Consider the following 144,179-nt stretch of genomic DNA (forward strand, 5'->3'; position numbering starts at 1 on the left):
GGACCGTACAGTTGCGTGTACTGGGGGAGGACCCCATCCACTAGTTTCTCCAACTCCTCCGAAGTGAAGGCAGGGGCCCTTTCCCCAGACGCATGAGCCATCATTGCTTCCAGACACAGGTCACAGCAGCACTTGCAGTGTAGGTCCTCTCCTGTTGAAGGTCAGGTATCAAGTGAGTGAACAGACAGAAAATGGCGGTCACGTCCGCGGCGGTGCGTACCGTCACCGCCAGCGTACATCGTCATTGGCTCCTCGGACCCATAGGATCCAATGTTAACCAATGCTGGATTGCGCCGCGGTCTTCGACCGCCCACCGCAACGGTGTACAACGCCAGCGCATTTACCTCATATCCCCTTGTTCCACCTTACAGGTCAGGCAGCCGCCATTTCAGGGGGCCACTTGGCATTAATATTAACTGCGTCACACCAATGTAGGCCTTAAATACACACAGTTACAGGCACATTGCAGATTAATAAATGTGTGCAAATGACATTTAGTGATACCACAGTGTTGGCTGACTCTCTGCTCGCTGTTCTCGTCCATAGGGCACGTCTGCTGGGGCAGGTGATGAGATGGCGGCATCCTCCGGTGTACAGACCGCTGGTGGACCTGTCGACAATGGAAGAGAGAGACATAATAGTCACCTACAGACTTCATCGTGCAACAATCCATGAACTGTGTGCCCAGTTGGAGCCAGACCTGATGTCAGCTATCCGCCATCCCACAGCAATCCCACTCTTGTGCAGGTCCTGTCAGTACTCCATTTCCTGGCAAGTGGTTCCTTTCAAACAACAGTGGCCATTGCATCAGGGATGTCCCAGCCAATGTTCTCTAACGTCTTGACCAGAGTGTTGTCTGCCCTGCTGAAACACATGTGCAGCTATATCATGATCCCTCAGGTGGAGGATTTGCCCACAGTGAAATGTGACTTCTATGCCCTGGGACATATCCCCAACATCATTGGTGCCATTGATGGGACACATGTGGCCTTGGTACCCCCCTGCAGGAGTGAACAGGTGTACAGAAACCAGAAGAGCTACCATTCTATGAATGTGCAGACTGTGTGTTTGGCAGACCAGTACATCTCCCATGTGAATGCCAAATTTCCTGCCTCTGTGCATGACGCTTATATTTTGAGGAATAGCAGCATCCCTTATGTGATGGGGCAACTCCAGAGGCACCGTGTGTGGCTAATAGGTAAGGACAAGGACCCTATACAGTGTGAATAGGTGCCAGGGTATGGGGTTGTCCCTACGGGTTAGTGTGTGTCTAACAGTTGTCCCTCCATATTTGCAGGTGCCTCTTGTTACCTCAACCTGTCACAAGATGCACCTCACCCCCACTCCCCATTATAGCTAAGCATAGCCTGTCGTCTGCAAATCCACACAAGCACTCGAACGCCACCCTTCCTTCACTTCCACTTCCCAGTAACCCTGTCATCTACACTATTCCGACCATCTCCTCTGTCAGAACCACTCACCCACCTAAACCCTCCCGAGCGCCCTCATATAAGTACAATATCCCTATCACCCCTCATAGCCCAAGTGCCCCCGTCACCAAAACAGTTGCGTCAGAGCTGCACTGTTTGCTCCACAACTGCAGATCTGCAATAAAACACAAACTTGAAATCTCCGAAACCATCAACTTGCACAATATTGACATGCTCTTCCTCACAGAGACCTGGTTCAACGATACCTCTCACTCTATGTTTGATCTCCTTGTACCCACTGGCTATTCTATACTTAAAAATGACAGAATTGACAAAGTTGGGGGAGGTGTTGCAGTCATCTTTAGAAACTCCCTTCAACTTAAGGCTCTTCCTAACAGCTCCTTCCACACCTTTGAATGCCTATCTCTTGAGCTTCAATTGCACCACCGCTCACCTCTCAGATTCCATGCTATTTACCGCCCGCCTGGTAGCAGCCCTTCGTTTATGGAGGAACTCACGGACTGCATCAGCGACCAATACACGCAAAGTGACAATCAGATCTTCGTGGGTGACTTCAATGTCCACTGGGGCTCGCCTCAAGACACCTATGCGAATTTGCTGGCCACCTTCCTCTCTGCAAACGATCTTATCCAACACTGCACAGAAACAACACACTCTAAAGGCTCAATCCTGGACCTTGTTATTTCTAAAGCAGGCTTGCTGACTATCGCTACCCCTATTCATGTAGACTGGTCGGACCACCTCCTCATCCCATTCTCTCTTCACCTATCACACTCTATAACTCTTGGCCAGCCTAAGAGGGCTACTTCCTGGTTCCGTGACACTAAAAATATTGACCTCAGTACCCTCTGTGATTCTGCTTTGCTATCACTTCCAAGGCTAGACCCGGACCTAGATGTTAACGAACTCACCTCCCAATGCCTCACAGTCCTTGCAGTCGAAATCAATAATGTCGCTCCTCTCCAAAGCAAAAAGAAAAGGCCCTCTCCCTCAGCACCTTGGTTCAACAAATCCCTCTATGAAGAAAGGAAGTTCCTAAGAGCCCTTGAGAAACATTGGAGACAAGCGCCCTCCACTGAAAATTTGGCCACGCTTCGTTCAGCAAGATCCAAGTACCACAAGCTCATCTTCCTTGGAAAAGCGTCGCACTACAAATCCCTCCTTGACTCAGTCAAAAATAGACCCAAAAAACTATTCGACCTCATCAAGAACCCAAACAGCTCTCCCCCAACCTCCAAATTGGAAGATTCCACAAAGAAAGCAGCGGAATTCGCTGCATTCTTTGACGAAAAGGTAAAATCACTTGTAGATCAGGTCATTCATCCTACCCCTACAGAGGAGCGCAAATCCTTAACCATTTGGCAAAACTTTGACCCCATCTCTGACGATACTCTCCTTAAATGCATCCTCGATACAAAGCCCTCTAACCATTCTCTTGACCCCATCCCTAGTGCCATTGCCATTGACTTCTATACTAATTCTCTTTCCTATTGGACCACTCTGGTCAACCTCTCCCTCAGTCAAGGCTCCCTTCCTGTTTCCTTCAAAACTGGGCAGGTCACCCCTCTGCTTAAAAAACCCACTGCTGATGCGAACGACCTCAACAACTACCGTCCCATCACTAACCTACCCTTTCTTGCGAAAATCACAGAAAAATGTGTAGCGAAACAACTCTCTCGCCATATCAAGGAAAATGATCTTCTTGACAATTTGCAGTCCGGCTCCATTCAAAACTGCAGCACTGAAACAGCCCTGCTGCTAGTGATTGATGACGCGCTGCGGATTCTCGATTCAGGGGAGTCTTGTCTTCTAATTCTTATTGACCTTTCTGCAGCCTTTGACACTGTCAATCACAACACTCTCCTTAACACTCTTCAACAGAGAATGGGCATGGAGGGCACTGTGCTCAAATGGTTTGCCTCCTTCCTCTCTGATAGATCCCAAATGATCAAAATAGCGAACAGTCTTTCAGCTCCTTTAGCGGTCAGTCAAGGTGTTCCTCAAGGCTCCATACTTGCACCCACACTGTTCAATCTCTATTTAGAACCGTTGGGAAATCTCCTGAGTAAATCCGGGATCCACTATCATCTATATGCGGATGACACTCAGATCTACCTTAAGGTGGCCTCCACTCACGATCTCTCCTTCCTTAGCTCTACTCTCGACTCCATTCAAAACTGGATGTCAACTCATCAACTGATCCTGAATCCCTCCAAAACAGAATTCCTCCTCCTCTCCTCCTCACTTTCTCATCCCCCAGTGCAATCATGGATGGATCAGATCAATCTAATGAACAATAAGCCCATCATTGTCGAGAGCGCAAAATCCCTTGGTGTCATACTCGACAAAAAAACTCAATCTACTCTCCCACATCGACTCCATTGCAAAGTCTGCTCGACACCAACTGCGCCTTCTTTGGGGGATTCGTCGCTTCTTCCCGGAGCACGACCTTAAAACCCTGGTCCAATCGCTGGTTCTCTCCAGATTGGACTACTGCAACTCTCTTCTTACTGGCCTTCCCAAATCCCATCTTTCCCCCCTGAAGTCTATTCTCCATTCAGCAGCTCGTTTCATTTATGGGGCCAAAAGAAGCGACCACATCACACCCATTTTAGCCACCCTCCGTTGGCTTCCCATAGAGGCAAGATCTATCTACAAAACTGCATGTATCACCCACAAAGCCTTGCACTCCTCCTCCCCTCTCCACCTGGTGAATAAACTGAAACTCTCTGGGGGCTCCAGACCATCACATAATGCAGAAAAGTTATTGCTTGAACCTCCCATTTTCAAGAAGGAAAGATCGATGTCCCAATCCTTTTCAGGCAACGCGGTGAGAATCTGGAACTCACTTCCACCTCAGCTTCGGACCACCACCTCTTCCCAGGCCTTCAAAACTGAACTCAAAGCTCTCCTCCTTCAAAGACACTTCCAAATTTAATTCAAGCCCTCTGTTTTCTGAAGGAAGTCCTTCCATTATAGGAAATTCTGTTCTCCATGCCTATAGAAGTGCCTTCCCAGGGTGTTTTTGTGTTTTGAGTGTCTGCCACTTAATGCAGTATTATACCTCTACCTGTATTTTGTACTCTTTTGTAACATGCACACGGCACCTTTCCTTTTACAACGTATCATTTGCTACCTCTTATATCTTGTTTGCTTTTGATACATGCACAACGGCCACCACTGCCTCATGTAACGTAACTATTGTTTTAGTGTTTTGAGTGTCTACCATTTATTGCAATTTTTTTTTTTTTTTTACCTCTACTCGTACTTTATTTGCTCTTGTAACCTGCACACGTCACTTTTTCCTTTCGTAACGTATCATTTGCTACCTCGTGTATTTTTTTTGCTCTTGATACTTGCACAATTATCACTATTGCCTCATGTAATGTAACGTTTGTTTTTGTAACAGGCTCACTTGTAATTCTTCTCCTCTTGTATCTTTACTTTGCCTATTGTGAAGCGCTCTGACACCTTCGGGTAAAGTCCGCGCTATATAAAAACGCATTAAATAAAATAAAATAAAATAAAATAAATGGCTACTGACCCCAGTGTGAAATCCCAGGACAAGGGCAGAGGAACGCTACAATGAGGCACATGGGCAAACTAGGAGGGTGATTGAACGCACCTTCGGCCTCCTGAAGGCCAGATTCCGGTACCTCCATATGACAGGTGGTTCTCTCTACTACTCACCAAAGAAGGTGTGCCAGATCATAGTGGCCTGCTGTATGCTGCACAACCTGGCTTTGCGATGCCAGATCCCTTTTCTGCAGGAGGATGGGGCAGCTGGTGGTCTGGTGGCAGCTGTGGAGCCTGTGGACAGTGAAGAAGAGGAGGCAGAAGAAGAGGATATCGACAACAGAAACAACATAATCATACAATACATCCAGTGAGACACAGGTAAGAAGACGTCACTGCCTCTCATATCTCATACTATTTTTGGAGCTAGCATAAGTCTGTCATTTTCACTCAGTGTATCGACCCTGACTTGTCACTTCGCCTTTCCATTTCACAGATGTGGGTCCCACTTTGTGACCTCTGCTATATTTCCTTCAGCCCTACAGCTGTGTTACATCGGTATGTACACAAGTAAATTGACATTGCTATGTTCCATGGTTATTGCAAATACACGTTTGTGAAAGCACAGACTGACTCCAGATTGTTTTGTGATTGAAGTATGTTTATTTCTGTGGAAATAAGTGGAAGGGGTTGTAAAATGGCCAGGGGGGATGGTGGAGGAATGTCCATGGCAGAGTCCAGTCTATTTGTTTCACAGGTGCATTGTCCAAAGGGGCATAGGAAGTGGAGCAATGGCAGTTGAAGGATGGACAGGGTGACAAAGTGGGACAGAAGGGTGACATTCAGGGGGGTCTCATTTCCTGGAGGGTGTTTTGGCAATGTTCTCTGTCTTGTTCCTGGATCTCAGGGACCATTTGCAGGGTGGTTCTCCATCTGCAGGGGGTGGGGTGCTGGTGTCGTATTCCTGTGGCGGTGCCTCCTGCCCACTAGCGCCAACGGAGGTGGAGGGCTGTTCATCGTCCAGGCTAGTGTCAGGGGCCCCTTGTTGTGCCACAGTGTTCCTCCTGGTGTTGACAAGGTCTTGCAGCACCCCTGCAATGGTGACCAGGGTGTTGTTTATGGACTTCAGGACCTCCCTGATCCCCAGATAGTGTTCCTCCTGCAGCCACTGGGTCTCTTGAAACTTGGCCAGTACCGTTGCCATCGTCTCCTGGGAATGATGGTAAGCTCCCATGATGTTGGAGAGGGCCTCGTGGAGAGTGGGTTCCCTGGGCCTGTCCTCCCCCTGTCGCACAGCAGTCTTCCCAGTTTCCCTGTTTTCCTGAGCCTCTGTCCCCTGAACCATGTGCCCACTGCCACTGCCCCAGGTCCCTGATTTTCTTGGGTTAGTGGGTTTGCCTGGGTTCCCTGTAGTGGTGGACACACTGCTGATTGATGTGTCCTGGGGACAGAGGGATGGGCCCGCTGGGTGGGTGCTGTGCTGGTGTTTCCTGAGGGGGGAGGGTATGTGGTGGCTTGTGCCAGTGTCAGGGGATCCGACTGTCCCGTGGTCCTTGATGTGCCAGGATGGTCATCTTGATCCAGTTGTGCAGAGCTGCTGTCATCACAGTGGGTCTCTTCTGTGGGGGGGACTGGATATGTCTGGTACCTCCTGTCCGGTGACGTTGGGTTGGGGTCCTGCAGGGGTGTAAAGGCATAATTATTGTATCTGTGTGTGCCATTGTGTACAATGGGTCAGTGAACGTGTACTCCAGTGCTTGCATTCTTGTCTTGGTCCTTGTGTGATATTTGGTTTGGGGTCTGTGTGGGTATCTGTAGTGGACATGCTTTGGTGATGGGTGTCCATGCTTTGGTGTTGCATGCAGGGCTTGGTATTGGGATGGGTGGGTTGTGATAGTGGGGCATATGTGAGGTGTTGGAGTGATGGGGGTGAGGGTGAGGGTGGGAGTATGTGATGGCATGCAGGTAGGGTGGGGGATATAGTAGTAAAGCTTTGACTTACCAGAGTCCAGTCCTCCTGCTACTCCTGCGAGGCCCTCAGGATGCAGTATTGCCAAGACCTGCTCCTCCCATGTTGTTAGTTGTGCAGGAGGAGGTGGGGTCCACCGCCAGTCCTCTGTACAGCAATCTGGTGTCTGGAGACCACAGAACGCACCTTCCCCCGTAGGTCGTTCCACCTCTTCCTGATGTCATCCCTTGTTCTTGGATGTTGTCCCACTGCGTTGACCCTGTCGACAATTCTGCGCCATAGCTCCATCTTCCTTGCAATGGAGGTGTGCTGCACCTGTGATCCGAATAGCTGTGGCCCTACCCAGACGATTTCCTCCACCATGACCCTGAGCTCCTCCTCAGAGAACCTGGGGTGTTGTTGAGGTGCCATGATGTGGTGTGGGTGATGTGTGAGGTGGTGTGTGTTGTGATGTGTGAGGGGATGTGTTGTTGTGTGTTGTTTGAGGTGTGTGGATGTTGTGTAAGTGAGGGTGTTGTGTGTCTGTGGATGCTGGTGTTGTTTATGGTGGTGTCTCCCTCTGGCGTGGTTTCAGAATTCTGGTAGTAAGGATTTGTGGGTGATGTGGGTGTGTGTTTTATATTGGATTTGGGTGTGTGGGTGTGGTGTGTGTATGTGTGTCAGGTGTGTGTATTTTGAATTGTCCAATGTGGTTGTGTTTTGTAAATTTGTGTGTGTTTTGAGCGCGGCGGTGTGTACCGCCAATGGAATACCACGGTTGAAAGACCACTGCGTGGATTCATGGGTCGTGATGGTGTGGGCGTATTCCTGTTGGCGTCACAGTGGAGGTTTTGGTATCGCCAGTTTATCACTGATCTTTGGTGTGGTGGACTTGTGTAGGTGTCTGGATTATGGCGGATTCCGAGCTGTGGGTCGTAATAGCTGTAGCGGAATTCCGCGGCCGCAGCGGTATGTTGGCGGTCTTCTGCACGGCGGTAAGCGGCATTTACCGCCAGGGTTGTAATGAGGGCCATTGTATTAATAGACATCTTGTTGAATGTGCACAGTGGGAAATTTCTGTCCTGTTCTTGCTTCTCACTCTGTACTTTCTGGTGATAAAAATGGTAAGCTTTGACAATAAGCCTCAGTCTCAGTTTTTTAAAGGAAGCAGCGTTAGCTAAATGTTGTGTTCTGTGCTGTTTTTAATGAAGTAATTGTGACATGGAAATTGTCATTCGGAGAGGGGCATAAGAAGAATGAGGAAAGATAAAAATGAAACCCAGATGAAATTTTATTGGCTGCCCATAACCCACCTCATAATCTTGTCCAGTAGAAGCATAGTTAGTAAATTTTGGAACGTTAATTTAGCAAAGCTTTAGGTGATGTAAGTCAGTTTAGATTCTAAGCAACTCCTGTTCGGTTCAGTTGTGCTATTCATTCAGCTCTTCTGTCCAGCTACTTATGATTTTAACAGTTCAGTTACATTAGACCCAACATTACTGAACTGCTTTCCCTTTTCATGTTCTAATGATGATCTCTGAAAACCTGCTGTTCTTGTGCTCAGCTGATGAAGACTCTTCAAACTGCTGTCTCATTTAGGAAAGATATAACCAATGTGCATGTGTTGTCCTTTGCAGGTTTTTCCCTTTAGAAAATACAACTGCATATTTTTATTAGCGCCATACTTAGTTGTTTTTACAAATAATTTTTGTCTTATTTTTAGTTTTGCAGGTGGAAAGTACTGCCCCACCTATGCTTTTTGAATTAGAGTGGTAGCTAGCATGCCTGACCCAATATTTGATCTAGATGTTTAATAATTGATTTTGATTGATACAATTGCACAACTAATGTATTTTGTTTCTGTTTTCCGAAAAATACTGTTGTTATTCTACATAAATATTTTGCCGTGTTTAGTGGTGAATGCCCTTACAAGATTGAGATTCTTCAGGCATTTTGGACAGCTGGTGTTGTTTCTGTATTGCTATCATCTGATTTTTGCACATCACTTATGTGACCTTAGCATAGTTAATATAAATTGGTGTGGTGATTCATGATCACATAGGTCATGGTGTATATAAATTACTGACTCCTCAGTGCATATATTGTTCACTGAGTACTGGTTCTCATTGTTTAATTCAATGACCTCATTACTCCTGTCTCAGTCAAAAGATTTGAGTCAACCTCCGAGGGGAGTAGATGTCACTGCCCTATTTCGTGTCACCTTAGCTTATTATTAGGAGGTCACACGCCCTCAAGTTCACCTATGCAATAGTAAGGACCAGCTGATGGAGACTCCTCGGAATGCAGGAGCCGCGTCTCATGCCAAATTCCGTTGGTGGCTCATAGTAAGCATCACGCCACATGTATACTTTTAAATTTTCTCAAGCTTTCCTATATATTAATTACTTGTGATCCAAACCAAAGGAGCGCACATGAAAAGACACCCTCACCAGTGCCAAGCGTCCAGTGCGGCATTCATGGTTATTTTTAAATACCACAGGAAATTCAACAATAAAGTTTCCAAAACTGGTGGTTAACCAAAGGTACTCCGTCCCTGTGCTGCCGAAGTTGACAGGATACCTCCTTGCTGCCATTTGTTGAAACGAATGCCCATAAAGGCTGTGACAAACATCAGGTTTATCCCCAACAGTACTGCAAACCTTCATCAAGGCAGGACGGCTCAAACTGAATCCAGTGCCTTCTGCATTCCATGGTCAACATGCTCATGGACTGCAGAACGCAGTGCAAAACATAACAAAACCATGTGCAGAGGAAAAGAACATTAATAAAATACAACACCCCGACTCCAAATTTCTACATGCCGAAAATCACTCAGTTGTCAGTCGTGAAATATGTTTAATCTTGCAGAAATAAGCATATTATTGCCTGGAAAAAAATCACATGATTTTCATTTTTGCGCATTGTTTGTCTTTTTTTTTTTTTTGCTCTGGGATCAACACAAAACTAGGTTATGTTACTTTAGATGATCAGAATTTGTGTGGAATTCTAGGGTTTTTTCCTGCCCATTGTCGCCTACTTTTCGTGAATTATCAGACTTTTAACAGTGCCCAAAGCATAGTATGTTAGCACTGCACTTACCTAAACCTTCTGCGCAAAAAAGTGTATCATTTGGGCACAAATGCTAATCAGTACTGCTGGTTGTGCCTCTTTCTATGGCATAATAGTTATTTGTGTGAGGCAACTACCTGCGCAATTTTTTATAAATCTTGGCCTACAACTCGAAATGTCAAAACAGCCACCCACGATAATTTCACCACCCACAAATTGTCTACCTCATTGAAATGCTCCTGAGTCGTATCCCTAGGTTCGTGTCCACATTCAGCGATGCTAGCTCTCTAGCTAAGTTTACATTTATAGATAGATAGATAGATAGATAGATAGATAGATAGATAGATAGATAGATAGATAGATAGATAGACTGACTTAGATAGATAGACTGACTTACATAGATCCATGGCCCCATAGTACCCTGGCCTACAGTGTCAATCAGCAAAAGAGCCATCTCCTAGCAGCAATTCCAAACACTTCCGGAAAAAGGCCTCCAAAGCGTCACTGTCATTGGGTTAAAGACTGCCACCAGTGCAGTCATTCTGTCAACAAACAGAGGCAGTGTGCGGATTTGTGTCTGTTATTTTGGTCTCAGATCAGCATTTCTAATGTGAGGCTGGGAGTCTGCCTTCTCATTTGGATTTTTTTCGTGAATTCTTCTTGTTAAAGGGAGGCGTCCGGAGTAATTACATTCCTTGATTAAGGTGTAGGGTATATCTTAAACATTGACAAGCATACATTAGGGGCACCTAATTATTTCAAATGGTTGAGCCCTTCTCCTATCCCTGGGGCAGCCGTCTGATAAATATGCAAGCCCCGCTGCATATTATAAGCAACAACTCAATATACCAAATAGTGCGAGCAAATAAATAAAGAGCAAAGAAAAGCTTTGACAATTTATGACTTCAACATTCCTTCCAGGGTCGAGCCATTTATCAAGCTCTCTCACTTTCTGGTTTCAATTACACAGCTCTGTGGAAAGTGCCTCTTTGAGCAGGTTCATTTGCCGCGGTGGGGATGGAGGACTTGGGCCTAGTGCTTCACCTTTGGCGCAGGCCATCGGAGCCACCGAGAAAACAGCCGCGTAGCCCTCTGGACGAAGAGGTCTGCACCGGAGCGGCCCGCCGGAATGGAGCGGCCGTCAACGTAAACGGCTGTAGGCAGCGGCTGTGGTGGAGAGGCAATAAATCGCGTTTTATTGCTGAAAAATTCCAGCTCCCCTCAGTGCCTGACAGCTGCCCACATTCTCGTCCACTTTTGGACGATTTCTGCACAATGCGCATCTGGTTCACATTACTTCCCAACCTGCCTGTGCCTGATCGAGGGGTGGGAGGGGTGCAGGTCAACAACAGGGGAAGAGACTAAAGTAATGAACAAAACAGAGAGAGAGACAACGAGAAGAGGGGAGCTCGCGCCAAGGTGCTGCCTGTGGATGGCTGGGCATAATGCATCACTGGCACAGATACATGTTTATAGCAGTATAAACAGACAACCGTTGGTGTCATGTGTACAGCAATGTGAGAAAACCAAAGCCTTTTCTAACCATTATGCACCTAAAACCACCTGTCTTAACTGCCATGGCGTACCCCCCACCGAGTAGCGTAACGAAACTTGGGGCCGGGGGCTGCAAAATACATGGAGGGGGACCCCAAGCTCGGACCCAGTCACGAGCTCTCGGGCCCGTGCAGACAGAGCCGCTTGGGGGCTCAGTCCCTTCCCTCCCTTACCCCCCACCCCCCACGCACCGCGGTGGCTATTGTTACACCACTAACTCCCACCAATCCCTTACTTCGTGGCAATCACGAGTGTAGAGATACCCATCCATTAAACTGTTTAATGATACAACCTGTAATTCACAGTGCCTAGAAACAGGTAGGAAGGCGATTTGCTAAGAAACCATTTCACAGAAAATATTACTGTTATAAACTTTCACATGCAATGACATGTTTTGACCGTTGTTGTAAACAGATATGAGCAGCATTCCCACAGGCAACTGCCTTTAATAGTAGAAATCGGTCACGATTAGAATACAATAAAAATAGTAGCTAGTCGAGTAGCAGTAACCTGTGTTTTTCAAGGTATGTTATTGACAGCGCTGGCGCGTGTCTGGGCCATGGGTGTCAAGCACAGATATAGCTAAAAAGACATGTTCGCTAGTTAGTCAAATGTCTGTTTGTGTTAAGTGTGACTTAGCAGCGAGTATCTTTCAAGTAGGGCAGAATACAAAGAGAATAAAAATAAATATGTACGCACCTATGGAGCCACAGGCACACTCAGATGACAGTCCTGACAAACATTACCGAATAGAAATAATCATGTTTCACTGGAAGGGGTAAAAAGGAGTGTGGAATCAACCCTTATAAAAGGCTACCTGAGCTTGAGCGTAATTGCACACGAAAAGGAAGATTACATAGATGCAAAATAATCGTGATTCATTGTCGTATTTGGCGCCTGGCCTATAAATGTTGCCTGTATACACTCTTGAACTGTTGGGGATGAGGAAGATGTTCATAACTTGAGTATTTATTTTATGTCTAGTGGCTTGCTTCTTACAACCCTTTTCACACTGCTGCTTAGCAGGCCTTCCTTCCTTCTGTGTTTGTTTACTGCCATTGAGAGGGGCTTGAATCAGTGGATCACGTGACAAAGTCTCCATTTCCTGTCAGCAATGAAGTGTATACACCAGTGGAAAAGTTGGTGTGTTTGTGATCGCATGACCGGTGTCCACATTTTCAAATGCACACTGCCACTCTGCCACAGCCCTTAACCTTCTCTCTTTCTGAGAGGCTCCGGTGCTGGCATGCCTTGGATAGGAAGAGAGAACGTAGTTAAAAAGCCGTTAAACTACAGGTAGTATTTTTGGTCTTGCCAATTTGTCTAAAAGTTTTCACTTGCAGAAATATTTGAGCACAAACAGCTGCGCTCGCTAAGGATTACGACACGGCATATTTATGGTTAAAGATAAAACCTTGTGCTGTGGAACGCCGAATAGATGACCCGGAAGTTGTCCTTCGGTTTTTGTTAAACTCATCAGAAGACGATGTCCGGGCCAGGCCTTGAACCTCTGTAGCCAACTCCAAGAAGACGGCCGTAAATCAGCAGCAAATGTCTGCACGCATGGGTCGGTGATGTCAACACAGGGCCAGCCGTGCTTGCCCCTTACAGCGCAAACTGAAACCACCTTCTTGTCGGTGCTTTTAACTACTGCACTGTCCTAAAAATCCTCGTCCTTCAATGTGCTCACAATTTTCCTATATTTCCTCCCATGTGTTTCCCCTTCCACGTCGCTTGCTTTCTCCTGTAGTCTCCAGGGCTGCCTGTTTCGCTGTCCTGATGTGCAGCTCACTTTCGGCAGCCTTGAAAATGCAGAATACCCGGAATTATAAATTCTGACAGGTGGCGGTATTTTAAATGTTCCTACATCCAGCCTTGCATATGCCTCATTCTGACAAGAGGCCTTACTATGGGCTCCTATATCCAGTCTTACACAGGCCTCTTTGACACCCCCATACAAATGCAAGAAAGCATGGCTGGTTCTAGAGCAGGAACGTGCTGAATTAGACTGTACTTGGGTTTTACACCCAGAGGTGTGGTCACTGTTCAAAAATAACAAACTCCAAGCTACAACAGAAACAGTTACATAATGCAAAACGATGCCCTCCTGCAGAATGTGATGAGGGAACGGTCCGTGTGTGTACCATATCTCACATGTATACATTGGCATTGAGCGGAATGGAGGTCCCCTGAATGTATGGGGGACCCTTGCAGGTTTGGGTTCCTCCTGCGCCGCAGGGGCTGTGGGGCCTGGGTTATGCCCCTGATAAGAAACGTGTTGATTATGGCCATGCACATTAGAGGTGTACAAATACAGCTAGAGCTGGGAATTGGCGGATATTTTGTTACAGTCCTTTATTGAAGCCCACTTTAACAAATGGACCAACGTGGATTGTTCAATAAAACAGCAATGTGGTCCATTTCTAGGCTGCAAAATAAATCAAGGATTTCATTAACTGCTACAATCCACTTTAAACTGCCACTTTGTCCACCGCGCCATTTATCTACATGTGTCCACACGTTATTAGGAAAAAATCTTTATGGTTTTGTAATATCAGATACCCCTGGATGTTACACTAATTAATGGTGTTTGTATACATCAATATCCTCATATTTGATAAATTTGCGTGCTACTAATGAGGTAATTTAAAAATACTATTCGTCCAATAAGGGGCAGAAGGGGCATATATTGCGCCAGCATCTGCATTTTAGGTATGTAGTGATGCTGAAAAATATGTATTCCACACGCATGCAGCGATTAATGTCTAGTTTGTCCACTCACTGCTGAACTGAGTTTTTATAAAAGCCTTTAATTTAAAAAATGTCTGCAATGTGTAGCGATTTGAAAATGCGGAGGACTGTGCCTGGAGACGATTTCCCCCATGACTGTAGAAATCCTAACATTGCCATTAAGTATGGGGCAATATTTGGGACATCGGAGAAAGTAAAACGGCTGACATCTTTCACCAGACGACTTTCACTTTAATCAAAAAGGACGATTCACCAATTCATATTAATATTCCAGTTCTCCAAATGTTAAAACAATTCTAGCGTTCGCTTTAATTTCACAAAAAAACAAAACAAATAGAGGACAAAACAGAAAAAAATATTTCAGGCGAAAGCTGGGACCCACACTTGCAACATTTGCAGGTGGCTCGAGATTAATGTCGTCTTAACTGTATGCCGTCATATTCTCCATTAATTGCAATGATGCATTTCTTCTTCAAATAGTTGGTCCACCTTTGTTGACAGAAGTTCTGTCAACCTTCCCACCCCCTTAGCCCCCCCCCCCAAAAAAAAAAGCATACGTCCATCAAAGAAATTGGTGTTCTGGGATAAGCCCAGTACTTTTCACTAGGAATGTCTTGAATCGAGGTAGAGAGCCTCATTTAGTGTCCTCGTGGACAGTGCACTTGTCGTCACCTCGAAAGGGATTTCGCAGAGCTACACGAGCAGCCGCTACCAGTCACAAGAGCGCAGTTCAGCTGCGAATTGAGATTTTGTGCGACGTTTACTTACGAGGCGGGATCGGAGAGGCGAGGCCAAGCCTAAACCCTGAGAGGAAGAGTCTACACTAGTCTACACCATTCAGCGCTTTGCCTCGGTGATGCGCTCACTTCGCAGAACTGCTTGGAACAGCAGCAAGCAAGAGGGAAGTGGCGTGAGTGTTCAGGAAGGGCTCCGGGTGCGCCACCGGGGAGGAGTGGGCTGAGGGTGCGCTGACAAGGAAGAAGCAAAGCGTCTTGAAATGACGGGGCAGTGGGCGCTAGTCGGCAGCTCTTGATCAATGGATGGATGGTCAGCAGCGCTACATCCGACGAGGCAGCGCTGCCGTTCTAGAGAAGAGCAGTCCGTGCCACAGGGAATGGGCGGGGCGCGGTAAGGGGAAAGGGACGGGTACGTGCTAGTCAGTCGCCCCTGCCAGGTGTGCCCAGCTGGCCGGGTAGTGGTCAGCCTGAGAACGACGTATCATGTCTCGATTTTCAGATGCGCGTGTCCGCGCTCTCCGTTGGGAACCGCTAAGAGAGCTCCACACATGAAGCAGGCGATGGTACATACTTCTGAGTGTTTAGTATCGCTCATGGTGCATCCTTGGCATGCCACCGCCTTCAGTGCCATTCCATCTCCTGGTTTTGTTAGTCGCTCATTGGTTTCCAGATCGCCATCTGACATGTGCTTTTGTAACGTTTTTAAGGAGCTCAGCAGCACAAAGCAAGGGTCCAAAATAAATGCGTGATCACATATTTGTAATGTCTGATGTTTTACATTTAATTTACGCACTGATTTCACGAACACACGTGTGAGGAATAAATGCATGGATGGTTTGCCAACAGAGTTGTAAATGCAAATTCTTGCCAACAGAGTATTACGTGTAAAGTATAGTCACTCATCCAAACTAATTAATAACCTGTCTTTCTAAACAAGCTACCCGGAGGATATGAACCCCTTTCTTCACAAAGGTTAACTCCTTAGAAACATTCACAGATTGCAGGCGGGTGGAGTAGGGAGAGGGTAAAGGGAGTCACAAACCTGTTCAAAAGGCATCATTTTCAAGAGCTGGAAGGTAGTACTGAAACTGACATAACTTCTTCAGATAAAAATTGCCCCACTTAGCCATGATTCGCTTATAAATGTGAAAAAATAACTTTTATTTTATTTTAAAGTTATCCGTGTGTTTGTTCAGCGCCTAAATAGAAAGGCTGAACTTTAAGCGCTTGTCATTAGTTACAATGGAAATGTCGCGTGGAAATACGTCAGTGAGGTTCAAGCCCACACTGTCACGCGTTGGGTGTGGCTTTATTTTCATATTCGGTCGTCAGACACGACCCATATCAGAATAATACAGGTCTCCAACATATGTATTTCAGAATATTTAATGTCAGACAGGCCCCTTTTATTTGCCAAGGGGCTCAGAGAAAACGTTTTTCTTCTTTATACAAGTCACTACTGTATTTATTCACTGTTGCAATTTGATTAGTGTGGTGTTTACTAGATTTGTTGATAGTTTTACTAAAACAGAGCGATAGTTTCGGTTGACTATTTTATTATCTATCGTCCAGGTAATACCAAGATGTACAAACACCTCCAATGTTTTTGTATTGGGAATTCCTGCTAACTAGTTGTAAATCTATTCTGCTGGAGACCGTTGCAGCACGTGGCTATTGAATAAACATCCGGTACAAAATAGTCACTGAAACCAATAGACACCATGGCGCAGCAATAACCAGTTCAATAAAGCCCCCTTATTCAGCCCCAAATCCCAGAAGGTCCTAGGTAAAACCTATTTGTAATTTGAAAACTGGAATTCCCATCAGGGCCATAATTCAAATGTACAATATATGGCCCCTACTTACAGTCCGCTCGTTTCCTTGCTTCAACTCCCTTGCTTCAGCCCCCATTTCCCCCAAATGCGCTTTGAAGCTTGTGGCACAGCGCGATACAAACACAATAAACATATAAGTAGCGTCATCTTATCACTGACCAACAGCAATTTCAGTCAAAGTACAGCAAGTACATAGTTGCTCTGATACGACAGCAGCTTGAGCGCGACATCGTTTTCACACAGCTGAGGGCAGATGCAATATGCGTGTACGCGTGCGTTCCAGGGCGCGTGTTTGTGCGTGCGTCTGCAGAACTCGCCACTTGAACATCTCACACAGAGCCACGCCACATCTGAGCCGCACAAACAAAGGAGGTGGGAGCAATTTCATTTATTTTGATAATCCTCCCTGCTCTGAGCATTTTGCTGTCTCTGTCAGAGTGAATGACAACAGTCTGCCCGGACTCCTCTCTTGCAGCCTTTCTCAGCAGTGACAGGCAAATTATCCGAGGCCCTGCTCTCCTTATTATCAGAGGAGAAGCCATCAGGAGGCGCGTGGAGAATCCCTCTGCCCTGTCACTATTTGTCAGGGGGACAAGGGCCACTGCTATGGAGAGCTGACAGGTAATTTCAACAATAACAATTACTCCCATTACTGGTGTCATAAACAATTCGCCCGAGGCATGACAATAGCAAAGCGTTACAATCCGATGCCATATAAATAAATGCCAGCAGGTAACAAGTAATTTAGCTCCAATCAACTCTAGGCCCTGACATTAAAAATTGTTATTGAGAAAGAATGGGAAAATAAAATAAAAAAATCAATATGTTAATAACAAGCCGGCACCAGGAGGGGTTGTCACTATGAGAACTAGAAAAAGAGGTGCAATTATTATTGTTTTTAATTCATCCCAGCATATGGCATACGTACTGAAGTTTTTTCTCCCCTGGCCAGCGAAACAATGGCTGGGCAGGCGCCCTCCATTTCACACCTGGCAGAACGGTTGACCTTTGAACTTCTTGTCACAGGATAGGATGAGACGCTCAATCACCTCTCTGTCTGTATGCAAACAGATACGTGACAAAAGAAAAACACATTCTTCCCTGTGCGTGCCCTTTCTCGTAAGACAAAAATATACCAGAACCGCGCATGTGTTCTTTTATATTTCGAAAAAGAAATGTATTTTTCAGCGAGAAGTGTATTTTCCTATTTGAAAAAAAGTAGTAGGTAATACAAAGCGAAAAATAAAAGAACACATTCTTCGAGATGTGAACCAGCCTCTACACTCGTTTGGCCGCGTTCTCTGCTGAGAAGCACCCCAAGAAAACTGCTTGTGAGCCCAAACTGCAGTCCCGATTTGCCCAGCATCGCCAATAGGTCATCAGCTTGACAGCGGCAAAGGGACGTGAAGATTTCTAATTAGGAGAGATGCGCAGCAATTAACGCACGTCAAATCTCACTCCGCCGAGTGCCACTCTAATGCTGCCACTAAAAATTAATGGAGTTTTTTTTTGTTCGCGCGTGTCCCCTGAAGGCAATGTTGATTCAAATCTGTTCAAGATGCAGCGTTGCACGGCTAAACGTCTCCTTGATTACAATCCGCCACCCTCGTAACTGCCTGCATGCTTGCGCCGCAGATACTCTGTCAACAGCCAAATTACACCGCGCCGATAACTGGCCTAATGACGCTCCTTAAGGGAGGCCTCTCGCGTGGCGAGGTTTGCAAAGACCTGCATTGTCGCCCAAACTGAGATCTTTCCGGACTCCACAACAACGAACATTTTATCTCCCTGACTGAGAGGGAACCAAAGTGCGTCAAACCAGGTCTGAGGTCAGTCAGTGGTACCTCGGAAGTTGCTAGGGCACTTTGTCCACCAGGCATGACCTCCACTAAACACTACTATTTTTTCTTGCGTGCGTGCACTTAAAACCTTTTGTAAAGCCTGCTTTCCACAGCCCGTGTTTATATTGAGAGAGAGGGTTATGTTAACTCAATTTACCAAGATCTTCCGAAAGCCTCAGAAGTCACACACGATGAATGTCTGTACTGTCACAACTGTCTACGTGCCACGGCCTCTCATTGGTTTACTGTTCGCTCTATGGCTTTGCCTTAGCTGCTTCTTTAAGATTACGACTGTCAATCCAGAGCATGGGGATATCGCAGTATGCTGGAAAATTATAGTGGGTGAACAGGAGTTGTGGCGACTGAGGGTCTGGTGTGAAGGGTGAGAGAGGCAGTGCGCATTTCCCAAAAAGAAATACAGTGTAGTTGTCTCAAAAGTCCTGACCACTTCTGCATTCACACTTCTCGTACAGTCGGAGCAGAGCATAGCAAAAGTTATTTTTTTTGAATCAGGACATTATCAGTGGTATCTATGCCTTCCTTTCCCTTCTCAATCTTTTATTATTAGGTGGAGCCCACCTACAAGACAAGGTACAAATGCAGCATAAAATGCTTCACATGAAGCATCACACAAACGCATGTCATGATAAATGTTGCTGGCATTCCCAGCATTTTCCTGTGAAATGCATAAGCGGGTCACAAGGTCACTTATTATGAAGGCCAAGAGAGCATTCAATTTCTGTAAGTTCAGTGAATTGGGTACCATTAAAATGAGTATATATGAACACCCGTTATCTACAGAGCTTCAAAACAGCAAGCGTGAGGCAGTATAAAACACTATACAAAATAATAACATTGGGTCAGGATTCTTGTTTGTCCATTGTGCCAGTCATGTTAGGGTCAGTCACAGGAAAAGAGAGATAAATGCCAGTGATATTTAGGGTTGTCCTAGGTCTAACCTCGACACAGTCACCTTTACAGTCCACCATAGTTTCAGCTAGTTGAAAAAAAGTATTGACCGAGGAAAAAAAGTGAGTCTGTATACAGCACACCATAGTTTTGTGAAAACAGTAGCTCCATACACCACTTTTTCTCGGTGTGTATGAACACCCCCAGCCTTGGCTGAGGTTGTTAGCAGGTGGAGATAAACAAGAATTAGCCCATCCTGGTCTCGGTGCAAAGCAGGTACTAGATGTAGGGTTCATGTTGGAAAATCTGGAAAAGACTATTCATAACTCTATTTATGTCATCTCTAATGCGTATAATTCTAGTCCATGGATTTTTGTTCACTCTTTGAAAATAAACTTCAAATCTACTGCGCCCCCAATATCCATCAAATAAATAGAAAATATGCAAGACATAAATATATAAAAGTTCTACTAATACAACACTGTGCAGTACATTTTGCTTTCATCCTACTCTGAGTGTCCAGCAGCCCCACATCACCACACAATCACATACATACACATTGTATGCTGCTTCTCTATTGTACACATCACTCCTCCATCACACACCCATAGTGCACCACTCTCTACCACATGCTCCAGGCATATCAAGCCCCATCACATACCAATTATACACTGCTCATCAGTGCTTTAAATTAAATGGAAACAGGGAAGTACAGACACTCACTACTTAGGGAACCTGTTTGCTTCTGAGAAGTGCTGGTACTCTCCCATTAAATATACTGCAGCAGAGCTTAGAAGTGCAGGTACTTTCACTTTCAAATTGAAGAAGTGCAGGTGCCCAGAACCAGATAATACCTGCCCATTTAAAGCACCGCCGTCCATCTAGCACAAAATCAATTTGTATCAGACCTCTATCGCTCACTCATTACACATCACTCTTACACTACAAATTCAGTACACATTACACCTCAACACCCAATCTGGAAACCGCCCCACCATTCTCTTAATGTGCACCTCACATCAACCATGCACACATGCGCAATATATCTACCACACATTTAATCCACATCACACGTGCATCACACTCATTTTCACTAACCTTCATCCACAATCTCAATTCACATTACACCACATCCAAATTCTTTGTATACCACTGCCTCCACACATTCTCAGTGCTTATCACACCCACATCACTCTCGAACACCACCCCTCCATTATACATTCAATATACATCACACCTCATCACACACTTGCTGTACAACAACCTCACCAAACACTCAGTGTCCATCACGGACTCATTATACACCCCCCTCCACCACACTCAATGTACATTTTCCTCTGACACACTTATTGAACATCATTCTTATATCACACGTTCTCTTTAGATCATACCTTTATTATAAACTAATTGTACATCCCTTCTTAAGCACACACTGAACACAGCAATCCTCATCACCCCAACACTAATACACTAATGACCAACCCCCTGGGACAGTAGCTTCCTGTGGCTCAATCCAAAACATGCTTTACATTCTCATTTGCTAAGGCATCTTGCGTTCTTAAAGATAAAAGTTCTTAACAGTATGCTACTTCTCCACACATCAACTCTGCAAAATCACTCTGCAGTATTAGCTGGTCAGCATGTAACAGCACGTTTAAAATCAAATTTCTCACACAACCCACCACAGTAGCTGATCAATATCCCCACACAATACACCTGTGCTCTCAATCTCACGTTAATTTAATAGTATTACCAAACTATTTCACATATATTTTTGTTCAACAGAATGTGTTGTAATTGTTTCAACTCAACAAACCTGCGAGCACTGGAATGTAAAATGATGGCCAGCTTTCAGCTATAATTTTTATATAGAGTGAAAACTGCGGATTCTGATATTGGGGAATTGCAACTCCGAATTTCAAAATTACATAAGGAAAACATGATAACTTACATATATAAATGTCGATGTATGCCTATGCATATTTGCATGGATATGGAATGACGCCATTAGGGTGTTGTGCATTATTAAAGATATACGTATGTCATTCTATATTGATAACAGGTACAGATGAGCTGTCTGTGTATGGGTGTGTGCTCCTTTCTATGACAATGCATATATATATGAGTAGGTAAATATGAACGTTGGTAATGTACTTGCAAAGATATAACAATATATGATTTAGATATAATAAATACATAAATAAAAATGTTTTACCAACAAGTTTTGACAACACATATGTCTATGTTTGACCATGTAAACATTATGACATAAGTGCATAAATGTATTGGAATCACTTAATTGTAGACAATATTGCTAAGTGTAAGGCATATATGTTTGTATGTGTATATATGTTGACATATAATTATGTGTCTATATTTAGATCTATGGGTTTGTATATACAAATGTATATATTATTTTTCGGTATAATATATATAACGCTGAGATAAATGTGTATTATCATAGAAAGACACAAACCTCTATGTACACAGTAATTTACATATATGTTAACTGTATTATATGATATATATATGTTAAGCAGAAACATATGTTTCTGTTTAACATATATATGATAATACACGTTTATCTCAGCATTAAATTATGGTTATAGGTGAGGTACAGCCAAGTTTTCAACAATGTATTTAGATATCATAAAGCATGTATGTTTATTTCTGTACAACACGTCTTTGAGCATGCGAATATTACAAGTGTATATGCTGGGGTGTCTATTTAGTGTAATTTGTGTCTTGTACATAACATTGCATTATTATAAGGTGTTTATGTGTGTATGTATGTATAAATTTAGATGTGTGAGTATGTCACAATATCTTTATAGATTTATTTTTAATCACTGAGGAAAATAAAATATAGCAAATACAAAAATTAAATGTGTAAAAATAAAAGAATAATGACAAAAATAATAAAAACATAATAATGAAAAAGTAACAATAATTATTCTGTTCAACCTCTAACTATGCAGCCAGTCTCGGACTCATTCCAAACCTCTTTGACCACTATGGACTCCGAAACATCCTTTCCAAACTCTTCTCCCTTTATCCTATACATCCAACTTACAGGTGCATGTCCACCACTCCCAACCCTAAGTCACGTCCTGACTTTACTAATCATCTTTAATTAAACCATCCCTTTCAAAACAACTACAGTAAAAACACGAGATCCCAACGATCATTAACTTAACAAACCACAACTAGTACCTTTTCAGTGTTTGCCTTGGGTTCCAGAGTAGTGTGCTACTTGCTGTGAAGCTCTTCAGTGTCTTATCATGGGTAGTACGTGCTATATAAATACAATTTCGAATTACAGTTACAAGTACAAAAAACATAGAAATGTCCCGTTGGTGTTTTTATTTTGTCATGGGAGATTTTATTATTTATTTTGAATTTGTTTCCACAAAACTCACACTGAAGCATGGCATTATTTTCTGTTTTTGGAAGTTACTTTTTGTGGATTTCAAGTCAATAATTTGTAGTTTTGATAATTTAATGAACGGTGCCCATTTGTGAATGATATCTTTTAGTTTTTAAAGTTTTAATTTAATTGTATGTATTAAACTCATCCTAAAGAGATGGATATCTTTCCTAAATCTCTTTTTCCATCCACTTAATCAGGTGCCCAAACACTCATTCACACACAAACATTTGTTCAATAAGATCTGAGCTCACACCTAGCAATCCATTCAGCCACCCCATTCACCCTTTTGTACATTTACTTTTAGGGTTATAACAAATTACCTACAGCAAGCCATGAGATAAAATTCAAAAGCAGCATTGACGTCTGATATGCTTGTTGTGAGAACATGGATTATTTGTAGGGGTATATGGTAGTCCACCTCAAGTAATGGCTCTGTGTTAGTTAGATTAAGTTAGGTTTCAGTAATTTACACCTAAGTTCAACCCATGGTAGCTTTGGCACAGAGCAGACAGGCCTAACTAATGAAAGTGTGTAAATAATTTGCCAAGTGCCAATACAGTTAAAAAGTAAAAAACAGAACACAATAAAACATACCACTCCAGTTTATAAAAGTAGAGCGTATTTTAATGGGCAAAATGACACAAAAATGACAAAAATCCAATAAGGGGAGCTAGAGGTATGCATTTTTAAAGTTTGAATTAAATTTTAGCACCAAAATGCACAAAGCACCAACCACGGGCAGCTGTTCGAGCTAGATTGGGGCAAAGTAAAAGTTGAGGTTGACCGTGACGGTCCGCAAGTCATATATGAGGCCCTGACAGGTCCCGGTTAAAGAATTACCTTTGGTGCAGCATCAATGGAGCAAGATGGACACCCCCACCCCTGGAGGACAAAATTTGCCATACCTTCCATGAACTTCTCTGATTACTGTGGAGTTAGAAGGCATTTGGGGGGGATTCAGGGATGGATAGTTCTCCTCTCAATGAAACGACTACTGACCACTCCTATATCTCCCCTCGCCCCAATAACTGCTTTAACTGTTATGTGTAACATCTTCAAAGGCAGACTGCAGGTTGAATGTCCCCCCCTACCTGAGGTGACAACACCCATTCAAGGTACCTATCATTGTTCTGGTTTTTCGCATTTTTGATACCCAGTGCACGTCATCATGAGATTAATGATGTATCGAGTCATTGATGGTTTTTCCCTAAATTCATACTGCATTTAAAAATTAATACATAAATACTAATACAAAAAAAGAGTTACCTTCAGACAGATATTTTTCTGGGGAAAAGGTGGCTGTCTACAAGTCATCGGTGGGGCAAGCTGTAAGCTGCATCTGAGTCAGGGTTCAATGACAGGGGGCTGCTGAAGAGCGAAGTTCTGGTGCATCGTCGATGAAGGTGGATAGCTCTGAGATGGTGAAGTCCAGCACCTCTGGGAAGGAAGGTCTCAACATTGATCGGCTTCAGCTGGGCATCACTCTCGATGAAGCTTTTTATGTTTAGACTTACCAACATCTCTGGAAGTCAGATTTCCCTCAACTGGATGATCCAGTAAGTTGGAACCGACCAGTGATTTGATGTCGACGGCGTCAGCTCGACAATGGCCACAGTCTCTTGTTGGTTCTTCAGAGAAAAAGTTGGCAAATAATTTCTAAGTCCAAGCTTCTGCAGTTCGTGTCCTTAGGTATACCAGTTAGGAGTCAGGACTCACTCTATTGGAAGCCGCCAGCAGGGTCCAAGTCATATGGTCTGGTATCGCCGAGCTCTGTCACCCAGACCCCATCATTCAACCCACACATCCGTCAACCAACGTGGCATTACTTCACCTTGAATGACAACAACTCTTTGGGTTTGGGAGTCGTGCACTCCCTGCTGTATTTTATTTTTAAGAAACAAAATCAAAGTCAATCAACAAAACTTTTACGCAGTAACCCCACCATCTTATTTACATAATATTTAAATTTTTTAGATGCCTAGCCTTAACACAGTCTGCTAAACCATCCGAATTCCTTTCACTGACTAAATCAGTTCCTGTGTATCTAAAATATCAGTGACTGCGGACGAGATCATGACTGACTGCTAAGTCACCCAGCCCCCACCCCTTCCCCCTGCTATAAGGCCTAGGGGTAGGATCTCCATGTGGGATTGTTCCATACCCTCTCCAAAAATTTCAGTTGTGTGTAGACCATGTGGAGGGGGCCCACCTGCCCGCCAGGATACCTACCTTGGGCATTCCCTCCACCCAAAAGACTCTCAGACTCTCCCCCCCAGGGCCAGTGCTAGCTTCACATCTTTGTGCATGCACAGGTGGTTGGCCATAGGGACCAGATGCCAGTGACTGCTCGCAACCTCCACACCCCTGGATGTCAACCTCACTTCCCAGCCAGCATCCCCTGGAGGGTCCAATTACCATGCTGTCCTGTTGAGGAAAGGAAAAGGCATTTAATTGTCTGCTCAGTCATGATCTCACCCCGCCAACCATAACAGCATAAAATACAACAATGAAGCTTTCACGACGAATCCCTCCGAGCTGTAGGGAGATCATGTTAGTAGAAACTAAGAAAACATAATCAAAATCCTAATGCAAACAGACCAGAAGGCTGGTGCCAGCTGAAAACAAGATAGTAGATCGAAGACCAAGTATCAGCCATGAGGGGAGAGGGTGGGTGTTTTCCAAAGATTTCAGCACCAATGGAGCGGGCTTCCTGGCAACGCGATTAGCAAGCAGAAGCAAGAAAACTGCTTGCTCACCACTACCCCCTTTTAAAGTGGGGAAATATTGCAGTGTCATCATTCAGTGCACCCAGGAAGCCATGCCACCCTTGCCGCTAATCCCTGGAGACATCAAGGAGGGGGTCGGGGCATGACGCACCCCCTTCTCCCACCCCTTGCACCAATGCCCAGCGTGCCACCATATGTAGGGCCCTCCAGATAGGTGAGGGTCAGGAAAGTGGGTTTATTGCAGATTTTGTGTCCCTGTACCTTAAATGGAGGTTAGCAAACAGACCCTTGGAGTCCACTCCTTGGTCCTGAGTACAAGTGGAAGCAGGCCCATCCCATAGGGTTTGCCTCACAGGTCACAACATCAGGTGCAGCCCCTCTTCTGTCCTCCAAAGTTCCATCAGTGTTCTGTAGAGGATACTGTGGTGTCATGCTTACACTAAGGACCATCATGTGGATGGACCAATGTGGTAAAAGTTCACAGGGGTGACCCCAGCCATTTTTGCAACACTTCCTGTGTGTTTTAATGTGAACTTTCTCACAGTGCTCTTTTCTACCTAATTTAACAAAGGCAGAAGGGTTCTTCTCCTTTTCAGAGCTTCTTGTGTCCACGCAAAAGTGTGCCTATGATAATGGGCAACCCCTCCCTTGTTGTCACTCCAACCCATTTACTGGTGCGGTTCCTCTCCCACTGGAAGTGGTGCCTGGCTGGCTAGCAGGACAATAGAGGGACACACCCAGGTGTCAGCTACATCTGCTTGTGGCAGGGTAGGCACCCTTTCAAGTTAATTAAGCCCTAGGGCACAGCCCAGGTAGATTTCATATCAGGGAAAGGTCAGTTCCTCTTCCTTGTCTCAGCTATGGCAGCCACTTTACACCCAAGCAAGGAGCCATTCAGCTCCTGTGTGACAGTGTACACTGACAGAAAACACATTTGGCTCATGCAGAAAAACAACACCTTTCTAAAAGTGCCGTTTTCAAAATAGCAATATAAAATCCAACTTGAATATTACGTTGGATTTTAAATTACAATAAAAATGAGCCCTTGAATCCTTTTTCTACGTGCTCCCAAACTGAAGGTGTTATAATGTATCCAAGTTCTATTCTATGGGAGAACACCTTTGCCACAGTGAGTAAAGAATTTGATGTTTTTTCACTGCAAGGGCAAGTGAAACATAAAACATACCTGTTTCACTTTTTAAATAACATACACCCTACACTACGACATTTAGGGATTATCTCAGGGGTGACTTATAAGTATCAAAAAGGAAGGTTTAGGCGTAGCAAATGGTTTATTTTGCAACATTGAATAGGCATTTATTAAACTGCACACCCAGGCTGTAGGGTAGGCCTGGACACATGCTTTCATTGTCACTTTAGTGAGGGCACAATGTGTGCTGCAGCCCACTAGTGACATTTAACTTATAGGCCCTGGGTACACTTTTGTACCATACACTTGTGACTTATATGTAAGTTAAGTATACCAGTCAGGTGTATACCAATGTGATCTACTTTAGGAGTCACAGCACATACATTGGGCACTGGACATTCATGTCCCAGTGTGTACAGTCACAAAAATAGTAACAAGCAACAACATCTAGCAAAAAAGGGGGCACCCATGTCGCATCGGATAATAGACCCTGTAGTATCTGTATCAAATACTTCATTTGTGTATCAGATACAACCTTAGAAAAATTCAGAAGAGTTTAGTTTTTTCTCAGTGGACAGACCCTCCGCAATTGAGTCTTTACAGACAGTGTTCCATTAACAGCTTCTATAATCTGCCATCATCCAATGGGTTTTAGTAATATGAGTAAAGGCAGAGATGACACAACTGGTTTCTGGAGCCTGACATTTGTGAGTATCTACTGCACTTTAGAAGTTTTTTGATTAAGTCACAAAATAACACCTGTGGGAGTTGATTTGATGGAAGAGTCCGAGTGGTTACCCCCTTGTTATGACCAGTGTGGACATGACTCCTGTGTTAGGAGAGAAATGGAAAATCTTCCCTATCTTTATGATGATAGCACTTTGGGTTGTATTTATTTGCTCATTTGAAACTATTGTCATGGTATAAGAAAATCTCTAATGGCAATTTACAGAAAAGAGAGCTCATGCTGCCTAAACAGATTTATGAACCCGCTCCTGCAGTGGTGCCCGCCTGTCCCACAACGCCCTGCATAGCTGCTTGGTCCCTTGGAAGCTCTAATATCCCATAAAAACCCTAACTGTCCTGTTGCTGAATGTCCCCAGAGGGCATACCACACCACCATGCAGCAACATATTCATGATTTAGCAGATATAAACATGTTGCATCCTATTTTGGAGCAAGCACTTTGTTTTACTTGTGTTAACAAATTTTGACAAAGCCAACAATTCAGATTTATGTTAAGTGTCAGGATTTTAATATAAAGGTTTCATGTTACTGAGTCATAGATTTGTATGGAGGCACATACAAAAAAATCTCATTCAGGTATGTATGGGCACAGACTGCATGCATAAGAGATACACCTCTCCACTGAGGGAGAAAATGGATCTGATGGATGAAGATGCATGTGCATATATTGACAAATGTATGAATATTTTGGTGTCATTTAGCTCATTAAAATAGGGTTTACTTTTATAAATTGGGGTGTAATGTTGTATTGTGTTCTGATTTCAACTTTTTAACTGTTTTGGCACTTGGCAAATGCTTTACACACTTAAGCCTTGCTGCTCTGTGCCAAAGGTACCTGAGGTTGAACTTAGGTGTGAAGTACTCAAACCTAAGTTAACCTAACTAGCATAGTGTCATTATTACTTGTGATGGACTACCATCCACTCTAACTATTTCTCACAATAATCATATGAACATTGACAGTGCATATTCTATGCTTTTCTTGGATTTTATCTCATGGCTTGCCATAGGTAATTTGTTATTACCCTAAGAGCAGAAGGACAAAAGAGTGAATGGGCTGGCTGGATGGCTTGATAGGTGTGAACTCTTGAATTTTATCTCATGGCTTGCAGTAGGTAATATGTTGCAACCCTAAGAGCAAAACACCCTGTGACACGAAGGGATAAACCCCTGTCTCTCATTCCTATCTGACCGAAGCCTGTTAATTGAACAATTCTGAGTGTTAATGGAGTTTATTTGGCAATTTGGAAACCCGTTTTCACTATTGTTGCTCTCATAATCTTTTTTTGACCTAATGATATCACATCATTCAGTTGTAATAATATTCCCACCCAACGGCTTTTTTTTATTTTACAAGCTCGAAGGGAAAAGAAGTAGCCTGTAAAGGTGTTAATAAGTGGAGCCTCTAATGAGCATAACTGCCTGTCAGTGATACCTCATCCGTGTGGACCCAAGTCATAACGTGGAGGTTTGGTACTTTGTTCCACACCTTGCCTTCCACTGACCGACTCAGGATATCAGCAAAGAACACTACATGCTTTTAACATCATCAAGAAACACTCTACATGTTCCTGACCAGCAGGAAGGAACACTATATGGTGCTTAGCATCATCAATGAACACTCTTCAGGCTGCCTACCATCATCAAGAATGTTGGAAAATGGCTCTCTCTCAAGGGGCACCCCAAACATTTTGCATTCCATCTCCTCTTTTTCTGACTTCGTTTTTGTTGGCGTTAGGACAGTTTATCACTGATAACCAGTGCTAAAAGTTAATGTGCTCTCTCCCTAAAAACATGGTAACATTGACTCATACACAGTTGGCATATTTAATGTACTTGTAAGCCCCTATACAAAGTGCACTACATGTGCCCAGGGCCTCTAAATTAAATGCTACTAGTGGGCATGCAGCACCGATTTTGCCACCCACATAAACAGCCCCTTAAACATATCTTAGGCCTGCCATCGCAAGGCCTGTGTGTGCAGTTTCACTGCCACTTCGACTTGGCATTTAAAACTACTTGCCAAGCCTTAAAGTCCCCTTTTTCTACATATAAGTTACCCTAAGGTAGACCCTAGGTAACCCATAGGGCAGGGTGCTGTGTAAGTAAAAGGGAGGACGTGTACTTATATGTTTTACAATTCCTGGTAGTGAAAACCTCACAAATTTGTTTTCCAGTACCGTTAGGCCTGCTCCTCTTATAGATCATCATTAGAACTGCCTCATATATTTTTAAGTGGTAGATTCTGATCTGAAATGAGTAGCCCTGTCATGTTTAGTATGGCCAGAATGGTCATAGAAAATCCTGTTTATTGGTGAAGTTGGATTTAATATTACAATTTTAGAAATGCCCCTTTTAGAAAGTGGGCATTTCTCTGCACTTACTGTCATCTGTGCCTAACAGCCTGTCTCCAATCCATGCTTGCTCTGTGCTGGTTGACAGCTCCCCTTGTGCATTCCACCCAGACAGCCATAACCACGGGACACTCAGTCACATCTGCATTAATCTGCATACTGAATGGGTCTCCCTGGGGAGGAAGGGTGGAGAGGCTCTCTCTTACACTTCAAAGGCCAGAGGACTGATAACCTCCCACAGGGATCCTGGCAGACAGGGCTGGGCAGAAAGGGGGAACTTGTGCACTTCAAAACCACTCTTTGAAGTTTCCCCCACTTCAAAGGCACTTTTGGGTATATATACTTGGTCCCTGACCCCACCAAATCAGAGACTTCTGGATCTACACCTGGACTTTGTCAGAAGGACTGCCTAGCTGCCCACAGGACTCATGTGGACTCCTATGCAGAGAAGGACTGTGGCCCTGCTTGTTGCTCTGCTGCCTGCTGGCTTCTGAGTCTGCTGGAAGGACTCTGTCTTCCCCACAAGTGCTCTCCCAGGGCTTGGATTGAGCTTGCCTCCTGTTCTGAAGTCTCAGGGCTGCAAAGACTTCACCCCTGAGAAGAAAATCCCCATGCATCGGAAAATCAATGCACTGCCTGCAGAAATTGACGCAGCACTTGTCTTTTGGGTGGAAAAATCGCTGCATCACCTACTGGATCGATGCAGTGACTGCTACTTCTACTAGTGCGTCAAGGATTTTCAATGCATCACCTTTGGGCTTCAAAATATCCCCACATCGCAGTGAGGAATCAAGGCTGCGCTCCTAGAAATCAATGCATCACCCTTGCAGCATGGAAAGAAACGACGCATTGTCTGTCCCACGCGGGAAAATCAGACACAGCGCCTTATTTTTCAATTCATCTCATCCTCTGTGGCCCACCTGCGTCATTAATTTTGATGCATCCCAGGTAGTGTGTGTTGCAAGCATTTAACCAATGATTCATAAGGATTGAGACTCATTTGAACCTTTAAGAAGTGACATCTCGACTTGTGCATATTGGATTTTTGTCAGTTTTATCTTAATTTATTCAGATAGATATTATTTATTTTTCTAAACTGGTGTGGAGTACTTTTTGTAGTGTTTCACTGTGTTACTGTATGAGTTATTGCACAAATACTTCACACATTTCCTTGTAAGTTAATCCTGCTTGTTCTGTGCCAAGCTACTAGAGGGTGAGCACAGGATGATTTGGATTGTGTTGTGACTTACCCTGACTAGATTGTGATCCCTATTTGGACAGGGTGCCAACTAGAGACCCAATTTCTAACAAAGAGACATTTGGAGTGCTGCCTAACATAACCAAGAAGCACTCTTTATCATGCCGTCTAGCATCATTAACAGTGCTTTCATTGAGATGTGGTTGCAAGGGGGTCCACCAGCACTCATTTTGTGGGGACCAGCATTCATTTTCCTGCATCAGACATTTACAGAAAGCACAAGAGGAAAAAACACATAGGATGGAGGAAGAGCAAGATGGAAAAACCTTCACAAAGAGAGAAAGCTGGAACCTGCAAGAGCGAAATGAAGGGACAGGATTCCTGAAGGGACAGGAATGAGTGGTAGTGGAATAAAGAGGCATAAGGTGGATTCAAGACTACAGAGCCTTGGTATTTGGCACACCAGCATTTAATAGCGCCAGGTGTATCCTTCTGCCAGAATTTTGACCACGGACAGTCATTCTTTTACGAATCAAGCACTGATCATGAAAGAACCCCATGGGCAGTCTACATGCTGCCTAATATCACCAAGGAAAACTCTTCATGCTGTGTAATATCACTAGAAATCTCATGGAACTCTCTTTATGCTGTCTAGCATCTTTAAAGAACAATATGCAACACTTCTCTTAGAGCTTAACATTATCAAGCAACTCAAAGGAAACTCTACATGTCGGCTGCCATCATCAAGGAACATTCTGCAAGGTGCCTAATGTCATCAATGAACATTCTTTGTGCTGCCTCACACTGACAACGAACATATTTTATACTGATGAACATTATCAAGGAACTCTCTTCATGCTGCCTAACACCATTAAGTAATTCAAGGAACACTATACATGTGCCTTAACATTGTCAAGGATCACCCTAGATGCTACATGGCAGCTATTTGCATTAAGTAACTCTATGCATGCCGCTTCACATCAGCATCAAGGAGCGTTCTTCATCATCAGGATAACTAATGGATCTAATAAAGTTATGGTGGCCTGAGTAGGAGAGTATGCAGGGGAAGGGGTGGTACAGTGTTACATGCAAAAAGCACGTCTGTAAGAGGTGCAACAGTAGGCGTGGTGCTCCTGCAAATTCCTACCCATCCTGTGGTCCTGTGACTCTGGCCTGCGGCAGGTGATAGGGAATGATCACACATAAGTGGACGTTTTCTGGCTTCCCACCTTGTGAGATAGTTCATAGGGATGTGATGCCAGAAGTGAGTGGTGGGATGATATGCCACTGCTGGTTCTGGCATCATGGGGACCTGCAAAGTTATTTAAATCTGAGCCATCTTGGATTCGCCCTCTTTGGCTTCTGAGATCCAGGACCGCACTGCAGCAGTCCTGCTGCGTTATGAATACCCATACCCATTCCCCAGCATTAGGGCATAGTGGTAGGGTATTTTCCCTTTTCAGTTGTAAAGGGATAGCAGCCCAGAGCAACAAGTAAATATGGGACAGTTATACTCTCTGCTAATAAAGTTTAGGACAGCACTGGAGTTAAAAGGCTGCAATTTTCATACTGCAAAGAGATTAATATCAGTTTGGGGATGCACTCCACAGTTTAGTCAGCAATGTAGGACATGTGGTTGTAGCTCCTGATCTCCTTGCATGGTGTAGCCCCACAACATGACCTCGTGATTGGGAGGTGCGGGACCGTGGCAGATGCCCCTCAAGTTTTGAGACTGTCTCTCATGGTTGCAGCTGGTTTCAGCTGTATGGTGTGAGAAGAATGAAGGAAATGCTACACCCAACTACTTAAGAATTCATCAGGGAACCAGTGTACATAGATTTAAATTAGGCTTTTTTGTAAGCAGATTACAAATATTGTAAGTAGGGATGTACCATGCCATGTGGTGGTGATGTTTTCCAATAACTAAGGGGTGAATCTTGCTATTGGTGAGATTGGGGTTAACTTGTTTTTCTTATTGTTATGTCTATGATGTGTTGTTTAACAAACATGGCCTGTGGGCACCCAAAATACCTTAACTAGTGTAATACAGTCATTGATTGGGTTGATTTGGAGGTGAGTGAGATCCATGCTAGAAGTCTCCTGGGCCTAAACTGCAGTGATGGCCAGCTGTGTGTGCAGTATTTGATTGTATTTAGTAGTAGTTGCATGAGTTGTGGTACCACTCAGACCTCTCAGGTGAATTAATGTGAAAGGATCAACAGCCATCTTTGCTCAGCACTAAATACATGTGCAGTGAGAGCGAGAGAACCCTCCACGGTAACAAGTAAAGCAGATAGCTGTTCTCCCTCCTTGACCATGATGCCAATTTTGAGAGATGGGTGGATGAATGTTCCACACAAACTGCCCCTGCTTACTATACCAATCGTTTCGATGTTTGGATGTTCATTAAGCCTAGCTGGCACAAGCCCAGTGCAAGTTGGCAATACAACGTGGAGGAAGAGATCTGAATCGTGTTTGTGTGGCTGTTCAGTCTCCACAATGATGCTCTGCATCAGTAAGGTCAAGGGACTGGGCTAAGAATTGATCCACTTGCCCAGATCCACTTTACCCTTAACATGCACTACCTTTAGGGATTATGCCCTAACAGGGGGTCTCTTACATTGGGCCCAAACCTCAAATGCTTTTCTTTAATATGTTCGCCTGAATTCCGAGGATTAAGTTACTATAAGGGTGCTAGACAGATGTATGAATTGGCTACAAGATATGGCCTGATAAATTTGCAACAGAGTGGATCTGGAAAGATTACATTATTTCAGTAAACTGAATTTACTTACGCTCTTTATTACTTGCAGTCATTGATTATCCTGGAATCTCCACATGTAACTGGTTCTCCTGAACCTACCTTGGACACCCCTCATTGTCCAAATCCACGTGCAATTAAGGAGACGCGGTCAACTTCATACCTGAGTCATCAAAATGTCGTCTCGACGGTCACGTGACAAGAGTAGTAAATGGATCTCAGTTGCAAATGCACAACTGTGCTTACGTTGTGTCCTGTCTTAGTGAAGGATTGGTGAGTATAGGAACGCTCCTAGCACCAGACAATTAAAATCATGAATAAAACGTTACATCTGACTTTTACTTCTTGCGTGTTTATTTAAATATCACCCCGAGCTATTTGCACAAACTCTCGAGCCGGCGTTTAAAAACCCTGTTGGTCATCTTTATGATGCCGACTGTAACCATAAATCTGGCACTGTTGTCTCCTGCCATCTTTGCTGCCTGTCCAATTCAGGGAAAGTTAGGTATTTTCGTGTTTTTAGCTCCGTCGTTAAAACACAGACACGATGACTTTTATTTCTCATGCGTACATTTAATTCAACATAGATGTATCGGACTATATAGAAAATAATTAGAAAAATAATGTTGGCTCATTGTAAATGTCGTCTCGTGTACTGTTTAATAAAACATGGCAAGAGCGAAATACTAGTGTGTTTACTTATGCCCATATATGCAGTGTAGTGTCTGATCACTTTTACTGCCTAGTTTAGGGGCTGTCCCTCAAGATTCACTGATGTTTACAACAATGAGAAATGATGAATTCCTCCCCTCCTCAGCCCCTCTCGCCCCCACTCCCGGAGAAGTGCTATGAAAGTGATCTTATGCACTTTACTGGCTCATACAGTCTTTACATTTAAACATACACAATACTACATGTATGGCTATATATACAATCCGATTTTATACTATAACAGGAATACTAATATTAGAAAAAAAATGAATTGCAAAATACTGCTAATGATAATATGTAAGTTACCATTTTACATATCTTCCTGGCACAGAAAAATAAGACAGGTGTGCAACTTGTCACCTCATAGGACGGGAGGGCGGACACATCGTGTAATCAAGATTAAAGACTACTTCTTCAAGCCCATGTTTAATCTCCTAAATCCTCAATGTATAACACATAATGATGTCCCCGTCTTTAGAATGAACGGGGTTTCGAGCACAGACAACCTGAACCATATTCAAGTTTCAGGCAGGAGTCTGAGCGCTACGGCCGCGCATATGAAATAAAACTTTCCTTTCCACAGCATCGGATTCGCAACTAAAGCAATTGCGCGAGATGAGCCAGTTGCGCAGCACCTCTGTCAAGGAAGTCTTATTGCGAATTGCCTCGACAGTTTGCGAATTCCCTTCCCCGGACCTAAACAAGACAGGTAATGTGCTGCGAAGCCGCCAGCTATCTGACGCTCGCTTCTAAGACGGTCTTTGATGGGGCATAATTAATCATAATGCGCTGGCAGAAGATGACTTTTGGTAAATTGAGTTCCTCTGCGATTTTAGCTCCCCTTGGCTAATCCGCTTCCGCACTCTGCGAACGACAGCCCTTGAACATTGCCCCAGTCCGTCGTGATCCTGTGGTGGGAGCGCCCCATGCAACCATCTTGTGCCAGCCACATAGTTCCGGAATGCTTCCGAGCGCAAAATCAGGTAGACCAGTTGCAAATGGTTTCTGCTAGGATTTTTGGGCAAACATAGAAGACTTGGATATATTTAAAAAACAAAAAATGCCAAGTTATCTCAGTGGGCACCATTAGACACACCAATCCATTTCCAGTTTGCGCTGTATTGTAATTTATACAAAAAATGAAAAAACACAAGACAAAAAAAATATTTATATATATATGCCACCAATTGAGTCCAGCAAAAACCATACCATACTGGCCAACTGGAAATTCGCCATTGCCGCACATTCAACATTTGGCTGGCCTAATAGCATTTGTTTTACAAAATTAAAAGATCTATAAGGTGCCCCAGACAACGAAATTAATCACATTTCTAAAAGATCCAGTGCCATCCTTGATGTTTTCACGTCACATAAAATAGGTTTAAGCTCAATCCGCAGATGAGTTCGAAGGAAAATTTGAAGACAGCATTAACGGGAATTTAACAAAAGAATGCTTATTTTTTTAAACCGTTACCTGCCTCCTACTTGCTCGTTTGCGCTGAAACGCGCACGCACCGTTTTTACGTCCATGCATCAGGGGCTCATTTTTTCAATGTTTGTTTGTTCGAACTCGGGGCTTTAGTTCATGAACTGCGGGCACGGGTAGACCCCGTGCAGATCCTGGGACCCACTCCTCACGCACCTGTCATTGAAGAATGCTGCATTGACAAGGGCTACTCATGCTTCGGGGTTCGCTCGTTTTTTAAAAGGCAATTAAAGTCATATTTTCAAAAGAATGGACCAATTTAAAACATTTTCCAAGACGCCGTGTATACATATTGAAACTATTTGTTTGTTATGGAAATTTGCACAAACCAAAACAAATTCAATTACAACACCGACTTTGTACAGCATTTGCAGATGGTATGATAGCAAATGTGTGCCTCGATACTCTGATATTTAATACTGTCGTTTACGTGTGTGTTGTCCGTTTTTAGCGCTCTGCGTGGCCCTTAGAGCTGAGTGTAGCTGCTAAAATTGGTGTCTTCTCTTCCCTGCCGAAACCCAAGCGAACGAGGCTCCATGCCCGCGCGTTTCTTCTGTGTAAGGTGCCAGGTGAATCTGTTTTACTCCGTTTCGGAAACACCACCCAAAGCAAATACACCAGGCTGCGATGGCAGAATAGGGAAAAATAAGAAGCAGTCACAGGAAAGACCGTGTTGAAAAACACACGCCGGGTTTATTTCATGAATGTACTAACGCAACGAAATCACCCGGAATCCCCCTTTTAAGCTATGATGGGTTACACGGAGAGGGGTCCGTTGCAATGTGAAACAAACCGGCGGGTAAAAGGTGCCTTTTGTTAGCATTTTATCAAAGCTGCTCATCTCCTAGCTGCAGGCAGCATTTTGCTGGAATTGCAGATATGTCTCTGTCCCGGCGTCTTTGTTTGTGCATCTCATTTGCATATATTTGTCTCCAGCTGGGGGCGCATTCAGCTCGTTAAGGGCCTCCCCTCGCATTATTTCATAAGCCAGCTGCTGGGAGGGTTTTCACCTGTGGTGACTGAGAATAGCAGGGTGAAAAAACAAATTCTTCACGAAGAGGAAACCTTCTGACTCCCTCTCCTTCCTTCTACCCTATAAAAGGGCGCCGTTTGTGTTAAACAGCCTCTTGTCATGATGGATGACTCCGGGGGTGAAGGGTTAAAGTTGATTTCAAGGTCAGCAGTAAAACAACACACAAACCAGACGCCGCTCTGGTTTCTGGGCTGTCAGCAAGAGCAGCGGTACAGCCAGGTCTTGAACCTTTTTATTTTCCATCTTCTCATAAAAGAGGAGAATGGATCTGAGACAGACCAGTCATACCTCCGAGGAGGGGTGCAAACGCGCACAAACAACATCACCATCCAACTACACTAGGGAACAATGGCCCCCGTTCTAAGCTGACGGCATGCGCCCATTGTCTCAAGAACAGGGAATTAATTCCACTTATTTATTTAAGGCGTGTCAACTGACTGTCTAAACCCGTTTCAGTGTCGAGATGAATACAACCTTCATGGCCCATAAAATGGACCCATCCATCTCAATGTTCTGTGTGGTACATTTTCCTGGCATGGGGAGTAAGGCCTCTGCGAGACCGAGTAAGGGGCTTGTCCTACGGTTGCCAAGAGATTCATCAAATTACAAAAAACAGAAGGGTGTTTTCATTAGCAAATAGAGCTTGGAAGAAAAAATAAAAGAAGTCAGGAAGTGGCTTGGAGCGACACCACTCCCCTACCTCTTTCCTAAAATCAAAGACATGGAAACATGGCGTCCTACATCTTACTTACTTCCTACTCAAGAAGTATTATATCTCAAAATGGAGGTTACCACGTTTCACATTAAACATAGAGACATATGTAGTTCAATGCAAGCAATGCAAAGTTATAACAATATGCTTCATTGTGTACCCAAAACTCCCCTCTAGGCCACCAGAGTCATCGTACATGCTAATCTCCTAAATTACCCGTAAATAGCCAATGACACAAATAAAATTTACAGACTATAAATTATAGAGGGATGTCAATTAATGTAACGACCCCAGCCCCATAGTTATCTTGTTCTGACCAATTTGTTTGAATATACATGTTTGAAGGTTTTTGATAGTTCATTGCTGATTCGTAATTTAATTTCTGGGTATATATTTTCAAGCCCCTACACTGTCTTCTATGTATAATCTAAGGCGTTCCAATGTACACATTACATTTACAATTATTGAACGGAAACCTGCTTCTCACTGTGCTGTGTTGAGGTACCATATCATATAACAAATCATTTATTAAATAGTATATATAATTATAGCAGAATACCTGGCCCATAAACAGAACCAAATATTATAGAAAAGTGACTCATGCTTTAGATGGTGCGCTATGGATGACACACGATGAAGAGGGTGATGGAGAGAGGACTTAAAAGGAGGGAGTAGGTGGAGGCAAAAGTATGCGTAAGGTGGGTGCACTGTGCGCAGATGGAGCAGTGCTAAATAACTTTTCAGAACTGTTTATCTGTAAGAAGTTAGGCCCTGTACCAAGGTATTTTAACACTTGGGCTGGACTACAGGAAAATTCACTTTCAACTACAGTTCAAACAGGAAATAAAAGTCTGGATTGACCTTGTGTAAGATTAATGTCACAGTGCACACAACCTGGCCTGCTGCATCCCTCAGAACCCCCCAGATTACCCTATTCCAATGTTACCTGTGTAGGGACTTGTGATTGAATGGGAGGATTATACATGACGGCGGCCTGAGACAGCGTGTCTTCACATCACCACACATGTGTACTTTGTCAGCTGTCCTCCTACTGTTAACTAGGTTTGTTTGTGACAGAACTGTGTACAGCAAACCACGTGTGCCTGCACGTGGGGAAGAGGACACATTGTATTGTAGGATGAAGGGTGGACATGGCAACAGGAATAGCTTGATGGGGGCGTGGGCACGGGATATCATATATTCTTTGGAAAGGTCTCATCGCACTAGTTGTGGTTTTATGTAGCAGAAAAAAAATCACAAAAATCGGTTGGATTGTGTTGGGAAGCAAAACATTAAATGTTATTAAGTTGTAGGTAGGCTGAAAGGCGCGAGTTCCGTTGCCAATTTTATTTGCATTAGGCGATGGTTTAGCAGGTTTACTTCTGCTGTTGAAGTATTTATTATACAGACTCACATCCCGTCTTTGTGCACATGAAGGATACTTCAAAGTGTGCACATGAAGTGCACCGTGCACCTCTGTGGATGCTCTAAACGTAGTAGTGCATTAGGCCAACATATATACATAATACTCCATGCCAGACTTGGAAACTTACCTGCCAACCTCTTTACCTTACACCACTGGTACACCGTGTTTGGAAAACTTGAAGGACATATTTTTCACAATTTAAAACAATCTGACCTGAAAAATATGAGTCCCATATGAATAACTCAGACGCACGACCGTACCGTGAACCAAGGCTCTCCCTTAACCGTGCAGTAACATTAATATGAGTGCATTAGGTACTGGCATTTGTTATGCATACTGATATGTACATACACATATATCCACTTGTCGAGGACACTCGTCAATAATAAACTGTTTTTCTAATACCCGTCTATTGCTATCGGGCAAGCCTACTGAAGCATTTAGCTACTTTGTTGCTTTCTGCACAGATTGTGAAAATGGCCTCTTCTTCCACAGTGGAACAATACCGCTTGTTCATCGTGAATGTTAAATTGATTAAATACAGCTCTGTACTAAAAGAGAAATCACCAGTGGATATGTCAAATGATCTCTTTAAGATGAATGATCGAACGAGCTCTCTGACACAGTGGATAACTTCTCCATATGTACATGGAAGCCAAGTACATGTTCATGCCTGTTTGTAAGAAATCAGATCAGGGGCATTTGGTTACCAAAGGATTATGCTCACAGTGATTTATATATCACATAGAAGGGTTGATGGGTCTCTGCATCTTTCTTTTCATTTCGTTATTTTAAGATCTTTCTAGATTACTTTTTATAGCACATTGCTGCATTAACTATGGCAGTGCTTGAAATGGAAAAATATAAGTGCAGGTAGTCTATATCAGAGTACCTGCTTGTTTCTGAGAACTGCTGGTACACTCCAATGAAAAGTTTTTCTTCAGAAGTGCAGGTACTCTCCCTCTCAAATGAAAAAGTGCTGATACTCAGTACCGGACAGTACCTGCCCATTTAAAGCACTGATTGATGGACATGCTAAAATGCCCAGCAGCAAAACAACTTTAATAAAAAAATAGTTACACCACCACTATGAATGTTAATAACAACTGTATATGTAACATATACATTACACAATATCAATTAATTATAACTTGATAACTAACATACTTAGTACCCATCTTAATGAAGCTGATTTGATAAAACTGTAATTTTGCTCGACTGGATTTAAACAGTGATCTATAAGCAAAATACCGTTCCTTCTGCAAGCCCTCCGGCGACTGACACCTCATGGATGGTAAGGGTGGAATTCGCAAAGCTTTTGATCTGGCTAAAATTCACCTATGCCTGAAAAAAGTGAAGTTGTTCATGAATAAAATGCATGCTTGTCAACAATGAACACATGAGAGGTTTACATGTATATACATATCTGTAAGTGCATGTCAAGTCAAGTATGCAAAAGACACTCCGCTGTTGAATAGCTTTCACAAACATAGGTTGTGTGTAACCGTAAAATGGTGGATGTCTGAGGGAAAGGACTATTGGTCTAAAATAAAGTGTCAATGGAGTAAACAATGAACATAGAGAAAATTAGGGTTACACTCACAAAGTCACTGTTTATTAGATTCACTGATGTGTACAACTCAACTTCTCAAACGGCTTATAAAACCACACTTATTCCTGAATGGACCTTGAGTAAGTACAGCAGGTAATGGTAAAGGGCTTTAAACTGTTTGGAGTGCTCACTGTGAGCCTAGGGTTGGATGGCATGCTTGGGAAAATGTTGATCTTCAAGAAAAAATACTTAACAGAAAATTGAAAGTCTAGGAAATGTGCTAACTCTACATGTGTAATATAGCTTTGTATCCAGCTGCAGAGGACTATACCGGTTGTTAAAGGAACTAAACCTGAATTATAGTCCAGAGCTGTAGGTGAGGGCAATAACAAGGGCCTTTACCAACAGGTATAGACTGAGACAGAAGGGCTATAAGGATATTAGAACACTGAACGCACTAAAGGTAGAGAGACTTCTATATTAAAAAGGAAGAAACAGAAAGTCAGACATTGGGATGTTGGAGCAGAAGGCTTATACCAGCCTTTAGATGCCCAGACGCACTTTATTTTCTTCAATGGTGAGCCCAACATTCCAGTGTTCTTATGTGTGCATAATCACATCTGTAGTTAAGGATGTAGACGTAAGTGCATACTTTGGATGGACAGAGTAGGTGTATGCATGCATCTTATGCACTGTGTCCTTTACACATGTCCTGGACAGAAATGATTGTGAATGGTGCACAAGCTATAAACAAACAAACACCCACACACCCCACACACACAAGTATAAGTGCATTACACATAATATGAATGCAATGTTTCTTCATTGATGTTCTTTTCAGGAGTTTGCAGCTCTACAAATGATTCACTAAAAAGTCTATGCACCAAAAATGATTGTTCTTTGTGGTCTTTCCTTCACTTCTGACATGGGCTTTTTGAGCAAACAGAAAACAAGTGTTATCTCAAATTTGGGATGCAATATCATAGTTCAAACAATATTTAATGCATTAAATTTCAACCTGAATTGGAGATGTGCAGTGTGAAAATGATCATCATTAGCGCTTTCAAAGAGATTCATTTGCATGATATGACAAAATGCTAATTGCGGCATTATGTGATGACAAGTTTCACTTTCTAGGCAAATTTTTTTCAGGGTACTGTCGAACTGCATCATATAAAACAAGGATCCAGGCTGGGAGACAGAGAACCAAAGTAATATTTGACTTTGGCGCGTGGCATCCCAACATGAAACCTAGCTACGCATGGACTGGCATAATAAAAGCCTTAAAAATCTTTGCCGACATCAAAAAGGATGTATTTAGAAACTTATGCAAAAGGAGAAAAATAAAATACACACATGCGTTAATACATGCGTTGTATAACGTGCACATTTTTCTGTATCTTTGTGAATCTGCGCCTGAGTATCTGATATGAGCCTTTAACTAGCCAAATGGTTCTTTATCACTATTTTAGAATAGTGTCTCATGCAGAGAAGGTTTGTGCTGTGTTCAAGGTGAGTTCACATGACTAAAGTGGAAGCATGAATCACCTAATGCACAATTGGACCTATTGTGAGAGCTGCATGCTGTTATTCCTATTCCTCAACGAGGCAACAATAAATTTACTAGTTCTTTAAAATAGGCTTCGAACCTCCATATAGTTCACTAACTTCACAAGATTCATTAACATAAGTAGGACTGTATGAGTCCAAGCTTGTCCTACAGCGCCCCACTCATGTTGTTCAACTAAGCAAGAGCATCTCCGAAGGGGCTTTAAGCTTATCCAATTCATAATGCAGTCTAGCAAATATTCTCATTTCAACCATTTTGCCTGGTGTCATGAAACCGTTTTCTCTTTCAAATTTCAATTCTGTACTAAATTCATTACAAATGTCACCAGCGTTGTCGAAATTCACTGCTATGTCTTTCAACTGACCTCAAAATGGCACTATTTTCTACCAACCCTATACAGACCCTGACAACAGACACAATTCCGACTAAAAAAAGACCTTTCCCTATGTTTCTCATTTTTTCCTCCCCTGTAATCTAATCGCTCTTTCTCTTCCTCGGCGAAATGGTGCATGTTAAGTGCTCACAGAGCCGCCTACCTCCCCCTCATCACTGTCTCTGTTTATGGAGTGGTCCGCGGTTTCCTCCTCTCGTGTTCAGCTCCGGGTCTCCAGGTCAGGAGACTGTAAATACACACAGCGCTGCCTCAGCCCATATATCACAGCAAAGGGCAGGCTTATATATTCAGATAAGCAATGTGAACGAGCAGAGAACAAACAGAGTCTGTACCGCAGCAGGCATGTTTTTCCCTAGAAACAAAGAATGAAAATGCTAACAAGAAGTCCTCCCTGGAAAAGGAATTCCTCTCACTGACATCTACTACGTGCACCCAGGCGATCAGGACAAAGTTAGTGATACTATACATTTATTGTTTTACTACACAAGACCACTCAGGGCTTCTCTTAATCATGTTAATAACTTTGAATTTTCATTTCCAGTTACTTTTGGGCACTAATGGGCAAACATTGATAATTTTAGCACAAGTTGGTACAAGTTTGTGACACAAAGTAAAAATTCCACAAATTATACAAATCGTGTTTCTGTCCCTCCGATTTTACCCATTTTTTTTATCATTGTAGAGCAATGCCGCTCTAAGTATTTTTGAGGCTTGGAGAGGCAGATTTTGGGGGCCCTTGTTTATAATAACGATGATCTTTTTGCCCATATTCCACAAATACTCAAGCCTGCATGAAGCCAAACTGTTTTTAGAAACAGGGTAAATCAAAAATAGTTGAATTATGCCTTGCCACGGTCCCCAGAATCCTTTAGAATCCATCCGGCATAGAGATAGAGGTGGGCAGAGAAGAGAGAGGTCGCCGTACAGCAAGTCAGAGGTGACAGAGAGAGTGGATGTTCATATGCCCTGGTATGACTGAGGCCTCATCCATTGACAGTAGTCCACTCCTCCTACTACATACTCACCACACCCCATCCTGGTAGGCATCATTACCCCACCAAGGGCCAGTGCTAGCTTTGTGTCAATTGTGCATGTACGGGTGATTGGCCAGAAGGACCAGATGCCAGCGATCACTCGCAACCCCCACACACCTGAATTCTCCATTCAACACCCTGCCAGCACCCCTTGGAGGGCTCCATGACATCGCAGACAAGTTTATCTAAGGAAAAGGTATGCCTTAAATGGAGCCAATTTTTCCCACCAATCATGACTTCACCTGCCACAGGCCAGCATAGTTCCCCTACTGTCTGACCTCCCCCGAATCAACCACACTACAGAGGATGGTGAATTAACCATGCCAGCAGGTTGTATGGGAACATTTAGTTATCAATCTTTGGCAAATGTACTCCGTCCTGTAGTAAAAATATTCACCTTTCATGCAACCATGGGGTATAAACAACAGCTTGGCGATCTGAACAACTTACCAACTGTGTTGTTTATTCACTTCACTGAATCATTTAGAGCCCTGACTGAGTTAACATCCCTCCTCTGTAACCTTGGAACAATGTTAGACCATGGAAGCACAGCCTGAGGAAACTTCTTTGCCAGCCAGCTAATCTCAGAGATCAACAGTTCAAACAGATGTTTTCAGCCAATGTACACAAAATCGTTGCCACCAAGATGTAGTATGATGATCCAAGGGGATGGTGCCCCATGGGTAATAACGTATCCAGCAAAGTCCTCAAGTGGGCTAGTCACAGCCTTCCTTGACCATAAAAGGACAGGCAGTAACATTACCACTGCACCCTGGCAGCGAAACCGTCTGCAAAATAAACCTCCTTTGCACATCGCATATTAGAATGGCCCAAAACCAGCACATCTGTAATTTCCATTGCCTATGCCTTGTCAGGGGCCTCCAAGAAATCCAGTCACATACTCGACTCTTCATGCCCAGCACCTGCATCGTCATGAGAAAAAAGGATTGTGAGAAGACAGGGATCAGTTGTAGTTTCTATAACATATGCAATCTAACATACGGCTTGTAGCAATCCAAAGACCACCTGCCAATTTTTGCACAACGGAGCTCAGGAGCCCCATTGCCGTTGCTGCCATGCCTATCCTAAAGGAATGAGCCTCAAACTCTGCAGGGTCACACCCCACTGCCCACAGGGCTCCATTAAGTATTCTCCAGAACTTGTACTTGGTCAAAGGAGTACCATCAGCATGGACCAGGAGGGGGCCCTTCATAACCTGGGCCAGATGAGCTGAGCATGACTCCAGGTTACTGACAGGGCACCAAGCATTACCTTGACCCTATGCAATAGGATATTATCATCTCTACCAACCTGGTCTGTCTTAGAGTGGAGGGATATTAACCTCCAGGTCCTCTTCCAGTCACTGAATATCTACCAGCTGCAGCCCACCTCCAAAATCCCTCTTGTTTTTGGTCACTATCTCGCTCACCCTAATGTCCCCCATGAAAAGCAAAGGTAAATGCTGCCCTAAAGAGGCAGACCTCATCCGGTGACCTGCAGATGTGCCCTAGGGATCTCAGAAAAGCTGCCAGCTTGCCCGTATCAATTGGGTACCTAGAGTTTGGCTTGGCTTCCTCGAAGTGCTTACCCCTCAAGTACCTTTGCACTAAGAAAAGCTTGATCCTGTCTGTGTGCCCCAGCATTTTTGCAAAAAAGGATATTGCCACAGTGTGGTACTTGGCACAGGTCACCGACTGCCCCTCGCCCCATAGCGACCCCAGGAATTCCATGACTGAAGTGGAAGCAAACCAATCCGCCGCCCCGTGTTCCACAATAATTTTCCATTGGTGTTAAATGCCCCATCATAAGCACACCTGGTCCTGAACCCTAAGCTGGCTGACATGAGGTCTGGTAAGCTTGGGCACCAAGCTGCCACAGGTGGCCCGGGGAACGCATAGCGGACTCCAGCATCTTGAAACAAGAGAAATGCATTAGAAGCATTGTTTAACAGGCCAGGGACATGTTTGACTTTGAACAGCACATTTAACTACTTCATACACAGCAATACAATTTCCTTTAATAGCCTCAGAATAATTTTGCATTTAGCTGCCTGCTGATTGATGCATTCTACTACTGTCATATTATCAGACCAGAACACGCCTGACTGGTTGCAGAACTCCTCTGGCCAAATGGACAGTGCCACCATAATTGGAAACAGCTCAAGGAATCCAATGTTAGCAAACAATCCAGACTGTACCCACTCCATGGGTCACTGCTGTACACATCATGCCGCACCTAGAATAGCCTGCTGCATCAGTGAAGAGACCTAGCTTCTCATTGGTTTTGGGATGACTGGGTCCCACCACTATCCCATTAAAACCATGTAGGAATGTCTCTCAGATCCTCATATCTTGCCTGACCTCACTAGACAGCCTGGTGTGATGGTCCTTCAACTTTAGGCCAGACATGGCTTGGGCAATGGACCGGGAGAGGATGGAATCCCATGGAAATGTTCCGCAAGGCGAAATTCAGCTGCCCAATCAAGACTTGTAACTGATGCAGTATGACCTTCTAAACTCCCAGACAAACCTGTAAGGGTTGGGAAAAAACATTCACCATCTACAAAGGAAGCCTTGAGACCCCTGTCACAGAATCCAACTCTATTCCAAGAAATTCAGTTCCTCATGTACAAGGAGCAGCAGCAGTGCAATCAGTGCTCCACACTGCTCCATTTCTGCAAACTGACGCATTGGGCCCAATGGGTAAGTATGTAGAGACCTGCGTCATATTATACCTGCAACAGGCATAATGTATGGAGGGTAGGCTTTTCCATGTTAACAGCCATGCAGAACTGATGCAGTGAAATTTACAACATTTCACGGCGTAACTCTGCAACTTCACTGCATCAAACTTCTTATGCCTACTCAGCCAGACATAAGGATTGACAGAGGGCTTTTAACATAGCACTCTCCTCTGTGTTCCGACGCATTCATGGGTTGCATCAGTTTTTCGACGCAAACTCCAGAAATACATAATTTTAGCACCAACAGGTGCATCAAAATTTCTGACACATTCAAGAAAACTTGTGCCATGGAGCTCTGTATTGTAAATACAGCACATCCATGGTGATGTTAGTGCATTTGCGGCGGATGTAAGAAATCTGACACATTGATGCCGATGTGTCAGTTTGTAAATGAGACCCTAAATCGTGGTTGCAGGTCCCAGTCAGTGGAACCCAAATTCTCCTATCAAGTCACGAAAGGACCACAGGGCCTCTGTGCAATGCCCCGCTCTGGGTGGCCTCAGAAAGAGAAAGTTGTTGAGGTAGTGCAACACCCACTGATGCCCTGATCTTGACCTGAATGTGCTGAACTTCTCAAAGAACTTCTAAAAGTAACAGCATGAAACAGAGCAGCCCTTAGACATTCACTTATCAAAATAAAATGCACCCTCAAATTGGAAACCTAGCAGATTGAAATCCTGCAGATGTACAGGAAGTAAGTGGAAAGTAGGCTCAATGTCAGATTTTGCCAACCAGGTCCAATGCCACAGCTCTTGCAGCACCTGAATCCCTTGATCAATGGAAATGATACCTAACCACACACACAGCATCATTAATAGCCCTGTTCACTGACTGCCCCCTGGGAGCCGGTGGATTGTGTATCCATCTAAACTTTTCTAGCTATTTTTTAGGGACCACCCCTGAGGGAGAGCAGACAAAACCATCACAAGGGGTTGCATCGATTGGGTCTGCCACCCTTCAAAGACTCAACTCATTCATGAACTTTGCCCTAGCCACACCAGGATTGAACCTTAGTGACTGCCAGTTCCTTCAATAAGGGGTGCCCACATAACCCTCCGATGGGATCCTGAAGCCCTTCTTGAAACCTTCATACAATGTCTGAACTGCAGAATTATTATTATACACATTGAGCCATGGAGTCATTGCTGTCAAATTAACCAGTGAGAGAGCTTTGTCAAAACTGAAGTGATCATTCCTGTTGCTTGGCACCCTTTTCTTTAGACCTTGTAAAGCACTTGGATTCTGGATGGGATGCGAAGTCACAGAATGCGCAATAATACTTGAACTTATAGGTCCGCACAGGCCAGGCACAGGCTCTCTTGTTGAAAACCCAACAGGCACCTTTCTTCGCCCCCCCTGGGCTTCTAGTAGACCTGACCCTACTTGAAGAGCTTACTAGCGGTAGCATTAGCATGGTGAGGTTTCATATAGCAGAGCCACATGATGACATCTATATGTTCTCAGGCTTGTGTGGGCCTAGTGGTCTTAATCTCCTGAACTCCTTATCATATTCCTTCGAGGTTGACCAACTTTTTTTTTTGTCCTCATTCAACCCCGCATTCTGAGCCACCTCTTGATCCGTACACCCTTCTCACCATCTAGATAAGAGAGGGACCCAAACCAGGGGGGGGGACACCATTATATCTCTCGGCTCGCTTTAACAAACAAGTAGGAGTAGCAAGCGGTGAATAATCATTGGACGGTAAGCAAAAACCAATTTCAAATATTTCAAAGCAATAAATTCTCAAGTAATTCATAAAACTCCCCCCCAATTTAACAAAGGTGACCAAAGTTCCGCATTTGTCCTAGTACCCCGCGTATTCAAGTCCATATTCGAGGTTCGGAGAGCTGCGTTGAGCCAATCCATATAACTCGGAGGGTAGTCCTTCATCCATTTTTTGCAAATTTCATTTCTACCCAACAAAATTACATAAAACAGAAATTTAAGTTTAACATTATTCACCCCACTCCCAAAACCCTCTTCCTGTAGCTGCCCAAATATAATCAAGGGGAGTGGTACAGTAATTTCCCAACCCAACATAGATGACACCACCCCAAAAACTTCCTCCCAAAACAAACGAATAGCGGGGCAATCCCAAAACATATGAACATCCGTTGCTCCTACACCACCGCATTTCAAACATTTAACCACTTCTCCTTTCTTGAACTTAGAAAGTTTTGCTGGCGAGATATAAGCTCTGTGTAGAGTATAAAGATGGGTTTTCCTCAACGGGGCTGGCTTCACCACTTCGTAAAGTGTCGACAATGACTTCTTCCACAATACACCAACCTTATCGCTAGGCACATCGTTACCCCACAGATCGGTCGGTAGTGTAAAATTCCCATCAAACGTTTCTAACATTTCCCAATACCAAACCGCCAACTTCTTTACAGGGGCAGAGACAGAGAGCTCTAAAAAAGAATCCTCCAATGGACTTCCCACCCCCAGACCCCCCTTAATTTCCACTCTGGGGTGCCCGGGGAATCCCAGATAGGCGCATGATAGCTATAATAAAGAATACCAAGTCGTCGTCTCAGCTGATACCAACTCCTTGCCAGTCCTTGCAGTACTTTCAATTTGATTTTTTTGAAAAATTTAGGATCGTCAAATTTAAAAAGGAAATACCTTGAGGCCCCTTTGGCAGTTGAGACCATTGCCTTATACATTCCGCCCACCGCTGAAACATCTGGGCATACAAACAACATCCTTGATTTCTTGAATAAGAAGGCCCAAGCATAATATGCCAGATCTGGTAGAGCCAATCCTCCCTTTTCCCTTCTTCTGCGTAATTTCTTCCAAGATATCCTTGGCCCCTTTGAACTCCAAATAAAACCATTTATCGCCTGCTGCATTTTATACAAATATCCTTTATGTATTGCCAGAGGGATTGCTGCAAACACAAAATTCCATTTAGGCAAAATAAACATCTTAATTAAATTTACTCTCCCGAGTATCGTCAAAGGGAGATTTGCCCATTTCTGCAGCATACCTTTACACTCAGCTAACAATTTTCGTGCATTTCTTTCAACTAGATCCTTAAGATCATGGGTCACTAAGATACCTAAATACCGTACTTCCTGCTTACTCGGTATCAACCCTACCTCCATATTCCATTGCATAGTTTCCGTTTTTCCCATATTAACCCAATATCCTGATATGCTTCCAAATTGCTCATCCAATTCTTTAACTGTACTAAAGGCCAATGGTAGATTATTGGTGTTTATCAGCAGATTATCTGCATATAAAGAATTTTTTTTTTCCCCAACCATTGCAGCGAAAGGGAGGGATGAGACTATTTTGCCTAATTTTTCTAGCGAATGGTTTGATATACAAGTTAAATAAAACAGGAGACAAAGGACAACCCTGCCTAGTACCTCTAGAAATTGTGATAGGTCCTGTCAGATTCCCATTAACCAACACCTTAGCAAAAGGTGCTGTATAAATCTGGTCGATAACCCCACAGAACTTCGTTCCTAGGCTGGCCTGCCTTAGAATTGATTTCAAATAATTCCAGTTTACCTGGTCGAAGGCTTTCATTGCATCTAAAATAATAATTGCCAATGATGACCCAAAGGTTGTAGCTAAATCTATCGCCCCGATCAATATAAAAGTTAACTCATGCAAGTATCTACCTTTAGAAAAGCCTTTTTGATCTGGGTGCACAACATTATTAACTACCTTTCTCAGCCTGTCCGCTAAAATTTTAGCTAATAATTTATATTCGCTATTCAACAACGATATAGGCCTATAAGAAGCACATTTTGCAGGGTTTTTATCCGGTTTCAAAATTAATGAGATAACAGCCTCGTTCCATGAAGGAGGAATGCTATCGCCATGTTTAAAAATCCCCCCAAACAGATCTGTCAGAACTGGGATTATCGAATCCCCTAATGCCTTATAGATCTCCACTAGGATACCATCAGGACCTGGAGCAGTCCCGGTCTTACTGCTATTCAAAATTCTCCTAATTTCCTCTGGCATAATTGGGGCATTAAGTGCTTCCCTCTCCTGCGATGATATACATAAAGAAATATCAGACCCCATCCAATCCGTCACCATATCTTCTCCTACCTCTAACTCCTCTGAGTTCAATTGTGTAAAAAAAATGTAAAAAGCAAATTCTATCGCCGCATCGTCCGTTCTTCTTTCTCCTGACTGCTCCATTTCAATCTCCTTAATATAGTTCCTTACTCGATCCGCTTTACCTTTCCAGGCTAACAACTTCCCAGCATTTTCCCCATACTCAAAATGAGCCAATTTGCTTGCCTCCCATTTCCTTTAAATTCTTCCCTGTAGTACCTTCTCCAACTGTCTTCTCAACCCATCCAAGCTAGCCCTCAAAGCCTCTGTCTCACCTGATTCTATCAGTTCAACCTTATAATTCCACATTTCCTGCTCTACCAAATTAATTTCATTTCTAAACACTTTATACTTCTGAAATGAGATATTCGTAATCTCCCCCCTAATAACAGCTTTAAACGCATCCCATACTACTGATATTGGGGCGGACCCTATATTTACACTAAAAAAGAATTCTGATTCCCTACGCAGTTGCATCACCACCTCCTGATCCAGTAATAAAGAACGGTCAATAGTCCACCGATTACTCAATATTCTCTGCGGAAAACTGATATCTAGCACAACCGCGGAATGGTCCGATAAGTGAGAGGGCAAATACACTATCTTTTTCACAGCCTCTCTCAAATGCAAATCTAATAGGAAATAGTCAATTCGGAAGGCATGCCTGTATTTCTTATTGAAAAAAGAAAAGTCCCTACTATTCCCCACCCTTTGTCTCCAAATATCGCACAAACCAAATTCTTTCATCATCCTCCATAAATATTGTTGCGATTTGGGCATGCCTCGCGACTTACAATTATGCCTATCCAGCTCATTATCTAACACAACATTAAAATCACCCATCATAATGACTGGGTCTGAGAATTCAAGAAGCTGAGAAAAAAGCCGTCTTAGAGGTTCTATATCATCAAAATTAGGACCATAGTACCCTACTAAAACAAAATTACGACCATCAAACTGTACTTTAACTACCACTCACCCCCCGCTGTATCCGATCTTACCTCCAAAATTACTACATTTCCCTGTCGTAACTGTTTAAACATAATAGCCACACCTTTAGTATGATAATTGTGCTCTGTACATGGAAACGCTTGAACCCACCTCAGCTTTTTTATTACGCTGATACACTCAGCCTTTGTTAAGTGTGTTTCCTGTAAAACTAAAATTTGTGCAGTTGAATCATGCAAATACTGTAATATTCGATCCCTTCTTCCTCTCGTCCTCAGACCATTAACATTTCAATAAAGAATTTGCAATGATGTGCTCCTTGTCCCCTGGTCTCTCTCCCTGCTAGCTAGCTCTCAAATCTTGCAAAACGAATAACCGGGTTGAACGAGGCACTTTTTTTAATGCTCTCCCCCCTCCAACCCACTCCCTACCCAACCCCTCACTCCCATCCCCCCACTACCCCACCCGTGGAGAACCCTCCCCATATAAGGACCATATTTGGTCCACATTTTAGAACGCCTCCGCCTTCCTGGGAGATTTAACTTAGAAAACCCCTAAAACGATGCTATTTTACAGTCTGCCCGCCTTTAACTACTTCCAATAGTTCATCCGCATCAGTCATATCTCTAATATTGTACAGTTTGTTGTTGTACATAACCCGGAGAGAGGCTGGAAATTTCAACTGAGCCGAGACCCCCAAGACTTAAAAATCTCCAAACGCTTCCCGAGCTCCCACTGCCTGTCTATAGTAGACCTAGATAAATCAGACCTAATCTCAAAGACAACATCATTCACTTTTAAAGATTTTTGTTTTAACACTCTAGGTAAGATCTTTTCTTTCATCTGATATGTCAAAAAATTTATCAAAATTCTCTGAGGTTTACTACTATTCAGCCGCATCCTAAAAGGGTCCCGATGGACTCTCTGAATATCCTTTCCGATTTCCTCCTCATTCTCCTCCAGTCCCACAGATTTAATTAGCGAAACCACAAAGGCCTTAAGATCGTTGCCTTCTGCACCTTCTGGCACTTTCAAAAGTCTTAAGTTATTTATTCTTGAATAATTTTCCAATTGCTCAATCCTATTTTTTAATACCTGTTCATTTCCCTTCAATGCATCAATCTCAACCTTATGTTGACCCAATTCCTCCTTCATACCACCCATAGCTTCTTCGAGAGCCTGAGTTCTCTCCATTAAGCCATCCATCTTTCTTTCTAACGGTGCGCAACCCTCTCTTATCTCCCCTTGGTTTACTTCAGAATTCGCAAACCCTCTCTTTACATTCTCAGAAATGGACAAAATCAGTGCCTCAAATGAGGAGCTCTGAGCAAGAGAGGAGGCAGGAACAGCTTGAGAGGATTCTTTAACAACAACCGTAGGTAAAGGGTCTTGTGACTGAGTACGAACTTAGGGGAGCCCAACTGTTCCTTACCAGACTGCGTCGGGGCGTGTCTTCTCCAGCCCTGCTCCCTCTTTAAATCCTCCATTAACTTGGGACAACGCATCCGTGCCATTGTCCCCCAGCCTCCTAACCTCACCAGAGAAATCCACCAGCTGTAAGGTAGAAGCCTCCATTACCGCTCTAACCTGACCGGGGGTAAGCTTGACTACTCCCGGCCTCACTTTAAAAAAAGACCTCAAGGAGGGATTCAACTTATCTCTCCCCTTAAGCTTACTTTCCCCCTCTCTCCTCGCGGTGCTCCTTCTTCCTTCACATGGTTTACATGTAGACCTTTTCTTACTTAAGACCACCTTATCACCCAACACCAAATCATATTTGTCCACCTGAGGCTGGCCAGTCACCTCCACACTCGTTGAACAAAAAGGGGGAGGAAGGGGTATCACAATCCCCCCCCCACTTTGCCTCACCGTTCTTTGGCTGGTCCCCCTTTCAGAAATACTGTTCGGCAGTGCTCCTTGCCTTGCCTTCTTTATCACCTTGCTGGTAGAGCCGCTGGTGTAGCTGCTGCCGCTATTCCCCCGAAGGGGAATACGCGACGCTCCTTTCCGTGTTCGGTGCAACTCCAGCGCGGCGCGGCGCGGCACGGCACCACGGCACAGCCCCAGCTGCTCTCCACCTCTCCTCCGATCTAAGGAACTGCGGTGCGCACATCCGTGTGTCCACCGTCCCCGCAGTTCGACCGGCAGAACCATTTCACCTCTCCCCCCAGGAACCGGAACCGGAAGCGTCCTAGCGCGCAGCTAGTACGACGCAGCCCACCATGTTCTCCAAGCTGTCGAGGTTGACCAACCTTACTCGTCATGAGCGCACACAATCCTATTTTTATAGCATGTGAGTTGGGAACCCAATTTATTAAAACACTCAGCCAAAATGTCCTGGTAAGTTGAGAAACCTTTAACACAATTCACCAGAACTTCCTCAAACTTATTTTTGTATAGACGAAGCCCACAGTCCCTGAAGTAAGAACATTTTCTGCAATGCTTGGCTTCCTCTCTTTCGGGCTTATTCACCAGTAATTCAAAAATATCCATGTATGCCCCCTTCCAGATTTTCTCTTTAACCTCTATTGAGGCATGCCTGTCCAGGTGTTCATGCTCTCACCACAAATCACCCAAATGAATGGCCAGCAATGGAGCGTCTGTACCTGAGTCTGCAGGTTCCTGAGCAGGGGTAGCCATTACTGCCCCTCAATGCAGTGCCCGGCACTGAAGGTACCTGGAGCACTGGCTGAGAGGGGGTCCCACCAAACCCTGCTGCAGCGGCAACCCCTCCAATCCCACCTGACTTCGTGATGGGGCTGTAAAAAGAACCTGAAGCACCCCACTAGCCACTGTAGTGACCCCTACAGAAGCCGCACTCCCCTGCGATCCCTGACCAACAACTGTCTCATCTAGGTGTGCTACCAAGCACCTCACCCTTTAAAGATCAATGCCATCACCAGCATTGGCAAGGACATCTAGGCAAGGGGGCTGAAAATATCCCCACTTTGGAGAGGCAAGGCAACACACTCATTAAGTTAGCCACCAAGTCCGGCTAGGCAGGGCCCACCACAGGCGTAACCTCAATACCCATACATCTGTTGCCATTCTGGACAATACCACCGACAGTTGCGGGTCCCATTAGTGTTGTGACATTACCTTGAGCCGCTGCCTAGCCCAAGTCATCCACCACTGGGGTCTGACCCATGGGTGCAACTTCCAATGGGGTAGAGCCCTAAACACCCAACATACCGGGGTTAGCTGCTGCCTGCTCCTGCAAATCCCCTTTCCACGTGACCTGCACTCAGGACCTCTCCGGAGCCTGGGGAAATGCCTTCTTCTGAGCTACTCCTGACTATCCAGTATCTCCGCCAGCATAGCATGCACATCTGAAGGCTATGATTTCATCAAAGCCAACATCTCCTCCACAGCATCCCTTCTATGCATTAACACCTCTAGAAGTAACTCAGTCCATAAGCACTTAGCGTCTTTTCACACGCCACCAGGCATTACCGAAATGCAAGCCAGGAGACAATAGCAAGAACACTAAAACTCACCCCTCAAACAACACTCCAGGCAGACTGCCCCAACAAAAAAATAAGGCACTACAACAGGTCTGCCTGGTTTTTAATGGGGGAACACCTACCTTGCATGCATTACACCTGGCACAGGTACAATGTGGCGCAAGGCTTTGCAAACTAGTCCACTGCACCAGTTTGTAAATGTGTTGCACTGTAATGGGCTGCTTTGCACCCCAGCTGCATTAGAAAAATTATGCAACGGTTGTGCAAAGGGCTTGTAAATAAGCACCTATAAATTGTCAATTGCCCCCACAATGCCGCCCTCACTGGAGCCACCACTAAGTACAGGCTAGGTGAGCTGAGCTACAACCCATGCGGCCCCAAGGCAGGAGACAGCTGTGCTACTGACTGTTCCAGTGCAGAGTGTGGAAGGGAGCACTTGAGACCTGAAGGCAGAGAAAAGGGGAGAGGAACAACACAAAGAAAATCCTTTGTTGATGTTTAAAAGGAGCGGGAGAGAAAGACCCACTTGCTGTCTCGCAGCCCCTTTTATGGACAGTGCCTACTGCACATGTTGAGAGCACGTGACCCAGAAGCACCCCAAGTGCTTCTGGGGGTGTGACCATACAGCGCACAATCACCGCCTGTCTTACTGGTGTGTGCCACCCACCCCCATGTCCGGGCTCGGAGAGGAAAGCCATATGTGCAACCTCCCCTGATTGAAGGGAGCTTTTGTCATTTTCCTATGAGGGCTCTTGTAAGGAGAGGGGCTTGTGGAATTGTCCACTTTACCCACTCCGCTATCGTAGACAGAGACAAACTTAATTTATGTTTGAAGATAGCCATAATGGGTAACTTGAATGCATATTCCAGCTCGCCCTTTGTCATCATCATGTGACATTTCTTGGCCTCCAAAATGGTTGTCACTATATCTCTCAAATACAGAATTCTGTACATGGTTGTCAGCGAGCGATTGTGAATGATACCTGTTATTGAACTGTAAAAATGAATGACGTTTTGGTATAGTACTTTAGTTGGCAAGAATACAGTGGGCAGTGGCGTTTCACAAAATAACAGGAATCCCCTGCAAAATGTGATAACGGGCACCTGTGTCTACCATATCTCATAGACTCTTGATGTATCACAGTGGCTGCAGGGGCCTACTTTAGGGCCTTTGACTGTGGGTTCTTCCTGTGTAACATTAGAAAAACAGCATTCTAAAAAAACTGATGAGTCAAACATTTGTACTGGGGTGTTTGTGCACTTTTAATTATTCGTTACTTGTTTTTAACGGTTTAGATTTGCAATTGAATTGTAATTGTATACCTTTGTTATAGCATTTAAACAGTGAAATGTAGTGTACTGTAACATCCATTTACTTTTGTTGAGGTTTTGCATTAAATGATTTAAAGAATGAAAATTAATATGTGAATTGTCCAGCTCACATACCTGAAACCATCCAACTGTGTCACACTAAGGTCTGATCAGGTTTTCTCAGAGCGGATGGGGACTGCCTATTTACCTATAAATGCAAAGGCATAGTTCCAGGTGGTGGTATGGGGTGTTACACCCCCCTACCCCCCAAAAAAATGTATTCTGTAGTAAATAGCTGGGTACAAGTGATTTCAGGCAGGTAAAGTGAAGTGTTTGTTGGATTTCACCTGGGCCTACATGTCCACATTGACATTAAACACACACTCTCTCCTCTATGTTTTGAAGGGGTTAAAAATAATGATTAGTTTAAAAATATTGCTTTTTAAGTGCCCAAACAATCCACACGTCACTTGTTCATCACTGACCTTTAAGCCCCCCTATGCTTCTCAAATAATGTGTTTTAACAAGGTGCACCAGCGTGATTGTTGGGAAATCTGAAGCCAACACCCCCCTAATCATACTGACTGAGCTATGCCCTGCTTATAAGCAAACATATTCTGAGCAGTAAGCAAGACTTTTCCAGGCACCTTTTTGAGAAGGTCAGAATTTATCCATGTGAAGTAACACATCATTCACAAATGTACAAAGTACATGTGTATTTTTAATCTACATATGTATACTTCCTTCAATATAAATTATGCCCATACAACGTTATTGTTAGTAGGAGATAGGCTGCATTCTTATGCAAGTGTCATTCTAGTGGTAAAGGAATGCAGTCAAAATTAGGGTACCACCAAGAAAATCGTAGCTTTGGATTTTGCACAAAGCTGCAGAAATATCCTTTATATATTTTCAGGGACACCTAACATACATCCAAAGTAGTCAGAAATAAGAGGTGCAAACATGTGCCAGGAAAAGCATTTATGAAGCTATTTTCATGTTGTGATTATGAAGGGAAGGAGAAATGTATGATGAAAAAAAAAACATATTTTCCTTGCCATAAGCATCAGCTACATATTCACACTTGACACACTTTAGGTAAAAATGCATGTCACCAAGTTATACGAATACCATACAGATATGGGCATAAATTGTAACATGCAGACATTATGCATGTATTGAAATGGAAGTGTAAATGGGTATCAAAAGTGAATGCATAAGCAAACATTAACCATTGAGGTGTCTATATGTATGAATTAAGATGTCGATTGATTAACCCCCATACACATACACCATATTTTACTCATTCGATCTAATTTGCTTGCGTATTCCAATTATATTTATTCATCTGTCACTGGCTTCCTGTGTGAATGAATTGTGCCTTGAGGTGTGGTATGACATGCTACTGATGTAGTGAATATAGAACACAATCCACAGAATGATATTCCTGCACTACAGTTGAAATGGCAGTGAAATATTCAGGTCTATTCAGCAACCTACCCGTGGTACCCCCAGTACCCACCTGGGAGTTAGTCTGGGCAACTGGGCCATAATTTGGTCTCCTTGTGCAGAAATCATTTTCCACCACCCTATAGGGCCATCAACCATTAGAGCAATGAGCATGTATGGAAGGCTGGTAATGGCCAGGTTAAGTTACTGACCCAACAACGAGTAAAAGTGTAGATGTTTAAAAAAATGCTGCAAATGCCCCCTTTGAGGTCCGCAAGAAACTGGTATTCTCTGTGCCCTATTCCCTGGGAGATACCAAGTTGGCCTTAAGTGTGGCCATCAACCATGAATTCACCCTGCCATTGTCCAGCATGATAAACATACCATCCAGCCCCCCACTCCCAAGTTGCAAGATAAACTGGCAAACAAACAAAAACAAAGATGGTGCCTACAGAGGAAAGGTGAACCCACCAGGGAGAACAAAGCTCCCTCTTTTGATGCAACCATGTGGGATGCACCTGACACTAGGTGACCTCAGAAGCCTCAAAACCTTTCTGTTCAAATATTTTGTGGATTCATTAAGAGCCTGAACAGACAGACCTCTACTGGGTACTACGTGTGACCAGGGAAATGCCATGCCAACCTTGCTACCGCTGTGGTCAACTACTCAAACAAGCCCCTGTGACCATGCTCTACCAGATCAGTACCCCCCAAATGCAATATCACTAACACCAGAGGTGGAAGCCCCCTTGGTACCATCATATCATCCTTACATTCTTGATGCGCAAATCTTCTTGGACATACCACCTTATGCTGAAGTTCACTTCCATGCCCACTCAGCATGGTCACTGGCCTGATAATCTCCTAGACCCTCCAGTTGTAAAAGTGTCCGAACACCTTCCAGGGAGACTTAGCTCCTTGATGCACAGAACTTAAATAAGTATTTGAGGAAAATCAGAATATTACTGAAAATCCAGAGGTTAGACCATGTTAAGGCAATTTACCACTTGAAGCAACCTGATTTCCACCTTCAAATACTTTGTACTATTTGATCGTCAAAACCAGAGCCAGGAACTGAAGCAGCTAAACTAATGCTAAAGGAGTGCAAGCTAAAGTCAGCCAGGTTGATCCCCACCACCCCAAGACCAACTTCAGTACTCTTGCGAACTATAACTGAGAAAGAGGGATTACATCAGCATGAAGAAACAGTGGAATGGACAATCCCAACAGGCAAATCACTCTGTAATCCCTCACTTTCTAGACTGGACAGTATTGGGGCTCATGGTCCCTGTTGAGGAATATGTGACCACATTGCCACCGCAGATCAGTCTTAGAAAAGGGCAAAGAGTGAGCCAGGGACCCACTCAGTCAATTCACCCCCTCCAATCACACACCCCGATGGAAGTCAACTTTGGATTCTGCCCTGAAACCTCCCATAAAAGACCAGACAAAAGGCAGGACTTCAATTCTAAATGACATGTAAGTGGAGACCCATCTATAATTATACCTAGCTTGAAAATATCACAAGATTGCCTATTATTCTGCCTTACTCTTTCAAGTCTCAGCCAGCCAATCATTGACCTCCTAATGAGAAAGAATTGACCAAATGCCTAAACCCCCTCAGCTTCACAAAGAGAGACATTGAAGTGATGGCTAGCATAAACAGCAGATCTGCCCTCCTGTCTAAGCTAGGTGAGGAAAACCACTCAGGCCATCTCTGAAAAGGGCCCTCGTTCGATTTTCCTATAAAAGACATGTAGCACTGGAACACCCTCTTATTGGTTGTTTTTTATTTATGCGTTATGCTGCCTGCCATGAAGTCTGGTAGAATAGAGCACCAAGCCTCCATAGTTGGTCAGGGAATGTGGTAGGAACTTCTGTAACCTCTGGATAGAAATGTCTGAAATCCTGCAGCTTGAAGCAACAGGAGAATCAGTAGCATTATTCCTTACAATGGAACATTCTTAGACTTAAATGTGACATTATTCTTTAAGCAAAGCATAATGATCTCTTTCAACAACCTGAGCACGATCCTGGAACATACACGCTGGTGGTTTATGGATTCCATGCTTGCCATGTTGTTTGAACAGAATATCATTGACTAATAATGCATCCAAGCAGGCCATACAGTCAAGTCTTTGAAATTGGAAAACAATTCCAGAAAAGTCACATTCTTAACCAAACCACATTCAAACCATCCAGAGGGCTATATCTCCACACACCATTCATAGCCTAGGATTCCTCCAAAATCCACATTTCTAGGAGCATCTAAGAAGAGGCCCAGCTCTTGGCTAAACCTAGTTGGAGTGGGCCAGAGTACCGATCCATTGAATTCCTTTTGAAAGACCACCCAGATTTGCAAATCCTCATTTACCTCCCCTGACAACCTTTTCAAGTGATGCTTTCACCTATGTCTGGACATTGGCTGCGTGATAAACCTTGAAAAAAGGCAGCCCATGGGTATGGTGCCCTCTGCAAAGTTCAACTGTCTTGCTAATATCTGCACCTGATACAATGTTGCCACGAGCCTCCAATCACAACTGGATGGATTTGTTGAAAACCACCATTTCCTCCCAGAAAAGCCTGCATAGCCATGCAATACAGACTATCTCTATCCCTAAAAAGGTTAAGGTTGTGACTGGCCCATAGGGTTTTCTGTGTGCCAGCAGGACCCCAAACAGACATTCATCCAGGTAGTGCAAGACCCATGTTGACCCGGTTGAATTCCTAACCACCCATTCCAAAAATGAGCTAAAGTCAACATAAGAACACAATACAGAACAGCCCATTGGCATGCACTTGTCAAACTGATACAATCCCTGAAACTGAAAACCCAACAGGTGGAATTCGTCTAGGTGGACTGGCATCAACCTGAAATTAAATTTGATATCATGCTAAACCAACATCAACTCTTGGCCCAAGGCTTGGTTAAGAGAAAAAGATATTTCACATAGCATAGGGCTGATTGATTACCTTGGTTCCAGATTTCCCCTGCGGGGCAGAATGGTAGTGGATGAGGCAAAACCTGCTCTGTTCCTTCTTGAGTACAACAGTTAGTGGGGAATGTGCACAATTGTTAGTGGTATTGCTCTGAAAGGACCACCTTCTAACCCTAATCTCTTCTCCTTCTTCATCTTTCACCAAACCACATCCGTGTGATGCCACAAGAAGTGCTGGTTCTTGCACATTGGCACCCCACCACTACGCTGTTCAGGAATCCTGAAACCAAATCTAAAGCCGTAATGAAACAATTGCACTATCAAGAATTGCCATATCTATTCAGTCAAAGAATCAAAAGCTGTAAATCAACTGGGGAAGGAGCCGTTTTGAAGAGAAGTTGCCCTCCTGTGCTTTAGTATAACATTTCCCTTCCTTTTTTTAAACACTTAAAATTAGGATGGCATGCCACAATTCTGCTGGAGCTTGCAGGTCCCTGGAGGCCTCACACAAGTCTTTACGGTGTATGCTCAACATACCACTCTCTTCTCTCCAAAATATCCCATGAACACACACACACAACCTTCTATTGATAACAAGAGACTTGAGGTCTCAATTCGGAGAACTGCTCAACAAGTACTGTTTGGAAAATCATGAAATCTCCTACCCTGTTCACCAAAGTTTTGTCTGTTTTGAATTTTTACTGCTTGAGTGAGCCATCCTTGGAATGTGAGCATTCAATGTTTATCCTCGTTACCTGAGGGTGTTCCAAGTTTACATCTAAAGTCTCAGTGAATTAAACTTTGATTATCTTTACTTTCATTTCTATCAGCAAGTGTACATCCAACTGATCCCACTCAGACTGCCCCAATCTAAAGCCCATATGTGGAATGGAAGTTGCTATGCCCTTTGGATCTGCCTCCTTAGCTGCAGTCTTCTGAAGTAGAGCTGCCCCTGGAGCATTGTGCACACTAAGAGCAGGCCTGATGCTGATGTGCGGGGGCAGGTTTAGAACCAATCCCAGATGTGGAGATAATATGGAGTGCCAGGTGGGCTGCTGTTCCCTGTCCCCTGCTCACTACCTCCAAAATGATCCACTAATCTTCTCATTTTTGCAAAGCTATCTTCCTCAGGTACCATTGAAGATATACATAATGTGAACACTGTGGTCAACCTCCCCACCTTGAACAGCCATGACAGGACACTTGCTGAATTGGGTACTAAATAGAGCTCTGATACTGAGTGGGACTCTACCCATTGCCCAACACTGCAATCCATCACCCTTGAAAGATGAAGAGTCTGACTCACTGTTATGATACTCTGCATTATGCTATTAGTAACTAATGACAGCTGAAAGTGTGTCCCCCTTATGCTGAAGGGACCACCCCCTTGGAGCTCTGCTCCCACTCTGCCATTGCACAAGCATTTGCTCTCTTGGGGTGCTTTGCAAGCCCTGTGAAGATGGAGTATGCACTTTACTCTTTCTGGTGCCTCTTTGCTTCCTGGGGGGCTGAAAGCCACCCTTGGGAGCACCCGTGCCCTCCTAGGCTGCTCTGCAATCTTCACTGACACGGATGGTACACAACCCCCCTAGCAAGGATTGCAGGCCATAATAGTGCCAACAACTCTTCCATTGAGTCCACTGTACTCCTGACTCTCTCTATATCCTGTTCCATTCTAGTGCAGCTTGCCAACCTTTTGGTAGAGTTGGGAGACAAGCAGTACCAGAATCACCTACTCACAGTAGGCAAAAAATCCCAGAATTGGAAAGGACTGATCTGCTCCTTAAAATCCCCCTTCTTCCCCTTATCTCTTTAGACACAGGCCAGAGGTTTGTAGGTGACTCCATTAAAGGGGAGAAATCTCAAGTGAGTGTGATAAATAAAACGTACTACTCCAAGGAAAAAATGCTGCAGCCCCCAACCAAGCACGGCCACAGGAGATGAAGGTGACTAAATTCACAAGAGACTGCAAGGCAACAAGGGCAGTAGCCCTTCCCTGCACAGTCTCCGATCCACTGGAGCTTGTAACCATTCGGCCACTTAGGGATAATTTAAACCAGAAAACGTGTGTTTGAATATATGATTTCTCCCCAGCCCACACCATACCTTGCACAATCGATTCCTTAAAGAACCTGCACACTATGCTACAACACTGGGCTTAGGTGCACCAAAATCAGGCCAGAACCTCTTGTTCAAAAGAGATGAGAATGCCCCCTCATGCTCATGGTACCACATACTACGAATAAAAAGCCAAGCTGCATGGGCCCAGCCTTGTCAAATTAAATACAGGTACCGCAGCGTGAGAAAATCAGACCAAATTGCAGTGGGTGCTATGAGATCAAAGCAAGGACACCGCTGATGCCTACCAAGAGATGAAAATGCCCCCTTACGCGAGCTGTATGGCACATTACAAATAAAGAGACAAATAACGTGGGGCATACGTTGCTAAATTAAATGCAGGCAACTCATCGTGACAAAATTAGCCCAAATTGCCTTGGGAGCCACCATAGCAAAGCAAGCCTACAGTCCAGACCTGATGCAAGAGTTGCATTGCCTGCAGAAAATGCAGGGCACCTGAAGCAAAGGAGATCAAATGAACCATAACATGCAGTAGTTTCACTGGCTGTGGGGTCACAGCACCTGGAGGAAGAAAGGCATGGCAAAATGGGTAGGAACAAAAAGTTCAAACCCACCTCCCCATGCCCCTTAAGTACGGCAACTGAGGCCACACCACCTGCCACCCCTAGCCATCATCGATCCCATCATGACACTAGAAACCACGGGGAAAGGTGGCAGGCTAGGGCAAGCTAAGCCCTCGATTTCTGGCCTGCCATCTTTCCGTAACTAGTCCACCACACCCTCCATAAGCTTGGTTCTTCCCATTCTAGGGCAGTGCCTTGGGACACTTTCTCAACAGGAGAAAGTAAGAGGAGGTAAAGCTTTTATTGTAATAGGCAAAGAAAGTCTTGCTAAATCCCTATTATTGACCTACTTCTACGACACAGAGTTTTTTCCTTTTACTACATTTAGGACCACATGTATAAAGCATTTTACTAGTCTCAAACGGGCTGATTCACAGAATCAACCTATTTACGACTAGGAAAATGCTTTTTGGAATGTACACAGCCCAAATTGTCATTCAGTAACTTGTTACAGAATCTCAATTTGGGTTTTGCGATTCAGTATTAGGAAGGGGTGTGTTCAGGGCTTCCCTTCCTAATACCGAATCTGAATGGTATGCATGATTGTTTTGCGACCATGAATGCGGTCGCAAAACAATCACAGTTAGCACCAATTTCAAATTGGTGTTAATCCATTCGCAAAGGGGGAAGGGTCTCCAAGGGACCCCTTCCCTTTAGTGAATTGATGCGTATACATATTTTAAGAGCTGGACCACTGCCTACTCATAAAAAATGAAACGTTCACTTTTTTTTTACCTTTTAAACACATCCCGTTACTATCCCTGTGATTTTTGTGATTCCCAGAGGGTCACAAATTGCGACCTACCTCATTAATATTACTGAGGTAGGACTATTTGCGACTCACCAGGAATTGCAAAAGAAACCCTATGGCGTTTCTTACATTGGAATTGCGATTTCCTCACTGCAATTTGCATGGAAATTGTGAGTTCCTAACTGCGATTTGCACGGAATCGCAATTAGGAAATCGCAATTCCAAATGTTTGTACATGTGGCCCTCACTTCCTTTCGTGTAAAGTGGCAACATTTCTGCAAAAGTGCTAGAAAGCACTGCAAGTGGACTTGGTCATTTTCTAATCAACTTTGAATTTTTTTCCATTGAACGTTAAACCTTATTTTTTCTATAAACTGTTTTAAAGGCACACACAAGTTAAATTTTTCAGAAGTTCACAAGATAAATGATTCACAACTTTAGACATGCTATTATTTCAATCCCTCTTCCTTCTTTCTGAGAAACATAAACATATTAGTCAAAGATATGCAGAGCTCATGGATTTTGAAATCAAGGTGCCACCTATGAAGGAAGCATGTTTTGATTTAAATATGTTAGATATATTAAAGTTTAATGATTAAAGAAATATACCTTTCAGATGAGAATAATTTACAGTCTTGTCCCTTTTACTCCTTCTCATTGTACTTTTAATATATCTCTTGTCCTCTCCCATTTCCCGCCTATCTCCTTCTGAATGTGTCTTTCCTGTTAAGTATACATGATGCATTGTATGAGGTCAACATAAATAGCTGTAATCTAAACTAATGAACAAGCTGTATTTCTACATAAAGGGGGTCTGTAGTCTATTATCTAATTTTGTAGAAAATATACTGTTACATACAGCTATATTTAGATATTAACATTTTAGATCAAATACCTTGTGTACCTTTCCTTTGTCATATTTATTGTGTAGGCCATTATTCATGGATGTGTTACTAAGGAAAGTGTTTATGTTCAATTGAGTTGCTCTGCTCTGCATCATCTGTTTACAATTCAGAATGTTGATTTTGGAACAGCTGCAGTGCACACACAGGAGGACTTGGTTGCTGTGCTGTGAATAAATTCCTGTATGTAAATTTCTTTACAATTTTTCGTTGTAAAGACATGCCTAGTAAAGACATATGTGGAAACGGCATGTGTGGTTGTTGCATGCCACCCCCACCCTAAAAACAGAAGTACCCGACCCCCCACCCTTAAAAACTACCCCGATACCCCCACCCACCCTGAGCCCTAAAACCGACCCCCACCACCAAAAGTAGAACAACCCAACCCCTAAAAACAAAATTACCTGACCCACCACACCCCGCCCCTAAAAACAGAAGTACCCTGTGAGAAAGTAGCTTCTTTCTAGCCTTGTTACCCCCACTTTTGACCTGTTTGTGAGTATATGTCAGGGTGTTTTCACTGTCTCACTGGGATCCTGCTAGCCAGGGCCCAGTGATCATAGTGAAAACCCCATATTGTCAGTATGTTTGTTATGTGTCACTGGGACCCTGCTAGCCAGGACCCCAGTGCTCATAAGTTTGTGGCCTATATGTATGTGTTCCCTGTGTGATGCCTACCTGTCTCACTGAGGCTCTGCTAACCAGAACCTCAGTGGTTATGCTCTCTCTGCTTTCCAAATTGTCACTAACAGGCTAGTGACCAAGTTCACCAATTCACATTGGCATACTGGTACATCCATATAATTCCCTAGTATATGGTACTGAGGTACCCAGGGTATTGGGGTTCCAGGAGATCCCTATAGGCTGCAGCATTTCTTTTGCCACCCATAGGGAGATCTGACAATTCTTATACAGGCCTGCCAGTGCAGCCTGAGTGAAATAACGTCCATGTTATTTCACAGCCATTTACCACTGCACTTAAGTAACTTATTAGTCACCTATATGTCTAACCTTCACCTGGTGAAGGTTGGGTGCAAAGTTACTTAGTGTGTGGGCACCCTGGCACTAGCCAAGGTGCCCTCACATCGTTCAGGGCAAATTCCCCGGACTTTGTGAGTGCGGGGACACCATTACACGCGTGCACTATACATAGGTCACTACCTATGTATAGCGTCACAATGGTAACTCCGAACATGGCCATGTAACATGTCTAAGATCATGGAATTGTCACCCCAATGCCATTCTGCCATTGGGGAGACAATTCCATGATCCCCCGGGACTCTAGCACAGAACCTGGGTACTGCCAAACTGCCTTTTCAGGGTTTGCACTGCAGCTGCTGCTGCTGCCAACCCCTCAGACAGGTTTCTGCCCTCCTGGGGTCCAGGCAGCCCTGGCCTAGGAAGGTAGAACAAAGGATTTCCTCTGAGAGAGGGTGTGACACTCTCTCCCTTTGGAAATAGGTGTGATGGCTGGGGAGGAGTAGCCTCCCCCAGCCTCTGGAAATGCTTTGATGGGCACAGATGCTGCCCATCTCTGCATAAGCCAGTCTACACCGGTTCAGGGATCCCCCAGCTCTGCTCTGGCGCGAAACTGGACAAAGGAAAGGGGAGTGACCACTCCCCTGACCTGCACCTCCCAGGGGAGGTGCCCAGAGCTCCTCCAGCGTGCCCCAGACCTCTGCCATCTTGGATTCAGAAGTGTGCTGGCACACTGGACTGCTATGAGTGGCCAGTGCCAGCAGGTGATGTCAGAGACTCCTTCTGATAGGCTCTTACCTTTCTTACTAGCCTATCCTCCTTCCTAGGGAGCCAAACCTCCTTTTCTGGCTATTTAGGGTCTCTGCTTTGGGGAATTCTTCAGATACCGAATACAAGAGCTCACCAGAGTTCCTCTGCATCTCCCTCTTCACCTTCTGCCAAAGGATCAACCGCTGACTGCTCAGGACGCCTGCAAAACCGCAACAAAGTAGCAAAGACGACTACTAGCAACCTTATATCGCTCATCCTGCCGGCTTTCTCGACTGTTTCCTGGTGGTGCATGCTCTGTGGGTAGCCTGCCTCCTTTCTGCACCAGAAGCTCTGAAGAAATCTCCCGTGGGTCGACGGAATCTTCCCCCTGCAACCGCAGGCAACAAAAGACTGCATCACCGGTCCTCTGGGTCCCCTCTCAGCACGACGAGTGTGGTCCCTGGAACTCAGCAACTCTGTCCAAATGACTCCCACAGTCCAGTGACTCTTCAGTCCAAGTTTGGTGGAGGTAAGTCCTTGTCTCCCCACGCTAGACTGCATTGCTGGGTACCGCGTGATTTGCAGCTGCTCCAGCTTCTGTGCACTCTTCCAGGATTTCCTTTGTGCACAGCCAAGCCTGGGTCCCCGACTCTCTAACCTGCAGTGCACAACCTTCTGAGTTGTCCTCTGGCGTCTTGGGACTCCCTTTTCTGACTTCGGGTGGACTCCGGTTCACTCCTCTTCTAAGTGCCTGATCCAGTACTTCTGCAGGTGCTGTCTGCTTCTGTGAGGGCTTCCTGACTTGCTGGGCGCCCCGTCTGTCTTCTCATCCAAGTGGCAACATCCTTGTCCCTCCTGGGCCACAGCAGCATCCAAAAACCCTAACTGCGACCCATGCAGCTAGCAAGGCTTGTTTGCGGTCTTTCTGCATGGGTACACCTCTGCAAGCTTCTTCACGACGTGGGACATCCATCCTCCAAAGGGGAAGTTCCTAGTCCTCTTCGTTCTTGCAAAACACCAAGCTTCTTCCATCCAGTGGCAGCTTCCTTGCACCCTCAGCTGGCATTTCCTGGGCTCCTGCCCACTCTCGACATGTCGCGACTCTTGGACTTGGTCCCCTTGTCTTACATGTACTCAGGTCTGGAAATCCACTGTTGTTGCATTGCTGGTGTTGGTTTTCCTTGCAGAATCCCCCTATCACAACTTCTGTACTCTCTAGGGTTGTAGGTGCACTTTACACCTACCTTACAGGGTCTTGGGGAGGGCTATTTTGTTAACCCTCACTGTTTTCTTACAGTCCCAGAGACCCTCTACAAGCTCACATAGGTTTGGGGTCCATTCGTGGTTTGCATTCCACTTTTGGAGTATATGGTTTGTGTTGCCCCTATATCTATGTGCTCCTGTTGCAATCTATTGTAACTTTACACTGCTTGCATTACTTCCTTTTGCTATTACTGCATATTTTTGGTATTGTGTACATATATCTTGTGTATATTTGGCATCCTCATACTGAGGGTACTCACTGAGATACTTTTGGCATATTGTCATAAAAATAAAGTACCTTTATTTTTAGTATATCTGTGTATTGTGTTTTCTTATGATATTGTGCATATGACACCAGTGGTATAGTAGGAGCTTTGCATGTCTCCTAGTTCAGCCTAAGCTGTTCTGCTATAGCTACCTTCTATCAGCCTAAGCTGCTAGAAACACCTCTTCTACACTAATAAGAGATAACTGGACCTGGAACAAGGTGTAAGTACCTCTGGTACCCACTACAAGCCAGGCCAGCCTCCTACATACCCCGACCCCCCACCCTTAAAAACTACCCTGATACCCCCACCCACCCTGAGCCCTAAAACTGCCCCCCACCACCAATAATAAAACAACCCAACCCCTAAAAACAAAATTACCCCGACCCCCATCCCACCCCTAAAAACAGAAGTACCCTGACCCCACCTTTAAAAACGACCCCGATACCCCCCACCCACCCTGTGCCCTAAAACCGATCCCCACCCACAAAAATAAAACTACCAAACACCTAAAAACAAAATTACCCCGACCCCCCCACCCCGCCCCTAAAAACCCGACACCCGCCTGCCCTGAATACAAAATTACCCCAACCCCAACCTTGCCCCTGAATACCCGACCCCCCCCACCTGCCCTAAATACAAAATTACCCTGACATCCCACCGCCACCCCTAATAACCTACCCCCCACCAGCCCTAAATCCAAAATTACCCCACCCTCAAACCCATGCCCCTAAAAACCCAACACTCCCACCTGCCCTAAATACAAAATTACCCCAACGCTCCACCCCTGCCTCTAACAACTCCCACCCACCCTAAATACAAAATTACCCCGGCCCCCACCCTTAAAAAGCCACGCCAACCCCTAAAACATAATCACCCAAACCCCAAATACAAACTTATTCTGACCCCCACCCCGCCCCTAAAAACCCAACCCCCACCCCTAAATACAAAATTACCTCAACCCCCCACCCTGCCCCTAAAAACAAAGTAACCCTGACCCCCCACCCCCACGCTAGAAACCAAAGAACCAACCCCCACCCCACCCCTTAAAAAAACTAACTAACCACCCCAAACCCTTCATCCCCCGCCCCCACATCTAAATACTACCCCAACCCTGCCCCAGCCCCACTTACCTGACCGCATCCTCTCCTGATGGATCTTCCTTTTTCTCTGTCTTAACCAAGCATGTTCGTTGTTCAGCACATGTGGGGTTAAGGCAGAGAAAAAGGCCTGCATTGTTCAGGCAAGCGTTGTTCTGCTTGCGTGAACAACACAGGCATGGTTCCAGGCGCATTGTTCCAGTTCTTTCCCATTCGGGAAGGGGTAGTGAGGGCGACACTCACACATAACTGCACACTAACACGCACACTAACAGACAGCCACACACACACTTGCATATACACAACAAACATGCCATGGTCACCACACACACACACACACACACAAATGTCACAAACACACACAGGTACGCACGGAAACACTGCACAGGCCCACACTCACACATCACACAACACCACAACACCTCACAAAAACTACACATCCTCACCATCTACAATCACTTGGCAGGGACACACAAGGGACACTACCCAGGGACACATCACACAGACTTCACAACGTAACACTAACAGGCAAAACACACATACAATTACACAATCATACTAATTACCGATTGACCGACAAAATACTCTGTGTCCAACATTTCATGCACATAACACACACGTAGTCAACACACATAAAGCCACACAACACACCAAGAAACACATCACAACACCAACAACACACAATATCAACACAATTAATCCCTTCAACACAAAAATGTCCATGACACCACACATACCCGACCACTTTCCCACAAAACACAGGGCACAATCTCACATACTGCCCAAACAACACACGTAGCCCAAGCAGAACAAACACACACATATAGACACACAATTAGAGCCAGGCAGGAACAACTCCATACTAGGGGAAAGAAATGCATGAGAAAGATGTAACCAGGAAATCAACCACTGGTTGGTTCAAGTAATTATTGTAAGGCACAAATATATGAAAAACAAAGGCCATAGGCCAGTTCATTTTGCAGACATGCTGTATGCACACAGTGCACAGATGTGTGCCCAATACTTGACTCCTGACTGCCATGTAACCTCCACAGGAAGGGCACATCATTGTGGCAGACAAGCACCTTGGGCGTTATCTGGAAGTTTGGAGGGGGAGGGTTGGGTTTGGGTTTTGGAGGGGAGCCTTTAGGATAAGACTTGCCAGCGGGGTTTGAGTTTGGACTTAGGTTTAGGGGAGGTTTGATTTTTAGGTGGAGGGGAAGATGTCTTTTCAGGGGAGGGACATGGGAACCGGCAAGAAGGGCAGGGGAGGTCTTGGAGGTGGAAGGGATGGACTTGGGGAGGGACACTAAATATTTAGGGGTATAACAGGCTGGTAGAGGAGTAAGGAAAAGGGCAATCTCTGAAAGGTAAGCTTTCTTAGACAGTCATAGCAAAAAGGTTTGGGTGTGGAGGGAGAGGGAGCGGTTGTCTGAGGTATTGGTGTGGATGTCTTGGGTGCATGTTTGTGCGAGGTATGCTTGTGATTGTGGGTGATGGGTGTCTGTTGGGTGGGTGAGTGTGGGCATTTATGTGTCTTGGGAAGAGAGGATGCTTGAGGTGCTGGGAGATGCCGGGGTGGGTGAGTGTCTGCTGGGGTGCTGTCTATGCTGCTAATGTGCATGCCGGTGGTGTATTTGTAGTGCTTGTGTTTGTCTGAGCTACCCTTGGATGTTTAGGTGGATGCGTGCTTGTCTGTCTGTGTGCTTTAGCTGGGTCCAGGAAGAGGGGTTTGGGACTGGAAGAGAAAGGTGGAGGGGGGGCGGAAGACAAAGGGTGAGTGGCTGCCATCAGTGTGGAGGCCAGAGCCTGAAAGGATCTCTGTAGGCCAGCTAGTAGACCGTGAATGCCCTCTAGGAATGCATGACATGAGTTGCAAGTCCCTGGATGGCATTCACAATGGTCGAATGACCCACAGAGATGCACCTCAGGAGGTCAATAGCCTCCTCACTGAGGGCAGCAGGGTTGACAGGGGCAGTGGCAGAGGTGCCGGCAGCAAAGGAGACACCCACCCTCTTGGATTAGTGGGCATGACAAACTGGGTGGGGAGCTACAGGGAGGGCAGTGGTAGTAAAGGGGATGGTTGACTGAGATGGTGCTGAGGTGGTCCCAGATGGGTATGCCACTTCCAGGGAGTGTCCACTGGAGGAGGATTCCGATGATGAAGACGTGGATCCTGTCTCCCCCATGGCACTCCCCTTGCCCTACAGGCCACTGGGTCCCTCGTTGTTGGTGGTCGAAGCACTCCAGTTCCATGGCTAGCAGCTTCTTCACTCAGCTGTGCCCCATCTCCTTTGCCTGCTGATGCTGATGCACAGAAACAGAGAGAGAGAGAGGGTCATCACATTCTTAACATACACATACATTACAACATACACTACAGTAATAGCACATCTATGTCAAATAAAGCCCCAGGTAGAAACCATTCAGAGCCTATATCATGTCACAACTAGGTACTTCCAACATTCCCATATGACCCCAGTCTCACCCACAACATAAGCCAACCACCTGACCACTACATCACCATCCCATCAATTCACCAATAACTCAAAAGCATCATGCACAAGATGAACTGGCTACATCACAAATCTCTCCCCATACAGATCATCACTGTCTATCAACAAATGATTTTAAGGAAATGCAGTTCACTGACAACACAATATCATGCCTCCCCGTACTCCACAAGTAAAGTCATCTCATTTCAAATACAACACAGCATGTTGCTTTTCAAACACGTGCCTAACATCATTCTGTACACAACTTATACAATGTCAAACACCTCAGATGAAAAAACTACATATGGCATACCCAAACAGTGTGCCTCACAAAATGACATAGCAAGTCATTTAAACATCTATCTAAATACTATGAAAAGGTTTGTTAAGAGTATCTGGACCTAATTATCTAACTCATTGACACATAGACAACAATTATTTGCCCTCCAATAGGGGCCTAATTAGCACACAGGATATATCCTGTCAGAGTCACCAGATCCTCGGGGTCTGTGCACGTTCCCAACACGTCCACCACTGAACAGCTCTAAGACTCTGATAGATAAATCACAGAGACTGAGAGAGTTCAAGAGGGGAAGAGGGGATTAGGAAGGGAACAGCTGGGAAGGGGACCTGTAGTAAGAAAAAGGTTAGAACACACAATATAAAAATTATATCTCCTGAAATCAATACTAGACTATGGGGGTCATTAAAACCCATGCGGGCGGCGGGAGCCGCCCGCCTGGAGGGAGCCGCCATTCGACCGCGGAGGCCATTCTGGCTTTCCCGCTGGGCTGGCGGGCGACCGCCAGAAGGCCGCCCACCAGCCCAGCGGGAAACCCATCCCCACGAGGAAGCCGGCTCCGAATGGAGCCGGCGGAGTGGGTATGTGCGACGGGTGCAGTGGCACCCGTCGCGTATTTCAGTGTCTGCAAAGCAGACACTGAAATACAAAGTGGGGCCCTCTTACGGGGGCCCCTGCAGTGCCCATGCCATTGGCATGGGCACTGCAGGGGCCCCCAGGGGCCCCACAACACCCCATACCGCCATCCTAACAGGATGGCGGTATGGGGTGTCAGAATCCCCATGGCGGCGCAGCAAGCTGCGCCGCCATGGAGGATTCTGCAGGACAGCGGAAAACCGGCGGGAGACCGCCGGTTTTCCTGTTCTGAACGCGGCTGAACCGCCGCGGTCAGAATGTCCTGAGGAGCACCGCCAGCTTGTTGGCGGTGCTCCTGCATCCCTGGCCCCGGCGGTCCTTGACCTCCGGGGTCGGAATGACCCCCTATGATTCTAAGCCTAGTCACTCTGAAAACATGAATGTTAGAAATGGGGTTTTTGGTTGGCAGTCAGGTTGCCCTCTGTCCAAGCAAGAACCCTCACTCTAGTCAGGGTAAGTCACACACAATCCAAAATCAGCCTGTGCTCACCCTCCGGTAGCTTGGCACGACCAGTCAGGCTTAACTTAGAAGGCAATGTGTAAAGCATTTGTGCAATAAATCATACAACACCATAGCATAACACCACAAAAATACACCACACAGTGTTTAGAAAAATATATAATATTTATCTGGGTATCTTCAGGTCAAAACGATCAAAGTTGCAATATGAATTTGTAAAGATATCACTGAAAAGTGATATAAAGTGTCTTAAGTCTTTAGAAAGTAAACAAAGTCTCTTTCAAACACAAAGTACCTGGTTTCTGGTGGAAAATCTCCTCAGAGGGCCACAGGAGAAGAGGTACGTGGAAAACTGGTGTGTGCGTCGATTTCTCCTCAGCACACACGGACTTGCGTCGTTATTTTCCACGCGGGGAGTCGTGCGTCGTTTTCCGGCACGCGGACAGTCTCTTACTGTGGTTTGCGGGGAGTACCAGATGTCCCGGGTCTGTGCGTGGATTTTCCTGCTTTTTTTCCGGCTGCGCGTCGTTCTGCGGGGCTGCGCGTCGAAGTTTCGATCTCACGGCAGGTGTCGCGTCGATTTCTCCTGGGGAGTCGGGCGGCGTTGTCCTTGCGAGGTCGTGCGTCAAAGTTTTGATCTCACAGCAGGCGTTGTGTCGATTTCTCCTGGGAAGTCGGGCGGCGTTGTCCTTGCGAGGCCGTGCGTCAAAGTTTCGATCTCACGGCAGGCGTCGCGTCGATTTCTCCCAGGAAGTCGGGTGGCGTTGTCCTTGCGAGGCTGTGTGTCAAAGTTTCGGTCGTCCCGAAGGCGTTGCGTCGATCAGCGTCGGTGTGCGGCGTTTTTCTTGCCGCGGAACAAGCTGTGCGTCGAAAATTTCGGCGCACGGAGCGTCCAAGAGGAAGAGAGAAGTCTTTTTGGTCCTGAGACTTCAGGGAACAGGAGACAAGCTCTATCCAAGCCCTTGGAGAGCACTTTTACAGCCAGACAAGAGTTCAGCAAGGCAGCAGGCCAACAGCAAGGCAGCAGTCCTTTGTAGAAAAGCAGACAGGTGAGTCCTTTGAGCAGCCAGGCAGTTCAGCAAGGCAGCAGGCCAACAGCAAGGCAGCAGTCCTTTGTAGAAAAGCAGACAGGTGAGTCCTTTGAGCAGCCAGGCAGTTCAGCAAGACAGCAGGCCAACAGCAAGGCAGCAGTCCTTTGTAGAAAAGCAGACAGGTGAGTCCTTTGAGCAGCCAGGCAGTTCTTCTTGGCAGGATGTAGTTTCTGGTTCAGGTTTCTTCTCCAGCAAGTGTCTGATGAGGTAGGGCAGAGGCCCTGTTTTATACTAAGTTGTGCCTTTGAAGTGGGGGTGACTTCAAAGAGTGTCTAAGAAATGCACCAAGCCCCCTTTCAGTTCAATCCTGTCTGCCAGAGTCCCAGTAGGGGGTGTGGCAGTCCTTTGTGTGAGGGCAGGCCCTCCACCTCCCAGCCCAGGGAGACCCATTCAAAATGCAGATGTATGCAAGTGAGGCTGAGTACCGTGTGTTTGGGGTGTGTCTGAGTGAATGCACACGGAGCTGTCAACTAAACCTAGCCAGACGTGGATTGAAGGGCACAACAAGATTTTAGTGCAAAGAAATGCTCCCTTTCTAAAAGTGGCATTTCTATAATAGTATTATTAAATCCGACTTCACCAGTCAGCAGGACTTTATATTACCATTCTGGCCATACTAAATATGACCTTCCTGCTCCTTTCAGATCAGCAGCTGCCACTTCAACAGTGTATGAGGGCAGCCCCAATGTTAGCCTATGAAGGGAGCAGGCCTCACAGTAGTGTAAAAACGAATTTAGGAGTTTTACACTACCAGGACATATAACTACACAGGTACATGTCCTGCCTTTTACCTACACAGCACCCTGCTCTAGGGGTTACCTAGGGCACACATTAGGGATGACTTATATGTAGAAAAAGGGGCGTTCTAGGCTTGGCAAGTACTTTTAAATGCCAAGTCGAAGTGGCAGTGAAACTGCACACACAGGCCTTGCAATGGCAGGCCTGAGACAGGGTTAAGGGGCTACTGAAGTGGGTGGCACAACCAGTGCTGCAGGCCCACTAGCAGCATTTAATCTACAGGCCCTAGGCACACATAGTGCACTCTACTAGGGACTTACAAGTAAATTAAATAGCCAATCATGGATAAACCAATCAATAGTACCATTTACACAGAGAGCATATGCACTTTAGCACTGGTTAGCAGTGGTAAAGTGCCCAGAGGTCAAAAGCCAACAACAACAGGTCAGAAAAAATAGGAGGAAGGAGGCAAAAAGTTTGGGGATGACCCTGTCAAAAAGTCCAGGTCCAACATGACCCCCTACCAGCCTAAAGCCAGGGGAGAACGATCACTATCCTGATGTACTTCCCTGTTTGAGGCGACAGAACAAGGACCCAGGCCCACAACAGCAGGGGCATGCTCCAGTTCTTCGCCTTCCTGACTCCAATTGGATCCCTCTGTCCATACTCTCAGGGCCCACTAAGCCAACCCATGGGGAACCTTTCTCCTTAACTGCGGATCCCATCTGTGCAGCACCTAACCTTACTTTGCTCACAGATGTATCCCAGGAGCAGGATAGTACCACCATGACCAACACAGTGGTGTTGCCCACTCTACCCCCGGGGTGTGACACTTGTCCCCTCCCCAGGGATAACTCTGTCCACCCGGACAGCAAGCCACAGTGGTTACTGACAGCTGCCAGGGATGAGAGCCAGGCCCCAGGCCTCTCAAAGCTCTCCCACCACTGTGGCTGTGGAGAGTGGGGGGCGGTAGCCCCAGGTGCTGGGCACCCTTTAACCACTCTCCCTTCCACCAGGTCAGTGATGACAGCCTGAACCTGGTCCTCCCCTCTGGGGCTCCATACCCTCCCTCCTGGAGCGGTACCCCCAGAGTCCAACATGGTCAGGGTGCTTATAGAAGTCGCCCTGTACCATTCCTCCACCAGTGCCGGGCTGTTAACCTGCAACTGGTCCTCCAACCTGGGGTCTGTACCTTCCGGTTGGACTAGGGCCCGGGGTGAGGCTTCCCTCCCCCTGCCCTCCCTTCTGGGGTCCAGCACCCTCCAACTAGGAGTGGCCTCCTCAGAAGACAACATGGTAGGGGCACTGTTATCAGTAGCCCCTCCCTCCAGGTCCGGGGGGACAACCTGAACCTGGTCTTCCAGCCCAGGGTCTGTACCCTCAGACTGGATCACTGCCTGGCAAACCAGGACTTTCTGGGAGGCACACCTACCCCCCACCAGGTCAGAGTTTAACCTCTGAACCTGGTTCTCCAACCTAGGGTCACCACCCTGAGGTTGGGCAACTGCCTGGCACACCAGGACTTTCTGGGAGGCACACCTACCTCCCACCAGGTCAGAGGTTAACCTCTGAACCTGGTTCTCCAACCCAGGGTCACCACCCTGAGGTTGACCAATTGCCTGGCACGCCAGGACTTTCTGGGGGGCACACCTACCCCCAACGAGGTCAGAGTTTAACCTCTGAACCCGGTTATCCAACCCAGAGTCAGCACCCTGAGGTTGGACAACTGCCTGGTACACCAGGACTTTCTGGGGGGCACTAGTACCCCCCACCAGGTCAGAGTTTAACCTCTGAACCCGGTTATCCAACCCAGAGTCAACACCCTGAGGTTGGACAACTGCCTGGCATAGCAGGACTTCCTGGGAGGCACACCTACCTCCCACCAGGTCAGAGGTTAACCTCTGAGCCTGGTTCCCCAACCCAGGGTCACCACCCTGAGGTTGGGCAATTGCCTGGCACTCCAGGACTTTCTGGGGGGCACACCTACCCACCACCAGGTCAGAGTTTAACCTCTGAACCTGGTCATCCAACCCAGAGTCAACACCCTGAGGTTGGACAACTGTCTGGCATGCCAGGACTTTCTGGGGGGCACACCTACCCCCCACCAGGTCAGAGTTTAACCTCCGAACCTGGCCATCCAACCCAGAGTCAACACCCTGAGGTTGGACAATTGCCTGGCACAGCAGGACTTCTTGGGAGGCACACCTACCTCCCACCAGGTCAGAGTTTAACCCCTGAACCTGGGTATCCAACCCAGAGTCACCACCCTGAGGTTGAATCTTTGCCTGGCATGCCAGGACTTCCTGGGGGGCACTCTCACCCCCCACAAGGGACACACCGTCCCCAAGGGCCACACAAGAGTCTGGTTGGCGCAGGTCTCCCGACCTCTGCCCATCCGGCAGAGTCTGGGTTTCCCCCAAACCAGAAACGGTTTCACCTGGGTCATTCCTGGGGGCTCTGCTCTCAGAGCGGACACCTGACTCTCAAGGTCCTCCACTGGGGTCTGCAACCCCCTCTCAACCCTATGTCTGGACTTCTGCACCCCCTCACTAGGAGGGGTACTGCCGGACACTAGAACTGTTGGGATGCTGGCTACAGTCACCCCCCCAAGTTCTTCTAACACTGCGGAGCTTCCCTCAAAAGGTGGCCCTACGGTACAGGCTAGGCTTCCCTCCTGGTGTTCCCTCATGGAACCCTCTAGGACCTGGGACCTACCTGGGACACTACAATCCTTTCCCACCTCACTCGGTTGGGAACCACCTAGACCACTCCCTTCAGGAGCACCCCCAAATGCCTCTTCAGACTCTCTGGTACTCACCCAGAAGTCTGCCTCCATTGTAAGTTCCCTGGGGTCAGAGAACTCACACTCCACCTGGTGTTGGCGTAGCTCTGGAAAATAAGGACCAGACATATGCTCTCCAGCAATTACATCACTCTGCCCTTCACATGTATTAACCACAGTACCCTTCACCCAACCACCCAGTAACTCAACCTTGGAAAAGCACTCTACCTCACCCTCCTGAGACTGGTGAGACAGTATCTGTCTGTCCCTGACACTCAACCCATACTCTTCTGGGATGTCTCTACACTCTATATCCAGGACGTCCACCAGGGGGGAACCCTTTTCTCTGTCACTCTCTGCTAGAGTCAGTAAAGTGTCCCTCCCCCCAGTAGGAATATGACTCCCTGTGCCAGTTCCCCAATCCTTCTCAGGGACCCTGTGCATAACGGGAACTACCTCATACCCTTGAACCGCCTGGGGTGTGTCAACTCCCTTCTTCAAGTTGGGCACCACATCTCTGGGCTTGTGCCCTTCTTCAGCAGTACTAGATTCAAGATTTTTGCTGCCACCATCTGAACTGGACTCAGCCCTTCCGGCCTCCAGTTTCAGCTCTTTACAGGTCAGCTCTTGAGCTGCAATCTTTTCTTCTTCCAGGGCTAAGAGTCTTTTTGCCTCAACCCCTGCAAGGTACTCCTCTAATTGTTGCTCCTGTCGCCTTTGACTTCGGAGCCATTCATCTATCTCTGGGTCTCTTTCCTCATCTGAGTAGTCTTCCTCCTCATGTGCGTAGTCCTCCTCCTCATCTGAGGGGTACTTAGTCATTTGGTTTCTTGCTGCCTCTCTCTCTGCCCATCTTTCCTCCCCCCAGACTATGTAGTTATGTAGCATCTCCGCCTTAGTAGATCTCCTTGCTACAGGAAGGCCCCATTTTCTGCAAAGCTTCCTTAGGTCAGCCTTAGTGAGGTGGTCAGTACGAACAAAGAATGAGTAGGTAAGCAATCCCATTCTGATAAGATCTTACCAGCAAAAACCAAAATCCAAAGTCCAAAATATCAATAGTATATCCAGGAGGACATCAGAGAATCAAAAGCCAAAAAAGATGAAAAATCAAGTTGACCTTCAACTGTGGGTAGGTGGTGAAATACTTAGCTACTGTATGTCACTGCACAAACACAAGTCCTATCCTCACCACTGATCACCAATGTTAGAAATGGGGTTTTTGGTTGGCAGTCAGGTTGCCCTGTGTCCAAGCAAGAACCCTCACTCTAGTCAGGGTAAGTCACACACAATCCAAAATCAGCCTGTGCTCACCCTCCGGTAGCTTGGCACGAGCAGTCAGGCTTAACTTAGAAGGCAATGTGTAAAGCATTTGTGCAATAAATCATACAACACCATAGCATAACACCACAAAAATACACCACACAGTGTTTAGAAAAATATATAATATTTATCTGGGTATCTTCAGGTCAAAACGATCAAAGTTGCAATATGAATTTGTAAAGATATCACTGAAAAGTGATATAAAGTGTCTTAAGTCTTTAGAAAGTAAACAAAGTCTCTTTCAAACACAAAGTACCTGGTTTCTGGTGGAAAATCTCCTCAGAGGGCCACAGGAGAAGAGGTACGTGGAAAACTGGTGTGTGCGTCGATTTCTCCTCAGCACACACGGACTTGCGTCGTTATTTTCCACGCGGGGAGTCGTGCGTCGTTTCCGGCGCGCGGACAGTCTCTTACTGTGGTTTGCGGGGAGTACCAGATGTCCCGGGTCTGTGCGTGGATTTTCCTGCTTGTTTTCCGGCTGCGCGTCGTTCTGCGGGGCTGCGCGTCGAAGTTTCGATCTCACGGCAGGTGTCGCGTCGATTTCTCCTGGGGAGTCGGGTGGCGTTGTCCTTGCGAGGTCGTGCGTCAAAGTTTTGATCTCAAGGCAGGCGTCGCATCGATTTCTCCTGGGAAGTCGGGCGGCGTTGTCCTTGCGAGGCCGTGCGTCAAAGTTTCGATCTCACGGCAGGCGTCGCGTCGATTTCTCCCGGGAAGTCGGGTGGCGTTGTCCTTGCGAGGCCGTGTGTCAAAGTTTTGGTCGTCCCGAAGGCGTCGCGTCGATCAGTGTCGGTGTGCGGCATTTTTCTTGCCGCGGAACAAGCTGTGCGTCGAAAATGTCGGCGCATGGAGCGTCCAAGAGGAAGAGAGAAGTCTTTTTGGTCCTGAGACTTCAGGGAACAGGAGACAAGCTCTATCCAAGCCCTTGGAGAGCACTTTTACAGCCAGACAAGAGTTCAGCAAGGCAGCAGGCCAACAGCAAGGCAGCAGTCCTTTGTAGAAAAGCAGACAGGTGAGTCCTTTGAGCAGCCAGGCAGTTCAGCAAGGCAGCAGGCCAACAGAAAGGCAGCAGTCCTTTGTAGAAAAGCAGACAGGTGAGTCCTTTGAGCAGCCAGGCAGTTCTTCTTGGCAGGATGTAGTTTCTGGTTCAGGTTTCTTCTCCAGCAAGTGTCTGATGAGGTAGGGCAGAGGCCCTGTTTTATACTAAGTTGTGCCTTTGAAGTGGGGGTGACTTCAAAGAGTGTCTAAGAAATGCACCAAGCCCCCTTTCAGTTCAATCCTGTCTGCCAGAGTCCCAGTAGGGGGTGTGGCAGTCCTTTGTGTGAGGGCAGGCCCTCCACCCTCCCAGCCCAGGGAGACCCATTCAAAATGCAGATGTATGCAAGTGAGGCTGAGTACCGTGTGTTTGGGGTGTGTCTGAGTGAATGCACACGGAGCTGTCAACTAAACCTAGCCAGACGTGGATTGAAGGGCACAACAAGATTTTAGTGCAAAGAAATGCTCACTTTCTAAAAGTGGCATTTCTAGAATAGTATTATTAAATCCGACTTCACCAGTCAGCAGGACTTTATATTACCATTCTGGCCATACTAAATATGACCTTCCTGCTCCTTTCAGATCAGCAGCTGCCACTTCAACAGTGTATGAGGGCAGCCCCAATGTTAGCCTATGAAGGAAGCAGGCCTCACAGTAGTGTAAAAACGAATTTAGGAGTTTTACACTACCAGGACATATAACTACACAGGTACATGTCCTGCCTTTTACCTACACAGCACCCTGCTCTAGGGGTTACCTAGGGCACACATTAGGGATGACTTATATGTAGAAAAAGGGGGGTTCTAGGCTTGGCAAGTACTTTTAAATGCCAAGTCGAAGTGGCAGTGAAACTGCACACACAGGCCTTGCAATGGCAGGCCTGAGACAGGGTTAAGGGGCTACTGAAGTGGGTGGCACAACCAGTGCTGCAGGCCCACTAGCAGCATTTAATCTACAGGCCCTAGGCACATATAGTGCACTCTACTAGGGACTTATAAGTAAATTAAATAGCCAATCATGGATAAACCAATCAATAGTACCATTTACACAGAGAGCATATGCACTTTAGCACTGGTTAGCAGTGGTAAAGTGCCCAGAGATCAAAAGCCAACAACAACAGGTTAGAAAAAATAGGAGGAAGGAGGCAAAAAGTTTGGGGATGACCCTGTCAAAAAGGCCAGGTCCAACAATGAACAATCTAAGAGTTAAGTTTAAAATGACTAAGTTTCAAGATGGCCGGATACCTGTAGGGGAATCAAGATAAATTAAATGAAAACTTTCTTATTCAAGTACTTTTCTTTACATGAGAATCAGAAAAAAACATTCTGACTAAATTTTAAACCAGTCATATAAATCCTGTTTTGAGAATGTATACTAGGACCATACAATATTGCATCAAGAAACTCTGGCCTTCTGTGTACTCTTAAAATGTTTCAACACAAATTGCGCATATTGCAGATATATATATATATATATATATATATATATATATATATATATATATATATATAGTAAACACCATTAAAGGATTGTGCACCATGAATAACACAATATGGATTCAGGAAACAAATCACATAACTTGTCAACTCGAATATTACATAATAAATATCTTAGAATAGTAGCATACAATAAACAACATGAATTAAACTCGAGGAGAGAATCGTGCGTCTTGCCAATTCAAGTGTTGCCATGTAAAATACCAAGAAATGGTAACACGCAATGAATGTCAAAGACAAATCATCATTAATCGAATCGAGTGTCTTGCCGATTCGTAAAACACGATGTAAATGTCAAGGAATAACAGCTCACAATAAATAACAAGATCAAAGTACAATGAAACGAATCGCGCTTCTTTTGCCGATTCTTAAGCCACCATGTAAAATGTCAAGAAATGGTAGCGCGCAATAAACAACAAAGTTAAATGCTCATGAAACGTGTTGTGCGTCTTGCCAATTCATAAAACATCATGTAAATGTCATGAAATAATAGCGCGCAATGGACAACAATGTTTAAACACCATAAAACGAATTGCGCGTCTTGCCGATTCTTGAGCCACCATGTAAATGTCAAGAAATGGTAGCACGCAATGAATAACAAAGTCAAACCTTTATGAAATAAATCACGCGTCTTGACTATTTGTAAACTACCATATAAATGTCAAGAAATGGTAGCTCGCAAGTAATCTGTTACTCATTTAAGAATTTAAACCAAGAATATGAAAATTCTAAATAATGGTGTCGAGACAGTCCAACCACCGTCTTACCGCCTGGAACAATGATCACCAATGAAGGATTAGGGCATAAGACTGGAAGATCCAAATAGGCCACCGGGACAGGAGCTCAGGAAGAAGCTGCTGCTCTGCACCGGGACCTCTGAATAGTGAGCACTGGGAGTTGGGCTGGCTCTCTTTTATAGAGTCTTGGCCCAGCCCAGAACCACGCCCAGGCATGTTGCAGGGAAAGTCTCTGGAAGGCCCTGGAAAGGGGCCACACCCTAACACACTCTGAAAACCTGCAGCAATACATTGCAAAGGAACAATATTTGTTAGCATATTAAAAATAAGTTTTCAGGATTGAACTCTGCAATGCAAAAGGTTAAACCACAACATATCAGCACAATGCATAAATTACTTTGTTTTGAGAGTGCTGGGTTGTTGCATTTTTGTCGCCAATAGAGCGCCTGCTGCTCTGGTGTTGACATATCCACAGACAGCCACAGGGAACACAGTAACACCACCAGTACAATAGACACCAAACAATGTGCATGAAGGGCTCATAGCATTCCATCATACATTCTGATTAGAAACCTCTACATGACAACATCTAAACACCTACATCACTAACAACTGTCCAGACACGTGATTCCTATTACCTTAGTCCAAAACTACCACGTACACAACTAATTACTAACCTAACCTTGAATGACACATACACCTAGAGTCAAACAAAATTGTCTATAGGATCAGCAAACTAACCACTTACCTTCTCAAAAACATATATATTAGAATAAAAGGTATTAGTACACACATCAATGTTATGTCTTGAAAAGTCCATGTTTTGTTACCAACATGATTTCCACTATTTAGGATGTACACCCTGATCAAAAGTCACCTTTCCCAATATATAAATCCTACCTGACATTGGGGATACCTCCTCAGACCTCATAGGGAGCGTTGTGAGTTTGACATACCTCAATTCTGCTTGGGATGACAGCTTCAGATGAAATTTCCATCTATTTTAGGACACAGGATTACTTGGCCTTGTTGCTCGTCTGTCAGACCAAATATTTCACAGAGAGCAGCATCCAGTGGAATAGGACTGGTCAGAGGCCAATGAGCTATACAACTGATCAATTGGGTAAACTGGCTTGGGAACACTAGGTGGGTAGGATGACACAGCTGGTTACACATATGTATGGCTGAGTAGAATTACACATATGACACAGTCACATCTGCATCTCCACATGCAGTCATACTACTTGGTTGACATAGGTTATGAACATGTCCCTATACACAATACTATGGCCACATCTGTATTTCTATGTTGCCTACTGTAATGCTATGTCTGCCTAGGAGAGACGTTACCTGTATGACTTACCACATCATCACAGATGAGATACTTATACATCATACACTGCACTTGCAGAGACATGCACATGGGTTCAGTCAGTACTTATCCCCTTATGGCTGCTGTGCTACCCTCAAACACCCATCCACCTCAGGGTAGGCCACTGTCAAAATACGGGTCATTAGGGGGTCAATGTCCGATGGGTACCCCTCCTTCGATGGGAGGACATCCCCAGCTGGGCCTCTACGGTCTTCCGGGCCCATCGTCTCAGGTCCTCCCACTGCTTCCCATAGTGGGTGCTCCACTGGCTGTGGACCTCCAGGGTCTGCACTTGCTTGTCAATGGCATGCTAAATTCCCTTCTTCTGATGGGCATTAACCTGCATGGATGACACAGACAAAAGGAAAAAGTAATGTCCACATGCACCATACCAATATTAGTGGACAGAACACTTCAGTGATAGCAAGTAGGCAAACATTCCCATCCTCTCAGCTCACACTCATTTACAAACTAACATCTGCATGCATCAACACCTTAACTTCTTTATAGTTCATGTACTCCAGCATACACCACACCTATCACATATTGGTTTTGCATTGGACTCACCTGCTCCTCTGGTGCACCATATAGCTATTCATACAGGGGAAGGACCTCCTTCACAAACCTATCCAGCTCTTCAGGGGGTGAAGGCTGGGACCCTATCACCCGCAGGATGTGACATGATAGCACAGAAGGTCAGGTAGTGAAGGTCTTGCTGGCAGCAGTGTCAGGAGTCAAGTGAACAATACTACAGAAGATGGCAGTCATGTCCGCCATGTACAAGACCGCTACCGCCGGCATACATTGCCATTGTACGCCAAAGGCAGCAGTGTTCTAATGGCAATTTCCATTGCGGTTGTGACTGCCCACCGCCATGACGAAAACTCCAACAGACTTAGGTCACTTCTACATGTCCAGTACAGTACGTCAGGCGGCTGCCATTTTAAGCACATTTCAAATACGGAAGAGTTTTCAAATGTGCATTATAAACTGTACCCCATATTGTGCAGTATATCTGAAAGTACTGCCTTCATGTTTAGTTTTCTATTTGTGCATCTGTGCAGTAAATGCTGTGTAACTGGAGGACATGTGGGGATAGCAATGTACACCTACTCTGAGGTTCCTATGAGCTTTGAAAATGTAGATAATGTGCAAAAATATGTATAAGACATGTAGAGTCGGTGGGACGTACAAAAGTCTTCAGTAACAGATGAATATGTATGTGCAATTCAATAGTCAGTTGAGGGAATGTGCACGAAGGACGGTGTAATCGGATGTATAGCTATGTGCTGTACTCTACATATCAGCAGTTGTAACTGACCTTGACAGCAGATATGTGTGAGTTGTTTATTTACTTTACATGATGTGTGCATGCTGCACGTCACATACTATGTTTACCTCTTTTCCAATAGTTACCCTGCCATGAGGACAAGACGACAACCACCAGTGTGCCATCCACTAGTGCACCTGAACAACATGGAGGAGAGATATTGTATCCCTACATATCAGCAGAATCCTCATACTATCATGAATCTTTTTGATCAGTTAGAGCCAGGTCTGATGGCTGCCATTTGCAATCCCTACAGCATACCTCCCACTATTCAAGTCTTGTCAGTACTACACTTCCTGACCACTGGATACTTTCTGAATACAGTGGCCGTAACTGCAGGGATGTCTCAGTTCATGTTCAGTCTTGCTTTGAAGGATGTACTGTGTGCATTGTCGAAACTCCTGGACAGCTACATCAGGTTTCCCCAACGTGTGGATTTGGCCTATGTGAAGGAAGAGATTTATGCAATGGGACACATTCCACATGTAGTTGAAGCCATAGATGGCACCCATGTAGCCTTGGTTCCCCACAGTGCCAATGAACAGGTGTTTAGGAACAGGAAAAACTACCACTCCATAAACGTTCAATTGGTGTGTCTGACGGACCAGTACATTTCATAAGTCAGTGCTAAGTATCCAGGATCAGTCCATGATTCATTCATCATGCAGAACGGCAATGTCCCACTGCTGATGACACAACACCACACAGAGAGGGCTTGGCTGGTTGGAAAGTTACAATTAAAATGTATGTTTGCAATGTATGTCTCCTGCTTTCACAATGTTGCATGTCCCACATATGTTTGTGTTGTTCTACCAAATGTTTCATAGGTGTGTCTGGCTGTCCAAACCGTCCTTGGTTGTTGACACCAGTGAGGTACCCAAACATGCCAGGGGAAGTCCGTTATAATCAGGCCCATGGGAGGACAGGGTGTGTCATTGGGTGGACTTTTGGGCTTCTGAAAGCACGTTTAGGTGCTTGGACATATCAGGAGGAGCCCTCCTCTACTCACCCAACAAGGTCAATTAATAGTTGCCTGCTGCATGCTCCACAATCTTGCCCTGAGACAACAGTTACCATTTATACCAGGTGAGGGGGAGCCAGCAAAACCCATAGGTGGAAACGCAGATTTGCCACGTTACGAAGAGCCAGAGGAAGATGAAGCAGGATACTCTAGGGCAGATCCCATCAATCAGTACTTCAATTGACTAAAAGGCACGTGAGGTTGACATAATGTTGTGATATCATTTTCTAACCTGAAGTAGATGGGTAGCATGTCACCACCTTTCTTGCATCATCTGTGGGGTTGTAAATAGTTCCAATGCCTATGAATGAGTTGTGCATGCAGACTGAAAGTTTATATTGTATACAGGACAGAGTGCTCTGGAATTGCAGACAGACATGAGAAGTGGACATGGCTGAAACCAGGTACTATTAGTCTTGATTATGTGGAGTGTAACAAACATTGTTAGACTGTCAGGACACTGGGATGGAAAAGTGTTTTCCATCAAGTTCACCTGTAGGGCACAGGAGATTGTCAAAACGTGTCATTTGTGTCTGGCAAATATGTAAATGTAGGACAAAAGCCTCTCCCACCACAATGGTTTCTGTTGTATGTAAACTACCTTGAACCTAGCTGTCAGTGTGTAAATACTTTGCAGACCAATGTGCATTTCACTGTAGACTGACAGAGGTGAATGACAAGCCCGCAGGTATGTGACCAATCTAAGTGAAAGGTTCCAGGACTGGGACATCAGTACTGATCTCTGTCTATACCATGGGATATGAATATTTGGAAGCTATGGTATGGGTGTGTGATGAGGCTTTACCAGGTGATACAATGGACCAATCAGTGTGCCTCCTGCCTTATTGGTACACTAACATGACCCTAACTTCTGTATCCTGTGGTTGAGCAATGTGTAACACCTTAGCAAACATCTTGATGCTACTCTCAGTCATGCTCTATGTGCTGTTGGCATGTCTACAAATAGTTGTATATAGCTGTAGTTTTCAACTTTTTTAGAATCCATCCTGTTTCAATTCTATTGTAATAAGTCTCCTGATGATGGAGTCCATGTTTGGTGTCCATAACAATGGGTGTACAATACAGAGGGACATATTCATACTAGAGTTGCCCTGCATAACTATTGTATGAGGATGATAAATGACACATACACAGGACAGTTTAAGCATGATTTATTGTGGAAATAAAAACAACATATGTGATTATTAATGTAAAGAATACACAAAATAAACAGTGATGGGTTCAGTCATGATGGCTGGAATTTTGAGGATTGCTGGTACACCATCAGGATACACAAGTCCAGTGTCCTTGCACCATAGGAAAATAGAGATTGGTTACAGAACAGTCAACAGGGTGTATCTGTGAAATACAAGGGGTACAAGTCAGGAGAGGTTTACTTCCTGCCAGTGGGTTTGGTCTTGGCATCTGCTCCAGTTGGATGTCTGGGTAGATGTCAATGTTTGCGGGGGGTTCTTCAGCTACAGAGGGTGGGGTGTCTATGGCATGTCCTTCACCTGGCAGGGCCCCCATTCCAGTAGTGGCAGCAGATATAGAAGGGCCTTATGCTTCATTGCTAGTGAAAGGGCCAGATGTTGGGTACAAAACCTACACAGTGTGGTATTCGTATCTCTCAGCACCCCTGCAATGGAAGTCAATTGGGCATTGTGTGCCTGCAACTGCTGCCTGGTGGTTGTCCCTCTGCAGCTTTTAGATTTCCTTCAAATACGGTGATAACTCAGCCCATCATGCCTTGGGATCTGTGGTAGCCTCTCAAGACTTGGGAGATGGTTTCTTGGTCAGTATTGTCCATTTGAGACCCCATGTTCTGGCCCACAGCATCCCTCCTACACACCCTACCCCCACATGCCTTTGCCCCTGGCACAGTGTGCCCACTCCCATTGGTGGCAGGTCCATCATTGTCAGGGGCAGCAAGGTGAGTCTCAGGTACCTGTACTGTGTGGCACACTATGGATAAAAACAGTCCTTGGTTCACTGGTTTGGAGGCGAATGGTTGCCTGTGATGTAGATTCAACAGGGCTGAGAGGAGTTGATGTGGGCAGGGTGAGGCTGACAGTTGTTGACTGACCAGGTATCCCAGATGGGCCAGATTCGTCATCTGTGTCCAGACATCTATGGGTGTTGTTCTCACTTGGGCCTTCGTCCAGAAGGGTAGTGACAGTCTCTAGTATCCTCTCCATGGTGACAATGGCAAGGTTACCCATGGAAGGAGTAAAACACAGAGCTCAGGTTAAAGTGGGGGTATTGTCGCAGTTGTGTGAGATGCAGACAATGCCTTAATATGATCCCTACCAATGACATCTGCTGCATAGAATAACCTAGTATAACATACAACTCTGTGGCTTGAATTACATACTCTAGGTAGAGTTGTTAGACTAGGTTGGTACTGTTTGTACTGCTGACGGCTGATATTGTCTTATTATGGACATGGCTGCTCACCTCTGTTATCTAGTGAACTGTCTGCCATGATAGATCACACAAATAAGAGCTGTTCAATGCACATTGGTGTCCTTGTAGGAACACAGTATGCGAGTAAGAAATGGACATTGACCTGTATCTGGATGTACTGCATATGCATCCACTCAGCCATCTAAATTTCCAAACCAGGTGAGTATATTTCTAGCTTCGGATCTTTAATCTGTGGCCATTGTAACAGTCCACTACTCAACTATAGCTGTGTTTTGCTTGGGATGTTAGTGTGAGTGAACCATTGCATTGCTGCCATTGCCATGTACTGTTCCACACTAGAACAAAGAAAGTGTGTATAGAAAATTAGTTTGACATGCATGACGCAATATTTTGTGCAGTGTCCAGGTTTTGAAAATGGTGGGATATTGCATTCTGGAAGTTGTAGTGCTATTATCAGCCAGTACTTCACATGAAATTTTCCAAGGGCTGTGGGGCCAGATGAGTTCAGTGGACATATGGTATGCCAGTGAGGGGTATTAGGTGATTAGGACAGAGTTGTAGTGCGTGGTATGTTAATTAGGGTGGGTTTAGGTGGTGAGGGAGCATGCAGGACTATACAATTGAGTGACATGAATGTTGTGGGTACTTACCAGACTCCACTCCCCCAGATACTCCTGTCAGGCCCTCAGGATGCAGGATGTCCAAGACCTTCTCTTCCCAAGATGTGAAAGTAGGGAGAGGAGGTGGAGACCCACTGCCAGTCTTCAGTACTGCCAGTTGGGCCTAGATGACATGGAACAGACCTTCCACTGAGGTTTCACCTCTTCCTGATATCCTCCCTTGTGCCTGGATAACTACCAACAGTTTTCATCCTGTCGACTATCCTTTGCCACAACTTCATTTTCCTGGCAATAGATGTTTGTTGGACCTGTACTCTGAACATGTGTGGCTCTACCCCGACAATTTCATCCACCATAACCCTCAACTCCTCATCAGTGAAACGTGGGTGTTTTTGTGGGGACATGGTAGTGGTCGTGAAGACGGTGTGGTTGTGTTCAAAGTGAAAAGGTGCAGAGTTAGGTAAATGGTGAGCTGTACGTGCTGCAATGTGAGTGGGTCACAGGTGTTGTGTGTGGTACTAATATGTGTGCTTTGTACATTGTGCAGATATATGATATGTGCATAGTGAAGTATAAATGGGTGCCTATTCTTGCTAATTTAAACTCTCTGGGAGGTTGGTTGTCTGTGGCTGTGTGTGGCGTTTTCATTGCAAAGCATTGTGGGTTGTGTAGGGGTGTGTTATATAATGCAGTGAATAGGTGTGTCAGGTGTGTGGATGTGTATCAAATGTGGGGTATTCTAACTATCCAATGTGGTGTGGTGTTCTGACTGAAGGGAGTTGAGACCGCAGCGGTTCGCACAATCAATGGTTTTCCCACCATGGAAGAACAACTGTCGAGATTTGTGGATCGTAATCTAATGGGAGGATTTTTGTCAGGCTGGTGGTGGGACTGCCCCTTTTCCATTCTCCAGTGGCCTGGTGATTTCAGAAATTTTGATGTTTTTTGCCAGATTTCACAGTGTAACTCTTAATACGGTGGTTGGACTACCGCCAACATGGCAGGCTTTTAGTAGCTGCCACAGCAGCAGTATCCCCAAAAGACCACCAAACTCTTAATGAGGCCCTTAGTGTCAAGTACCTTTCCCATATTGGTATAGATTGGAGTGACCCATTTAAGGCCTAATTACGAGTCTGGCGGTCACTAGATGCTGATTACAACCTGCTACTTCACCAGCCTATTTATGGTGGTTTGTAAAGGCTGGTGAAGAACAGGTGCAGGGGGCCACAGGGTGGACCCTGCACTGCCCATGCCTGGCATGGGCAGTGCATGGGTACCTTTGCCCAGCACTCTCGTAATGCACACTGTCTGCTACTGGTGCCCCCTGTGGGTGGTAGCATTGCCTTTGGCTTGGGTACGAGTCAAGACAATGCTGCCACCACTTTCCTGCTAGGCTGATGGGCAGAATCCTTGGTTTCCGCTGGTCAGCCCAGCGAGAAAGTCATAATGGGTCCTGCAGGTAGGTACAGTGGCAGCCACTCTCTAAGAAGTTTCTTTTGACGGGTGATCCTGTCTGCCAAACTTATAATGACGGCGTTAGTGCCTAACACCATCCCCAAATTGGTTTCTGTTGGAGTGGGAATAGTAAATGCCATCCCTTTAGTGTCCAGCATCTTCCATAAATTTGTTTATATTTGCGTGGGAAAAGTTAATGCCAACCCTTTAGTGTCAACACCTTTCCCATATTGCTTTCCCTTGAAGTGGGAATGTAAATGTTACCCTTTTAGTGTCATTTAGTATAGTTCATGATGAAGTCTTAGGCTCTCACTATGACATTGGCATTAAATCCCACTTACCCCCACGGTGACAGCCACCAACATACCACTGTGGTGGCGAATATCCGTTCCTCATATTATGACACACACACCAATCTAATAGAATACGGCACATACACAAATCGTCCAGCCCAAAGGTCAGTGCGAAAGTGGTGGAACAAACACCCATACCGTTACACCAGCAGGACAACACACACCACATTATGACCCACGAATCACCACCGCAGACATTCAATGGCGGTAAACCATTGGCAATACACACCACTGCGCTCAGAATGGACACCCACATACAAAAAAACACTACATTGCCCAATACTAAAAACAAACACCTGACACTCATAAACACACCACACCCACCCACCCACAGCACCATAAAACACACACCCACATTACCCACAACCCTTTACAAACAACAATTACTGCCAGGAGATTGACACGAACGGCACAGAGACAACTAGACACACACACCACATACACCCATACATCCCTCACGCACCCCACAACACACACCCCATTACATTACTCAACACATTCTCACCAACACACAACAGACAAACACCCAGGTCCCCACAAAGGCACCCCCATTTTACTGATGAGGAGTTAAGGGTCATGGTGGAGAAAATTGTCGGGGTAGAGCCACAGCTGTTTGGAGCACAGCTACAGCAAATATCCATTGCCAGGAAGATGGAGCTATGGCAGAGAATCGTGGACAGGGTGAATGCAGTGGGACAACATCCAAGAACAAGAGACGACACCAGGAAGAGGTAGAATGACCTATGAGGGAAGGTACAGTCCGTGGCAGCAAGGCACCAGCTCACCATACAGAGGACAGGCGGTGGACCCCCAACTCCTCCTCCACAGCTCACAGCATAGGAGGAGCAAGTCTTGGCATTACTGCATCCTGAGGGACTCGTTGTAGTAGCTGGAGGACTGGACACTGGTGAGTCAACACTTACTACTTCACCCCACATACCTGCATGCCATCACACCCCATCACCCTCACTCAGATCACTCCAACCCATCCAACACACTACACCTACACATATGACTAACCTCAGTACCAAACCCTGCATGCCATATCAATGCATGGACAACTTCCAGCCCTGTATGGACACCAATCACTAAAGCATGCACAGCATAGGCAAACTAACAATCCCACAATACATCACCATACACAAACAAAGGTGGCAGGGCAACAGCAACGATAGAGGGGAAGCCAGGGATGTACAATATGTCACAGATATGAAGCATAATACATCACTTACATCCCCACAGGTGCCACAGCCATTCCCAGCGGAGAGGACGTGCCACGACTATCCTGTCCCCCAACAGAAGATGCCCCAGTGATTACTAACTCTGGACTTCAGAATCTGGACCAACAACCTGCCCCATCAGGGACCACTGGACAGTCGGTCACCCGAGCCCACTCACAGTCTACCACAGAGCCTCCCCCATCAGTATCCAACACCACAGCACCCACCCAGCGTACCCACACCTCTCTCCCCAGGACACGTCAATCAGCAGTGTGACCACATGTACAGGGACCCCAGCCATACTTCGCCCCCAATACAATCAGGGACCTGGGGTCAGTGGCAGTGGGCACACTGTTTAAGGGACAGCGGCACAGGCCAACAGGGATACAGGGAGATCTGCTGTGCACCAAGGAGAGAGCAGGCCCAGGGAACCGACTCTCTAGGAGGCACTCACCGAGGGCCTGGGAGCCTACCAACATTCCCAGGACACGATGGGCCAAATCCTTGACAACGTGCAGGAGAACAGGCGGCTGCAGGATGAACAGTATCAGGGGATCAGGGAAGACTTGCAAGCCATCAACACCATCTTGAACTCCAAAGCAGGGGTGCTGGCAGACATGGCCAACATCATGAGGAAAGCAACAGCACAGCAGTGGATCTCTACCACTAGCCAGTCCATTGACCAGCCCTCAACTTCCTCTGCAGCTAGTGGGCAGGAGGCCCCGCCACATGACCCACAGGCCACCAGTACCCCTCCTCCTACAGAAGGTAAAACCACCCTGCCAATGTTCCCTGTGAGTCCAGACAGAAGCCAGAGACACTTGCCGAGACCACTGCCAGGAAATTAGACTCATCTGATTGTCCCCCTTGTGTCCCACACTGTCACCTTGTCCACTTTGAACTGCCTTTGGTCCCCTTCCTATGGCCCTTTGGACACTGCACCTGTGCTACAAACAGACTGGAACAACACCATGGACATTCCTCCATCATCACCCCATTCCATTGCACTTTTCCCTCAATTTCATAGCAATACAATAAACACCCTTGAACACAACTTGACTACTATTATTTTATGTGTTGAAAATGTGCATTTATCGAAACAGTCACATCTAGTGCAAATGATATGAACACTGTGAGAGCATAGAAATAATGACTTGTAGCTGTCTGTACTCATCAAACCAGTACACAGTTGTTATCTCACCAACATCTTTAAAATGACAAGCCATATTTGACAGTAAGTTGAGATGCAATGGAAGTTAATGCCATCATGCTACATCCACACAGAAAACATCAATAGTCAGAGGAATGGTCAGTTGTACTATATCATCTGTGTGTCATTGGAAGTATTGAGGTATAACTGATGTTCGGTTGTCCTCATCCTCATCCTCTGCCTCCTCATCCTTACTGTCCTCAGGGTCCACTGCTGCAGTCTCCTCCTCCTACAGAAAAGGTACATGCCATCTGAGGGCTAGGTTGTGCAACATGCATCATGCCACTACTGCAGACCTTCCTGGGTGAGTAGCACAGGGATCCACCTGTCAGATGCAGGCACCTGAACCTGGCCTTCAGGAGCCTGAAGGTCCTCTCAATGATCCTTCTGGTTCACCCATGTGCCTCATTATAACATTCCTCAGCCCCTGTCCTGGCATTCCTCACAGGGGTCAGAAGCCAGGATAGGTTTGGGTAGCCAGAGTCATCTGCAAGTATTGGAGGACATTTAGCATCATGCAATCATATGGGGATGACACCTGAAAGCATACACTAACATACAGTGGGTGGGGACCATGGCTCACCTATTAGCCACACCCTGTGCCTCTGTAGTTGGGCCATTGCATTTGGTATGCTGCTATTCCTCAGAACAAAGGCGTCATGCACCGACCCAGGATACTTAGCATTGACGTGGGAGATGTACTGGTCCGCCAGGCACACCATTTGCACATTCAGTGAGTGGAAATTCTTACAATTCCTGAACACCTGTTCATTCTGGCAGGGGGGGACTAACGCAAAATGTGTCCCGTCAATGGCCCCAACAATATTGGGTATATGTCCCACTGCATAGAATCTGGCCTTCACAGTGGCCAGATCTTCCACCTGGGGGAAAGCTATGTAGCTGCACATGTGTTTCACCAGGTAAGACAAAACTCTTGCCAGCATGATGAAGAGCATTGTCTGTGACATTCCTGCTGCCAAGCCCACAGTCACTTGGAAAGAACCAGTTGGCAGGAAATGAAGCACTGATAGCACTTGCACAAGAGGGGGGTATCCCAGTCGGATGACGTTCTGCAGATATCAGTTCAGGCTCCAATTGGGCACACAGCTCTGTGATTGTGGCCCTGTCCAGTCTATAGGTGAGTATAATGTGCCTGTCCTCCAGTGTAGCGAAGTCCACAAGGAGTCTGAACACAAGGGTTGGTCTCCTTCTTGTTTTTATCCACAGCGGTAAGTATCTAAGGGCACAAGTGTCAGTAGGCTGTCACAATTTGAACAACGGAACCCCATCCTCAGTGTACATAGTGCTTTTATGTGGTGGGAGAATGGGAATATCGAGGTATGTGCTAATTTAGGCTGTGACACAGTTAAGGTTGATATGACCATTGTCCGCCACCATGAAATGACAACCGCCTGTCCTGTATGTAGGGACAGGTGGAAGTGAGGTAACTCCACTGATGTGGTCTTCGTGGTGGAAGGCAGTCTTGCACCGCCATGCAATTCCTCTTTGGAGCACATGGGTCTCCATGGAGTACGGTGGCCAAATGAGGATCAACGCTGACGGTGTACATGACTGCCATTTTCTATCTGATTCCTCACTTGTTTCCTGATTTTCAACAGGAGAACACCTACACCTACCTGCGTGTGCTGCTGTGACCTGTGTCTGGAACCTACCATGGCCCGAGTGACTGCCTTCACTTCGGAGGATTTGGAGTGTTTGCTGGATGGGGGTCCTACCCCAGTACGGACTGCTGTATGGGCCTCCAGACCAACAGGTGAGTACACCTTGGACACAATGCATGTGAGAAGGATGCATGGAGATGTGTGTGCAAGCATCGTGTCATCGGGGAGGGATGTCTTGTGGTTGTGTACATGGTGTGCGCCGGCCGATGTGTGTGCCAATGGTGACGGAAATGGGATTGGTGGGCCATATCTGTGACAGGCTGGATTGTATGTGTAAAGGTGTACTCCTGTCTGTTTTACCTCTGCAGGTCAGCGCCCATTAAAAGAAGGGATTATGGCGTGCCATCGCCAAGGACGTCTGGACCCTGGGGGTCTATGGCAGGCGGAGCAACCACTGTCGGAAACAGTGGGAGGACCTGAGACGCTGGGTATGGAAGACCGCGGAGGCCCAGCTGGGGATGGCCTCCCAACGAAGAAGGGGAGCCTGTCGGAAACTGACCCCCTTGATGGCCCGCTTACTGGAGGTGGTCTACCCAGTGCTGGATGGGTGCTTGAGGGCATCACAGCAGCCACACAGGGTGAGTACCATGGGCATTACTACAATAATTGGCAGGTGGAATGGGATCCGGGTGGTGGGTGTGAGTTAGTGGGTGCCCCTAATGCCAGGCCAGACATTTCAGCATGAGCCAGCTCAAGGGTAATGGGTGTATGGCAAATGCAGGTAACCTAGCTAGTTAGCATTCCAGGTCAGTCAGAGCTTTGGGGGTCCCAGGAGGGGTGCAGTTGGTGATGGTGGTGGCCCTCATCCTGCAGTGGAATCTAGCCAAATCACTGGCAGTGCAATGCATAGTACTCAAGCCTGATCCCTGTGCGTGATGGTTCTGTGTATGCCAACTGTGGTGTTTGTGCAGTAATTGACCCAGTGTTTTCTTTCTCTCTCTCTCCTCCTTTTTTCTTCTGTCATCCTGTCCATGTGTGCATTAGCATCCTGTGGTGGAGGAGCAGGGCACAGGTGACACAGGGAGCTGCATCCCATAGGACCCTGGAGGCAAAGTCCACCGATGCCAAGGGAACCAGTGGGATGGAGGGCGAGGGGAGCACCACGGGGAGACAGGAGGCGACAACACAGATTCAGATACCTCCTCCGATGGAAGCTCCCTTTTCGTGGCAGACACCTATGTGACCACCCCAGCTGCAGGGACAGCTGCCACCCCGTACCAGTATTGCCCTCCCAGTAGCCCCTCAGTGAGTTGCCCGTGCCTGCTCACCCTGGAGGATGGGCATTTCCTTCACCCCAGGCACATCAGGCCCTGCCCCAGTGAGCACTGCTGCCATGAGTAGCTATTGACCTCCTGAGATCCATCTCTGTAGGGCAGTCAACCATTGTGAATGCCATCCAGAGGCTGGCATCCCAGATGCAGCAATGCAATGCATTCCTGGAGGGCATCCACGATGGGTTGACAGCCCAACATACATTGATTCAGGCTCTGCCTCCTCTCTGATGGCAGCCATTGTCCCTATTCCTACCTCCCCCCTCCAACTACCACTTCCCAGTCCCAGTCTCCTCAACCCCAACCCATCCTACGCACACATAGAGATGAGTATGCACACAAGACAACACACAAGAGTGGCACAGTCAAACACAGGTACCACACTTCATCCCAAAAGCACTCGCAAACACCAGACATTTGCAGACACAACCACATCCACTGCCTCCACTGTCTCCCCCTCCTCCACCTCCCTCACAGTCATGTACACAATCACACCTGCATGCATTGCATCAACATCCACCACCAGCATCACCACATCAAGCAGCACACACCTCACTAGCAGACACCTCCACAAGATCCATGCACACGTCCCCTTGTTCTCTACCATCCTGTCTGTCCCCCACCAAAGGACACAAACGCAAGCACAAACACACCCAACAGCCACCCACCTCACACCAGCACACTAGCCATGCACCTGCACCCAAGTCCAGCATACATACAACTCCAACAACCACTCCCTCAACCTCCACTCCCATTCCTCCCCCCTCATTCCGCCCCACCCTCAATAAGAAGGTTTTCCTTGCCCAACTTGACCTCTTCCTTTCCCCTCCCCCACCGTCCTGCCCATTAGAGCAGGGTCCCAACGACCCAGCCCAGCACATCAGCCAAGCTGTCCACGCGGACAATGGTGGCACCACCTAGTCATGGTGGAAAGTCAGTGAAGGATCCCACTCCACCAACCAGGAAGGTTAAGGATCCCACACCTCCTGCCATGAAGGGGAAGGAGCCTGCGCCTCCTGGCATGAAGGGGAAGAAGCCCTCGACTCCTGCCAGGAAGGCTAAGGAGCCCGGACATCCTGCCAGGAAGGGGAAGAAGGCCTCGACTCCTGCCAGAAAGGCTAAGGAGCCTGCACATCCTGCCATGAAGGGGAAGAAGCCCTCAACCCCTGCCAGGAAGGGTAAGGATCCAACACTTCCTGTCATGAAGGGGAAGAAGCCCTCGACTTCAGCGGAGGCTGTCAGGGTGACACCACCACCACCAGTGGTCACGGGGCCCTCACCGCCAACTGAGGAAGTGGAGCCCTCCCCTCCAGCAGAGGCTGATCAGGAGGCACTTACACCTGCCAACACAGTGCAGCCCTCACCTCCAGCAGAGGTTGCCCAGGAGGCTCCTCCACCTGCCAACACAGTGCAGCCCTCACCTCCAGCAGTGGCTGTCAGGGTGACACCGCCAATGCCACCACCAGTGGTCACGGGGCCCTCCCCGCCAGCTGAGGAAGTACAGCCTACTTCTCCAGCAGAGGCTGCCCAGGAGGCACCTTCACCTGCTAAGACAGTGCAGCCCTCACCTCCAGATGACACAGTGCAGCCATCACCACCAGCTGAAACCATGTAGGCCACCCTCCAAGGACTGCTGTATAAGGGACGCCCTCCAAAAGCAGTGGGCATGTTCCCCACCTAAGAGACTGTGCCTTGCACTCCCCAGCATAGAAAAATGGGCATGGAGCCCCCACTAGAACCAGTGGGAAAGTCACCAACTCCAAAGACTGTGGCCTTGCACACCCCAGCAGAGAGAAATGGACATGGAGCCCCCTCCAGAACCAGTGGGAAAGTCATCCACTCCAGAGACTTTGGCCTTGCACTCCCCAGCACTGAGATATGGGCATGGAGACCCCTCCAGAACCGGTGGGAAAGTCAACCACTCCAGAGACTGTGGCTTTGCACTCCCCAGCAGAGGGAAATGGACATGGAGTCCCCTCCAGAACCACTGGGTTTGTTCCCATATTCGGCTGAGGAGCCCCCCACTCCCATTCCCCTGTGGTGCCTGCCCACTTGCAAACTGATGCCCCTGCAGAGTTCTATCCGGATCCAGTCAGGATTTAAGTTGGGCCTTGGACTGTGCTCTGTGGCCATGTGGGCACTTAATACTTTGAACTGGGCATTTGCCCTTTGTGTACATTTGTACATATCTGTTTTTCATACAATTGGTTCTTTTAGTAGCTGTTTACAATCAATACATTCTCATTACTGCATTCTTGTTGTCCTTGCATTATTCTGCAGTATATTGTGTGCCATTGTTTTTTGCCTGCAGCTGGTTGTGTGTATGGTGTGTGTAGGGTGTTTATTGTGCGTGTGTGTGTGTCGCTCTCGTTTTCCTCCCTCCCTTGTGTGCTAGGTGGCTGTGCTCACCGCCATCGTCTTCGTTGGCGTTGGTGTTCCAGGTGGAGCATGACGTAGATGAACATTGGGAAGACTTGCAGTTCCGGTTCCATGGCGGTGTTGTTCTTTCCTGTGTCTTCAATGATGAGTCTTTGGTCTTCTGTGATGTGTTTCCGCCAGGCTTTTGATGGCGTTTGTACTGCCTGTCCTGGCGGATTGCAGGGTCAAAATATGGTGGGCGGTACTTTGTCTTCCCCTGGCTGTTGTTGGCTACCACTGTGGTCAGTAGTGTTAACGCCCTGACGGTTGGTGTGGTACATTGGCTGTCTCTGGGAGTTCTCTCTGCCATTGTCATAATTTGACAGTAATTACTGCCACCCTGTTGGTGGTATTACTGCCACATTTTCACTCACTGCCAGGGTCATAATGAGGGCCTTAGTATTTAATTTAAATATTTTAGTGTGAAATACTTTTGCTGAATTGATTTTTATGTAGTAGGAGTAGTTTATGTCATTTACTCAGTATTATTGGTGTTTAGAAGGATAATTAAAAAGTTGTTACATATTTTCATATAATAAAGAAATGTAACAAATGTTTCCATTTTTATGCGCTTTAATGTTAATGTAGTGTATATTTTTACATTTTTAAACATACCTATTTCTAGTTAAAGATTTATATACTGATAAATAAAACAATGTTAATGCAATTGTTTTATTAAATAAACAATATAAATCATATTTACATAGTATTGTATGTTGTACATTTTCCAGGTCTTTTTCTAGTGGTAAATGTTTTTTTGATTTGTTAAATTGTTTCCTGGGCATATTCTTAACATAATTTTAAGATAGCTTTTTTCAGTATGTGTTAAATAATTGTACATTTTCATACATTTCTGAATTTATACTGTACCATTTTTACAGCATTTTTGAAATGTTTCATTTTTTTTGCATTTTCAATTATATTTATTCAACATTTTTTACTTGTTTTCCAATTCATTTCTCTGGCAAGATAGTCTTTTTTAATTTCATCTTACAGCCATATTTTAATGCTACCTTCTATTTGTAGTTTATTTGTCTCATTTTTAGTGTATTTTCTGGGATCCAGGTTGTAGTAAGGTACTGCTGTTAATCAGAACTTGTACGTCCTTTTTGGAGTTTTTTGTTTAGGGTTTTCTGGTTTCCAGGAGTGTTTCTTTTTTAAACACTTTTTTAAGGCACTGAATACGAGTTTTGCAGATGGGAGTACCCATCCGCCAAACTCCTGACAGGGAAGACCACCACTATAGTGGCAACCTCCCCAACCGTCCCATTATGACTTATTCGCTGGGCTGACTGGTGGAAACCAAGGTTTACACCGGTCAGCCCAGCGGGAAAGTCAGCAGCATTGTCGCCGTCTCATAACAGAGCTGGTGGCAATGCTGCCGCCCGCAGTGGGCTCTAGCACCTTTACAATGCACATTACATGCACAGCAGACAAAGCACATTACAAGGGTGCTGGGAAGGAGGCCCCTGTGTGGCTCCTGCACTTCTTCTCTGCCAGCCTTTTCATGGCAGTGAACCCACCATAAAAGGCTGGCGGAGAACCAGGTTGTAATCAGCGGAGCGGTGCTGAGGTCAGCGCTGCACAGGCTGATTGCAATCTCTAATCCCTACGGAGACCGCAGTAGGTTGGCGGGGCTGCCCCCATCCTTGCAATGTGGCGGTCGAACCACCACACCATCAACAGCCACTGCAAGTGTGGCGGTAAAAGGATAACCACACTCATATTCAGGCCCTTAATTTTTTATGTCTCCTAGATACTTTGGATTGCTTTGATGAATGTCTATTGGATTGGTGGTATTTTCACATTTTTGGGGCTTTTTAAACAATAATTTTGCTCTTTTCGGTGGAATATACTTTTGACTACATGGATACAGAGGATGATCTGCAGCTACAGAACATTAAGGTCCTGATTACAACGTTGGCAAGGGGATTACTCCATCACAAATGTGATGGAAATCCCGCCCGCTGAAGTTCCATTATATCCTATGGAACTTGTAATATGGTGGACGGGAGTATTTCCCTCTACCAAGGTCGTAATTAGGGCCTAAGTCATCTTTAAATCATTTGTTGTGGGTGGGAATGTTAAACTTATTTATGTAAGTATCACGTTTTTATTATTTAGAAATGTATATTTTCTATGCTGTTTATTACTTCATGTAATGGATTGAGTTTGTTATCTGAGGTTTAGATTTTTAATATAAATAATTTATATATTATTTATTGCATCGGGCTTTTTTAAGATTGGAGATTCATTTAATGTTTGACTGATGTAGTAACATATTATGTTTATTATTTATATAAAAATGATTTGCCATGATGGTTAAGATTATGTCACACTTTTTTCAGTGTTTTGAAGGTCAGCATTTATTTTATTACACGCTTTGGCTATTATTGCTAAAACATCTATTCCTTTGTTGGTTATGAAAAGTTTTACCTTTAAATTGTAATGTGTTGTACGTTCTTTTGGTTTGTTTGCTAAGTTTAGGAGCAATCTAGGTTACATATTTGCTCCATTTTTAGTTGGTGGTAGCTTTGCTCTATCTGTAATGCTTCTATAAAGGTATAGAGTAATGTTGGGTTCTTCCTAGTGTGGATTGGAAGGCATTGTGTCATCCTTCCACTGCATTGTTTGTTTTAGCTCCCTGTGACAAGCTTCTGTCATAGACATTCCGCCATGGTATTTGAAATTTGGGTTGGTGTCTGTGTCCAGAGCGATATAGTCTACCAACCCATATATCTTCAAAATAATCAATTAGGGGGCTTAGTTTCTGTTTGTGTTGTTACTGGAAAGGACTTTCTGGTAGTAAACTCTAGTGATTAGCTACCTCTGTGACACGGACGAAGGATAGTGCTATCATTTTCTTTATTTCAAAGTCAAATTAACTATTGATAGAATATTCTACACTTAGCGGGGATTGTTGAAGGTGTCTCCATGTGCTTTGATTGAAACTGTAATAACAGCCTTACATGGCTCTTTAGGAGTAAATGTTTGAAATGGTTTGAACCATAGCTTGATCAAAGTCTTGGATTACTTATTTTGGCTGGTAGTTATTTGGTTTATGTTCAATGTGATTTAATAGTTTGTAATGAGCTCTACATCGTTTATTTGGTAGTAGGGCACATACAAAAGGGATATTTGTGTATTTACATTCACCACGTATATTGTCTATCTGAGTGAATGGTTTGGACAAAATTTGGAGGTCCCATAAATCATCCAGGTTTGACATTGGCTTAGTTTTAGTAAGTTATCCACTGTAGAAAATATTAGGATTCATCTATCATTGCTTTGGTTGTCATTAAACCAGAAGGATTCCTCATTATCTGTAATTTGTAAGTCTCCAGGTATCTTTATATCTTGGTATATGTTCTAGGGGCAGTAGGAGTACCACTGCTGGCATTTGTAGCTCATTCAATTAAATGTTTTAAAGTGGGCTTAGGTGGTAATTGGTTCATGTAGTGTTTAGGGTCTTTATGGATTATGGCCCTCATGACTTTGGCAGTCTTTTGCATAGACCGATGTGGTGATGTCCACCAACAGACCGTCGTGGAGGCGGCAATCCGCCCGCCACATTATGACACACAAGCACAAAACCTACAGAAACCAGCCACAACCACAAATCCGCCAGACCCAACGGATGGGAAAAACTGTTGGACCCACCACCCTTCCTGCTATGCCTGCAACACACCACCCTCCAAATAATGAACCACGAATCACCACAGCGGTCACTCAACGGTGGTTATCCATTGGCGGTGTGGACCACTGTGGTCGAATTGGCCACTCCACACCAACAGAAGCCAACATTGGCCAGATTGAAGAGCCCACACCTGAGACATATTCACCCACACCATACACACCCACCAACAGCAGTATAAAACACACAATGCACAAGTCTTTGCAAACTCAAAAACCTACCTACATGATGCCAGTCCAAACATTCACAGAACTGCACACACAGACCACAAGCACCTATACACCCTTCACGCAACACACACCACACACCATAACTCAATACCTGACACCGTCTGCACAACACACAAACTTCACAATAGCAATGTCCCCAAAAAAGAACCCCCGTTTCACAGATGAGGAGTTGCGGGTGATGGGGGAAGAAATTGTTAGGGTACAGCCACAGCTGTTTGGTGCACAGGTCCAGCAAATATTCATTGCCAGGAAGATGGAGCTATGGTGGAGGATCATGGATAAGGTGAACTCGGTGAGAACCTATCCACACACAATGGATGAAATTTGGAAGAGGTGGAACGACCTACAGGGGAAGGTGCATTCCACAGCATCCAGGCACCACATTGTCATAAAGAAGACTGGCGGTGGACCCATTACCCCTCCCCCACAGATGACAGCATGGGAGGAGAATGTCTTGGCTATCCTGCATCCAGAGGGCCTCACTGGAATCACTGGAGGGATGGACATTGGTAAGTCACCACTACTACCCCACCACCACTGATACCTACATGGCATGTCATCCCTCACCCTGATTCCATTCACCCCACTCCATCCCATACATAGAACCACCCCATTACCACCCTCAACTGTGTACCCCTGCATGGCCTACCCACTGCAAGCACACCCCTCCCAGCTCTGCGTGCACACACAACAGTAATGCATGGGCAGTATGTGGCACTACCAATCCATAATCCATCACCAGACTCTAACCAGAGGTGGAAGCACAATCCCCATCCAGTCGGGTACCACTGCCAACACCCAGTCCACCACAGGGCCCCCCATCTGACTCCAACACCATAGCAGTCACCCAACATCCCCAGCCCTGTATCCCCAGGACACGACGATGAACAGTGTACCCAGCTGTATAGGGACCCTACAGGCAAGACAATGAAGGACCTGGTGTAAGTGGGATGGGCACACAGTTCAGATGACACAGGCACAGGGGGCCAGGGCCAGTGGGAGGTTAGCTGTGCCCCAAGGGGAGGCCCAACCCAGGGAACCGACTGCCCAGGAGACACTCACACATGTCCTGGGAGCCTACCAGAAATCCCAGGACAGAATGGGCCAGGTGATTGACATTTTGCAGGAGAACCAGCGGCTGCACGAAGAACACCACCAGAAGGTCATGCAGCAGTTGCAGGTCTTAAATGCCAACATGGCCTCCATTGCAGGGGTGCTTGGTGACATAGCCAACATCATGCGTGAGTACACCACACACCAGCGGGCCCCTTCCACTAGCCAGTGTACTCACCAGCCTTCAACATCTGCTGCAGCTAGTGGACAGGAGGACCTGCCACAAGATGCACAGGCCACCAGCACCCCTCCCTCTGCAGCAGGAGAACCACCCTGCAAACGTTCCCTGTGACCAAGACAGACACCAGAGACTGTAGCGAGGGCTCAAACCACTGCCAGGAAATGAGCCCCGCATGAATGTCTCCCTTGTGTGCCACTGAGACGCCTTGTTCACTTTGAACTGCCATTGCTCCTTTTCCTATGGCTCCTCGGATACTAGACCTGTGCTACCAACCATTACACTGAAGATGTTGTCTATCATCACCCCACTCCAGTGCACTATCCCTCCTTTTTGTCACTGCAATAAACACCCTTGAACCCAACTGAAATTTCTGTGCTTTATATACAACAAAATTCAATGTCTTGACCTGTATAATCCTGTGCAAATGTCATGTAAATTTGTAAATCCATCCACCAAATGTGTAAAAGCAGTCTGTAGTCATCACATTAGTTCTCAGTTGTGGCCACACCAACATCTGCAAAAAGGGAAAGCATTAGTGACATTCAATTGAGAAGTAAAGGTATTAGAGCAACATGAGCCCCTATAACATAACATAACAGCTTACATTCAGCTGGTCACTTCTACGCAGTCATTTGCACAGCAATTGACTCCAAACACCATCAGTAAGTAGTAACAACCCATTTCAGGCCCTCATACAAGATGCCACAGTATTAGCTATGCCATGTTGTCAGCATGCCAATCCCTCCTCTGGACGCCCTAGTCTGGGCAACACTGTCAGGGAAATAGAAGTTACAGATCGATTGTGTAAGCACATTGTAAGTCACATTACATTCCTAGCAACATATGCTAAGTACTGTATGGGATGAGGACACAGTTTGCAGTGGGCATGTATTTGAGAAAGCTAAACTACTGGCACATTGCATGGACAGAAGTTTCTTGTACAACATCACCATAACACTGGCACAACTGACCAAAGATGGAACAGTGTCAGATCACATAATGCATACTTTTTTGCTTGGCACACCACAGCAGCCACACAACACTTAACTGTAATGGAGGTATGAACAGAAGCCCAGTCTTACCTGAGTGTCATTGGAAGTACTGCTGTAACAGATGTATCCTGTTGTCCACATCCTCCTCCTCCTCCTCCCCCTCATCATTGTCTTCAGTGTCCTCTGCTGCCACAGGTGCATTGTCTTCCCCCTCCTCCTGCAGAAATGGCACATGGCATCTAAGGGCCAAAATGCATCATGCAACAAGCCACCACTATGTGGCAGTCCTTCCCAGAGGCATAGAGTAGGGATCCACGAGATACATGGAGGCACCGGAACCTGGCTTTCAGTAGCCCAAAAGTCCTCTCAGTAGCCCTTCTGGTCCGATCATGTGCATCATTGTTCTGATTCTCTGCCCCTGTCCTCGGATTCCTCACTGGTGTCAACAGCCAGGATAGATTTGGGTAGCCAGAGTCACCTGGAAGTAGTGGGAGACAAACATTATACATGTACAATGGCACAGAGGAAACTCCAGGTGGCACACAGTGACATACATTGTGTGAAAACTCAAGCTCACCTATGAGCCCCACTCTCTCCCTCTGTAGTCGTGGTATTACCTGTGGGATGCTGCTATTCCTCAATACATAGGTATCATGCACAGATCTGGGGAACTTGGCAGTAACATGAGAGATGTATTGATCTGCAAGGCACTCCACCTGGACATTTATTGAATGGTAAGTCTTCCTATTTCTGTAGACCTGCTCATTTGACCTGGGAGGGACCAAGGCAAGATGGGTCCTGTCAATAGCCCCAATAACATGTGGCATGTGTTACATGGTGTACAATGCAGCCTTCACAGTGGACGAATCTTCAATCTGGGGTAATGCGACATAGCTAGTCATGTGTTTCATCAAGGCAGTCAAAACTCTTTTAAGCAAATTTGAAAACATTGGCTGTTAGATTCCTGCAGCCAAACCTACAGTCACTTGTAAAGAACCACTTGCCCCGAAGTGGAGCACTGTCAGGACCTCTACTGCAAGGGGTATTGCTATAGTGCTACGAATAGCACGAATCAGATCTGGCTCCAATTGTTGACACAGTTCAGCTATTGTGGCCCTGTCCAGACAATAGGTCATAATAATGTGGCATTCCTCCAGTGTACTCCAAAAACAAGGGGGGGAGGGGGCCCCACTCAACCTATCACCCGAGGGTACAGGGCACCGTAATATAGTGATAAAGAAAAGTAACCCCTAGGGGGAACAAAGAACTGTCCACCACTCAACACACTTCACAGACACTCATACACTCCAATGATCAGTCTTAATAAAGGAATATCTTGAAATTTATGTAATAAATAATCCCATACAAATACAAAAATAAACCAACTATTAAAAGGACCTTAACGACCCAGCGCTAGAAAAAAACCGAATTTGAAACAAATAAAGTGGGAGACCACACACAAGACATCCTCCCTAGTCTATCATCTTCTGCTGTTCCAGATTTGGTATCTACTGGCTACTTGGTTTGTACATCCAGTCTATAATCTATTATGGCCAGTTCCAATGGGTCCAGTAATCCAACTTGCGTTGATGCGTTTCGGTGGTCTTTTAAAGTCCTTCCACCACCTTCTTCAGGACAATTAAATATACTCCCAGCGCATTCCTTTCATGTCTCCCCCATTATATGTCACACAGACACGAACTCACTAATCATCACCAAATTTCTATCCTCATCCAGAGAATATATTTTGCTTCTCTATAGTCCGAGGGATGAATCACTTTACTTATTCCATCAATTCCTCAAATTCATTTAAATATTTAAGAAGAGCCCTAAGTCATCAAAGTGGCTCTCAATCTCTGATCTTTTTTTAAGGAACAATGTTCTCGTCCTCCCTTCAGAAATAAATAAAACAATCATTGGAGTGTATGAGTTCCTCCAGTGTAGCCAAGTCGACTAGGGGTCTGTGCACGGGTGCTTTCCTCCTCCTCCTCATCCGCAGTGGTTGGTATTTAGGTAAGCCAAACATCAGAAGTGAGTAACTACAGGTAGGTTCGACACACCATATCACAGTACACAGAGCAGTCAGGTCCAATGTCCACAAAAAAATGATTGTAATGTGCACTGGTGTCCTGTACATGCAAACGGATTTCCTAAAACACTAGCAATACTGTTCATTAGCCATTGTTTCACACAGTTGTAGTCGGAGTCATGTCTCATAATTAGTAGCATCCAATTTGAAATGTACTGTCAGCTACTCATCTTCATGCAGTGCACTGGTATGAGATGTAATTTGAGTGCCAGAGTCCACAAGCCAACCAAAGCCAAGCAAAGTATGTTGCGGAATGAAATTGCATTGGTGTCAACCAGTGGTACCTATGAAGCACATTAAATTGGCCGCCACGAGTACCAGCATTAGGAATTGGCAACCGCCTGTCCTGTATGCAGGGACAGGTGGAAGTGTCCTCATTCCGCCGGCGTTTGGCGTCATGGCGGAAGGTGGTCTGCACTTCCGTGCAATTCCTCATTGGTTAACATGGAAGTCTATGTAGCACAAAAACCAATGATAAACACCACCGGCGGTGACAGTGTTCATCACTGCGGACGTGACCGCCATTTTCTCTATCCCACTACACTTGATTCCTGACTTTCATCACATCAACATCTTCACTTTGTGTGCTGCTATGTCCTGTGTCTGGAAGGTGTGATGGCCCATGCTACAGGGGATAGGGTCCAGCCTTCACATCGGAGGAACTAGAGAAGCAAGTGGATTGGTTCCTACTCCTGTATGGACAGTTGTATGGGCCTCCAGACAGGTGAGGCCTTTTGGGTACTTTGTATGTGACATGGATGTATCTAGAAGTAAGTGCGTGCTGGCAGTGTGTCATTTGGGGAGTGTATTATTTCTGCATGCAATGTGTACGTAAAGGTATGAGTAATGTATGAGGTCAATGTGGGATCTATGCAGTATGTAAGCCATTGCTGTAACAGAATGTAGTGTTGAGTTCATGGTGTCCTTTCATCTGTGTTCCCTATGCAGGTCAGTTCCCATGAGAAAAAAGGGTTGTGGAGTGCCATCGCAAAGGACGTGCGGACCCTGGGGGTCCATATCCGGCAGAGCACCCACTGCAGAAAGAGGTGGGAGGACCCGTGACACTGGGCCTGGAAGACCACAGAGGCCCATCTAGGGACGTTCTCCCAACGAACGATGGGTGCCCATCAGACCCTGACCCCTCTAATTGCCCGCATACTGGCGGTGGCCAATCCGGAATTGGATGGGCGCTTGAGGTCAGCACAGCAGCCACAAGGGGGTGTGTGCACACTGCATGGAATTATTTCTTGATGCCTGCCATGTTGTATGGGTGCAAGATTCTAGTCAGTGTATGGTCCAATATGCCCGTTTAGCTACTCTTGTGGATTCCTGAATAGCAATGAAGAGTGGTATGCACATTTGGTATTGACAAGTAGCTGGCATACCATGGCAGACATTTCTGCTGCAGTTTCCAGGCAACGGTTTGGTATTTTGGTTCATACTGCACAGTGTTAGTCCCAGTAAGTTCTTGTGATGTGTGTGCCATATGTGCTGTTGTTTCTGAATTTGACCCTGTGCTCCCTTTCTTTCTCCCCCATCCTCTTTCCTTTTGTCATCCTGTCCTTGTGTGCATCACCATCATCTGGCGAAAGAGCAGGGGCACTGGTGAGTGTGGGGGAGCTGCAGCCCTCAGGACCCAGGAGGCAGAGGGAACAGACGCCGAGAGGACCAGTGGATTGGAGGGCCAGGGGAGCACCACAGTGGAGACAGAAGCTGATTCTACTGATTCTGATTCCTCCTTCGATGGAAGCTCCCTGGTATTGGCGGACCCCTCTGGGACCTCCCCAGCTACTTCAACTTCTGTCATTCCTGTACCAGCACTGCCCTCCCTGTAGCCCCCACCCAGTTGCCCATGCTGCTCACCCAGGAGTGTGGGCGTCTCCTTCACCCCAGGCATCTCAGGCCCTGCCCCTGCAAGCCTTGCTGGCCTCCCTGAGGAGGCTATTGACCTTCTGAGATCCATCTCTGTAGGGCAGTCAACCATAGTGGATGACATCCAGGGGCTGGCATCCCAGATGCAGCAATGCAATGCCTACCTGGAGGGCGTTCGCAGTGGCTTGGCTGCCCTTCAGAGATCGTTTCAGGCTCAGGTTCTTCCGTACCCCCTCCAAATACCTGTTCCCAGTCCCAAAGCCCTCTCCCCCCACCCATCCAAGGCACACAATCGGACCAGCATGCACCCAAGTCAACAGACAGGACTTGCACAGACAAGCACAGGCACCACAGATCACACCATACACAGAAGCACTCACAACAACAGTCACTGCCTGAACTGTCTCCCCCTCCTTCTCCTCCTCCCTCACAGTCACATCAGCACTCACACCTGCAAGCACTGCATCATCAGTCCAAGATCCTGCAACCTGTACCGCCTTGCCCACAGTCACCACAACAGCAGATATGCAGATTAGCACCCCATTTACCACATGCACAGTTACCACCACCAGCATCACTACCACATGCAGCACACCCACCTCACTTCTAGATACCACCCCAACATACATGCACCCTTTTGTCCTCTCCCACCCTGTTGCCCAACCCCCTCCCAAAACACATAAACACTCCAATTCAGACATTCAACAGCCATCCACCTCACACATGCAAACTGTACATGCACCTGCAACCCAGTCCAGCACACCTACACCTCCTACAACTACTAACTCTACCTCCACTCCCAAACCTCCTCCCACTGTACTGAAAACACTGTTCCTTGTCCGCCTTGACTTCTTCCCTCCTCCTCCCCACCCTGTCCTGTCCAGAAAAGGAAGGTCCCGCTCCCCCAGCCCAGTGCCTCCAGCTCCCAATCCTCACATGTCCCTCCCCCTGCAGCACAACCTCCCACTAAGGAGCACAAGCCTGGTACTCCAACCCCCCGCTCCCAGCCCACTCCTCCGTCCCCTAAACAAAAGAGAAAAGGCCCACCCCCATACCCAGACCAAAGAACCACCCTCCCAATAAAAAGCCCCCCACACCACCCCACCCCCTGAGCTGCCTGCCTTTCATCATGCTGACCCTGCCCAGTGGAGTGACTTGGGTTGTCAGGAGTCAAGTTTGGTCTTGCACGTTGCCCTTTGGGTTCTTGTGAACATTGGACTGGCCAATGGCCCTTTGTATATAGTTGCCTCATTTGTTGTGGGTGCAGGTCCACTGAAATACAGAGGTTGAAACAAAGGTATGTGCCCTGGCTTTCTTTATATCTGCCTTATGTTGTTGTATGATTTCTCTGCAGAGTGTTCTCAGTGTGTGGTGTGTGTGTATGGTGTGTGTTGTGTGTATGGGTGTGCCACTCTCCTCTCCCTCCCTTGTGTGCTAGGTGGCTGTACTCCCCGTTGTCGGCAGTGTTGCTGCTCCAGGACTGCCATCCTGTTGTATAGCATCAGCAGGATGTCCAGTATGGGTTCAATAGGGGCCGTGGACTCCCCTGTGTCCCTGCAGGTGAGTGTCTCCTTTTATATGATTCGTTTCACCAGGCTTTTCACGGCAAAGGTCCCACCCCAGAAATCCAGGCCATCTGCTATGTCATAATATGGTGGGTGGGAAATTATGTTCCGCCAGCCTGAAGATGTCAACTGCTGTGGTCGGTGATCGGACCACACTGGCAGTTCAGGTAGTACCCTGGCTGTCTATGGGCGGGATCACCCCTATGGTCATAATTCTCAATCTTCACCACCAGCCTGGCGACAGTACTACTGCCATTGCCAATGTCATAATGAAGGCCTATATTTTTTAGAATTTTTGTTTTGGGGTCCTGAGTGCTAGTACTTGCCTCTCTTATATCCTGCAATACTTCCCTTACTTCTATTTCTGTCACAGTTTGGGAGGGGGCTGTGTTCCCTTACATTAATTAGAACATCATCTATTGTAGTCCTCCCAGTGCATGCATTAGAACAATATTTTCTACATTTGTAATTCACATTTACCAATGATGCACTTTCTTGGTTGTAGGAATAGTCCAGGTGACTTGTCAATTGCTTTCCTTTCTGGGATGTTATGTATCTTATTTTTCCTGTCATTATGTTTGAAAATAGTATAATTGTAATAAGAATTACAATTGTTAAATGTTTGTACATTTGCTATTTACAAATAAATGTATGCTAATACTTTTATTATGTATTCTTACATGCATGTTCTTCTTAGATATTTCAATCTTTTTTACAGCATTTTCATTGGGAGTATAGTAATGTTAAGCAGGTGATTTATTTTCTGTTGCACGAAAAAAGTGTCAGTTTCATTTTAAATGATTATGTGTTGGGAGTTTTTAGCGGTTGAGATAATTATGTTTTATTGTAATTGGTTTTGGAGTGAGTTTCTATTTTATAATAATTTACATATACTTACTTTTTACATCTTTTTTCTCGTTTATGATTGGTGTTTGTTTTTCAGCATGTTAGCACTTTCTAAAAGTTGCATTTAAACTACATGTAAGGAGAGAGAAGTCGGAGACTGTTTTGTTAAGCATTTGCTAATTTACAATTTTAATTTCATGTACAAGTAAGATGTAATTTATACAATAGCTTTGCCTTCTTGCAAAGTAGTTGTCAAGATGTATATTTCTCTTTTTTTCAGGGTCTGTTCACATAATCTGGCAGAGTTTCCTCTTCTTGCAACGTTTGTCATTTTTGCAGTATTAACTTGATAAAATGTGTGTGCATTTTATATTGTTTTGTTAATTGTTTTATGATTTTTGGATCTTAACTTTTTTATAGTTGATCATATTGGTTATTTTAGATTTCGTATGATTTATTTTATCAGTTATGTCCTTCTATAGTAAATGCTAATTTATGTTTTTTTTTAATGTTTATGTTTAGTATGTAGGTTGATGCATGTAATATATATATATATATATATATATATATGCATATATATATATATATATGTATATATATATATACTCAAATTAAAAACACAAGGGATATAGGGACGTTATAGTTAGGCTCACTTGAAATAACTAACTCAGTTGAATTTCCATGGTTTAGTACATTTAAAATGTGACCCTAACTATATTGTCCTTATAACCTTTGTTTTTTAATTTAATTTCTATGTTTTTTTAATTCTATGTCCTAACTATAACGTCCCTGTAACCTTTGTTTTTTGCAGTGAATTTCTATGTTTTTGTAACGTAAAATAGTTTTCATTACTATACGTTAATCCAACCATCACCTGCAATGGCCTTTGAATGTGCACGGCGGTGCTTGGCTGCGGTGCCTGGCCTGTGGCTATGCGCTGTGGCTAACCCCTATAAACACCCAACCCCAAGCTGTGCACTGCCTTTGGCCATGCGCAGCGGGGTTGGCCGCAGATCCTAGCTTGCGGCCAGGTCCTACAACCAAATGCTATAACCACCCAAACCCCCGCTGTGCACGGCCTTCAGCCATGTGCAGCAGGGGTTGGCAGCAGGGCCTGGCTGCAGGCCAGGCTCTGTTGTCAATCACTATAGCCACCCACCCATGTGCTGTGCATGGCATTTGGCCCCGCACAGTGGGGGTGCGCTGCAACCCCTGGCCTGAGGCCAACCCCTCTAACCACCCAAAATTGTGCTGCATTCAGCCGTGCACAGAATGGGTTGGACACAGGGCCAGCACCTCCTTTCCACCAGCCTTTTAATGACGGGCTACCCACCATGAAAAGGCTGGTGTAAAGAGGGGTTGTAATCAACCAGGCGGCTTAGAGTTCAGTGCCGCTATGGCTGGTTGCAAGCCTGACCACTGTCATGCTGTTGGGAACCATGGTCCTGGCAGGCATGGCATTCCTTTGTCGGTAAGTGGTAATTTGTGGTCGGACCACCAAAGCCACGATGGATCGACTACCACCGGGCCCCCCCAGGTCAATTTTGGCCCCAAGGTCCCTATCCCCGGTGGCCAGGCCTAAATATTTTTGCATGGTCCCTCCCTAAGCTGATCTCAGCCCCAAGGACCCATCCCCCGGAGCCAAGCCATGTCACCTGCCAGGGGCTGCGGGGGGGGGGGGCTTGTGGCCTACAGCATTACATTTTAATTTCTGCCCCAGGTAGGTGGTGGTCCCAGGGCTGTGGGAGTGGAGGGGCTGCATGCCTTGCCTCCTGCATTTAATAAGATTTTAGCCCCGGGCAGGTAGTAGTCCATGGGGCTGTAGTGGGGGGGGGCTGATGGCCCATTGCATTGATTTACATAGTCTGCCCTGGGGAGGTGGCTGTCAGGGGCCGAGTGGCCCCTCACACTGTGCTGCATTGTCAGCACTCCGTCCATCATCCTTTTGTGTTGCTAATGTCACCCTAAGTGGGAAGGGTATGGCCAGACGTGGGTCCCGTGCTTCCCATTCCACTGGATTCAAGCTAGCCTGGCTGATGAGGGGTCAAACCCCGAAACCGGTCCCAGGATGCTTGTTTCCAGTCCAGGGAAGACCTGGCCTGGCAGTTCGGACTGGACTGTTCCCATGGGGAGCAGGGTCAAGACTGATTTGCATATGGCTGGGTCCAAACTGGAATGGCATGGGCAGCAAAAAAACGATGGATTAAACCCAGATCTGTGACTGGGGGTGAGTGTTTGCATTGTCAGCACTCCGTCCATCATCCTTTTGTGTTGCTAATGTCGCCCTAAGTGGGAAGGGTATGCCCAGACGTGGGTCCCGTGCTTCCCATGCCACTGGATTCAAGCTAGCCTGGTTGATGAGGGGTGAAACCCCGAAACCGGTCCCAGGATGTTTGTTTCCAGTCCAGGGAAGACCTGGCCTGGCAGTTCGGGCTGGACTGTTCCCATGGGGAACAGGGTCAAGACTGATTTGCATATGGCTGTGTCCAAACTGGAATGGCATGGGCAGCAAAAAAACGATGGATTAAACCCAGATCTGTGACTGGGGGTGAGTGTTTGCATTGTCAGCACTCCGTCCATCATCCTTTTGTGTTCTTAACTATAACTACCCACTGACAACCGTCAGTAGGGCATATATATATTTATTTATTAATAGTTAGATTGCTGTATACATATTTGTAGTTTATGTGAATGTTTTTTGCTTATATTGTTGTGTATTCAGTTATATATTTTACATAAGACGCACTTTATTATTTTTATTGCAATAAAATAATTATTTGGGTGAATTATAGTTATTATGGTGATGTAATATAACTTGTTTATTAAAACATATGTATATATTGTTCAACGTTTATTGTGAATATTTGTTTAACACAAAAACTGTATTTTTTAATGTTTATTAATGATAATTTATTTGGTGATAATACTGAGGTCAATATTGTGAGGGGGGATATTTCTGACAAATTGTATGTTTATTCAAAAGTAACAATATTTTTGCTTCTGATATTTATATTTTTAAGATAAGAAATAATCAATATTCAATTATGTTTGTGTTCTCAATATTTGTGGTTTTATTTGCCAAATAGAGGGAAGCAATATTTTTTTTAACAAAATGTATTTTCCAATATGTTTGCATTTTCATATTGTGTGCATGGATATTATGTAAGTGATCTGCCTGGTACAGGTGTACAGGAAAGCAAAGGCAGCCACGTTGTGTGCAACTGAAGCTAGTGACAAAGCAAATCTGATTCTCCCACAAAAAGGGAGTGCAGAAGCAACTGAGGATGCGCCTAAAGATTTAAGTCTTGTTAATGTTAGAAGGAATTTCCTTAAAATATTGCAGAGAGTTACAGAGTTACGTGGCCCAGCTGTGATTTCCTTTGATTTAACAGCCACTATAAGTCAGCTTTGGCCATGGAGAATATTTACTTTGAAGCCACATTGAGGATATTGCAGTCAATTTTAATTGATTCCCATCTATGTATGTGGTTCTCTAGGGAACCTTATTTGTTGCAAGAAAAGGGTATTGTTTAACAATGACTTGATAGTGGAGTAACAATTAATTTTGAACACTGGATACTAAATGTGGTCATAGCTTTGAAAAATAACAAGCATCCAGGACGCCTGCAACAAAGTAGCAAGAAGACTACCAGCAACATTGTAGCGCCTCATCCTGCCGGCTTTCTTGACTGTTTCCTGGTGGCGCATGCTCTGAGGGCTGCCTGCCTTCCCCCTGCACTGGAAGCCAAGAATAAATCTCCTGTGGGTCAACGGAATGTTCCCCCTGCCAACGCAGGCACCAAACTTCTGCATCACCAGTCCTCTGGGTCTCCTCTCATCCTGACGAGCGTGGTCCCTGGAACACAGGAGGTGGGTCCAAGTGTCTCCCACAGTCCAGTCGCCCATCTGTCCAAATTTGGTGGAGGTAAGTCCTTGCCTCCCACGCCAGACAGCAAACCTGTGTACTGCGTGATTTGTAGCTGCTCCGGCTTCTGTGCACTTTTCCAGGACTTCCTTTGTGCACAGCCTAGCCTGGGTCCCCAGCACTCCGTCCTGCATTGCCCAACTCGCTTAGATGGACTCCAACATCGTGGGACCCTCCTTTGTGACTCTGAGTCGACCACTGTCCTCAGATCTTCTAAGTGCCTGTTCTGGTACTTCTGCAGGTGCTGCCTGCTTCTGTGGGGGCTCTCTGACTTGCTGAGCGCACCCTCTGTCTCCTCCTCTAAGGGGCAACATTCTGGTCCTTCCTGGTCCCCAGCAGCACCCAAAATCTTCAACCGTGACTCTTGCAACTAGCAAGGCTTGTTTGTGGTATTTCTGCCTGAAAACACTTCTGCAACCTGCAGCACGCCGTGGGACATTTTCCATCCAAAGGGGAAGTTCCTAGCCCTTTTTGTTGTTGCAGAATCTTTGGCTTCTTCCACCTGGAGGCAGCCCTTTTGCACCTTCATCTGGGTTTTTGTGGGCTCCTTCCCCCCTGAACACTTTTGTGACTCTTGAACTTGGTCCCCTTCCTTTACAGGTCCTCAGGTCCAGGAATCCGTCTTCAGTATTTTGCTGGTGCTTGTGGTTCTTGAAGAATCCCCTATCACGACTATGCTTTCTTTCTGGGGTAGTAGGGTAACTTTACTCCTACTTTTCAGGGACTTGAGGTGGGTTATGTTGGACACACTTACTGTTTTCTTACAGTCCCAGCGACCCTCTACAACCTACCATAGGCCTGGGGTCCATTCCTGATTCGAATTCCACTTTTGGAGTATATGGTTTGTGTTGCCCCTAGGCCCATGCCTACCTATTGCATTCTATTGTGATTCTACATTGTTTGCACTACTTTTCTTACTGTTACTTGTTTGGGTTTGTGTACATATAATTTGTGTATATTACTTACCTCCTAAGTGAGGGTATCCTCTGAGATACTTTTGGCATATTGTCACTAAAATAAAGTACCTTTATTTTTAGTAACTCTGAGTATTGTGTTTTCTTATGATATTGTGCTATATGATATAAGTGGTATAGTAGGAGCTTTGCATGTCTCCTAGTTCAGCCTAAGCTGCTCTGCTATAGCTACCTCTATCAGCCTAAGCTGCAAGAACACCTTTATTCTACTAATAAGGGATAACTGGACCTGGCACAAGGTGTAAGTACCACAAGGTACCCACTATAAGCCAGGCCAGCCTCCTACACATATGGTGTGAAGTGGAATGCCTGTCTATACATTTTTCCTCAGAAGAACATAAAGACAATTTGACTACCACTAGAAATGTACAAACAATAAAATAATAATGCAAGTCAAATTGATGGTTAAATATAAACAAATCAATTGAAGTAATATCGAGCATCTTTTGAAACACCAACATACCACCCTTCCCAACAAATGACAGAAACCCACAACGTGCAGTGAGAGAAGGAGCCAGTGTGGTGGTAATGCGTTTCCTTTTTTCCTGTTAGTGTGGGGGCTACACCTCTGCACCATAGCTTCACACTCACAATCACGGAAAAAAATGCAGAAACTGTCCTTGTCTTGATAAGCGGGATTCCAGGTTGTTGTGCACAGTTTGTGCATGCAGAGCTCTTGCAAGCAGTACTCTGTCTGAGTGCATATGGGCCTTCAAGCAGTCCTTGAAGCACTTGCATCTCAGTTATTTGACTAGTGAAGAAATCCAGTGTCACAATTACAGTGTGATTGACAACACAAGGCCCAACTAGATCATGCACCATCAAATCAGTCACCCTGTATGTGGGACGTTTGAGTTTTGGAAATGTAAACTGATGGAGCGCAAAAAGAAGTAGTCAGATTGAGGACTGTGCAAGAGGGCAGCCAAAGGTAAGATAAAATAAAGATAAATAAATAAATCTCTCCATTGCTATGTGTCTGTTAGTGTGTGTGTGTGCTTGAATGTGTGGAAGTATGTGTATGTGAGAGAGCTCGTGGATGCATGAAAATGGTAAACGTCTGGCATACAGAAGATAATTATTGGCATTAAGAGCACTCATGGCAAAATGCTGGCACAGACAGGCAAGTGTTGCCATAAGTGGCACATATGGCAAAATTCTATATATTCAAGGAAATTCATGGCACTCACACTTTTGAGGTATTTCTTGGCATAAAAGGCTCCCATGTCAAAATGCTGCCATATTGGAGGTAATTCTTAATGTAAAGGATGTTCATGACAAAATTCTGACACAGGCTTTTTGATGTTAACTTCTGACATAATGAGAACCCATAGTATAATGGCCGCGCTCATATTTGAGGTAATTCTACGCCTAAATGTTACCCATGGCAAAATACTGATGCTTACTCACTAGAGATAGTTCTTGACATGTAGGATACCTGCACCAAAATGAAAGCACTGGCATAATGGAAGTAATTCTTGGGATTAGGGAGTCCAACCATAGAATATTGGAGAAGTGTGGCAGGCAACCATCACAAAATGCTGGTTCAGACATATTAGATGTAATCTTTGAAAAAATAGTATATGGATGACACCACTGGCAAAGTTCTGGCACTGGCATATTTTATGTAATTCCTGGCATAAGTGTCACCCATTGTAAAATGCTGTCCCTGTCACGTGAAGATAATATTTGACATATGGAGAAGCATCTCATGCACATTTTGAATAAAATGGTGTCAGATCTTGGGGAGCATCACACTTCATTGGCTTTGGACACCAGGGGCTTTTGAGCAAATTTATCTGAAAATGATGCTTTAACTTGCATTCTATTACACTATTTTTCAACATTTTTTGTGGAAAGAAGCAAGCCAATCCTCTTAGAAGAAGGTCATTCATTAGTTGTAATTTGGGGCATGTATTACACTCCACCACTTTCCAAGTTCACCAGCAGCTACTGTAATGAACAATTTAAAATCCCATGTCTTTGCATGAGTCAAATGCAGAATTCACCAACTGAAGAAATCAAAAGGGCGAGTAAGCCACAATTGACAACTGACTTGAACAACAAGCCATTTTGGAAAATTAGACAGAACATCTAATTCAAAGAAAGAACCTTTGCAGCCTGTGTTGATCTGGAAATCAAGCATAAATCTTTCTGAGAGTAATGTTAAAAAGGTTACCTTGGGCATTGATTGACAAAAATATAAACAATTTAGAGAAAGCATGATAACCCTCTCACTTCTACCTCACAACAATGTACACAGTGCCAGATAACCAGCACTTTCCAAGCAGAGTTCCTGACCCTGGTTTACTTGGCATCGTGTAAAGTGAAAAGTATATCATCATGATTAAAGGAGAATTTGAAGAACTGAGAACTTCACTAATCCAGTCACAAGTGTTGGCCTGTGCTTTCAGAATAGGAAGATGTTTGAGTTTGTTTCTTTCTGGAAATAGTTGTGAAGTGTTCTGTTTTTTGGGTTGAAAAAGATAAATTGGTCAGAAGGGATTCTGACTTTGTCCTTTGCCATGCAATGCGAGTCCGGTGCAGTGTGTTAATGTACCCAATGAATATTGTGGGACCTGCTATTTTATATATGTTTATTCATTTAGCTATTTATTTATTTAGGAATATTTTTGGTGTAATTCTAATCTGTATAATGTGTTTGTATATCCAAATGGTGTTTTAATGCTAACCTGTGGGCTGTAGAAGAATTTTACAACAAATATTACCCCTCCCCCTTTATATTCTTTGGCTAGATTGTTTCTTAGTGTTATCATGTAGCTATAGGCACTGGAAGTATGGGTGTGAGGGTGCTGCAGCACCCAAAAATAACTAGGCTGGAGTTCAGAAAGTGAATGAATGATAGCGATGCCTTTCAATTTTATTTTTATCTTGTCACATCTGTTGTGCGTTCAGAGATAGAGGTAATATGTCAAGCTCTGTCTTCCGATAAATTGCTGTTTAGTCTTTTAACATTGAAATCCTGTGTTTACTTTTATGTTGTACAATGAACTATGAAACAATCATGCTGGTGTGAAAAGAAATGCTGGAGAATGTCTTTTTTCTCATAAACAACTACATGTTAATACCTAAAAATGAACTGCACAAATACTTCCAACTTATTAGCAGTTAGGAAAGCACTCATGAATCATTTTTTGTAATTCAGAAGTATGATAGAAACAAAGATTTTAATAGGATCGAAACAAGTGAAGACACTTTGGCCCTCATGATGATCTCGGCGGTTAAAACCGCTGAGATCTGCGCTGGTGGTCATTAGATGACCGCCAGCGCGACTACCCCCCTGTCGGCCATATAATGTTTTCCCCAGTGGTCCGGCGCAGCGGGGAAAAGGGCCGTAACATTGACAGCAGCTCCAAATGGAGCCACGACCAATGTTGGTGTGCAGTGGGTGCAGCTGCACCCGTTGTGCAGATCACTGCCCGTAAATCGGGCAGTGACCTGCGTGATGGGGCACTGCACAGGAGCCCCTGCACTCCCCATGCCAAGTGCATGGGCAGTGCAGAGGCCCCGAGGGGGACTGCGGAGCACCCCTTCCCCAGCCTTTCTCTGGCGAGGGAACTGGCCAGGGAAAGGCTGGTGACAGAAAGGATCATTATCTGAGGGGCAGCGTTGCTTGCAGCGCTGCCCTGTCGGAAAATGATTCCCCTCCACCGTCAGGCTGCATGTAGGCGGCAGCCTGGCAGTGGAGGAGGGCCGCCATAGACGGCCCTCACTGTGTTTATTATATTGCGGTTCAGACTGCATGCCGGTGGCGGTCTTTGCACCCGCCCCCGGCATGGCGGTCTGAGCTGCTGGGGTTCATAATGACCCCCTATATGTGGATATCCACAAATGAGAAATGCTCATTGAAACCTGATTGCCATTCATTATCCATTAATAATATATCCTGATAATAGTATGTAGTTTTATCAATAAAATTGTATGTCTTTGCAAATGCAATGGTCGTTTTAATGGAGAATGCGCAGTCTGTAAATGACCGTGCTGTAACACACCATGCTTTAGTGATATATATTTGCAACAGTGTGCTTCACCAGCTATATACCAAACCCTTAACACTCTCCTGATGAATGGGTATGGCTCATTTGCTTCACTTGCTCTTTGTGTGTTGCTTGGATTTTTCACAGTCCCTAAGAGTTAAGTGAACTAACATTGATGGCAGCACCCCCCACTCTGTAAACTGTTCCAGCACCACTGCGTGTGGCGGTGAAGCCTTCTGCTAAAACTTTACAAACAGTTGATTAAACCATTAAAAAGATTTAGGTCAATGCTTCTCTGTATCCTAAAAGAAATTAATATTTGTTGGATGTTGAATTAAACAGCACTCTGACCTAAATATTCTCAACTTTTGAATGTCAATATGATACGCATTCTAGACATCTTAAAACATGTGAAAATAACAGACCTCACATCTCCTTTAACCAATAAGGAAATGGCATACTTCTGTTTCTTCAACAAATTGTGCATGGGGGTATTCCCAAGTACCCACACCTCATGTGTACTTTCATCACCCCAGACAAAATGTAATTTTACCATAACTTCATGTGTTAGAAGAATGCTCATGTTTGTTCATTACAGTTTCACACTGAGCATCTGCTCTTGAAAGATCATCTCCCCCTTTTCTCCCACTGTACATTTTGGACCTTGGCCTTCAGGAAAAAAAATCAGAAAATCACAAATTAATGTCATTGGCCCTAGTATCCAAACTTCAGAATTAGGAAAATACAGCGTTCCCCACTGTGGGAAGATGCTGCCAGTCTACCCAGTTCTTATATTTAGGTGACAAAAGCACCATTCTGGGTCACACAGTGATACCAATATTCGACATCCAGCTGAGGCTTTAATAATTCCAACCTTACAACATTCCCCAGGTCATTTTTTGTCCTGATGAAACCCTAGTCTCCAGCATGAAGGTTGAAACGTTGACACGTTAATCAGACAATACCTCTTCTGTTATGTTTGAATTATTAATCAGTGTATGAACAAGCATACTTTATAACTTAATAAGAGGCTGTATTTGTGAAATATGCCAAAGATCACTGAACTATGAGCAATTTCTTTATTGCTTTATGATGTGGTGTCTCTTTTCTCACTTAGAGATCACTTTTTTCAACTATCACTCTTTCTTTATTTTCCTAAAGTATGGTTTTAAAAATGATTCACCATTATCTGCTGATGCAGCTTCCAAAACATTAAAAACACATTTTTCACATATGTATCGGTACTGGATTCAGTAGAGCTTTTTTGAAAGATTCTAGACAGGTGATTTTCATCTTCCTTTGAGGAATTTGTGTATGAGTTAACCAGAAGCAAGATTTTTCTGCTATAATATTTAAATTGATTGAAAATGAGTTTCACTTGGCTACCTGTTTTGTGATAATTTTGCTTTTCACATCACTGCCCAGCAGCTCCATGATATGAGGTACCAGCAGTCATTCCTTGCTTTTCAGTCAGTTGCATGATATATTCAGAGGCTCATGCTTTTACTTTGAATAATGACATTTTGGGCTGAGAAACTGGGCCTAGGTAAAAATATAATTCCACTAGTGGAGTTGGTGGAATTCAGGACTCTATGCTACAAGTGTCATGCGGAGTTCCCACTAAATTCTGCCATCTGGCATGTGGCAGCATTATATTTCCGTTGGTGCACGTAAGACTCGTTTTGGGGTGCACTGGCAAGTGAGACAAGATTTGCTGCCCGCTCACACAGCTTCTTGTCAACACAGAGCCTTCTGGCACTATTTTCGTGATGCTGACAAGTGTGAGAGGCCACAACTGCTTCTCGAGCAGATTCTCTACTCGAGAATAAGGTAAATCTACTCCAAAATACTTTTTGGAGTGAATAGTTTACTTCAACAAAACGTTCAGTTTTTTTTTTTTTTTGTGCAAAAGGCATTTCTTTATTTTACATTTTTTCAACAAGAAGAAAGAGCCCCAGACTCCAATTTCCTCTTCCTCTCCAGCAGGCTCCACCCAGTGCTTTGCCCATTTCCTGGTCACATTTCATTTGGATTTTGAGGTGGAAGGATCTCTCTCTTTATCTGCAATCCCTGCTGCATATATACTATTAGATTTTAAGGACTTTGGGCCTCATTACGAGTCTGGTGGCCCGAAACGTGGAACACCAGACCCATGGGGAGGAGACCGCTTCAAGGCTGGTGGGCTCCTCCTCAGCCCCATTACAAGGTTGCCACTGGGCTGACCAGAAGGAAACCTCCAAAATCTGAGGCTTCTGCAAGCCAGCCGAGTGGAAACCATACCGTTGCATTGGCCTCGGATCCTCATGAAGCTAATGCTGTCACACAGAGGATGCTCCCAGCACCCTTCAAAAACACACTATCTACCTCAGCAAACAGTGTGCTTTCAGAGGGCACTGGGCAGTGGGGCCCCTGCACTGTCCATGACACTGTCCAGGTCAGTGTAGGGGGCCCCCTGTTGCCTACATCACTGGTTTTCCCAAGCCTTCATGGCAGGGACCTCATCATGGAAAGGCTGGCAGAAATTGAAGTTCTGATCAGCATGACGGTGCTGCTTTAAGCATCACTGTGGCTGAACACAACTTCGACTGCTACCTACCCATCAGGATCTATGATCCTGGTGGCGGTGGCGGTCCCCTGGCAGTTGGACCACCAGGGTCATAATACGGCAGTTGGGACCACCTGGCGCGTGGTGGTCCAATTGTCACTATGGGTTTGGCAGTCCTTGGACCACTAAACTTATAAAGAGGCCCTTTGTTTTTCTGAACAAGTACGTTGAAAAACCTTTGTATAAGGTTGTTGTTTGTTTGATAGAGGGCACTCCTCAGTATTCTATTTTTCTGTTATTCAATTTTTGAATTTTAACTGCGGTAGGTGGCCTGGAGTTTCAGGAGGGGCCTGGTTATTATTTTGCATTTCATTTTTTAGCTTTTGTAAGGGAATAAAGTTGCACTTTTCAGTAAATTGACTCCATGTTTGTTAAAATTGCACTTTTCTTTTATTTTACTATGTGCCCTAGTCTGCCCACTGGCCATCCAGCCAGTACTAGTCATGTGTATATGTAGCAACTGATTCTGTAGTATATCTTATTGTAAAACATCATTTAGGCCAGGGGTGGCATTGGATTGAATAAAAAATGTGGGCTTTTTCGTGTTTCACGTTTTTTGCTGCAAAAAGTGTATTTTGGTGGGGCTAATATTTGATGCCTTGAAAGGATGTGTGTTGTAAAATGTTGATAGCTCACTTAATTTTCATTTTTGGCATTGCTGATTTAATGGTTGTGTTTTTTGTTGTTGTTACCATGCCTACTTTGGCTGGCCAGTGTGTTTGTGTGTTTATTGTAGGCCACCATTTGTCTTTGTTCTCCCTGAAATGTGGCCGGGGGCATTTTGTGTAGTCAGTGTTCATAGGCGTACATGTTTTCTTTGTTGTCCATGCCTCCTTTGCTTGTTGTTTGACCATGTGGCTGGTGGCTATTTTGTGTAGCCAGCCAGTGTGCTTTTGCCATAGGCCTGAATGTGTCCTTTGTTGTTGTCCATGCCTCCTTACTTGTTGTTTGACCATGTGGCCAGTGGCCAATTTGTGGAGCCAGCGAGTGTGTGTTTCCCATATGCTGGCATGTATTCTTTATTGTCCATGTCTCCTTGATTGCTGTTTTTGTTTGAGCATGTGGCCAGCAGCCATTTTGTGTAGGCAAGCAGTCTACTTTTGCCATAGGCATGCATGTGTTCTTTGTTGTGGCATGCCTCCCTGCTTGTTGTTGTTGGTTGACCATTTGCCCCTCTGCAATTTTGTGCTACCACTCAGTATGTAAATCCTTTGTTTCTAGTTTTCAAGCCATTTTCTAAGGAGATTGATTGGCGAGGCTATGCCTTTTTGCTTTTGTTAATTTTTTTTTACTTTGAAATTAGCTAAATATGTTTGATGATCATTGTAGTATACTATATGAGTGAGCAGTGTTTAATATTATATGCATTTTTTTCCATTTCTCCCCTGCACCTCTTTGCCTATAAATAGGTTTCTGATATTTCATTAGTACACCAGCAATTATTTTTATTTGTTATTTATTCATGTATTTTTTATATATTTTCTCTCCACCCACCCCCTGCCTGCCATAGGCACATGCTGCACACCAGAATTAATTTTTTAAGGATTGGGATTACTCATTTGTACTCATAGGAGTATAGGCGCACATATACCAGCATTTTTTTAAGCATTATTCCATTTTCCCCTCGACCCCATGCCTGCCATCGGCATGATTACTCCATTTTCCCCTGGACCCCCTGTCTGCAATAGATGTACACGAGCATTCATTTTTGAAGGTTTATTCCAATTTCCACAGGATCCTCCTGCCTGTCACAGGTATCTCTGATTGAAAATTAAATATTATGTTATGATGGTGCGCTTTGACTTTGGAATGGATACACTGTTGTTGTTAATTATTTAAGATAATACATAACCACACAAAATTATAATGTCTCTACTATAAATAATTCAAACTGCAAAGATGCCATGTTTTAATAACTGTTTTTCTTGCTTGTTTGCATTTAGGTGCACAAGAGACATCACCCACAGGATATTGCCAGATAGAAAGTTGGCACAAAGTGACGTGACAATGTGATGTGAGTCCTCCAGTCTCTTCTGTTTGAGCAGCTAAGTGACACTGCCAACTGACAGAGCTCGAAGATGGCCCCGAAGAAAGGTGCTGTCAAGAAAGTGACCAGTGAGTGAGAGAAGAAGCAGTTTTCAACCACTGGCGACCCGCCCCAAACCTTTTTCAGGAAAAGTGTGCCTGCTGTACCATTCTCTGGGCTGTAAGCTGGGAACAGAACTCCATCATCAATGACACCGCCACAACCTAAGCTCAAGGCCACGTCTCTCAGTGAGTCAGCCACTGAAATCATGGTGACGAGCAGTGAGTCTGAATTGAATTTGTCTCAGTTGCAAAATAGTACCTAGTTGCCACCACAGAAAACTGAGCCAATCGGACAACAGGATCTGCAGCCAGCAATGATAGAAATTTTCCTGAAGTAGGAGCAGATCAGGAGGTTGAGATTCCTTTTGAACAAGATGTACCTCTTCTGTAACCATTGGCGTACCGATTTCCAGCAAAAAAAAAGGAAGGGTAATACATCTTCTTCTCCAAGCCCCCTTTCTGATGATTTGTACATGTATTGGATCCCGATGCTAGGGAAACAACTTTTCCAACCCTCCTGAGAGTGATGCAAAAAACCCACAAACACTAGGTAAGGCTCCAGAACAGGTGAAATGTTTGTTGTGGTACCAATGTTTATTGGCAGGCAAAAGCAGAAGGCAAACACACATCTCAGTGTTGCGCCTTTGAAACAAACTTCTTTTGCCCTTAGTCATTCTTGTCGAGCCTTCATATGTGTTAGAAAGTGCTATCACAGCAAAACCCCAAAAGGGGACATAGTCCAAACATGGACAAACATATAAAAAATAGAAATACTGCATATGCATAAACTGCAGGACCATAGGGTAAAATTATACACAATGCAGAGGGAGCATAAACAAGAGAACAGAAAACAGGTGGAATGTTTGTAGGCAAAAGGAAGCTATGTCCTTGCTTGTGGGTTGGTCTGACAGACTGAATTTAATGTGTGTAACAGAGCTTAACTTAACATGGCTTGGAAAGGTTTGTTTGCACAGCTGGCGTAGGTGTCAGAGAGGTCAGTGGGGAAGCCTTGGTGCAGAGCTAAAATAGCAATGTGAAGGAACCACTCTGTGAATGAGAGGGGAGCACATGAGTAAGAAGCTTGGTCAGGGACAGGAAAGGATAGTTCAGTGGGATTCAGATAATGCAGGAGAGAATTGGAACTTAAGTATGCTATCTATATGGTACATACATATGGATATATATTTTTTCTCCACACCCAGCTCAGTCCAAGACCTGCCAGGTGACAAGGGAAAAGAAAAGTTCCTTAAAGCCTTAAAATTGTGGAAGGGGATGAGGAGGACGAGCCATTCATTGTCATGTCATGGAAGCTGGCTCAGAGGACACTGACATTACCCCTCCTATTCAACCTGCTTTGAAGAATGTGGCACTGGTACCCCACCACTGCCATCTTCTACATTGGTAAGGCCCCAACTGAGACTTGCATCCATCACTACCTCAGTCGAAGTACACACTGAAGAGAGACAATTGTTGACTCACCCACCTACCTCTAGTTCTTCTGGCACTGGCAGTGGCACCAGTGACCCACTAAAAAAGTTTTCCTTCCCAGTTTGGGACTACTTCACAATTAGCAAGCAGGAGGATACAATTGCAGTATGCTCCATGTGCCATGCAAGTGTTCCTCAAGGTAAGCCTGGTTCACACAATGATACTGGAGGCTCAATGATACATATGAACAAAAATCACACAATCTGGTGTGAGGAGCACCTTAAACTAATGCTACAGGTTGTGGAGGTGATGAAAGAGGGGAATCAGCTCTGATCACAGTGGGAGGTGAAGATGATGAGGAAGAAGAGGGTGACAGCTTTACACAAAGCAGCCCTGTCCCCAGCAGTGTGCCAGTATCACCCACTTCTGCAACCTCAAAATGGCACAAGGGTCAGATATAGACACTAAAGCATACAGTGACTTACCCAAGCCTATCTGGAAGCCACCTGTCAGTGGCATCAGAAATGAAAAAAAAATCCAGGCTACTATTACTGGCATATTTAGGCAGGAGTGAGCCTATGAATGTAATCACTGAACGGCACATTTGTACAATAGGAACCTGGCTGAAATGTTAGCAAGGGACCTCCTCCCCATTTCTATTGTGGAAGGAGTGAGATTTTTAGAATTTGTGGCACCCATCTGCCCGAAATGAAAGGTTCTCTGTCGGGCCTATTTTGCTAGAGTTGCTGTTCCAGTGTTCCATTGTGATGTGTTGAAATTGGTTGGACAAGCTTTGTTCTTTGCAGCAGAGTGCTGTTCACACTATTTACCGGACATCAGACATATGGATAGTTGTCAAGCAGATGATTACATGTGTATCACTGCAAACTAGATCTCTTTTGTGGAGGTTAGGCAAAAGCTTTCTACAGGTCTCAGTGCTGAAGAAGCTTTTAAAGGTCTTCAGCGGCATGCAATAGTAGCCTTGGAGAAATCTTATACAGCTGCAAACATCTGGGAGAACTTTAACAGCAAGGTGATTGAATAGGTGCTACCCAGAGTTATCAGAATTGGATTTGTTGCAACGGACAATGGCAATAATATAGTTAAGGCCATGGAAGATGGTGGCTATTTTAGAGTCCTGCTTGACGCATTGCATGAACCTGAATGTGCAGGACTTTCTCAAAGAAGAAGACATAGTCAACAACATGCTGACCATCTACCGAAGAATCTGTACTCACTTGAGCCAGTCTTTTGAAGCCCGGAAGCAGTTGAGGATCATTGAGCACACTAATAGAGTACCAGTTAAAGCTCTCATAGAGGAGGTGTCAACATGTTGGAATTTGACCTACTACATTTTGTAACGTCTGCTTGAGCAGTACAAACTGGGTAAAAACATAACCATGGAGGTAGACAAATGGGGGCTTGTCAAATGCGTCACACAGCTGCTACTTCACATGGGAAGTCAGCAAGGAGGACAGTACGATGAGCCAAGCTATTCCGTTTTTGCATCTGCTACAGGATCAGTTAAAAAAGGTGTTATGAAGGTTCGCTAGTGTGAACAGCAATAGAGAAGTGCAAGAGTTGGTTGAGAGCTTAATCCTTCACCGGGCTGTTAATCCAAGGCTGCAGAGTGACATCATGTCCTCCAAAGAGTACATCTGTGCCACAAGACTTAACCCACCGTACAAAAAATACTAGCCACTTTCATTCGTTTTTCAGAAGGGGATGTTTCACTGTACAAGATGTGGTTTGCTGAGTGAGCAAGAGACCTGTAAGAGGAACGGTTGGAAGTTACAGACCTGGGAAGAAGTTCTAGGGTGCAGCCTTCAACAACCAGCGAGGGCAATACTGTTGTCTCACAACACCTAACACCAACAACAACAGCAGCAACAGAAAAATCAAACACAACCATTAATGGCTTGGTTTCAAGAGACAGGGCTTAAGTCCAGTGCAGAGGCGAAAGCAAAATAGGTTGAGCAAATGGCAGCACAAATGGCCATTCAGCGGATGTTCAGGACTATCTGGAAGACCTAAAAGAAGTTTAGGTGGATCAAACCCTATTGGTCTCTTGGTATCAGAAGATGCACCAATGGCCAGAGCTCAGCAGGCTGGCATTTAAGAATCAGGCTTGTCCAGCCTGTGTCTGCTGAGCATGTGTTTAGTGCCACTGGTGCATTTGATATAGCCAGAAGTACCTGTCTCTTGCCTCAAATCGTGAAGAGCTTGACCATAATTAACATGAACCAAAACTTCATACCACACACTTAAAATGTTCCTGAAACAGCACAGGAGGAGAAGGATGAGGGCAATTGGTTAGACTCATAAGCGTTAGCTGACCAACTTCTGGGTAAACCACCTGAGTTTGAGGACAAACTTTACTTCCCTGACTGAGTGCTGACTAGACCATCACAGAACTTATTAATTATCGTCAAACTGTTTTGCCAAAATAAATATACAGCTAGAGGAACAATCTATATTTTGTTTGTGCCAGACTTATGCAGCAGCCCCACCATTTAAAGCACATGTATGGCCAGATTGGAGTAAGACCAGTGTGCAGTGAATAAGCCTCTCCATCCATTCAAGGACATTGGAGACAATGTCTGCCTCCATCCCATGCCTATCCTTCTTTTTTTCATTCCCTAGTAGGGCTGCCTCAGTAAAGATCATTTGATTTACATGGCTGCCAATGTGTTGCTTCCATTGAAAGAAGAGAATTGTGAACTACAGTGTATGGACTGGAGCAGTTAACTATTGCACCAATGAGTGATATGTTACTGAGTGAATGTGAGTGATGATTCATGTGCTGGCAAACACTGAGGGAGGGTGCCGAACTAATTTATAAACTTGATTTTGATGATTTGCTATTTTTGGGGCATGATGGGTGATTTTGCCTGATGCGAAATGTCCCTTTCACACTTAGCTTGGATGCACTCCTTGGCGTACTTTTTTTCTGGTTCTTCAGAGAGCAGACCAGTCAGTTTAGTTAACAAAGACAAATCTACACAAAATGCTTGTATTCTTTTTCTCTTCTCAATAGCAGTGCACTGGAGGTCTATCTTTCTCAATCTCATTTTGGTTCGGGATGGAATCGGACTGATACATTACTCAGAGTCAGAAGGGCTCAGGTCACCAAAAGAAGGAAGCTATCAACTTCAAAGGGAAACCAACATGATAGTGACTCTAAGAGGCCTACTCAGCTCTGTGGACTGGAAAGAAGTGCATTGATTTGGGAAATGCTCCTGAGTAGTGTGTGTGCTGGCTCAAATGTCAAGGTCCTCTATTTTGTGGTTGTGGTCGGGGGCTTTTGTAACTGGAGACAGACATGTGATGTCACATCATCAGATAATTGATATACTTATTTAAATGCTATGATGACAGTTATGAGATTGATCAGCCCGCTACATGCAGCTACTTGTCTGGGATTGGTTGTGAAATTACTCTCAGTTCTCACTTAATCGTACATAAGTCATAATGAATTATTGCACCAGCCTCTGCTCCTGTTCTGCATCTCCGTACACTCCTCATGAAGCTTACTTTCTGTCTTACTTCTTGACTCTACAATATGATTTCTGCTTTACAATCTGCAGACCTTCTCTTCTCTTGCATGAAAGGCGAAAGCTCCATTAACACTCCTGCTTACCTTACCTGCTCAGACAGACACCCAAGAAGATGGACATTCCGAGAAAAATGCAAATGCACTCCCCAATTCGGCATGTATATAAAGTATCATTTATTTTAACAATCATATTTGTCAGAACTATGTGGGTTCACGCCTCCATAAATGCGTTTTTTTTCAAACCTAGATGACAGAAGATTAAGATATAATAACTTGGGTCTGTGGGGCTGAAGGACTTTTTGCAATGCATTCAGTTGAACTTTCATTCCTTCATTTCCTTCCAAAACAGATTTGATGCTGATGATGTGCTGCTCATCTACCTGATGAATATTGGTGTTATCTAGATATCCTTCTACTATGAACACCACCATTATGAAGGCACCTTGGGAAACCCTGCAATAATGTTTTGGAAGATTGAGAGAGGTAGCAGCCATTGCTTCATCAAGTCAGTTAAGAGAACTATGGAGTGACATGAACTAGTAACTAACTTCTACAATAGGTTTAGGTTTATTCCCGTAGTGGTCAATAATAGTTATGGAAGACAATGGTATAACTAACTGGTATACACTTTGATAAGTTGTTTGAAAAACACAGACAGCGTTAAAAGACAGCAGTGCAAACTAAAACACAAAAGACAGATTTCCACCATAAACAATTTCCCTTAGTTTTTTTAACAATAAAAAAACATCCTCTGCACCCACAACAGGCACTTTACCCAAACAAATAAATGAATCACCCCACCAATGTCCAAATAAAGAAGAAAAGTGTGAAGTCCAGCATGCACTGCCCAACCCAATATCCACCCTCTCCACCTACAACAAAAGTCCCTCCCACCAAAGCAATTAATATCAAGATTTTGCAATACAATAGGTCTCACATTTGGTATTGGTGTTGTAAATGACAATGTCTGTTACATATGTGTTTTGGTTTGGAGTGTATTGGTTGTGTGCCAGGTGCCACAGCAAACCTCCCAGGTCTGTCTCTGCAGGAGAAAGGACACAACAAGGCCGCCATCTTGAGAGTGTTTTTGCCTCATTCCTGCAGACTGGCTGTGATACCCTAGAGATGGAAACCTTTCTAGTGTGTCCACCTAAACTTTTATAGCACCAAACGAGCCACAAAAATGCACCTTCATGGTATTGAAACGAGAAAATGAGGGGGTCAAAAGAGTTGGGAGCAAGGAAAAGGGAGCAGACATACATTTCTGTGTGTTAAACTTTTAAAGGAACTATTCCTCTACATTGGCAATACCTGCCTAACTTTTGAAAACATTGACTGTTTACAAAGAGAATAGGCAGTTTACCTGCAAAAGAATTATAGAATCTTTGGGTACTGCTTTGCAGTGGTATGAAATGTCAGACCCTGTATTACCAAGCGCTTTATTGAAAAAAACAAGTTATTCCCAGACTGCCCCAATATGCACCAGACAAAGAACCCTAGGGGAGAGGATGTGGCGTAAGGACCAGAGCTGCAACTTTGGAACTGGGGGACATGGTTCGAGTCTTGGTGCCGGCTCAACATCCAGGGATTCTGGGAAAATCACTTAATCTCCCCTTGCTACCAAAAATGAATGTGTTCTTGTGTAATGTAACTGGTGATCATGTAAAGAGCTGTAATATCTGTGTATCGAGTTTGTGCTATATAAAACTGCAAAAAAATAATAATAAAGTGCTCCAATACCTTTGGTTCAAGTTTGCGCTACATAAAACTGCAAACAAAATAAATACATTAAAAAACACATACATTTCAAAGAAACAGCAAGATGCCCGAAACCAAGGGAGACGAACAAACAACATTCTGCCATGAACGAAGCGGCAAGGCAAAACAAAAAATAATGCACCACACTAAGGTACATGCCAGATTGTGCAAATATTGATGTAAGAGGGTCAGTCTCCAAGGCAGTAACAAAACAGCCTGAAGGCGGCACAAATGTAAAGGATTTACCAACAACATCAAGGCAGGCCAAGGATCAAATTAAAGTGATGGGTATGAAATTGTTAAAGCCCTCAGAATAGATTACAACATGTCGAGAAGAGCAGCGCTTGTGCGCTGGTGTGCTCAACCTAAAAAAGGGCATTAGAGGGCATCATCAGTATAGATGTGAAGGTGTGCCCCCTCTCACCGAAGCAGCACCAACTTGCGTAACACATGGCATTGGAAGCAGGCTGGGCATGGGGGGCAGCAGTGGTGTATCCCAGCTGCCGGCAGTGCTGCCAATGGTGTGGCAGGAATGGAGGCAGTGGCTTTGGGTACTGGGGGGACCAGGCCAGTGGCAGATGCCTCCTGCCAAGATAGTGGACCAGCGGGAGTAGTGCATCAAGAAAGGAAAAAAAGAAAAAAAGACAACTTGTAAATAATGTTCAGGGCAAACACTTGTTTATATAGTGGCAGTACATTGCTGGCCCCCTAGGACCATTGGAATTTTTGAAGTGATCAGTCACAGGGCCATAGGGTCAAGTCTACCCTACATATGTATCACATGAATATACTGACTTCTTTTAAAGTATTTTCTAGTTTTAAAAAACTTGAGGTCTGATTACAACTTTAGTGGTTGGACGAGCCTACAGCTAAACTTGCAGTTAGGATGCCACCATCATACCAGTGGGATCCCCCTGAAGCGTATTACAATGTTCCTGCTGGGCTAACCGGTGGGAACATTGTATTACGTGTTCCCACCAGGCTGACCAGTGGGAACAGTGCTACAATATTGGTCTTGGCTCCTTTATGGGAGCCAATGCCAATATTGTAGCAGGCCAGCACCATCGGAATTCGGACTGTCTTGCATTCTGATGGTGCTGGGCAGGGGGACTGTGCAGTGCTCACCCTGCACCGCCCATGCTATGGACATGGATGGTGAAGAGGCCTCCTGTGGCCCCCCTGCATAGGTTTTCCACCAGTCTTTCCATGGGGGGTTTTCCCCATGTAAAGGCTGGCGGAAAGCTAAGTTGTAATCAGTCAGGCAGCGCTGAGTCAGCGCCACCATGACTGAGTACAACTCAGACTCCGTCAGCCCATCGGGAACCACATTCCTGGTGGTGATGATGGTCGCCTGGTAGTCGGCCACCTGGCTTGCGGCGGTCGGACGGTCAATGCGTGTTTCAAACTCGTGGTAGAGCCCTTTGTGCGTAAAAATAAAAATAAATTACCTCTCATTACTAAGTAAAGCATAATGCAGCACAATGAATAGTATTCTTGCTGTGTACCATTAATGGGCGCATGCTACAGTTGGGTACTGCTTTGCTACTTTCTGCAGCTGTGGCAGCTGTAATGGAGAATTTATTACCTTGCTTTAATTCCAATGGCCCTGCTCTTCTCTTACTGCCTCTCATTTCTACCCTGACTCCAAAGAGGCTGATGAGTAATAATGATACTACATTGCACACGTAACTTAAAATGTGGATATCCTGTCTGCCATAAGTAGACAGTGGAAACAATTATGCACTGCAGTACAAGGAAAAGAACAGGATATAGATTTTGTTTAGTACGTTCATCACAGACTCAAATTCAGGCACTCTTTACTCCCTGGCCTCGCCCTCCACCACAAAATATTTTCAATAAATACTTCACTTGGCAGTAAGGAAAGTTACTCTATTGCAGGGTTAATTTAGATGGATTAAGGTAGGTAGAGGTTTTGCTATAGAGTAGTGGGGTAGCACTGATCATCATATCCTAAGCATTGGCCTAGTCAGTCACTGTAGTGGACAAATGACAGAACTTAGGAAAAGAATAATGTAGTGAAGTATTAGTAGGAGGTGACTGAATGGTCACTGGAAAACACAGCATGGTTTCAGTTTGTAATACACTGAAAGCTTTATAATGCCACATTAACTGAAGTAAACGCACATTGCACAGCCAACACTGCTGTGCCGAATTTAATCATGCTGCAATTAGGCCATGGGTGCTAAAATGCCATGGGCAGGTAGGTGATGAATGATGAATGATGATGGGTGGGATATCTGCCTCGCTTAATATACTTAATATATTAATGTGCAAGCATAGTGACTTACCATCAACCATCCCTGCCACTTCAGGTACTCCCCCTCCAAACCCCTCCTGGTACACTCTAGTGCTGCTTATGCTGCCGGCCCTGGAATTGGTGGTCTGGGTGGCTAGAAAAAAGATTATACATTTTAGATGCCAGATTCACCTCTTAAGTAATTATCATTATTTTGTTCGCAAAGTACAACAGTAATACGTCACTACAGTTCGGATAGCAAAGCAGTATCTTCTATCAAAACTATCACTTTGAAAGCTTTGTTGGATTACACGTTAGAAAAGCTAGATAGTCAAGCCAACCAAAAACTTCTCATAATGAAGGGATAGAGTTATGATGACTCTGAGTCATTGAAGTGCAATGAAGGGGTGGAATGGTCAATGAAGGACATAAGGTATTGGTTGGCAAATGCAATGGAATTTCATACTTTCCTGTCATGCCGGTACACTGTAAAATGAATTGATAACACAACATTGGGGGTGTCCATGACCATGGCCACTCGCATTTTGACTGTTTGCCATGATCAAGAAAGCATTCTCAACAAACATGCAATAAATAATAGTTTACTTGGGCCTGCAATCTTCATAGAACCAAACATCTATTCTTTAAGTCTCACAATACCACAAGATATATAAGGGGAGAGGGGAAGCTTACTAACAAAGCAGAAGAAAGCTACGGAGTACACAGGAGTAAGACAGCTATAGAAACATGAAATATAGAAAAAAAGGATAATGAAGGTATAGAAAGAATTTATTAGCAAAGATTATATAGAGGAGTTGAAGAAAAGGAGACAGTATGAAAATAATCATGGCAAAATTATTCTAATAGTGGGGAGAGGTAACGTTAGAAAACTAATAATGACAGGACTAATTGGGGCCAGCAGAACCATCAGCCATGGTGCTGGTGAATCCACCTACAGCAGCACTGGTGGTGGCAGCCCCTTCACCCACCTGTTATGGCCTCTTGTCCATAGGTGCTAATATAAGAAATAAGGAAGATGTAAAAAAAAATTAGATTAGTGGCAAAGTGAATCTCCCAAAAAACATATTGACAGGCAGATGCAGTAGCACTGTACTTTTCTAAATCAGGTCACCTATAGTAATATTATTGAGTTAACCTATTCCTAATTTCCTAAACCTAAGCCCTATTCCTAATTTTTTAAACCAAAACTACATTTTGAACTACCAAATCATTGCATGTTTACAAAGAATGATCTTTGCTTCTCAACCCCCTGTGATGGGCCAACTCAGTCTCCCTTTTCAATGCATAAATACTAGACATCACTGGGAGATTGGGACTATATGAGCTACAGAAAGAAAGGAAACAGAGAAGAGAATGCTAACTCACCTATATGCTACCATACTACCACTATCTCAGTGACAGGACAAAGGAGTCTGCATGACTTCTTGAATAATCAGCCCACGCAAGCGCCGATGAGTATGAGTAGGTGACACTGAACACCTAGCTAGCTCAATCTGGATCATATTACTATATGTACCATAAACTTATCTTACCTCTGAGTGTGAGCAGTATGCTATTCGAATAAAACATATTAGCATTATTAGAAAATAAAAATAAATAATTACTCACAAAGCTCTGTAACTTCGACATCTAGCAGGTTCTGTTTGTGGTCAAGCAGGTCCACCCAGTGGTGCGTCAGCTGCTGTGCTATGGTACACACACTGGTACTCACTCCTCTATAGCAGCTGACGCTCCTGCAGGGCGTAGCTTCTCCCAGGCCTGCTGCCAGGATGGAGGGTAGGTGGTGCTGCCCAAAAATAAACAAGCGTGGCTACCTCTGCCTCTGAAAAAATGGAGCAGGCTGCACCTCATGTTGGCACCAGCAACCCCAATGTGTGCGACTTGTTGCTGCCGCACTGGCTCCACCTCTTGCTACCTGTTCAGACATGGCACTGAGGTGAAAAAAAATGAAAACGAAAACAGCAAAGTAGAAAGAAATTAAGAACTAAAGCGAGGAAAACACAGGGAAAAAAAGAGAAAAACAAAAAAAGTAAAAAAAGTCACACAATTTTTTTTTTAAATACAAAAACATAAAATATGCACACAGAAAGACACATGCTGATAAAAAAGGTAAATAAGGGGTGGATGAGTGGAATGGGAAGGATTGGAAGGGTTTAAACTAGATTGAAAAAGCAGGCCCAGCACCATGCACAGAGAACAGAAAGCTAAATTGCCATGCCCAAACAGACTGCATGGTTCTGTTCACACTGATTTTCAGTGTTGAACATGGTAATGGCCTGAAAAAGCAATACAAATGGGCAGATGAGCATTCTTCTGCCCATTCGCGGAGGTCCGCAGAATCTCACTGAATTTGTTTGGCACTCCACTGAATTCCACAGAGCAAAACTCTGCAAGTTCCACCCAGGCATGTCAAAAACCCAGCATTAAGAGGTATGTTGGTTAAAAAGTCAGATCGGCGTCCCCCTTAATGTTGAATTTTTGATAAACCTAGGCAGAACTTGTGGAATGCCACACATGAAGTGGAGACACTTGGGACCTATGCTTTAAAATTTAATAAAATTGGCCTTCTCTATTTTGAAATCTGAATTGTCTTCACATGCAAAACTAAAAGTAAGTTATACTCACATGTTTTTTAGGGTTTTCTGTTCCATTCACATCATGCAGTCATTTTGGCATTGGTATAGTGAATGTTTTATCCCAAACTACATTAGCACACAATGCAGGTGCAACGTAAACAATTGTAATGCAACCTTCCCTGGCATAAAGTATAGATAGCGGACAGGTGGCAAGTGCAAGAGGAGCATCAGCAGATTATGTTATGAAGGCAGAACATTTATAACAATGTTAGCAACAGTGCAGGCTTCCATTCCTGACAGAGTACATACAACAAGGGCATCAACAGTGTAACCATTTTCCCCTTTCAGAACAGGTATAGATGGACAGCAACAGTGGAAACACACCTTTTTCAAAGAAGAGGGAGCACATAGGAGCAGCTGTGCAAGCATACCACCTTCACAGAACTGGCAAACTTGGGCAGGGCCAGGTCAAGCTTTCTTACCTCACAAGGGTGGTATAGCTAAGGAAAAGAGTACATCGTTCCCACAGAACAGGCACACAATGAGCAGCAGTAGTGCAGGCTTTGCTCCACTGCAAAACAGGTATAGGATGGCAGCAGCAAAACAAGATTCCCTGTCACATTGAAGGTAGCCACAGCACATGCTTTCCTCCCCAGGGGATTTGACTCAGCACAGCAGCAGCAGTGAAAGATCACATCATCCAAAACACATACACAGTTAATTTATGTGTGACCTGTAGTTAAGAAATACATCTCTGAAAGTGGGTGCTTAATCTATAGAGATGAGCGTGAAGGTCGATGAGTTAGTGAATATCAGAGTTCTGAGTCGAGTTTTCACAGGTGGCATTACAAGTCAGCACCATTATGATCACTTTTTACATTGTTTCCTGCTTTTCACTCATGGTGCTATCACTACTGTTTCTGTTATATTCTGACAGTCCTCCTGTGGACATTCTGAGCTCTGGTATCACTGCTTTTACTTCTTGTTGTTGTGACATATTCTGCAGTCTTGCTGCTGTCACTTTCTGTAGATCCTACACCTGTTATTCACATGCACATATGTCAAAAAACTTGAGATCTCACAGGCTGGGGCCCTTGCTACATGTATACTGAAACTACTTACCAGTGAAACAAATGGAGAAGAAAGGAGTGAACATTGCACAGTATGACCATTAAAAAAAATTAGAATACAAATTAAAATTGTGCTTCTATTCTGCTTTTGTTTCAGCCCATCTATGCCCCTTTCTGGTCTTTCTATTATATACCCCATCTGCCAGTCTATCTGTCTATTCTCACCTTTCCTCCCTTTTTCTGCATTTCTTCTCCACTCACTTTCTTGTGTTCATCCATCCAGCTTCAATTTACCTCTCTTCTCAATATCTTCCAATTTCCCTCTTGTTTCACTTTCAGTTTTATATTCATCACATTCTCTTACCTTCATCTTCCCTCTGTTATTTATTCACTGCTTTCTATCTCTCACCCTTTCTTTCCAAATGTCATACTCATGCTCTCTGTCAGACTATTCTCACGTGTCTCACTCTCTATACCCTCTATCTCTCATGTATCTTCTCTAATACTTCTTCTAATACTTCTACTGCTCTTTTAATTCTACCCCCCTTTCTACCACCTAGGTCTATTGCGAAGATATAATTCTGTTACCCAAGTTGAAGACATATCTTTCTTTACCACCCCTTCTAGCAATGGTATCGCATTTGCTGCTTGCACTGGTATAGCTCACCACCAGCTAATGGCATCTGCCACATTTATCTAAGAATCTCTTTCCAAAAAAGTAATCTTCTTGTGTGTCTCACTCTGCCCTTTCATTCTAAAACCTCCTTTCTTGGTCTCCTCTGTACAATCCATCCTCCTTCCTTTGTTTATGCCCTTACACAGTTACCTTCCTCACCACCTCATCCCTTATCCTCCATCTCATCATTTTCAATGGCAAGTGCCATTTCTCTCCTTCCTACTCTCCCCCCCCCCTTAACAGCCTGCCGCTTCTTTCTCCTTCTCCCTTTCCTGTTGCTCACCACACACACCACTCTTTTACTGTCATCTCACTCATTTGTTTCATACCTTCCTTTCTCACAATGTCCTTTCACAATTATTCTAGTTTTGCCTTGTTCTCAAAACCCTTGTTTCTAAGATCCTCCTTTCCGTCTCAAACCCTGCTCTTATTATTCCATTCTCAGTCATACCCTTTGCTTTCACTGAAACGATCCCCCCACAAGCGCACACGCACACACACACACACAAACATATATAAATATATATTCCACAGAATCCAACCAGGGACTGCCGAACTCCAGGAACGGTGCCTCTGTACTCGTGTAGAAGGGCTCACGTTAAATTGCAATACTTCAAAAGAAACATGGAGCACTCACGGGGTCTTACTTTCAAAAGTTTACTGCAAGCAGACACGTTTTGGAAAAGATGCCTTTTTCAATGCTTGTGAAAATGAAGGTTAAACTGTCATGCCAAATACGTTTATTTAAAACTTATGTAGACTGCTCCCATTGGTGGAATGAAAATGCAGGATAAAGAGGACTGAAGCCCTCCCAGTTCAAATACTGTTTTTCCAGCCACCATACTTATGTGTTTATTCACCACTTTGCTCCAAATGCCAATACCCCATTTTTTCACATGTTGCAAGTATAGATAAGATCACAAAAGTCCCAATCCATAATAAGGTCTTTAATAGACAAAAAACTTTCAGGTGCTAATATATTTTCAAAACACAAGTGGCAACATTTTAAATAGCCCTCCTCAAATTATGCCTTGAATAGGCTGCCACTCATCCCACTTGTGGCCATGTCACTCCATCTGCAATGTTTTTGCCCCTTCGCCAGGGCAGCAGTTTCAGAAGTCCTTCATGCTTTGATTTAAATGAGGTGATTCAGGTAGTTTACCAATTCATAGATTCACAGGATCCCACCAGGGACTGCTGAACTTTTGGACTTGTGCCTTCGTAGTCATGTAGGTCGCTCATGTTAAATTGCAATTCTTCAAAAGAAACACAGAACACTCACGGGCTCTTACTTTTAAAAGTTTACTGCAAACAGACGCGTTTCGGCAATGATGCCTTTTTCAATGCTTGTGAAAATGAAGTTAACACAGTTATGCCAGTAGGCTGCTCCTATTGGTGGAATGAAAATGTGTCAAAAAGAGGACTGAAGCCATCCCAGTTCAAATACTGTTTTTCCAGCTGCTATACTTATCTCTTTATTCAACACTTTACCCCAAATGGCAATATCCCCGTTTTTGTGTGTGTTGCAAGCAGAGATAACATCACAAGTGTCCCAATCCATAATAACATCTTGAATAGACAACAATTGTTAGCGTGTCAGACCTTATTTGGTTAATTGACATTAATTGATGAACTTTTTGACTGTGCTTAGAGTAGTTCCCACCATGAGACCCCGTCCCAATACAAATCAATAGGAATAACAATCACTAGCATTAACAATCATAGGAGTCAGTAATTTCCACACACCACAACATCTCGGCCATGAATAACCACACCTTTGTGTAAAAGTTAGAATGTTTATTTCTCTATATTAACAATAGTAAAGTCACATAACTTAGTCTCAAAATCGAAAGGTAAGCATACAGAAACTATACTGGCTGCCCGAATCGCCTAAGGAATCGCAATTTAATCAAAGATTGGACCATTAACCATTCTGAGGTTATGGTACAAATCAATAGCAAGAATAACTGCACAAAAGAAATGGCACACATTCAGAGTCAGCAAAGAAAAGACGTCAACTGTTATTACTTGTAGCGAGTATCATCAGTGAATACCCTAACTAACTTTCAGATTAGAATAGCATGTTTGGGCATCATGCAAAACAATTTGGTCAACACAAATTTGGAAAAACATCTAACTATGGCTCTATCAAAATCAGAGGTTGGTACCTAGGGACAAAAGCAAATAGACATAGCCATCAGTAACATCGTCTTATACCTTGCCTCAGTATGGTTCAGCACGCGGTGACAGTCTTCGTCAACTGGACATCGGTTCGGTCAGCAAGGCATCGGAATTCAGCATTAAAGTTCAAGAAAGCTAAGCCTTTTCATGCAGTTTGGAAAGAATAATATCTGAACACTTGAAAAGAAATGGGGAGAATGGCCTCTCTCCTCCCGGTTCAGTCTGGTTAAGTTAGATCTGAACACTCGAAAAGAAATGGGGAGAATGGCCTCTCTCCTCCCGGTGCAGACTGGTTAAGTTAGATCTTCTAAAACTACTTCCCACATTGCTATTGGTTAAAGGATCATAAGTTTACGTTTAGTCCATTGAAAGTAGAACCCTAAATCCAAGAATTTACTAGTACATTTGTTCACATGTCGATGATTGGCCCCTCTTCTCCTGTTCTCGTTGTTGGGCTTGTCATGTAGCAAATTTGTATCAGCTTATACTCCAGTCACTGAATCCATTTTCTTCTCCTGGGAAGGTTGTCTTTACACACACTAAGTTATACAATGTATCCCTAGCTAGTACAGCATATTCTAGCAAGCAGTGATCATGAGAAAGAATTTCAGCTACTAACATTCAGTCAATGCAGTGGAAAATCACGGTTTAATTCTCTAAGCATCCATTTTCTACTTCGCCTAAGAAATGCATCTTGACATGAGGCAGTGCAACTGGGCCTAAGACTGCGCTAAATTAAGGCATACAAGTAATAAAGCAAAGACATAATACATAGGGGGTCATTCTGACCCCGGCGGGTGGCGGGAGCCGCCCGCCTGGAGGGAACCGCCAAATGACCGCACCGGCCATTCTGGCTTTCCCGCTGGGCCGGCGGGCGACCGCCAGAAGGCCGCCCGCCGGCCCAGCGGGAAACCCCCTTCAACAATGAAGCCGGCTCCGAATGGAGCCGGCGGAGTTGTAGGGGTGCGACGGGTACAGTGGCACCCGTCGCGATTTTCAGTGTCTGCAAAGCAGACACAGAAAATCATTATGGGGCCCTGTTAGGGGGCCCCTGCACTGCCCATGTCAGTGGCATGGGCAGTGCAGGGGCCCCCAGGGGCCCCACGACACCCGTTCCCGCCATCCTGTTCCTGGCGGTAAGAACTGCCAGGAACAGGATGGCGGGAAGGGGGTCGGAATCCCCATGGCGGATTCCCTGGGCCAGGGGTAAACCGGCGGGAAACCGCCAGTTGCCCTTTTCTGACCGCGGCTTTACCGCCGTGGTCAGAATGGCCCAGGAAGCACCGCCAGCCTGTTGGCGGTGCTTCCGCAGTCCCCGGCCCTGGCGGTCATGGACCGCCAGGGTCGGAATGACCCCCATAATCTCTAGTATGACATAATACTACATTAATCCAAACATGAGCTCATCATTTTACCTTAATAAGTTATTAATGAGTACACTTCATGAACTTTGGCGGGCACTCGAGAAGGTGTCATTTCAAATGTGTGCATCATTTCTCAAGGTTAACTCATTTTTATGCAAATTCAACACTCAGAGTACATGAATATTCATTAGTAAATATTCAGCTTTAACACAAGCGTTCAGGTATTGATATAATTCCATAACACAAGTGGCGAATTGTATACAGCCCTCCTCAAATTATGCCCTGAATGGGCTGCCACTCATCCCACCCGTGGCCGTGTCACTCCATCTGCAATGTTTTTGCCCCTTCACCACAACCGCAGTTTCAGAAATTCTTCGTGCTTCGATTCAAATGTGGCGGTTCAGGCAGTTTACCAATTTATAGATTCACAGGATCCCACCAGGGACTGCCGAACTCCAGGACAGGTACCTCAGTACTGGTGGAGGTGGGCTCACGTTGAATTATAATGCTTCAAAAGAAAAACAGAGCACTCACAAGGTCTTACTTTCAAAAGTTTACTGCAAGCCGATGCGTTTAGCAACGATGCCTTTTTCAGTGCTTGTGAAAATGAAGTTAACACTGTCATGCCAATTACCTTTATTTAATACTTATGTAGGGTGCTCCTATATGTGGAATGAAAATGTGGCAAGAAGAGGACTGAAGCCACCCCAGTTCTAAGACTGTTTTTCCAGCCGCCATACCGATGTGTTTTTTCACCACTTTATTCCAAATGGCAATAGTGATTGCCGAAACGCATCTGCTTGCAGTAAACTTTTGAAAGTAAGACCCTTTGAGTGCACCATGTTTGGGATGAGTGGCTGCCCATTCAGGGCATAATCTGAGGAGGACTGTAAAAAAACAGTATTTTAACTGGGATGGCTTCAGTCCTCTCTTTGCCACATTTTCATTCGATCAATAGGAAAAGCCTACATACGTTTTAAATAAATAGCAATGTATACCTAGAGGTTCTACTGATGAGACTTGAGAAGAATGTTCAATGCATGACTGTGGATGCAAGTCAATAAAGCAATGATTTCAAAATGAAACGTGGATATGTTTAGTTTTGAAAAAGATAAAAAATTATGGTTTAGAGCTATTTACAAACTGTTCAGACTGTTGGATGTAATGCTCGATCTTTGTTTTTCTTTGTATTGAGGAGTTGCTGTACCTATTTAGAGACCGGCCTTCTCTTAAGTAACTATGGTCATTTCATTTACACACCTGCCAGGCTCTTTAAAAAGGCTTTGAATTTGTGTACACAATTAGCAATTCCATCCACGCCTGAGAGTTGCATCCGTTCAAAATAACGACCTCCACCACTGCTGTGCTTGCTTTTAGTGTAAATGACACCACAGCACCAAAGAAATGAAAGAGTGGTTAGTGCTTTGATTGCTGTGAGTTGAGTTGTGGACGACATTAGCAATGATAAAGAAGCCCCACGATATATGGCGTGGAATTTTTATTTTATCCACTGAAGCCCTCATTGCGACTGCCTCGTATTTTTACTGTTTCCTACATAAACTCTTTTTTTGCACAGGTTTCAGAATTACAATTTCACCAGTCCCCTCTCAGTTTTCCACTAGTAAGCTTCAGCAGTTAAAACCTGGCAAATTTTATTGGTGACAAAATGGCCTTTAAATACTGGTATGTCTGAATTTTGTTGTGCAAAACAACAACATTTGCATGCTATGGCCCATTTAAAGGGCAAACTTATATTAGTAGTTACATATTACACTTGTACAAATCCGATCTATGTGGGATTAGATTTTGAAAAGTATGATAGTTATCACATTCTCCCCAGACGAATCATGATGAAGTCCTTATTGTTATATTGATGTACAGGCCACTGTTTGACTGATTTTCTTCCATAAAGTATTGATTTGCTGCAACATTATTAAGCAAAAGTAACATTATTCCCCTCCACCGACCAAAAACTAGGTAAGAAGCAGGGGGGCTCCTCTGTTAGTGCAGAGGTACCTCACCCCCCCCCCCGCCAGCAGCAGCAGTTGCAATAAACTGTGTTTATTATCGTTTTCTTGTGAAGAGGCTGGCCCAATTGGTGGCAGGCAATGAGG

This window comes from Pleurodeles waltl, chromosome 5 (assembly GCF_031143425.1).
Source record: "Pleurodeles waltl isolate 20211129_DDA chromosome 5, aPleWal1.hap1.20221129, whole genome shotgun sequence".
Lineage (NCBI taxonomy): Eukaryota > Metazoa > Chordata > Amphibia > Caudata > Salamandridae > Pleurodeles > Pleurodeles waltl.